The sequence below is a fragment of the Hyperoodon ampullatus genome (genome assembly GCF_949752795.1).
Source record: "Hyperoodon ampullatus genome assembly, chromosome: 5".
In the NCBI taxonomy this organism is placed as follows: domain Eukaryota; kingdom Metazoa; phylum Chordata; class Mammalia; order Artiodactyla; family Ziphiidae; genus Hyperoodon; species Hyperoodon ampullatus.
The window spans coordinates 23,629,690-23,773,868 of record NC_136918.1 but is presented as its reverse complement, the minus strand read 5'-3'; the positions used below and the strand labels follow the sequence as shown (position 1 = coordinate 23,773,868).

Below are 144,179 nucleotides of genomic sequence, written 5' to 3'. Positions count from 1 at the left end.
TCTTCCTGAGCGTCCTCTCCTGAGGGTTCCCAGTCACCATGAAACACGCCTGGTAGACGGGAAGGAAGAGAAGGCAGATTCCTCCATAAAACCTCAAAGGGGGGACTTCCCTGGTGGTCCAGTGGTTAGCACTCTGTGCTTCCACTGCAGGGGGCACGGGTTCGATTCCTGGTTGGGGAAATAAGATACTGCATGCGGGGGCGGGGAGAGACCCGAGGGGGTACCCCGAGGAACCCCGAACGGGAACCCGAACCGGAGCCCAAACCCCCTCAAAGCGTCCCCTCCAGCCCCTTCGGTGGTGTCCAGCCTGTCACTTTGTTGCAGGATCTCCTTACCATTTCTGGGTCTGGCGCTGTCATTTCATCTCCGAATATGTACAGGGATCTCTTAGCTTCATAGGGGTCCCTTCTATGCTCTGCTAGAGCCCTCCCCGCCCCACAGTTAATCCCTGATTGGGGGAAGATAAATAACTTTAATTAATTTCCCTCACATATTTTATAAGCATCAAGTCCTCAGTGATAATACCAGAAGAGAAAAAAAAAAAAAAAAAGATGGTGGGTAAGAACCCGAGATTCTCAGTGCTTATGCTGCAGCGGGCAACACTCCCCAGGGCTGGCTTCCACACGTGCATCCCTGCATCCTCACGTGCATGATGGTGCCAAAGCAGAGCGCCACAAAATCCAGGCCGCTTTTCTAATACAGCGCCCTTGGCATTAAATTAATTCCAACCTGATTTCCAAAGGGAGTGACTAATGTAAGGTGTTAATGAAAACAGCCACGGGAGTTCCCCTGCGGTCCAGTGGTTAGGACTCTGCACTTTCACTGTGGTGGCCTGGGGTCAATCCCTGGTTGGGGAACTAAGATCCCACAAGCCAAGTGGCCTGGCCAAAAAAAAGAAAAGAAAATGGCCATTACAGAGAAGTTGCCGTGGAGAAGGCGACGAACTCATTCTGGGCCAGTACTTGGCAGTCAGGTGACCTTGAACAAGTAATTTAGCTGTGATAAGCCTTTCTGTCCTTGATGGCCCGGTGGGGTGGCGGCAGAGCCAGGGACTCCTTCGCAGCATTGTTACGACACTTGAGTGAGAAATGAAAGTGGTGATGGATCAGTGGGACTGTCACTCTGATTACATCATTACCAGAGCCTCCCTGGTAACGTGACCCCAGGATTTATGCTTACATCTCTCCCAAAGCGTGACTCTTTTGTAAAAAGGAGTTGGGCGCATCAGGAGACGGAGCTCAGTCCCAGGGACAACGTGGAGCCCAAGATTCCACCACAGTCTCCTTCAAGGGCCCGTGCAAGGGCTGTCTACCCAAATATCCCCCTTCTAAGGAGGTTCTCCTCAGCCCCACCAGGGAGGCCTGAAGGAGAGGGCCTGGAGGCCATGTTCTGAGTCACGTGGCTCTGCTGTCCCGGCCCCCTCAGGACCCAAGTGACTGGACCAGGGAAAGACATGTGATCTAAGGTCAGCCTGTCTTGGGCTGGCCAGCACTTTCAACACTTGGGAACTTGAGCTGGGAAACCTGGAAGGCCCTAGGCTGCAGCTCTGGGACCCAAAGCTGAGGGTCGTGAAGGTGGGAGGGGGGTGTACAACGGTGGGAATCAGAGCACCCAGAGGAAGAAAACAGAGCAGACCTGTTCTCCAATTCCCTTTCCTGCCCACTGGTCCCTGACCACAAAGCGCCTTTCTTCTGGGGCCGAAGAAACGAGGGACATGCCACGTCTGGTGTAGCAGGCTGACCTTGGCTCCAGGAATGACATGTCCACATCTTAATGCCTGGAAACTGTGAATGAGACCTTACTTGGGAAAAGGATCTTTGCAGATGTAATTAAGGGTCTTGCAATGACATCATCTTGGATTATCTGGTTGGACCCTAAATCCAGTGACAAATGTCCTTCCAGGAGACAGAAAAGGAGAAGACACAGAGAGAGACGGGGAGGAAGGCATGTGAGGACAGAGGCGGGGCCTGGAATTATGGCGCCACAAGTCGGGGGACGCCTGGAGCTCCCCAAAACTGGGAGAGGCAGGGCATGATTCTCCCCTAGAGCCTCTGGAGGAAGTACAGGGCTGCCCACACTTCCATTACCTACTTCTGGCCTCTAGAACTGAGAGAACATATTTCTGTTTTTTGTTTATTTTATCATTGAGTTTTATTTTTTTAATTTAATTTTCATTTTATATTGGAGTATAGTTGAATTACAATGGTGGGTTAGTTTCGGGTGTATAGCAAAGTGATTCACTTATACATACATATATATCTATTCTTTTTCAGATTCTTTTCCCATTTAGGTTATTACAGAATGTTGAGTAGAGTTCCATGTGCTATACAGTAGGCCCTTGTTGATTATTTATTTTATATACAGTAGTGTATATCTACTATATATAGTAGTGGTTAATCCCAAGCTCCTAATTTATCCCTCCCCCTCCATGTTTCCCCGTTGGTAACGAATTTCTGTTGTTTCAAGCCACCAAGTTTGTGGCAATTTGTACCAGAAGCCACGGGAAACTAATACATCTTGTGAACCGAAAACCCCGACTACGACAGATGTGTAAAAATTCAGGGAAAGTTTCTCTTTGAGGATTTATGACTACCCTAACCACCTCCTCAGTTTTCATCCCTAAATTTTGTTTACTGCTGCAGCTACAAGAAAATTATAATAGAAATGGCTACCGTTAATTGAGCACATACTATGTACCAGGAAATTTAATATGTTTTATACTTAATCCTCACAGAAAATCGTTTTCTTTAACCCTGACCTAATATCATTCCCATTTTATAGTTAAGGAGATGGAGGTTTAGAGAAGTGAGGTACCCAGGGCTAGAAGCCAGAGGAAGCCCTCCAGCCCAGAAGGATGGGCACGTTCTCTGCTTCCACATCCCCAGGGGCAGAGGCAGAGAAGAAGGAAGGTGGAAGGAAGCCAGGTGGGAGAGGCCTCGGCAGGCTCACGGTGACACGTTAGATCAGGTACATGTGTCGGGTCCAGGTTACTTGGTTGGCATCGTGGCAGGTGGAAAGAAGTTGGTTTGAATCCCGGTCCCAATGCTGCTTCCTGGCTGAGGGACCTTGGGCCACTACTTACGCTCTCTGAGCCTTGTTTCCTCTCCTGGGCAAAAGAGATTAGAATACTCCTTGTCTAGCGTTAGGATAAAAATAGAACATTGTGCTCCGTAGGGCTCACAAGTTCAGCAAAGCTTGTCCGAGCAGGGAGAAAGCATCAGATCCCAGGCTGGTCAGACAGATGTTTATAGTCTCTCTCCAGAAAGCCGATTTCCCCCTTTTGCCTTTAAAACTATGCATTTCGGGACTTCCCTGGTGGTCCAGTGGTTAGGAATCCGCCTTCCAGTGCAGGGGACACAGAGATCGATCCCTGGTCGGGGAACTAAGATCCCACATGCCAGGCACAACTAAACCCGCACACTGCAACTACTGAGCCTGTGCACCACAACTACAGAGCCTGCACGCCGCAAAAAAAGATCCCGTATGCCTCAACTAAGACCCAACACAGACAAAAATAAATAAATACATTAAAAAAAAAAACCCTATGCATTTCAAGTATTGCTTACCAAAATTCTCTGAGCAGGAGACTCACCTGGAGGCTTGGTAAAAGTCCCTTTCCAGGGCTTCCCTGGTGGCACAGTGGTTGAGAGTTCGCCTACCGATGCAGAGGACACGGGTTCGTGCCCCGGTCCGGGAAGATCCCACATGCCGCGGAGCGGCTGGGCCCGTGAGCCATGGCCGCTGAGCCTGCGCGTCCGGAGCCTGTGCTCCGCAACGGGAGGGGCCACAACAGTGAGAGGCCCGCGTACCGCGAAAAAAAAAAAAAAAAAAAAAAAAAAAAAAATTCCCTTTCCAGGGCCTCAGCCTGGGTGCATTGAATGAATCTCTACTATGGGGAAGCCTGGGAATCTGAATTCTTTCATAAGCAGTCCCAGACAGTTGTTCAAACCAGAAAAGTTTAGGAATGTCTACACCAAAGCAGCACTTTTATTTTTTAATTTAATTTTTTGTTTTGTATTGCAGTATAGTTGATTCACAATGTTGTGTTAGTTTCAGGCGTACAGCAAAGTAATTCAGTTACACATATACACGTATCCATTCTTTTCAGATTCTTTTCCCATATAGATTATTACAGAGTACTGAGCAGAGTTCCCTGTAGGTCCTTGTCGGTTATCTATTTTACATATAGTCGTGTGCAAAAGCAGCGCTTCTTAAACTTCACTGGGCATGCCAAATACCAGGGGATATTGCTGAAATGCAGGTTCTGGTTCTGCTGGCTGGGTGGGCCTGGGAGTCTGCATTTCTCACAAGCTCCCAGGGGATCCCCATGTGGCTAGTTGGGGAACCACACGCTGAGCTGCAGAAGTAACGAACTAGCAGGAAGTGAATGGAATTTACAAGCTTTAGTTATAATCCTCAAGGTCTATCAGTTCTTTAGTCTTTGCAGGACCCACACTGGTCTCCTTCAACCATCAGAACAATCGTAGGGGTGACCAGTATCCCCTTTCTACATATGAGGGTCCCAGCAGCAGGGCAGTCAGGCAGCTTTCCTTAGGGAAAATCGTAGTTTTCCATGGATGTGCATTTATCAAAGCCTGAGTTCCCGGCACACGCTCCCTCACGCCTGTGTGCACCCCCAGGGCAGAAACGTTGCCCACCCCCGAGGAGAGTGGGGCGCACCGTGCTCTCTCCGCCTGTCGGGCTGACTTTCTGGTCCTGGAAGTGCTTTGGTAGCACTTTCAAGCTGTGTCATCCCTTACAGGAGTTTCCACTCTGGAATCTCCCCTTGAGCCGCCCCGCCTGTCACTCTAACTGTCCCAGTTCCCACGCCTCTCTGCTCAGTGGGGTGAAGCTCTCGTCACTTCCCCACTTTCCTGAATTTAGGCTTCCTTTCCCTTCGGCCTGGGTGCACACACTCATTTTTTTCCCCTAACTTTTTACATTAAAATAATTTCAAACTTTGAGATGAGTTGTAAGAACAGTATACGTAGCAAAGTGATACAGCCACTTTGAAAACACAATTTGGCAGTTCCTTTGACAAGTTAAGCATCCATTTACCATATGATCTAGCAATTTCACTCCTAGGTATATCCCCAAAAGAAGTAACAAAAGGGACTGGAACACGTAGCAGCATTAGTCGCAGTAGACAAAAAGGGGAAACAACCCAAGTATCCATCAGTGGATACATGAATAAACAAAATGTGGCCCTTACATACAGTGGAATATTAGTCAGCCATAAAAAGGAATTAAGTCCTGATAAATGCTACAACAGGGATGAACCTCAAAAACACTATGGTAAGTAAAAGAAACCAGACATATAAGAGCACATAGTGTATGATTCCTTTTATATGCAATAGCCAGAATAGGTAAATCCATAGATACAGAAAGTACATATTCCAGGGACTTGGGGAGGACGGAAATGGGCAGTGACTGCTTAATGGGTATGAGGTTTTCTTTTGAGATGATGAAAATGATTTGCAGCTAGATAGAGATGGTGGTTGCACAGCACTGTGACTACATTAAATGTCATTGAATTGTACACATTTACATGGGTAATTTTATGTTATGTGAATTTCACCTCCATTTTTAAAAACTGTGCTAAGATTTATGGGACTCTATTTTTTTCTTTCTCTGAACCGTTTATGCCAACCAAATAGTTCAGCATGTATCCCCTAAGAACAAAGACCGCTTACATATCTCCAGGAAAATTATCAAATTCAGGAACTTTAACATAATGCAATACTATTACCTAAGCTGCAGTCCACAATCAAATTGTGCCAATTTCCCAACGATGTCATTTATGGCAATTTTTCTCCCAATGCAGGATCCAGGATTATATAATGCATGAGTTGTCAAGTCGCTTCACTCTCCTTTAATCTGGAACAGTCTCTCAGCCTCTAAAATTTTTCTTTTTAAAAAATTTTATTTATTTATTTGTTTATTTTTATTAAAGTATACATTTACTTTTTTTTTTTTCTTTTTTTTTTTGCGGTACACGGGCTTCTCACTGCTGTGGCCTCTCCCGCTGCAGAGCGCAGGCTCCGGACGCGCAGGCTCAGTGGCCATGGCTCACGGGCCCAGCTGCTCCGCGGCATGTGGGATCTTCCCAGACCGGGGCACGAACCTGTGTCCCCTGCATCGGCAGGCAGACTCTCAACCACTGCGCCACCAGGGAAGTCCTGCATTTACTTTTTATTGAAGTACAGATTTACAATTTTGTGTTAGCTTTAGGTGTACAGCAAAGTGATTCAGTTATAACATATATATTGTTTTTCAGATTCTTTTCCATTATAGGTTATTGCAAGATATTGAATCTAGCTCCCTATGCTATACAGTAGGACCTTGTTGTTTATCTGTTTTATATGTAGTCGTGTGTATATGTTCATCCCAAACTCCTAATTTATCCCTCCCCCACTTCCCTCTTTGGTAGCCATAAATTTGTTTTCTAGGTCTGTGGGTCTGTTTCTATTTTGTAAATAAGTTCACTTGTATAATGTTTTTAGATTCCACATATAAGTGATATCATATGATATTTGTCTTACTCTGTCTGATTTACTTCACTTAGTGTGGTATTCTCTAGGTCTTTTTTTTGGGGGGGGAGGCATCTTTCCTGACATTGCCATTTCTGAAGAGTCTAGGCCTGCTGTTTTGTAGGCTGTCTCTTGACATGGGTCTGTCTCATATTTCCTCGTGATTTGATTCAGCTTGTACACCTTTGACAGGAATACCCCAGAAGTGATGCTGTCCTTCTCAATGCATCACGTCAATTTGTCCTCTTACTGATGACGTCCACTTTAATCACTTGGTTCAGGCAGTGTCTGCTGGCTCTCTCCACTGTAAAGCTGCCATATGTCTCTTTGTATTTAATAATAGTGTGTGGTGTTTTTAAAGCCCAGCAAAACTAGTAAGTCACAAAATCATTTCTTGGCGCCAGGTGCTATTTTTGTCACTCATTCATTCAATCTGTACTTAATCGAGGGAGAATATAAAGCTATATATATATATATATATATATATATATATATATATATATATATATATATATATATATATATAATTTAAGATAGTCCCTGCCTTCAAAGAGCTCATTGCTTTGTTGGGGTGACAGGTTCCAAAGTCCCCAAATTCTGGAGTACTGATTCTGCCCATTATATTAGCTACTTCTTTTATCAATTTTGTTAAGCTGACGGCAAGAGAGACGTGTATGAAAATCAAAGACAGATATATTCACACTGGCCATGAAAACCAAGCACTTGTTAAGCCTTTTGCCAACAGTAGGACTAATGAGTCTAGAATATTCCCCTGGATTGAGCAAAGAACTGAAATCATAGTACAGAGGCTAATGCACAGAGTTTTGTTGTAAAACCTGTTTCAATATTGTGTGCTTTAAAAATGATCGTTGCGGGCCTCCCTGGTGGCGCAGTGGTTGAGAGTCCGCCTGCCGATGCAGGGGATACGGGTTCGTGCCCCGGTCTGGGAGGATCCCATATGCCGCGGAGCGGCTGGGCCCGTGAGCCATGGCTGCTGAGCCTGCGCATCCGGAGCCTGTGCTCCGCAACGGGAGAGGCCACAACAGTGAGAGGCCCGCATACCACAAAAAAAAAAAAAAAAAAAAAAAAAAAAAAAAAAAAAAAAAAAAAAAATGATCGTTGCTTTTTCTTTCAGCTTAATAGTTTCAGTGGGCTGATTCTTTGAATTGTTGGAATAAAACTTGAATTAAAAGGAACTGAGAGCCTAGTAAGAAGTAAGTCCCACCTGGGGGTGTGTCTGCAAATGAATGTGTTTTCACCTATTCACTTTCCCTTATGTGATTAATCTTTATTGTCTCCACCATGAATTGTCAAAAGGAGGGGAAAAAAGCATACTGACAAAAATATATTTTTTTGTGCAACTTCCAAGTATTTATCATACTGTGTCACTTTATTAATTCTGAGTGCTAGAAAAGTGATAAAAATACAATGTAGAATGAAATAACATTTTACATATGGCTCAGATATTTTAAAAGATAGTCCCCACTGTATTATTTGCTTGATTTGCATAATTTCAGATTGATTTTACTATTAAAATTACCTATTTTACTGCAAATATATATATATATAATTATTTTAAATCACCTAACAGAATATAGGCTCAGTTTCTAACAATTTCACAGCAGCTTAGAATAAATGTACTGATCCAGTCACATTTTCCATGACTTATTCTAGAAAAGACAGGCACTATGGCCACAGTGTACCTGACAAAACACACAAGTAAGCAGCCTAAGGAGGGGGTCAATGGGCATCTTTAAGTCACTGCCTTTCAAATTTAAAAAAAGCTTATTTGCTCTCAACTTGCCTTCTTGTAGGTCTGGTTACATTTCTAAATCTGTCAGCTGTGATATAGTTTTAAAGGCAGCTCTTATTTTGTACTGTTTAAGTCCTTTATACTCACCACAGAAAAGGTAGAATACTGCACAGGAAAAGAAAACAATCACTCATAATTCCCATCCAGAAATAATCACATAGGAACTTCCCTGGTGGTCCAGTGGTTAGGACTCCGTGCTTCCACTGCAGGGGGCATGGGTTCAATCCCTGGTCAGGGAACTAAGATCCCGCAAGCCACGCTATGCAGCCAAAAAAACAAACAAACAGAAATAATCATGTAGAAATGATTGGATATATGAAACTTTTAAGGCATGCTGTGCTCCCTTTCATATGGTGAAATACATGTGTGTGTGCAATACCCATTAAAAATGAAAGCCCACCATCTCTCCCCCTGCCAAACCCCCAACAAACCTTGTGCAGGTCCTCTGAGGCCCAATCAGAGAGCAAAGACAGCTTTTTCTACTCTTTGATTCCCAGTATATAAATAGGGGCTGTTCCTGCTGACCTCCTCAACTCCACCACTGGCCAGGCAGCAGGGGCGCCAGGCAGAAGCCACCCTGGCTGGTCACTTACTGCATCTCAACTCAACAAGGTAATAGTGATGTCTTCAAAATTGGGGGATGAACAAAAACAAGGCATGAGTCCCTCTCTTTAGACCCATGTGTTTTGGTGCTGAGGCACAAAGGCTCAGGGATCTCAAGGAAATAAAAGAAATGATGGAACAGCAAACAAAATTCTAGGGCAAAAACTGGATGGTCCCAGTAAAACTGGCCAACATTTAACAAGCACTGCTGTAGGCCATTCATTGTGCTAAGGACCTAACTTTTTATTCCACCCTTCCTACAAGATAAAAGCTGTGAGTGCTCTCAGTTTTCCATAGTACAAGAGGCTTAGAGGGTATAGCAGACACTCCAGTCACTCCACCCATATCTCCTTACCATTTGGGAGCAACTCAGCCTGGCTCCCATTGGCCTGCCCCTGTATCTATGTAAGAACTGCCTTTAGGCTACAAAAATCCACTTTGCCCATGAACATGACAGGCCAGAACTGCATGAGAGTTGACTACCCCCTTGGGAGGCCCTTAACGGGTATCCAACATGTATGGGGTATACGTACCCCAGCTCCCTCACTCCTTGGCTGGGATGATTGTGAGCTTTGTGTTCCATACTGCTTCCTGGAGTTTCCCTGCAGGTTGAAGCTTCAGCTGCCCACTGCGGTAGCTGGCTTAATAACGCACCCTATTGACTGCTTCCATAGACTGAATGTTTGTGTCCTCCCCAAAATGTATATGTTGAAACCTAACCCCCAATGTGATGATATTTGGAGATGGGGTCTTGGGGAGGTGATTAGGTCATGAGGGTGGAGCCTCCATGAGTGGGATTAGTGCCCTTATAAAAGAGACCCTTGGGAGTTCCCTGGTGGCCTAATGGTTAGGATTCCAGGCTTTCACTGTCATGGCCCAGGTTCAGTCCCTGGTCAGGGAACTGAGACCCCACAAGCCGTGTGGCATGGCCAAAAAAAAAAAAGAGGGAGAGAGACACTAGTTGCAAACTTCCAGTTATGAGATAAATAAGTCATGGGAGTGTCATGTACAGCATGGTGACTATAGTTAATAATACTGTATTGTATATTTGAGAACTGCTAAGAGATTGGATCTTAAAAGTTCTTATCAGAAGAAAAAGAAATTGCCACTATGTGTGGTGATGGCTGTTAACTGAACTTACTGTGGAAATCATTTCACAATGCATACGTATATCAAATCATTTTGTTGTATACCCCCAATACAATGTTATATGTCAATTATATCTCAATTTTTTTTTAAAGGCCCTAGAGAGGGGCTTCCCTGGTGGCGCAGTGGTTGAGAGTCCGCCTGCCAATCAATGCATGGGACACGGGTTCGTGCCCCGGTCCGGGAAGATCCCACATGCCGCGGAGCAGCTGGGCCTGTGAGCCATGGCTGCTGAGCCTGCGCGTCCAGAGCCTGTGCTCCACAACGGGAGAGGCCACAACAGTGAGAGGCCCGCGTACCGCAAAAAAAAAAAAAAAAAAAAAGGCCCTAGAGAGCTCCGTTGCTCCTTCTGCCATGTGAGGACACAGTCTGTGACACAGGAGCAGGCTCTCATCAGACACTGAAGCTGCAGGCGCCTTGATCTTGGATTTCCCAGCTTCCAGAACTGTGAGAAGCAAGATTCTGTTGTTTATACGTCACCCAGGAAATGGTATCCGTTAGGGCAGCCCAAATGCACTAAGACAGCTGCATTTCCCCCTTTCCCTGGCCTGTTCCTGCACCGACCAAGTCGCTACTGCCTCGACCACTCATCTGAGGTCGGCCTCTGCAGGGACTCGGCTCCAGAAAAGGGGGGATGGCCTGCCAAAGGCACCGGTGGTAACAGCGCCAAGGTTGCAACTGTGAGGTCTCTCCAGAGCCAGCTCCCATAACTTCAAAGATGAGTTGCTTCCCCAACTTGGGGAACCCCACGGGGCTGGCAGGGATCAAAGAGCTAGGCGGGAGGAAGTGTCTTTCTCAGGCTCTGTTCAGAGGCCCTGCTGTTCAGCCCGCAGACGCCACTACTTCAAGGCTCCCCCAGAGAAGGAGACATCCCTGGGCAGTCCTTGCGACACACCTGGCAGGCCACACATGGTCCTTTGGTCTGTCAAACGAAGCTGCCTGTCCCGGCCTTTCTAACCTCACTCTGTGCTCCACAGCTATGCCTGGAGTCAAGCAGCCAGAGGGTGTGTGGGGGCCCGAGGCTCACACCTGGGCCCTGGGCCCACTGTTGGGCAGAAGCAGGGCTGTCTTTGTCCCCAAACAGCGTCCCCATGGCCTGGGGCTGGCAGGATCCAGGGCTTTGCCCTCCGTCTGGCAGATGGGCAGAAAGTCTGGGCAGTCTGCGTGCCTGGCCCACAGCCTAAAAGGACACACAAATGTCTTTGTGGTGGATGCCAGGGCTGAGCCGTGCCACGGAGAGCCGTGCAATGCCTTTAGAAAAAAATGAGGCATCTTTCCTTTCAAAGGAAAGCCCGTGTTTCAGAACCTCTAGGGAGTAAGCAGCCGACAACATGAACTCATTACCCTCTGTCCCTCTGGGACAGGGGGTGAGGTTGCAAGTTTCCCAAGGAAAGCATGTGATTCCTTTCTTGGAGGCATGATTCATTCCAGAAAAGTCCACTTTGTTCTCCGAGGGATGGGGAATTAGAATCAGTATCTTGAACGTAGAAACCGGAGCAACGTCCCCTATCGTCACATAACAGAAAGCATCCGATTCGGTAGGACTCTTGGAGGGAGGACATTAAAATCTGCTTTAGCACGGGTTATTACCTGAAATCTATTGTGGCAGCCCTGACGGGAGCACCCAGTGGCACGTCTGGATTTGCAGGAAGGACCCAGGTCTGCATGGAGCAGTAGGTGGCCCTCCACTCAGAGGCCAGCCTGCCCCCCGCCGCCTGGGCACCACCCCACTTCAGGATAACCTTCAGCTGCAGGCAGCCAGGCCTTGCTCCTGGGAGAGACCACCTCCCCGGCCAGGTCCCAGCAGCCAGATCCTTTCCTCTCTCCCACACCCCCCAGCACTGTCCTTTCTGGCTCTTAGCAGCATCCCTGCCTCTCAAGCCTAGCACTGTCCTCCCAGCTTCCCTTTGCTTCTTGCCCTTTGGAAAAGCCCGCGGGCCCTTTTCACAGGATGCTCTCATCACGCATTGCAGGGAGATGCGCTAGGAGAAAGAAGACCAGCAAACACGGGAAAGATTTTTTTTTTAAACCATCATCAAATTACAGAACGGCTCTTGTGAGGATTAAGCCAGGTTATAGAGAAAAAGTATCCAATGCAAGTAAGTAAAAGAAGTGGTAGAATTGCAAGGTTCTGACATGGGCCATGCCAAGCTGAGCTGTCTCAGTACTAACGGCCACCTCTTTTTTTGTTTAAGGACGCACCGTACGGCATGCGGGATCTTAGTTCCCCAACCAGGGATCGAACCTGTGACCCCGGCAGTGGAAGTACAGAGTCTTAACCGCTGGACCGCCAGGGAAATCCCACTAATGGCCACCTCTTAATGTTCCCAGTCTAGAGGGCCAAATCAGAGCCGTCCACAAGAAATATAATGCAAACCACATATATAATAAAAAGTCTAGCAACCACATTTCAAAAAGTAAAAAGGAACAGGTAAAATCCATCTTAACAACATATTTTTAACCCAATATTATCATTTCAACATGTAATCAATATAAAAACTTCTTGGGATTGTTTACCATCTTTTTTTCATACGAAGCCTCTGAAACCTGGTATGTATGTTACACTGAGGGCATGTCCCAGTTCAGACCAACCACATGTGGATAGTGGCTGTCATACCGGACAGCTTTGGTCTAACGTGTTATTTTATTTCTCCTCTCTTCGAGTTGAGAACAATTACCACTCCCGTTATACAAACGAGGAAACTGAGGCTAAGAGCTGTTTAGTAACCTGTCAAAGTGATCAGCAATGAACAGTGGTTTGATCATTAAACAGGGTCCCGTTTGAATCGTGATTTTGCCACTTCTGATTTCCGTGACCTCTAGCAGGGCTGTTGCAAGTCTCCCAGCCTCCATTTCCCCATAACTGAAGTAAAAGAGAAGAAATAACACCAACTCTTAGTTTGCAGGGATTAGAGGTCATATATGTGACTGGCACATTTAAAAAAAGTTGAAGGAATGTTGTCTCTTCTGATGGTAAGGACCGGGCAGAATATCTCCACTCGGGGTAAGTGACTGACTGCTTCCCTAGGTCTGTGAGCCTAAATGGGCACCTCCCCTTTGTCGATCTGTCCTTTGCGACCTCGGCACCCTTGTGCAGACCCAGGCTGCCCCACCCACAGGTACCTGTCCCCGTGGCAGCTCCCATGCCTCCCCTGGGATGCAGGAATCCCCCCCCATCCCTGTCTTTTTCCCTGTGAGACTCGCTTTCCACTGGGTGACCGTTAAGCCCAGGAACCTCAGTATGTCTGGTCTAGTTGTGTACGACTGCATAAAAATGACCATAAAAATTAGTGGCTTAAAAGGACATTTATTTCGCTCACAAATCTGCAACTTGAGCATAAACTCAGCTACAAAATTTGAGAGGAGTTTTGTGTGCCTATTCAGTGCCAGGCACCCTGCACTTGTGGACATGGAAACGAGTCCTCCCCCAGGGGTGCCTGCCCACTGCCCCTCTGGCAGGCGTTCTACTCCTCAGCGAGGACACGCCTCAGAAATTCCAGGTCCCTTTGTGGGGTGGGGTTTTAATCCAGGTAGCAGCTGTGTCTGCACTTCTAGGGGCCTGCAAGCCCAGGGCAAGGCAGGGAGCACTGAAGTGTGGAGAGGGTTTGGGTGGGACCTCCGTTTCAGAAATGTACCAACAGCAAGTCGCACTAAGTAATTTCATTTGAATCCTGAAGCTGGAATTTCTTTTCCTCAGTGTTTTTTTTTTTTAGTTTTTGTTGAAATATAGTTGATTTACAATGCTGTGTTAGTTTCAGATGTACAGCAAAGTGATTCATTTATACATGTATATAAATATATATATTCTCTTTATAAATTCTCTTCCATTATAGGTTATTATAAGATATTGAGTAGAGGGCTTCCCTGGTGGCGCAGTGGTTAAGACTCCACCTGCCAATGCAGGGGACACGGGTTCGAGCCCTCGTCCGGGAAGAGCCCACATGCCACAGAGCAACAAAGCCCATGCTCCACAACTACTGAGCCTGTGCTCTAGAGCCCGCGAGCCACAACTACTGAGCCCGTGCACCACAACTACTGAAACCCACACGCTCTAGACCCTGTGCTCTGCAACAAGAGAAGCCACCGCCATGAGAAACCTGCGCACCGCAACAGAGAGTAAATCCCGCTCGCCGCAACTAGAGAAAGCCCGCGCGCAGCAACAAAGACCCAACACAGCCAAAAATAAATAAATAAACAAATTTATTTTTTACAAAAAAGATTTTAAGCAGGACTTAAGGTTTAAAAAAAAAAATCGAGTAGAGTTCCCTGTGCTGCACAGTGGGTCCTTGTTGTTTACCTATTTTATATATAGCAGTGTGCATATGTTAATCTCAAATTTCTAATTTTTCCCTCCCCTCCTCCTTCCCCTTTGGTAACCCTAAGTTTGTTTTCTATGTCTGTGAGTCTATTTCTGTTTTGTAAATAAGGTCATTTGTATTGCTGGAATTTTTTTTTAACTTAAGAAAACTTCGCTGCGGTGTTGAGAGAGGAAACCCTAAGAGTTCTTATTCCACATGAAGTCATACATAACAGGACAATTAGAGATCGTGATGAGTTCTGTGAAGGAATAAAGCGGGTGTTGAAAGAGAGTGACTGGGAAAGGGAAGGCTTCCCGGGAGAGGTGACATTTTTAAGAGACACTGAACCAGAGAATAATCCAGCAAAGTGGGGAGCTGTAAGACTCCCTCTTGGGTTGACGGAAAGTAAGCGCAAACTCCTGGAAGAGGAAAGGGAACTTAGCACGTCCAAGCAAGAGAAAGAAGCAGCAGAGTGAAAGGCAGCTGGAGCAGGTGGGAGGCGTTGGTCCGAGAACAGAGTGTTTGAAGTTGACCTTGGGTACCATGACTGGTGTTGCCAAGTCAAAGCTGCGACGGGGGATGAATGCCAGGGAAGGGGAACAAATTACTGACAGTCGGGGGTACTGAGAGACCCTGATGTGGGTATCGAAATGACCAAGAATGGGGACAGGAGTCAAATGGAGAGGAAGAGAGCGCGCTGAGAAAGTAAACCTTCAGTGAATCAAGTACAGCAGGAAGGCAGCTGGTTGATGGCTGCATGGGGTGATGCCAGGAGCAGAGGGAAGCTGTCAAGACCTTCCTAAGTCATTTAGGTCTTTGAGAGAGAAAGGAGGTGGGATGGTTCGGCCATAGCTCTGGGGAGTGAAATGGACATCTATTCCCCTCCCTGGCCTAATGGACATTTTTTTAACACCTCGAAAATGGTCTGGAATGACATGCACCCACCTAGAAGGGTGGGGCTCTCTGTGTGGCCCTAGACCAGGGAAGGGGGTGTGGGGATTGTCTCTTTTGACTCATATAGTTGTGTTTTGTTTGTTTTGAACAAGGAGTGTCTATGCACGGTGTGCATTTTTAAAACAATGAAAAAAAAGATAGGATTCATGGGGGGAAAAGCCAACATAAACACTACACCACCCCCATCACAACAATTAACAGCAGAATGTTCACAGGCAATCAATGGGTCTCAGGGTAGACGGTAGGCAGGACAGGTTCCCCAGATCCTGGAAAATCAGCCACTAGACTTCTCTGACGGAGGAGCGGGGCTCATCTCCGGGTCACTGTTTTCGTACCAGAAATGAGCAGTAAGGAACAAGAATGGGTCCAGAGGGGCCACTATAATCGACTGGGTAGTTCAAGATAGTCTCAAATTTTAAAAGGAGGTGTCCTTATCAATTTATCATCTTAAAGCTTATCTTGACAAGATTAACAAGAATTATCTTTTGATCATCTCCAAAGAGAGTCTGCAAAATGTTGGATGCTTCCGAGAGGGTCTATTAAAGTGCAGTATTTGGGGGTGTTTGCTTCTCTTCAGTTCCCTATCTGCCCTCCTTTCTGGGGAGATTCCTTTGTTGGTTCCCAGGAGAACATTCCAGAAGAACTGTCTCAGCGCCAGAATCTCTAAGGAGCCTCTGGGTGGAGTTTGTGGTTTCAGGCCGCTCAGGAGGAGCTTGCATCTCACACTGCCAGGGTGCTGGCTTTGCAAGGCCACTCTCACCCACAACCTGCCCCCAAATGTAAGGGATCCAGATCTTGGTGGGTGGGACCCAGGAATCTACACACTTTTAAGAAGATTCCCTCGGTGATTTCTTCTGCACCATAAAGTTTGAGAAGTATTGATGTAGGGGCTTGACTAAAGTTTTGAAGGGTAATTTCAGAGGCATGACATCAGTTCAGGAAATAAATACCCTCCCTCCTTCTTGGGCTTGTAGCTTGACAGATGCCATTCCTTAAATTCAACGATACACTTAATAAATATAAAGATGGAAAGGAAACTGTTAGGCCGGTGCATCGTTAATGAACTTAGACAATTTTGGGTAAGTAAGTTAAACTGAAATGCAGCCTATCTGTTACGTTGAGTTTTGAGTGAAGCTATGGATTTTCAAAAAAAAAAATGTTTTAATCAAGTTAAGAAAAGTCATCTCCCAAACCCCTGAGTGTTTTGAACCCTGGCATTTAAACTTTAGCCCTCACACCCTGTCCTACAGTCCCATGGCTAAACCTGCTAAACAATGCCAGATGGTCTCCTGCACAAAAACTCAGGATCTTTGGCCCTCCTTAAAATAAACCAGGAAACCCTTGCACATGGGGCAGAATCACATCCCCAGTTTCCCATCGCCTTGTTTGCGGAACAAATGAAAAGAAGCATTGCATGTTTTATTATACTTCAGAATCTATTTACAACTGCCTGCTATGTCTGAGTCTGGATTTTCCTTTGAAATAAAAAGCACTGTAATAAAGAATAATAGAAAGGAACACTGAACTGGAAGAATGGTGATGGAACTATAAAAAAATAAAATCATACCATTGTGCTTTAAGAGTGATTCAATATTCACGAAAACAAACAAACAAACAATTAAGATCCAGGCAAGGTTCTAGGCACTGGACCACAGCAGTAGAGGAAACTAAACATGCATCCTTGTTCTCATGGAACTTCTATTCTAGTTGAGAAGGAGATACATAAACAAATACATTAAATGTCATGTGATGAGAGATGCTATGAAGAAAAATAAAGCAGGGTTGGGGGTAGAGAGTGGGGCAGGGTTTTTTTTGGGGGGGAGAGGGAGGGAGAGGGAGGGAGGGTGTTATTATTTTTAGGTGGGCCAGGCAGGGCATTTGAGCAGAGCCCTGAGGGAAGTGAGGGAGTGAGGCAGGGCGGAACCTGGCGTGGGAACAGGGCAGATCCGTTCAGGCAGCTCAAGTACAGTGATCAAGGGGGAAAGAAGCAGGAGATGGAATCCGAAAGGTGGCTGGGGGCTTCCCTGGTGGCGCAGTGGTTGAGAGTCCACCTGCCGATGCAGGGGAAGCAGGTTCGTGCCCTGGTCCGGGAAAATCCCACATGCCGCGGAGCGGCTGGGCCCGTGAGCCATGGCTGCTGAGCCTGCGCGTCCGGAGCCTGTGCTCCGCAACGGGAGAGGCCACAACAGTGAGAGGCCCACGTACCGCAAAAAAAAAAAAAAAAAAAAAAGGTGGCTGGGAATGCCAGATCACACGGGACCATGTCGATTTAGATTCAGATTTTGCTCAGAGCCGGACAGCCACTGGAGGGTTTTGGGCAGAGCAGCGACCTGATCTGACTTGGGATTTGCAGATGCAGATGCAGAATGTTTGGGGGCTACAGTGGTGGCAGGAAGGCTAATGAAGGGGCCACTGCAGGAATCGGGGCACACGGTGATGACGGCTGTAGTGGGGTGGCTGTGAAGGCAGTGTATGTTGCACTCCTCACTTGCTTCCTCTTGGTTGTCAGCTGAAGTGCTGACTCAGAGCATTAAGATTTCCCTATAAAGGGGACATCCCTGGCGGTCCAGTGGTTAAGACTCCGAGCTTCCCGGGTCCCGGGTTTGATCCCTGGTTGGGGAACTAAGATCCCACATGCCGTGAGCACAGCCAAAAAATTTAAAAAACAAAACAAACAAAAGATTTCCCTATAAAGACACGGCACAGAGCAAGTCCAAGTTCACCGAACCCCTTCTCTATTCAGGTGTGCCGTCTACCCAGTTCTGCTTTTGCCACTAGCCCTTCCCGGAGCAAAGCCTCCAGGTTGTAAGGGTCACACTGCCCCATCCAGATTATTCCAGCCTTGCCAGGCATAACAGTGTCACTCCCAAAGACCATTCACTGAGAAGATTCTACAGATCTCTCTGCTCCCGACATTCCTGGAGCTTTTTAAGGTAAAGTCTCCTTGCTCCTGGGGATGACACCCTCAATGGGCAGATAATTTATGAATATTCAAATGGACAGAAAACTTAGCTTAGGAAGCTGGCTTACCTAGAATATTACCGACCATGGTAAACCATAGGAAAACGCTTTCTTAAAATCCCAACATCAACATATTTGCAATGGCTAATAAATGACACAGGTAGCCCTCCAGGGATGCTCTTTTGTGAGAACAGGCCTTCAAAGACTGCTGCAAGGAAGTAATCTCATGGTGGAACTTGAGGTGTAGGTGGGACCAAGGGAGAGTGGGAGGAGATGCCTCAGCTGTAGCCTTAGGTGGCTGCCCACCTTCTCCGCTTCCTTCCTTCGTTCATTCACCAACTCATTTACTGACCCATTCATTCATCCATCAAATTCACTGCATCCCTACTCTGTGCCAGCACAGTGCTGAGCGCTGGGGCACAGAGACTTGAAAACAAAAACGAAAAGCAGACAACTCCTACTTGGAAGGAATGTGCACAGCTGGAAGCCCAGCTTTCATTCCTCGTCCCACAGGCGGAGTCGCTGAGATGCCCAGAACAAACGTGGGTCCCCTGCAGGGCTCTGCAGTCTCCTGGGCCTGCCTGCAGAAGAGCTCACCACCCCTCGTGAGCTACTCGCTCGAAACACATGGGTTTATCTCTGAAACCCTCAAGCGCAGGGCAGTCCCGATCTTAATTCTTAAATCGAAGTAGAAGGAAATAAAACTCGATGGACAGATATGATACAGCAATCCCACTCTGGGGCTTATAGACAGACAAAACTCTAATTTGGAGAGATACAGGCACCCCAATGTTCAGAGCAGCACTAGTCACAGTAGCCAAGACATGGAAGCAACCTAAATGTCCATCGACAGAGGAATGGATAAAGATGTGGTACCTATATACAATGGAATATTACTCAGCCATAAAAAGAATGAAATGATGCCATTTGCAGCAACATGGATGGGCCTAAAGATGATCATACTAAGTGAAGTATGTCATAAAGAGAAAGACAAATATCATATGATAGCACTTATATGTGGAATCTAAAATATGATACAAATCAGCATATCTAGGAAACAAACAGACTCACAGACATAGAGAACAGACTCGTAGTTGAGGGTTGGGGGGAGGTAGGGGAGGGCTGGAGTGGGAGTTTGGGATTAGCAGATGTAAACTATTGTATACAGAATGGATAAACAACAAGGTCCTACTGTATGGCACAGGGAACTATATTCAATATCCTGTGATAAACCATAATGGAAAGGAATATGAAAAATAATATATATATGTATAACTGAGTCACTTTGTTATACAGAAGAAATTAACACAACATTGTAAATCAACTATACTTCAATAAAATTTACAAAAAAAAAAAAAGCAAAATACAAAAATAACTAGATGGGAAGAACTTTCTGACTCAGAGTCTGAGCCCAGGAAGGCAGCTTGTGTATTCACGAGCTTAAAGAATTTTTTCAATGCGAAGAGAAAAAAATTCAAGGTGCAAATGTATACATATGGAATGGTCCCTATTTGTAGAAATAATATATTTAATCACAAACACATATACAGAGAGAAAACACTGGGGGAAAAATGAAACTAAATGTTTCCACAGTTATCTCAGGATAGTGGATTTTTGGGAGAATTTTATGTTTTCTGTATCTTTTCTTTATTTTCCAAATCTCCTATACTGAGTGTGTATTACTTCTATTATCATTCCAAAGTAACTTTTTGAAAGTCACGTTTTAATTATTGCTGCCATTTACGTAGTGCCGTTTACAGAAACTTCAAAAAAGCTCCACAGAGACCTTTAGAAAGCGGCTGCTAAGTGCCCCTGAATTCTCCAATCTTGTGACCATCTTCATTGTACAGATGAGCAACTGAGCCTCCGAAAGGTAAGAAGCAGGACCTGTGAGGGTCAGAATAAGACCCTGGACCCAGGGCAGCAGGGGAAGTTGTAGGCAGATCGCCCAGGGGGAGAGGGTGGGTGAAAATGCAGATTGCAAACGCTGCAGGTCCAGGACCCCACAGGAGAAGCAGGGCCTGGGGTCAGAGGCCTGTGTTAGGATTCCGGCTCTAAGACTGATTAGTGGGAGACTCAGTCTAGATCCCTTGCTTCTCTGGGTCTCGGTTTCCTCATCTGTAGATCAGGAAGATTCATTTCTACCTCGTGGGGTGGTTATTAAGATAAAACAGGAAGATGATGTCCGCAGGGCATTTCGCACAGTGCATGGTCCCCGGGTTACACCATACTCACTCCTCAATACCCGCCAGCCTTACTGGAATCTATCAATGCCTCTCTTATTCCAAGTGCCCCAAGCACAGTCTCAACTCACCCACATGAAGATGTAAATATTGTCTAAGGGGCCTCTGTTTGCAAGAAGGCCTGGGAAAATACTAGGTCTTTCTTTGCTGGAGAAACTTACTTTGCACTTTTTAAAAAAAGGTAAGGGATCTTTGGTTGAAATGTTTGCTTCGGGGCTGAGAATTAAAAGGTATGTTCCTGAACCCACCAAAATCATTTACTGTGAAAATTCCAGTTTTAAAAATGAGTGCCAAGAACCTTGGAGGAAGAAAAGAAGACAGCGTTGTGGTTTGTTGGTTGGTTGGTTGGTTGGTTTCACAGATGCTTCAAGGGGTTTCCTCTTACACAGATGGAAGCAGGGGGTGGTGACAGGGAGCACAGCGGGGGACAGAAGAGGGCTACAGAAGACCCAAGGGAGAAGCATGGTTTATTCACAAGCTCCCCGGCTCACCGTGCTGTCCTTTCTCTAAGGTCTGCCTGTCGGCACAACAGGGCCTCCTGAGCAAAGGCTAATGGTCACGCGTGCTCAGGTAAATCCCAGCAAGGAGGAAAACAAGTTAGGATGGGCCGAGGACAAGTCTCCTGAGTTTTGTTTTCCCCCGTTTTGCCCTATAAGGATGGATGAGGAGGGGAATGTGGGGCGCTGCCTCTTTTAGTTCCTGGACCACCCACCTGGGCAGGTGCTGTGCCCAAGCCCAGCATTTCTCGTAGCAATTGCTGTCTCCAGGGTGATTGCATGGCTTGATTACACAATCAGGTTGCTGGCCATCCGTCTAGACAACCACGGTAGTGACGGCTGAGATGGAGACCAGGAAGAGCAAGGGGACTCCTAAGGTTTCTGGGGCTTCCAGGGGCCGTTTTCTGGGTTCCCTCCAGGTGTGAACTGGCTGCTGGCCTTCCTTGCTTCTCAGGCCCATGCACAGAGCCTGGCTTCATAGAAGCCCTTCTCTGGCTAGAGTTAGTTTTGTTCCAGTAAGTGGCATCAGGAAGCCCTGAATTCTCTCCCCAGCACCTTCCTTCTTGCAGATAGGTGCCCCCACTAGAAGCACAAAGGCTACAGAGAGCAGGGGGCCAGTAAATGCAAGATGATGACAGCATCAGAGCACTGCCCCACGTGACCTTATTTGATCCTTAGGACAACCTGGGAAGGATAACTTTTTTTCTATCATAAATGGTTTATTTGCTTTTTTATATTATTATGGAAATGTCGGAGACATAAAAAATAAATAAATCATTGTTAGTCAAAGGCAATAGCTGTCATTATTTTGGTATTTATGATTCCAGATTTTTTTTTTTTTTTTGGCCCCTTGTCTTGTGGGAGCTTAGTTCCCCGACCAGGGATCAAACCAGGGCCCTTGGTAGTGAAAGTACCGAGTCCCAACCACTGGACCTCCAGAGAATTCCCAATTCCAGATATTTTTAACGTTATAATGTAGGTTGGTTTTTTTTTGGGGGGGGTGTTTGCGGGAGGGAGGGATAACTTAATAGCATCGTCTTATAACAGAGAACAAGGATGAGATGTTGTGTCTGGACCCAATCACACAGAAAGTAAAGTGTGGAATAATATTGAGGCCTCCAAGTATGAAATGTCAATAAATCATATGATATCTAATACAGAAAAAAAATAAACATTCCCCAATTTCATATGAAGTTTGGTGAAGTTTATACTCCGGTCAGGCTGAGGCTGTTTTAGACCGACAGCTTACTATTTATGGACCTCTGTGTACTTTTCCATTTGTGACTGGTTTGATAGTTGTTTGTCCATTTGCTCATTCATTCATTCATTCATTTATTCATTGAACAAATAGTTACTGATTGGCAGCTGGGTGAAACGCGAGAGGATGGGAAAGGAAGATGCACTGCCTGCCAGAGCTTGGAGCGGGGGAGAGGAAAAGAGAGGGACGCCCAGCAGCTGCGGACACACGGGTAGTGCTGAGTCCTCAGGGAGGATGCCCACAGGGGCTCCGGAGGGCGGGGCGCAGGAGAGCCCTCGACAGTGCTGAGAATCCTCTTCCCAGGAAATGTGAATCTAAGTCCAGCTTCTAGAAGCTCCGTTTTGCAACTCAATTCCCTGCGTGGAGTTGTTCTAGGTTCAGCACAAGGCACTCTGCTGCATTAGGACTTTGCATGTTCCTAGGGGTTAAATTCGGTTGATGGAAGTGGTAGTCACTATTCTCATCCATGGGCGGCCGGGGAAGCTGGGCCCTGGAGTCAGCCCTGAGTTTGAATTCCGGCTCTGCCTCCCAGTAGCTGGGTGACTCTGTTTGAGTTACTGAATCTCCATAAGCCTCAGTGGTCTCATCTGTAAACTGGGGGTAATAAATGCAGCTGCCTTAAAGGGCTGTTGTAAAGGCTAAGTGAAATAATGTAGATAAAGTGCCTAGGACATAGTAAGCAATCAATACAGCCCAGCTGGTATTAATAACACTGTACAGCCCCCCAAAAGATCATTTTTAGTAGCTTTAGAGTGGAAATAGGCTATGTGAAATTTTCAAGAAACCATGTGTTTCTTTTTATAACCATCCGGGCATGATAAATGATATTTTTTCAACTTTGTGATACAGTTACCTTACCACAGCTTGCTGAGATCTTTGCTGGTGATCTTTGTGTCTCTCTCCCATATTAGATTGATGTATATATATTTTAAATCTATTTCATAGATCTTATTGGCTTTTATACATTATTGTAAATATTTCCAGGATTGGGATTATTACAGTTACCAAATTAAACATATTGTAATTCTGATATTTGAAGTAGAATGAAAAGGCCGGGGGAGAAAACCTCCTAGTGACTTCAGTGGCAAAAATCTTTTGAAGAATGCAAACAGTTTTCACAGCTATCTTTACTGTGTGTGGACATAAAATGTGATGGCTCTGGCTGAGGGTTCTGGGGGTTTAGATGCCATTTGCCAAGTATGATTTCACACCTTAGAGAGGACAGATGGTCATCTGAGAGATTTAACCCAGAGGACCCACTGATGCCCATGCCTTTTTAGATTGCCTTACGCACAGCCTTTAAAAAAGAAATCACGTGGTCATCATGTTTGGGTATGATTGACCAACTAATTCTCTTGATTCAAAAATCCTGGGGAAAAAAACCCCCAAAATATCTTTTACAGAAACAGCAGAACAGATCCTTCCAGAAACCACAGGGTCTGTTAATATTGTTTTAGGACCAAGTGAAGCCATTTGGAAATCAATATTTAAACATTTTTATGAAGTGAGCCATATGTCAAATGAAACAGGACAAAAGGAATAGAGCCACGAAGAAGAAAATACAGATTACCTGTTTATGGCATCACTTAATATGTCTTTTCTTCTAGGCAAAGTTTTTATTATTGTTGATGTGATTCCTTTTATTCTGTTGTCAGAACCACGAGCAGGCACAGGTAAGTAATAAATGATTCTGATTGTTATTTTATATCCATACTGTATGTCTTCCTCTGTAAATACCTGTTCATGTTGTGGCTATTCAAGTAGTAGGATAACATCAGTGAGGGTCTGAAAGAAAACAGAAAAACATCCTCTCCATTCGCTAATGCAACACCTGGTATTACTGTGTCAATACTTCGCTTTTATATGGTACTTACGTGATTTCCCATTTCCCACGTGGGCTCTGCAGTCAGGCTGGTTGAGTTTACATCTCACCTCCTCTTCTCACCAGCTCTTTGACCTCAGACAAATTGCTTCAACTTGTTGTGCCTCAGTTTCTCACCTGTACAACGGAGATGATAGGAATAGTACCTCCCAGGTTTCGAATCCAGGGATCCAACCAATCGCAGAACAGAAATATTTGGGGGAAAAAATTCCAGAAAATTACAAAAAGCAAAACTTGAATTTGCTGTGTCCTGGCAATTATCTACATAGCATTTACATTGCATTTACAACTACTTCCATAGTATTTACATGGTATTAGGTATTATAAGTAACCTAGAGATGATTTCAAGTATACGGGAGGATGAGTAGGTTGTATGCATATACTACACCATTTTACATATGGGACTTGAGCATCCTTGATTTTGGTATCTATAGGGATCCTGGAACCAATTCCTACCGACTGCATGGTTTTTGTCTCTAGCAAGAAAATTGAAGCTCAGAGAGGCTAAATGACCTTCACAGGTTCTGAATTCAGGGCCAGTGGTATTTTTTAAGTCACATGAGAGGACTTCCCTGGTGGCGCAGTGGTTAAGAATCCGCCTGCCAGTGCAGGGGACACGGGTTCGAGCCCTGGTCCGGGAAGATCCCACATGCCGTGGAGCAGCTAAGCCCGTGCGCCACAACTACTGAGCCTGCGTTTCTAGAGCCCACGACCCACAACTACTGAAGCCCATGTGCCTAGAGCCGAGCCCATGCTCCGCAACAAGAGAAGCCACCTCAATGAGAAGCCCGTGCACTGCAACGAAGAGTAGCCCCCGCTCACCACAACTAGAGAAAAGCCCACACACAGCAACAGACCCAACGCAGCCAAAAATAAATAAATACATTTATTAAAAAAAAAAAGACATGAGAAATGGTACATGTTTCTGCTGCTCAAGAGATGCCTTTTAAGGGAGAAGTCATTGCCTCTTGATGTGATGCAACAGGAAGTATACAGGGTCACCTACGACTGGACTGTCTTGCCCCAAATGTTTAACTGGAATGAATCACACCTTTCTACAAAACCTCAAATTTACAGGATACAGAAGGGATCAAGCGGTCCCGTAAACGGTACCACAAGAAAAAACAAGCAAATCCAGGACGTGGGAACATTGTGCAATACAAACTGGTTGTGTCTTTTCAACAAGCCAATGCTGCAATTAAAGAAAGGCAGGAGAGGTGGAACAGCTGAGGATGGTTCTGGGTTAAAAGAGACAAAACAAACCCAATGTGCATGGTGTTGAATAGGATTCTGATTTGAACCTAAAGGGTAACCAGAAACTTGCATGTGTACAGAATATTTAGACAATACTACAGAGTTATTGCTAGTTTTGTCAGGTGTGATAATGGTTATGTGGTTATTTTTTGAAGAAGCAGGTTGAAGAATTTAGGGGTAAATTGTCCTGATATCAGTTTACTTTAAAATGTTTTAGCAAATAAAAATACATAATAGGGGAATTCCCTGGAGGTCCAGTGTTTAGGACTCCACTCTTTCACTGCCAAGAGTCTGGGTTCAATCCATGGCCGGGGAACTAAGATCCCACGAGCAGTGCAGCACAGCCAAACAAACAAACAAAAAACAAATATGAAAAATATGATCAATTCTTGAATGTAGGTAGTGAGGTGAGTATACGGGGATACTTGTACTATTCTTTCTACTTTTATGAATGTTTGAAATATTCATGACAAAAAGGAAACAAACGAAATAGACAAAAGTGGAGCTTTTTAGAATGCAGAAGCTGTGTGTTAAAAGTTGTTGCAGAGATGGCCTAGCACAGCACACGTCCAGATGTCCACGCAGTGATGGTGACACACTGGACAGCTCTGCCTGCCACATCTTACACATCATGTATATTTCATATGGCAAGGACACAAAAGTCCCATTTAAAAAACAAAACTAAACGAAAACACCCTATGCTCCTAAGGAAAGCCTCTCTAGCCATTCCTATAAAGGGCCAAACCTAAACTGTCTGTGTAGTATTTAGATGTGCAATAAATAAACAGTGGGATGGTATCAATAATAATACGTGTGTTTTATGTAAACGTATTGGAGCACCAAGCAATTTTTTTTTTTTTTAATTAAGAGGGTGGTTGATGATTTTGGTAAAGATGGATCCATAAGTGGGGACAGAACTAAGAAAAATCTATAGAATTTGAACTCCCGATTCTGGGCTATGCTCTAAGCCACTCATTTACAAGTGAGAAAGTTTGAGCAAAGTAAATGTATTCACCTCCAAGTGCATAAGATCTTGATTTTACTCTCAAGCCAAGTTCAAGGAAAATCACAAGTTTTCATTTCATTCTCTAGCAGTTTCCAAAAATAACATCTTAGATATATACCTCTTAGACCAACCCACCATCCCAAGGATTTATTTTAAGCGAAGGCAAAACTGGAACTAAATAAATTCGTTGTTTTTTTTAAAATTTTATTTATTTATTTATTTATTATTTGTTCTTGGCTGTGTTGGGTCTTTGTTGCTGCGTGCGGGCTCTCCCCAGTTGCGGCAAGAGGGGGCTACTCTTCGCTGTGGTGCGAGGGCTTCTCATTGCAGTGGTTTCTCTTGTTGCGGAGCACGGGCCCCAGGCGCGCAGGCTTCAGCAGTTGTGGCGCGCGGGCCAGCAGTTGTGGCTCGCGGGCTCTAGAGTGCAGGCTCAGCAGCCGTGGCGCACAGGCTCAGGAGCTCCGCGGCATGTGGGATCCTCCCAGACCAGGGCTCGAACCCATGTCCCCCGCACCGGCAGGCGGACTCTCAACTACTGCGCCACCAGGGAAGCCCCTAAATAAATTCTAATTATCGGAGCATAAATCTCAGTCTTAGAAAGGATCCTTCTAATTTTCCCGCCTCTATCACTCAAGGACACAGCAGTGCCAAGGAGTGACCCAGAGTTGTGAGTAACTAGCTTTTCCACCGTTGGAGGGTTTCTGAATATAAATCTCTACTTTATGTAATTATATGAAAAAGATCTGTTTTCAAAGAAAAGGTATGGCTTTCAACCCCTGCATATAGTACAAATTTAGAACTCTAAGAAGAGGACAAATATTACCCCAATTACCGAGTTCTAAATCTCTCTCCTAGGTTGGACAGAACCTGAATAGCTCATAAATGTTGCAAAAAAATGACCTTTTCAAACCAAAAATGCCGATTATGATGGTGTTATTACTTCTGGGAATCCAGTGTGTGACTCTCACAGGAGAGAAGAAGCACGTAGGAGCCTAAACATTTTCACCAACATTGTCCATACTTGTCCACACTGTGATTGACAAGCTTCCTAGAGAAGTTCCTTGCGTTTTAAACTTCTTTGAAAATCCCAGCTTGCACACCATCGGACTCCTTTCAGGACTCTTGATTTAACACTTTGAAGAGGCCGGACTAACCTGCCATCTAAAGAGAAAGAGAATGAATTCAGTGTAACAGACACAAATCCTCTGGAATGATCCTTCACCCGACAGTTCTCCAAACAATTTAAGTGGGAGCATCAGATACTTGGGCCATTCTGACTCACTCATGGAAAGAAGAACATTTCTGGTCAAACCCAGATGTTTTCTGACTTACCTGTTTGTTCAGGCTTTCAGAGGCTCGTGCCACCGTGACCACCAATCAGCAGGTGGCCACTCAGCTCCCAGGGCGTGGCCTTGGGCTGGAGCTGGAATAGGGCAGGGGTCCCCCCCTTGCCATTTCCCAAGCGACAGTAAACAACCCAAAATAGTATACAGGTTGGCTGCATGTACTTCCAATTTATTAACTCTGGAACAGCCAAAGAAAGTCTGAGCTCGCTGGATTAAGTCCTGAAAAATACTATTTAGACGAGGACAACGTGTTAGATTCAACCAATGATAGCTTAGGCCATGCCAGGCCCTGGACTAAGCAGTTTACAGACATTTCTCATTTAACCTTCTGAAAAATCTTTTTTTTTTTTTCTTTTGGCTGTGCCACGCGGCATGTGGAACCTTAGTTCCCCAGTCGGGGATCTAACCCGTGCCCCCTGCATTGGAAGGGTGGAGTCTTAACCACTGGACCATCAGGGAAGTCCCCCGAAAAATCTTATGTGGATAAAAAACAAGGTCCTACTGTATAGCACAGAGAACTATATTCAATAGCTTATGATAAGCCATAATGGAAAAGAATATGAAAAAAGAGAATGTATATATGTGTATAACTGAGTCACTTTGCTGTATAGCAGAAATTAACACAACACTGTAAATCAAATATACTTCAACTTAAAAAATGAAAGAAAAACCCTTATGAAATGGGTTTTATTATCCCAGTTTGTTCGGCAGGTTGGAGAACTTTCCAGAGGGAGTGTGGGTCTGGAAAGAGGTCTGCTCCTTCGCTAACTGCACTGCCCTGTGCCCCTCCCTGAGGTGGTGGCGTGGGGAAGGGTGAGGCAGGGGGGAAACTGGGCGAAGCTGAGTTACAGTGCTGTGTTCATCTCTGCTGTACAGCAAAGTGACTCAGTTATTCATATACATGCATTCTTTTCCATTATGGTTTATCAGAGGATATTGACTATAGTTCCCTGTGCTATACAGTAGGAGCCTGTTGTTTCTCCATTCTATGTATACATCTGCTAATCCCAACCACCCACTCCATCCCTCCCCCAACGCCCTCCCCCTCGACAACCACCAGTCTGTTTGTAAAGAGACTTCTTAAAGTCAGAGATGAGGAAGGGCACGTAGGAATCTTTGCTTCCAGCCTCACAGTCACGTGGGGCAAATATCTGTCCCCACTTCACTGTAAGATTAAGGATGGCCTTCAGTTCAGTGAGTGTAATTCAGGAAGCAAGGTGTGTGTATGTGTGTGTGTGTCCACACACATGTGCTGGATTAGTGATTCTGTGCCCGGCCTGATGTCCACGGCTGAGGGGATGTGGCAGACAATGATGCAGACCAGGTCCACGGAGAGCGGTGCCGGGTAGACAGAACGAGAGTGCGCTCGCCTCCTTGGAGTTTACCTCTGGCTGCTGGGGTCCCCGCGGGCGCCCCATGTTTGAGGTGTGGAGATGTGGCTTCTGCAAGACCCCAGAGTCCACTTGCATTCTTCCAAGGGAGAGGTCTTGGTTCTGCTGCTCACTAGTTGCCTGATCTTAGAAAACTCACCTAGCATTTCTGGACCTCAGCTTCCTCCCCTGTTAATACAACAGGGCACACGGGGTGATGCTCTCCAGAGCTCTTCCAGGTTGGCGTTCTGTAACCCTGATGTCAAGGCTGGGATTCCTTTCCATGCTGGGGGGCTAGGAGTCGCTTCAGGCCTCATCTTGGGGCCACTCGTGCTTCCCCGGGATCAGCAACACAGACCCCACACGTCCCTTCTCGAGGGCTTGATGGTGTAATCACACACCTGTGAATGATGGAACATTGGAGGAGGTGGGATGGGGAGAACAACACCATTAAAGCCAAGCATGGTGTTCATTTCCTGCCTTCTTTGGTTGCGTATTGCATGCCTACTAAGTGCCAGGCACTGTTCTAGAATAGTTCTAAGCAGACATGTTCTCGGCTATCACGGGATTTAAATTCCCAGAGCTTCAGCATTAAACAGTGATTAATGAGCACAGAGAATTAAGAATTAGGAGCTGCTTCCCTGAGGCCAGACTCCTCCAAGGGCTTCTTCCTGGTTTCCTGACTTCTTCCTCTCCTTCCCGGCTTTTCTATCTAATTGATCTTTTTAAAACAGCCCTTAGGCTAAAATACCTCTAATGTCTTTCTCTTGTACTTTTACCCTGTAATGAAATCCAGGCTTCTCAGCTCACCCTGGAGCCCTCTGCAAATTCGAGGTGACTACGTTTCACCCTTCCAGCCACCGCTCACTTTTCTAAGTCCTTCAAACAAATTTGTCTACTCATGGCCTCCCCAATCACTTCCTGAGTTTTTCTGCTTCCGTATATTCTTCTTCTTTAAAGATTTATGTTGTAGATTTTTTTTTGATGTGGACCATTTTTAAAGTCTTTATTGAATTTGTTACAATACTGCTTCTGTTTTATGTTTTAGTTTTTTGGCCTCCTGGCATGTGGGATCTCAACTCCCTGACCAGGGATCGAACCTGCACCCCCTGCACTGGAAGGTGAAGTCTTAACCACTGGACCACCAGGGAAGTCCCTAGTTGTTCGATTTTAAAAATGTACTAAAAGAAGGCACACTTCTGTGAAACAGAAGCTTCAGATGAAAGGAGACTAAACAGTACAGGGATATGTAATGAGTTGGCAGTCTCACCTCCATTTTCCCCCATTTCATCCCTCTGAGGTAACTACAGTTTCTCCCTCCAAATTTACAGGAAAGTCACAAGAATAATTGATAAAGAGAACATTCTTCCGCATATCCTTTACCCAGATTCACCGATTTGTAACATTTTGGCACATTTGTTTTCTTCCTCTCTCTCTCTTTCTCTCTTTTTAACACACATATTGTCATCTATTCTTCTGAGCTATTACAATAGTTTTCAGACATCCTGCCTCTTTACCCCTTGATGTTTCACTGGGTATCTCCTAAAAACAAGAATATCCTCAGTATAGGTGTCAACCTCAGGAAATTTCACAGTGATACAATACCTTTATCAAATCTAACTTCCATACTCCAATGTTTCCAGTGGACCCAATTATGTCCTTTGTAATTATCTTTTCCATTTTCCATCCAGTACAGGATCTGTTCCAGGATCATATATTACATTTAGTTCTCATGTTTCTTTAGTCTCCTTTCATCTGAAGCTTCAATTTGTGTTTGTCTTTCATGCCAGTGACACTTTTGAAGAATAAAGGCAATTTCTTTCTTTTAATTTCCAATAATAAAATATTTTGTATTTGATCATTTGTATATATTTATATTTTAAAAATAAAATGTTTTGAATCTTCCTGATGTTTTCCATATTTTTTAAATGTCATTTCAGTCCCTGGTGATGCCTCTCCATCTTTTCAAATCCTACTTGTTCTAGGTTCAGTTATAATCCCTTCTTCCCTGGCCTTTGCCGGAGGCCAGAGAATACCCCGTAGACTTTACGTCTGCCATGCACCGGCACCGTGCTTAGCATACACAGAGCTGTTAATACATATTTGTTGATTAATTGATTTGGGGCTGAGACATGAGTACCGTCTGCTGCAAAGACAGAACACATCAAGCAGGCTTAGCAAGTCAAGATGGGTATCTTTGCTGCCAGTTGCTTCTGGGCCTTGCAATTATTGAGGTAACTTTTGGATTCAAGACTGGATCCTTGGTTGTAGATTTGCCACACCATGGAACTGTAGGGAAGTTGTTGATCTTTTTTTAAAAAAGTTTCACAATAGATAATTAAGAGCGTGAAATGAAAGTAACTTTCCATGCTATTTTATTCCTCCAAATTTCAGGAAACTGAAATAGTGTTCAGTTCAAGAAAAGGTTTCAGAGACTAATGAACCAAACAGCTCAAGCTGCCATCCAGTATATTCAAATACAGTCTGTCCTTACGTTATCAAAAACATATAGGCGGTTGAAGGCTAGTGTGTTCAGAGAATAGGCCCTTCAGAGGAGATGCTAAATTATAAACTGAGAAGAATGCTTTCATACTAAGCACTATCCATTTGTTGACCTCAAACCAACATTTTTGTCCTTGCCCAAGAAAGCTTTAGACTCTTACCAAGTCTTGGTAAATTTTGAAAATCACATGGCTGTTCAATGCCTCCATGTGGTAGAAAAAATAATTTAGCTCTGTCCTAGCTTCCTGTGATAGCAAGGTTAGGACCAATACAGTCTCACAATGCTTAGGGTCCTTCAAAGGGATCAGTGCTTTTTGATAAAAAGGCCCGTGGAAAAACGACCCAAATTGAAGATAAAAGCCCCAGGTCTCATTAGGCTTCATGAATTGACCCTTCTTTGCAAACCTTCCTTATCCTTCTGTATAAGGAATGGCTTTTTCAGCAAAGGAGCATCATAAAATAAAACAAGTGGACTGAAATCCACAGTGACTCCACCTTTTCAGAAAAGCTTTATAGAAATTCTTTTTACATGCCAAACATAAGTTTTTTTCTTTTGACAAAAAAAAAAAAAAGGAAATCCTTTCTATCCAGCCATAGGGTAACTTAAAATATATATATTAATAAATGTTTATATATTATTAACAAATTTGCTTGGCAATTCTTTGGATGTGAAATTGGCCAAAGAGAATGGTCACCTTTATGAAATATTTGAAGTTCCGTGTAAGCAACAAGCCAGAAATAGGTGTGCTAGAAAGTTAGACGGGGTCTCTTTCTTTTGAATCAACCGTGTCATTTCACTTCCTAGGCATCAGTCAATACCTTGATCTTCAAGGGCTTCTACTTAAACGTACTTGATACTCTAAAGATGCCTTGAAGAAGAGGATTGGATCATTCTGAGAATCAGGAATAGGCATTAATAAAAACTGGAGCCCACTTTTTCAAAGCCCAGGGACGTCACAGTGTTGCACCACATGGCCTCTGTGGCTGAATGAGTCTTTTAAATGTAGATTGAGCCTTCCTATCAAAGCAGCCACTGTATATGGGCACATTAGCCCGCACTTGACTTCCCCAGCGTTGGGGGCAGGGGCCGAGGGATATTGTCGTGGTATACCCTTTGGTTTCTTTAGGATAATATAGCATGAGAATGTATTACCTACTTAAAATATACCCGTCAATATGAAATAAAGAAATAATAAGGATTATTCTCAGAATGGGGAGTAGGGAACTTCAGTAGGGGTCATTAACTGATTCAAGTCAATGTTATAAATTCAGTGATTCCCTTCACTCGCTTCCATTTTTTTCCATTTTCCCACCTGTCTTAATTGTTAATATGTTCTTTAAAATATTCTCAGAATTCTTTTATATTTAATATATTGTTCTTCAGTGTAATTGAGACTCTTTCCACCACCACCCCCGCCCCCCAACATTGCCAGGACTGGCAAAGTCGTCATGGGCCACAGTCACAATTCCACCACTGACTTAACTGCTTGACCTTGGACAAGACATGGTGGCTTCCTTTGCTTTAATTTCTTCATCTGCAACATGAGGAGTTTGAATTCAAAGCTATCTTAGGCCCCTTCCTGGAAATAAAATCCTGTGATTCTTCGACCTGATCTTTCTCTTAGAAGGTTTCCTATATTGTCATCAATTCTAAGTCATAAAGACCCCGTGTCCTAACAAAATTCCTGAGAAGTAAAATAAGGGTGGGATTATTAATACTCCGAGTAACCGTTAATAAACCACTTTTACTATAGATACACATTTGATCCTTCTTACAACCGACCAGCGAGTACAGCGCAGGTATTGCCCTTCTTAGCTGAGGAAAGGGAGGCTTAGAGAGGTCAATTTATCTCCTTAGGCCTTGCAGCTAATAAGTAGAGAGCCAGAAGATTGCAAATGAATTGTTATTTTTTTATGACGGAGACAACTGTATATGTAAAATAATCTGAATATAAAGAATAGTCTTTCGAGAGCAGCGGATTCTTTTCTAAACATTTTGAGGTTGTCATTCCCCCTCGGCAGGTCATTCCCGAACCATAAAGCACTAACCAGGGTTAGAGATAAGAAAGACTAGTACACAAAAGAGAGCTAGTGTCCCTCCATACTAGCTTGGGAAAGCGCTTCGCTATAGAGGAGGGGCCCTTCCATTACATGATTTATTTCCCCAGGGACCAGTCTCATCCAAGCATCAACAGTGGAACACAAAATACCACGTTCAGTTTTTTTTAATATTATTATAGTTAGTATCCAAATATATGATTTATGCCAATCAAAATTAAAGAAAAAATTCACCCACCGTCCCAGTCACATCATCAAATCAAACCTCTTCTCCTGTACTCTCTGCCAGCTCTCGTCTTGATACATATACGAGTTTTTACTGGTTGTACTCACAGTGTGGACATGTATTTTAAAGTATCAGGAACCCAAAATTTTCGTAAGAGGAAGTCTCAATTTTAATAACTATCTTCAGATTATTTTTTTCATCCCAACTGAGTTTGTTTCATGTTTGCTCATTGTTTTCTCTCGAATTTATATGTGTTTTTTTCATCAGAAGTACAAAAACTATACAACCTGGTTTTGAGGAGATTTGGGGGCGTTGTTTTCAAATAACATACAGCAGAGAATGTTATTATTTTTATATCCTCTACCAAGACTCCTGAAACCAAACACACGCCTGGCATCTTTTCAAAATTTCTAGGCATTTGAGTGACTGAGGGACTGCTCCGAGGTAGGAGGCTGAAACGATTACCTATACGGGTTTTTCTCAGCTTTTGGACCCCTTGATTCTACGACAGTTCTTGGTAGATACAGCTTTCCTGGTAAGGATTGAGCAAGAAGTCTGCACCATTACTTTGAGTCTTAATAAAGTTGGAGTTTCCTGTTGAGTGCTAGAAGGGGTTGAGGTGGGTGGTAGTAAGAACGCTCGTTTTCCTGCTTAGTGGATATGCCACGGGCTTTATAGCTTGTGTTGTCCTGTGGTAACTGAAGCCACACTGTTGCCATGGAAAAGGATGGTAATTTGAATGAGACAATTTAGAGTGGCCCATGGAAATCTGACTGGACAGCTGCTGAAAGCACCAGACCTAGTATGTGTGACACCGCACCTATCTCTTCAATTTCCTTCAACTGAAATGACCGATAAGTGAGAAACTAAATTGTAACTTGATGGCTTAATCTTAAAAAAATCAATCTTCGTAAAAATACTAAATAAGGAACAATTCAGAAGAATTAGGACTATTATAGAAATGATTATTTGAAAAGCATTTATATCGCCGCTGCAGAAGGTACAGCAGGCCCCCAAACTTTAATCCAATTTCCGACACCAAAAATTCTAAATCCAGTCTCCTTCAGTAGTATAGGGTTTATTCCCATTGATTTCTCGCATTTGTGAGGCTGTCACAGTCGGCTGGTTTTATCTGTCACGAAATCCTTTGTATCCGTTTTATAAAACACCACCTCTTTCTATAAAAAGTGACTGGAAGAATCCACAATCGTAAAATTGCACGTGCCTGAGCAGAAAACTCCTATCTTGGGATTTTCTCACAGGCGTGCCTAAACCGACCTCTGCTCCTGGAAGGTAAATTGCCAGAGGGAGAAGCCAGGGAGAGCCCACAGGAAACCCTGTTGCAGGATTTCTAATTTCCCCCTTAAACTGATCACTTTTTTAGGAGTTCCCGGGCATTCTCTAGTCCAAAGTCCTGGCCACCAGATTACCATCATTTTTTTTTACCAATTTGCCATCCCCGCCCCTTCCAGAAGCCCTTTTGGGAAGAACTGCCTCTCGTGACTGCCCTATTCCATACAGTTCTCGGCGCCCCCCCCCGCGTCTAGGAACGACTTCCCCGCTCCAGCCCAGGAGCCGGGGGTCCCCAGACCACTTGAGAGGAAATTCACAGCCCTCGCCCCCTGGCTTGGCGTCCCGGGTGGTGAGGGCACCGGGCTTCCCGGGGTCCCCCGAGCGCCGCTCGCGACCCCCCGAAGGTGTCCAGTGGGCGGGGAGCGCGGGTGGGTGGGACCGGGCCGGTGGGGGAGGGGCGGGGAGGACGAGGAGGAGGAGTGTGTGCGAGCGTGTGTGGCTGGGGGAAGCCATTGCCTGTTTAATAGTTGCTGTTGCTGCACTTCCGCTTCTCTCCCAGCGAGAGAGAGACACGAGTGGCCAGGCCCAGCCGCAGCCGCAGCAGCAGCCGCGGCGGCGGCACGGAGCAGCCAGACACAAAGAGAGGTACGGGGATCCCCCCCGCCGCCAGCCGCCCCCCGGCCGCGCCGCCGGGCCTCGGGGACACTCTTCGCCGCCGGGCACGGGGCCGGGGGGCCGGAGAGGGGCCGGGCTCGCCCGCGGGGGATGGGCAGGGACCCCCGGGCCGCGTGGGGTGCGGGGGCAGCCCGTGTCGGGGGCGGGGGGGCGCCGAGGCTCGAACTGTCAGCGCTGCCCCGGGAGCCCCCCACTGGCCGCCGAGGGGGCCGGGAGCGGGGGAGGGGAGGCGGGGGAGCCCCGTTTTTCCCCGGGGCGGGGGCCCGCGGGGATTAACCCCTCCGGGGCGGACGGGCTCATTGTTATTCCTCCGCCGAGGAGGCCGACTCCCCCCGCCCCCCCACCGGGGGTGTCGATTGGGCGTGTGCTCGGGACCCCCGCCTCGGCCGCGCAACCTCGAGCCGGACGGCCGAGGGGCGGGCGGCGCAGAGGGGCGTCGGGGCGCGGCGGGCGCCTCGGGCCTCGCCGCCTCGCCCCCCCCCCGCTGGCCTCTCCCTTCCCCCACCCGGGCACCCGCTCCCCGTCTCCGTCCCCACCCCCCCTTTCGGCTTCCTCTCCGCCCTCCTCTCTTCCCAACCTCGCCAAACTCCGCTCCCGGCCCCCCGGTCTCCCGCGACCCCCGGAAAGCCGCCGAAAAAACTGCCCGGGGCCGGCCGGCCGGCCGCCGGGACCTTCCCTGCCCGCTCCGGCCGGGCGCCCCGCGCCCCCGCCCGGCCGGTTGCTCCCCTCCCTGCCCCGAGGGGAGCCCCGGGGGGCGAGGGAGGGGCTGCTCGTGCGCCCCTGACCGTTTTCCCACCGCGTCCGCCACTTGGGGCCAGAGATAAACAAGCAGCGTCCGATTTGCAAAAGCCGTGGTGGGCCTGAAGACTTTGGAAAGCGAGTGGAGGGCGGTGGGCGGCCGGGTGCACCCCGGGCCAAAGCCCTCCTGACAGCGCCCGAGTTCCTTCTGTACACTGGCTGCATGGTTTGTGTGTTTCTGTTTTGTTTCCCTCCCCCTGCAGGGGCTGTTTGCGGGGTGGGGTGGGGGGTTCGCTATGTCGGATGACGATTCGAGGGCCAGCACCAGCTCCTCCTCATCTTCGTCCTCCAACCAGCAAACCGAGAAAGAAACAAACACCCCCAAGAAGAAGGAGAGTAAAGTCAGCATGAGCAAAAACTCCAAACTCCTCTCCACCAGCGCCAAGAGGTACCGTACCCCACCCCCCAACCCCAGCAGGCTTCCTATTTCCCGAACGGACTGCCTCTTGCTGCATTTGGTCTGCCTCCAAGGAGGGTAGCTTAAACGCTCCTCATGGGTTATGTGTTTTTAAAAAGGAGAAAGAGGGCCTTGGAAGCCCTAATGGTTTTTCTCTGTTGCTTCTTCTGTTTTCTCTTTTAATCGTGGTCCACATGCAGCTGTTGTGGCTTGCCTTTCCCATATCTTGCTGCAGTTTGTAAGAATCCGTGTTAGTATTATTAGTGACCCCCAAATCTGATTTTAGATGACTTGTCCTATTATAATCACTAATCTGTGACCCTCCCCAAGGCTGGCATCCCACTTAATTACTAATACCTGCCCGGACAGCTCTATCACAGCGAATTCTATTACCATCTTACTTCCTTCTCACCTGTTGCACATATGATCTGTTTCACAAATTGCATAAGGAATAACTAACTCACATTAGCAGAGTAAAACATGTAATAGGTGGAGATAGATGTTTTCGGATGGAATTTAAAGAGATGTTTCTGATTTAGAGAGTTGAGGCAAGTGGATGAATCAATAAACGATGTAAAATGGTTATTTAGGCTATTTTGGGGATTCTTTGTTGTTCTCTTTCAGAGCTTCAGTTTACCAAATTTCAGGGGAACTCACATTTTTTTCATACTATTTTCTCTTAGGCTGTACAGTTGTTTTTTGGTTTTTGTTTTCAAGATGAATTCAAGCAGTGGCTCTTTTTCTTTCCTCTCTTCCTCTTACGTCTCTGGAAGAAGCTACTTTTTACCTTAATCTTTTTTCAGTAGCAGTATCCTCTGATCCCATGACCCTTAAAGTAATCTCTAGCAGATTCCTGGGAACCCTCATACCTTTCATAAATCCTTCTGCTGTCAGGTGTACAGTCATTAAACTTTAAAGTGGCAAACCAGAAAGATAGTAAGGAATCCAAATGGTAGGTTAGAGAGAGATATCTGTCTTAAAGAATGTAAAATAAAATGGAACATGAGGCTTTAGATCTCTCCACTGAGTAGTGAGCCAGAACTCTCAGAGTTTGAAAGTTTGTCCTGTCATTCTCCCTGACTTGAAATTTGGAAGGTTGGTAAAGTGCTTTGGTGACCTGACCATAGGAGGATGAAGGAATGACTTCAGCTTATTGTAAACAGTGTAGAGGTGTAGAGTTAAGTGGCAAGATGTCTTGGCAAGATTGTTCTCATTTTCAGAGGGCTAGTTTGATTGCGTCTCAGCTTCCCAGGAGTCCTGACTGGCTCTCCTTGATTAGCCCTGTGCTGGTTCTCCCCCAGAATTTTGGCTTCTACCCTGCCCACTTTGGATGGGCCTTTCCTTAGTCACCCCCCGCCCCCTTGCTCCAGCTTCTGGGCTCCTTGTCCAAGCTGAGGCAGCTTTTGGCCTGACCTAAAGGTAGAATATGTGCTTTAGGTCATTAGTATTTTCATATTTTGCTGCATATCCCTGGTGTACATGAATATATTTGGGGATAAAGGCACAGGCATCAAATATAAAACAGTCTGCTTTGTGTCAGCAAATTACAGAGGGGATTTTTTTCATTAGACACAATTTGTCCATATATGCTAAGGAGGTTAAAAACTCACTTGGAAATGCTTGAGAAAGATGGTAGATGTAAAACAAACGAAAGGTGGGAAGCTACCAACGGTACTTTTATTTATAAAGTTAACATCAGCTTTAGCTCCCTGGGAATCTTGCTGAGAGAGTGGCTGTTAGTGCAAAGCAGAGCTATGGTTAATGGTAAGGGTAAAAAAGTGGAGAGGGACAGTGTATCCAGGAAAGAATAAGCGGAAAAGTGATGGTAGTGGGACCCTATAGATGCTGCTCTGGGAAATGGGTTGGCTTGGAAGGTAGGTGTTGCCCATAGAATTGGAAGAGGCACACACACCAGGAGATAGAATGAAAGAGAAATCTGAACTGGCAGACGGAAGGTTACTTAACTGCATGTTCGAAACGGCATGTTGGTTTTGAGTCCACGCGTAAAGGAAAAGCCCCCATCAAGGGTGGTCTGGACAAGAATGACTCTGGAACGTATGTGTGGGTTACTCTTACGAATCTTTTACCAGTACTCTAGAAATGGTGCGGGTGTTGGTTGTAGAGATGAAGTGGACAAAGCTGTCTGGCATTATACTTTTTAGGTGTTAAAGAAGCAGCTACCTTTTTAGTGAATATTTTATAGGGAGAGGTTGGGTTGACAAGGAGAAGTGAAGTCAATGTGTGTTTTTATAAGTTGTTCTCAGGGGGAGGTTATTTTGGCCCCTGTACATAGGTCTTAACATATACAGTCATTCTAGTAGATGCAGGTAAAGAATCAGGAAGCCAGGGTTCCAAACTTTTAGTCTGACATGCAATAATGAGTCAAACAGCAGGGATGCCAAGGTCTCTGAACTGAAATGATAATTGATAGCAATAGAATTGAGCAGGACACAGCTAAGTAGGTATCAGAGATAGTAGTGAGCAAAGCCCTTTCTCAAGTTCACCAGAATTTGTAGGGGACAGGAAATGTCCTTCAATAGGAAAGTTGAAAGAACTTCCCTAATCAGCACCCCAATCAGAAGTAAATTTCTCTTTACTTATAAATGGAAAGAACAGTGTCTTCTAAAGACACTTCTAAAACAGTGTCTTCTAAAATATTCCCCATTGAATCTAGCCAGCCTGTCTTTCTACCTTCAGAAAACCTCTGGGAAGAGAAAAGCATCCATTGCGATTGTGTATGTGTGTGTGTGTTAGTTTTTTCCTACTGTGCTGCCTCGGTGAGATTTTTAAGTTGTAACGTAGCCCTTTAGGGCTTTATATGATAGGAGCAGGAAAGGTTATAAAAATAGAAGGCACCGTTTATAAGGTGGAGGAGGCTTAAAGGCCTCAAACTTTGTCGTAGGAATTGATGCTCGAAGCGCCTAGGTAAGCTGAAGACAAAGGCCATGGCTCGGTGTGAACTGCCGGGTGGCGTCGGCCTAGGGGTGGGGGATGGGCTCTTTGTGGAGTCGCGGGCCGCTGCGGAGATGGGAAACTGGGTGGGGGTCCCGGGCTCTGAGCCGGTGTGGGGTGCAGGCCCAAGAGAAGTGAGAGGGTGTCCGGGCTAGAGCAGGGCCGGGCAGGTGAGCCGAGAGGGCGGGCGGTGCACCTGTGCGGGCCGCGGGCCGGGGTGTCCGGGAGGCAGGCGGCGGTTGAGCTCTGGGATCCCCAACCTGGCCCGAGGCTCTGTCCGCTGCCGGCGTGCTTGCGGGCAGGGGGGCGGGGCCGCCGGCGGGGGCGGGGCGGCCCACCGGGGTCCGCCGTGCGGCTCGCGCCGCCCCCAGCCCGACGGCTGCGGCTGGTCAGCCAGCGCCCGCGGGGCCTCGCCGGCAGCGGCCATGTTGGCTTCGTCCCCGGGGACGCGGGCGGCCTGGGGGGGGCGCTCTGGGGGGAGGGGGAAGCACCCGAGGTGCCGGACGGCCTGGGGGGGCGCTCTGCGGGTGGGGGGAGCACCCGAGGTGCCCGGCGGCCTGGGAGGGCGCTCTGCGGGGGGGGGGAGCACCCGAGGTGCCCGTGCCCGGTTGCCTGGGGGGGGCGCTCTGCGGGGGGGGCAGCGGAACCACCCGAGGTGCGGGACGGCCTGGGCGGGGCACTCTGCGGGGTGGGAGCACCCGAAGTGCCCGGCGGCCCGGGGTGGGGGGTATTCTGAGGGGGGAGGGAACCCGAGGTCCTGGGTGGGGGGGCGACCGCGGGCTCCAGGGTGGTGGTGGGGACGTGCTCTCTCGCCCCCCCCCCCATACACATTGTGATACAATTCCGGAAACTAGGTGCGAGTGAGGAGCTTCAAAACGATTTCCTAAGTGGAAATTGGTGGGAAATAGCCCTGTCGTAGTGCGTGAGGCGGGATTCGAACCCAGGGCGGTGGAGGGCCGGGGCTCCCGCCCGGGTGGGGCCGATTCTTTCCTCGCGGGGTGCAGGTCCTGCTCCCCGGCAGCTCGGTCCGCGGCGGCGGGGGGAGGGGGTTGTCTGCCCTGCGGGGCGGCCGCACACCCCTGATTCTTTCTCCCTCCCTCGCTTCCTGTCTCCAGGATTCAGAAGGAGCTGGCGGACATCACTTTAGACCCTCCACCCAACTGCAGGTGAGCTCCCTTTACATTTTTTTCTTTTTTTCTGTTTAAACTTTTAGGTTTTTTCTTCTTGTCCTTATAAACTTTTGCTTCTGTTCTTTGGTTAATGCTTGTTTGGGTGCTGACATCAAGTTAACAGCTGAAATTGAATAACCTGAGTATAACGGAAGTGGTGGATTTATTTGGAGTGGACCCTTGTACGTATGTGTAAAGTGAATTCAAAGATGTATGATCGCCTGGTCAGGGATCTTTGATAGGTCATTAAGGATGATGTAAAACCTTTTAGATGCTTAGGTACATTTTAGTTTAGAAAATTGCTTTGCTGTCTTAATCTGTTATTCATGCTCTCTACTAAGCTGATAGAGCATAGAGTTAAATCAAGCACTGGATCCTCAAACTTCTATAAATTTTGTTGGACTTTGGGCAGACCTATTCAGGATATAATTTGTGGCTTTGATAAAAAGGTTTTGCCTTAAATTATTGCATAGATTTAAACTCTTCCATGGGGATATTTTTCCTCGAAATTGCTTTACTCAGACTGTATACATAATGTGTGTTTCAGTTTCAAAACAATATGATACCAGCTTTTGAAGGATTTGGTGATGACTTGATTTTATTTAAAATAGCCATTTGGTTACTATTGAGTCAAGGTGGAAGACTTGATGATTTTACTAAATCAACAGTGAAGTGAGGAAGGACTTACATTACAACAGAGCCATTTGAGAGAGATTAATTGTTCCATTCTATTACTCTCGTAGTTTAAAAATTAAGTATAACAGTTAATCTAATTCTCAGATCTCAGGATTGTTATTGGAATGGGATGTGAGGTTTCAGAAGTGTCCTAAACTTGTAGAGGTACAGGAAGAATTTGTTACCCACAAGAAAATATTAAGTGGCTTTACACAGAATTTAAAGGGAGCCTGTGGAAATATTCAGGAATATTGAAAAGCGAGATGAAATATTTTGCTTATGAACACTGAACTTTCTAAACTATGGTTAATGGAGTAAATGGAAGCTTTAATACTGCCATTTTGGTAACATGTTCTTAATGTTGGTCAGGTGTGGGATGTTCTTTAGTAAAATTTTGTCCCTGTTTTGTAAGGAAAGTAAGTCATTTTGAGTTTGAAATGCTCTTAAACTATAGTTTGTAACCAGTTAATCGTTCTGGAGGATTTCTCTCATGGCTGTTAAGAATCTTTTCAGACTGTTGTCCTGAACAGTGGAGAAATGGGTCAGGCTTAGGGCTGGGATGGTTTCGTTTTTCATTTTAGTGGCATCGTTGTTCCAATGGAGGCCTGGAGCTTCCCTTGGTTGGTTGTGTTGAATCCGTGGGCTTTCCCCGTGGTAGATGTGCGCTGTGTACTTATTGCCCCTGTCTGGTATGCCGTCTCTTCCATGTGTCTCTTGTGAGTTCAGACAGCTTTAGCTGGTCAAGTTATCAAGTTTTTAAAGCATGGTTTCAAAACTTATAACATGTATCAAGGAATAAATGGCTTTCTTGTAAGTGCAATGAAATTTAAAATTGTAAACAATTTGAAGGTTTTCATGGAATTAGTCACTTTTAAAAAAATCGGATAAGTACACTTTTATTTCATACCATTTCAGCTGAGTTCACATGTGAGAGATTTGTGCTGCTGAACATGTAGGACTTCTCATCCTTGGAAAGGCCTCCTAATTACCCCTTCAGGGTGACACCTCTGACCATCACCTGTGGGTCAGGGGAAGCACCAGACTGGATGGATATTGGGTGGGGGGGTGGGGAGGAGACAAACTTCTACATACTAAAAACATTTTGAAAAAATATCTCTGATTTCAGAGAGAACGCCAGGCATTTTTGTTTTGCGAGAGAAACGTGTGTTATGTAGACTTTTAAGAGTAAAAACGGCTTTATTTTCTGAAGACATTCTTCAGTAGGGCTGCTTAAGTAATATGAACTGCAATTTCTACTTTTGGTTGGCTTACTAGTGTTACTGACAGAATGTTTTGCAGTAACCCCGATATTCAGCTAACTTAGATGAGTTTGGTTTTATGTTTTGTGTTGGTACCTTATAGGATAGAATTATTTACTGTTTTAATGTACATTGTTTCAGATGGAAATGGATAATTTGCGGATACTTTTTGAAGTTAGCTTCCAATTAAAATGTGTGAATTAAGTGATCTATTGAATGTATGCATTTTTTTAATACTTAATGTTATTCCACATGAAAGCTTGGTTCTTATGAAGTTGTAATTTCACCAATTGTAAATTATTTTGAATGAGTTAAATAATTAGCTTTCAATTAACGTGTTTTATACACTAAGCTTTTGTAGAACTGCCTTTCTTCAGTCAGTATTCACTGTGTGGTTTTAAATTTAAACACATTACTTTATTAAAATACAGCAGTGGACACATAGGAACCTCTCAATAAACCATTGATTGTTGCGAATCAATGGGAGAGTGCCTTCTTCTGAAGGTGTACTGGATGTGGTCAGTAATTTTAGCACTTGGCAAAAATATTTGAATTCGAAGTTACTGAACTTCAAAACTTGTGTGAAATGCAATTTCTAAAAAAGTTATAATGTGTGAGCACATCAAGTTTAATCCTCAGTGTTTTATATTATGTCGAGTAGATTTTTTTAGAACAAAATGTGGAATATATTCAATGACGAGGTCAGAAGTATTCTAAGTGAATTTTAAAAGTTGCTGTATATTGCCATTTAAGTCACATTTCTTGGTATCTCTGGACTGTTTGGTTATATTTATATGTACAGATGTAATAGTCTCTCAACTCATGTACCATGCTTTTGGTTGTTAGGCTTTTTTCCCTGCATTTTGACTCTTAATCATCTAGGAAAAAATGCTGTCTTAATTACTGTAATGATTTCCTACAGCATTGGATTGTAAAATTATGCCTTTTAGATAGCTGGTGAACTCTGGGCCACTACAGCCAGTTTTGTAGCTATTATTTATAGCCTGGGGCTCAAGCTTTGCTTAATTGACTAGTTATAGCTATGTAACTAACCTGTAGCCATAAATGTCTGTAGGCAGTATGTCTGCACATAATAAATGACACATTTTGCCCAAGTCCTTTAAACTTCAGATTTCACTTAATATTGGAATTATGAGTAAATGCTCACTTAGTGCCTCGAAACCTAAATATTAAGGTTGGGAGGGGGTTCTATTTAGGACAAAGTGTCTTCAAGAAGTCATTAAACACTTCAAGCATGGTGGAGAATAATAAAAGTAAGATTTCCTTTTATATGACTTTATTACACTTTGACCATTATTTTTCTGTTTCCTAAATATATAAACCTAACTAAGTCAATGCTTTTTATTTTGGGGGGGAGAACTAGAATGTAATCAGATATAGTTGGTTTTAAAGTTTTACAGCTAAATTGCCCATTTTTGAAGATGATGTAAAGGCTCACATGAAGAGCATTAAAAAAAAAAAATGTCAAGCAGTTGTCTAAGAAGCTTTTTCTCAACCTTCTTTTCCTCGTTTACTAAAAGGGCTGAATACCTGGCTGGCCTACCTCATAGCATTGTAAAGTTCAAATGAGATTAGAGTTTTCTGACTGTGTTAGATGGTGACATTGTTGGAACTGCCCATTTAGCTCCTTTTAATAGCTCATCTTTTTTCCTAACATTGCCTTTTATTGCTTGTATTTTAAATACAATTTTAGGCCATTACACAATTATGATATAAGAATGTGTGTTTTTGAAAAGCTGAAATACAGAAGTTGTGGAGTAAAAAGTGGAAGGGTCCCCCTCATGACCTTCTGATCCTGCCCCTTGCACAGAGATGCTCCAAGTTAGCACAGATCGTTTCTGTGAATTTACATTGTCGTATTTTGTGGTTTTATAAAATCTCCTGGCATTTGGTGGTAATAATCATGAGATGTCAGTTTAGAAATCCCAGGCTGCTAACCTGGGAGAGAAAAGAGATGATCCTTTTCTCACAACAGTAAAGGCTTATGCATCTCGTCCAAGTTTAGCATGTTTTGTATGCTTGTTTGGGTTTAAGAAGTGGGTTCAGCAGAAGTCATCCTGTACAAAACCCTGTATCATCTTACCTGCTAAAAAATATCCTTCCTTTTATGTATCTTTCATTCATCTGCTAATGCCTTAAGGATATCAGTGTGACTTCCAACACCTGAATAATGTTTAGTATCATCATAATTGTCATTTGGAGAGTTACTACAACAGTGTGCTTCCCTTTGTGTGCAAAAGGTACTGTGGAAAAATAGTGAGAACTGGGAGACTGGAGTGTCAACAGATCAAAGTGGCACCCAAAGCAGGGTCAGGTTCCTGAAATTAGATCATCACCTGGGGCCCGAGTGGGTAGGAAGGAAGGAAATCTGTCTAAATTAAGTGAATTGTTTCCTAAATGAGTAGGAACTCTTGTGGCTGTTGTGCTTTACCAAATGACCACGTGTGTGGATTGTAAAACTGTACTGCTGCTGCTTCTCATAAAGTGAAAAAGAATTACCGTAGGGGGAGTTCCTTGGCGGTCCAGTGGTTCGGACTCCGCGCTTCCACCGCAGGGGACTGGGTTCCATCCCTGGTCGGGGAGCTAAGGTCCCGCATGCTGAGAGGCGCGGCCAAAAAAAAAAGAATTACTGTATGACCCAGCATTCTACTCCTAGGTGTAGTCCCAAAAGGATTGAAAACAGGGACTCAAACAAATATTGAGTCAGTGTTCCTAGCTTCTCATAGTAGCCAAAAAGTGGAAACAACCAAGTCAACCAAGTGTCCGTCGACAGATGAGTGGATAAGCAAAATGTGGTCTATACACACGATGCAACATTATTCAGCCATTTAAAAGAATGATTTTTTTTTTTTGGCTGCGCAGCATGGCAGACAGGATCTTGGTTCCCTGACCAGGTATTGGACCCACACCTCCTGCAGTGGAAGCGCGGAGTCTTAACCACGGGACCATCAGGGGAAGTCCCGTGGAATGAAGTTCTGATACATGCTATATATACCATGAATGAACTTGAAAATACTACACTGAGGAAAATAAGCTAGACAAAAGGACAAATATTGTAGGACTCCACTTACATGAAATACTTAGAATAGGCAAATTCATAGTGACAGAAAGATGAGCGGTTTCCAGAGGCGGGGGGGAGGGGAGAATGGGTAGTTATTTCTTAATGGGGACAGAGTTTCTGTTTGGGGTGATGAAAATTTTGCAAACAGATAGTGGTGATCATTGCACAACGTTGTCAGTGTAATTAATGGCACTGAATTTTACACTCTCAAATGGTTAAAAATGGCAAATTTTATATATTTTTACCATTCCAAAAAAGTAAAAAAAAATAAATAAATAAGACTATACGTTAAAATGTTATCGATATTTTGAGGGAAAATTGCTTATAGCTTACGAGGCAACACTTCAGTTTTTTGGGATTCGTGTACAGGATACTAACGTTAGGTTCCTGTCACAGACCATGAGTGCCTGTCGCATGTGAAAAGTCACTGCCTTCAAGGAGTTCATTGTCTAGTAAGCATGGTGAGAAGTGCCTGTACAGATTTTGGATCGTACTTGGAAACGCGAAAGTTACTTGGAAAGTGTTAGTAAATGCATATAACGTATTTTAAAGGTTCAGAGGAGTGACATATTACTCTGACCCAGGTGCAGGGTGTGTGTCTGGAGCAGAGGAAAGGCACGAGGGTGCTGCTGGGCGGCAGGGAGTCAACCTGCGGCCAAGGACGGGAAAGAGCGGGAGAACCAGCGGATAAGACATGCGTCCTCGGTGTCACCGGGGGGGCCTTGAATGTGCTTTGCTGATACTGGAGAATAGCTGCCACCCTTTTGAGCTGGAAGTGTAATCCAGTTAGAGCTGAGCATCTGGACAGAGACAGCAAGGGCTGCGTGGAGCTCCTGCTGCAGTAGTCCAGGTGGGCCTGGGTTGGGGACAGGTGGTGGCCAGCAAGGTGGAGCGAGGTGGACAGCAGTAGAATCAGAGAACTTGGCCACTGATTTAAATGTGGAGGACGTGAAAGGAGTCAGGGGTCTTTGGGTGTCGGGGAAGATGGCGGTGCCGTTAGCAGACGTAGACGAGGTGTAATAATGTGCTTTGCTGATCACGTACAACGCTTAGCATGTTGCTGCTCCTCAGTAGGCCCTCGGTACATATTTGCGTTTCGATTATACATTTGAGCTTATTATGAATCCGTCATTGAACTCGCAGATCTACCTAGCCTACTTTTAGATTAGACAAATTAAATAGATTATAAATTCCCTAAAAGGCACGAACCATGATTTCTGTCTTTGATTCTGATCCTACCTGTTTTTTCCCCCAACTTTTTAAATTTGAAAAATTCCAAACCACAGAAGAGTTGAAAGAATACTTCAGGGAACAGCAGCCTTCACCCTGATACATCAGCCGTTCACGTTTCACCTTGTTTGCTTTGCCTCGGTCCCATCTCCATATATTTATTTTTGCGGAACCATTTGAAAGTGAGGTGCAGGCATCGTGACGCTCGTGTGTTTAGGTTTCCATGCGTTGAATCTGAGGTGGGCTGGCTGGGGGCTGAGGCTGGAACCGGCCTTGAGTGTCTACATTAGATTTGAAAGTGGGTGATAAAGTACACCCTGTCGCCCAGGGAAGAGGAGAATTGAGACTTGTGCTCTGAAGGATGCTGCAGATGAGGGATGGGAAAGCAGAGAGGACCTGGAGAAAAAGACGCAAAGTAGGAGGAGAGCTGTGAGCCCTAGGGAAGATCAAGGTTACAGTTATGCTTTGTAGACTGAGAGGAAAAAAGTGAAAAGGCGAGAGAGGGAGATGCAGTGTTTTTTGAACACGATTGTAGAGAAGGTAGTAGAATATAGAATTGAGGCTGTAAGAGGAGAGCGTGTATTTTGGAAGGCTGGTGGCCTGAACTTGATGATGGAGGGACAGTTTCTAGAGGACTGGAAGCCTTCGTGGTCCTTGACTGACACTCCAGCTACTTGAAAAGCAACATCTGTCCTCAGTGTTCTTTGGTTTATTCTTTCCCGGGAGACTTCAAGTTCCTTGAGAGCAGGGGTTATGTCTTTGCATCCCGACATTGTCCGAGAGAGTGGATAAACAGCGATACATATTTGTTAAATTAAAATACAAACACAAAAACCTAATTTGGGTCTGATGATTTAATGGAACGTCCTCATTACCCTCTTCAGAAAATAATGGCAGGAGCCGGGGAAATTGCTGTTGCATTTTACTGCTGTCCGTCGCTGGCAGTCTTTCCAAGTTGGCACCCAAGCGCTTTTGGCAATTTTCACCTTCCCGGAATCACAGAGGAGCTCTGGACTGCAGTGTGGTACAAAAGATGGTGCTGTGGGCTAGATTGGGAAGATGTATACAGAAAATGACAGTACCTGTGATTTGCATGCTTTGACTTTTTAGGATTATTGTTTGCCAACAAATGAGCATGGGTTTAGGGGTGCTAAGTAAATTGGGCTTCCCGGAGACGTTCCCCACATCCCAGAGCTGTTCCAGAGTGGGTTATGTTGGAGATGCTGGCACCGCCTGAGACATCTGACACATTCCCCATCATCAGTGGAGTGAGACAGGGCTTCATAATGGGCCCATTCTTATCCAGCCTCTCTTATGCAGTCACGCTCTAACGTGAAGCAAAGGGCCTAGTAGCTGGTGTCAGAATACGCTTCTAATCCTCTGGGAAGCTTCCTACTCTACAGGCTGAGAAGCTCTTCAGAGCTCCTTGCTGGAGAACTGTAAGCCAGGAACTGCTGTGTGCTGATGGCTCCTTTCTTGAAACATATATGCGAGTGACAGTGAATTGCTTGTAGAGTCCATGCCACACTACATAGATGACAGACTTGTGGAAGGCCAGAGTGATGTCTCACTCAGTCAGGAAAGCCCTACGAAGCCAACAGTTTTCATATGCCAGACATAACTGAAAGCTGTCACCGGGTTTTGCTACTTGAAGCAGCATACTGTTCCCTAATACTTGAATTAACAAAGTAGTCAAAAACTGACCTCTGTCTGCTTTCTGAAGAACCTGAACATGACAAAGGGAACCAAAACATGACCAGGCCAGAATAAAGAGACTGTGTTATCCAGCTCTTACATAGCATCAACATTGCATTTGTTGCAGGTGTCACCTCTGATTGTCTATAGTGACCTGTGTCAGTACTAAATTTTAAATAGCAATAGTCAATGAGAGGTCCCAGTAGGGTCGACCACCGTTGAAATGATGACCGTTACGTGTAAGACCAGGAAATTGGGTGTTTGTATCTATTTAACTTGATAGATGGAAAATTGATGTGGGATGGACCCAAAATAAGTTCTATAGAAAAAGACATTGAAGCACATTTTCAAATAGCAATAGATGGAGCAGCTTGGAATGACTTAAAGAAAAGTTTTAGAGAGGGTACAGCTCAAGGAGTCAGAATTATAATCAGGAAGCAGTGCTGTGGAAGAGTGACAGCAGTGTGAGTGAATGAGATCGGATTCATTTCAAATGCAGGCAGCAGACCTCGTATTGCGCTTCACGGATACCACAGCTTTTACAGATTGAAGATTGTGACAACCCCGCGTTGTCAAGTGATGATTAACATTTTTTAGCAATGAAGTATTGTTTAGGGTGTTTACGTGGCTTTTTTAGACATGATGCTGTTACACACTTAGACTACAGTGTAGTGTAAACACAACTTAATATATGCTCTGGGAAAGCCAGACAGTGTGTGTGATTTGCTGTGTTGCGATATTTGCTTTATGGCAGTGGTCTGGATCTGAACCTGCAGTATCTCCAAGGTGTGTCTTTGTGCTAGGCTCTGTGGGTGACTACACAGACCTGGCCTCTGGCTTGTGCAGCTTGAGTTTTAGTAGGCAGTACAGACATTAACCAAGTTAGAGGGTTAGTAAGTACAGGTTGTATTGATTAGTAGGGGAGAAATTAACAGTGCGGTGGTAGAGAAAAATTGCGGAAGGGGTTACTTAGAGAAGGCTTAGACAGACATTTAGGCAAAGACCTGAAAGATGAGAAGAAAGGAGATGTCCTTGTGAAAATCAGAACACGTCCTTGGGAAGAACATCCCAGAGGGAAGCACACACACAGGCTGCGGGCTGTGGGAATCACGTGATGCGGGATCTTGTAAACCATTTCATTCTAAGAACAGTGGGAAGCCATTCAAGGTTTGGAAGCAAGGAAGTGACATTATTTAAGGAACGATTTAAAAGTCTTTCCCCACCCTCCTTGCTCTGTGGGAAATAGCTGGGAGGAAGGCACGAGTTGGAGACAAGGTGACCAGAAAGGAAGGTGTGGCTTTATTCCAGGCAGCTGGTGGTGGTAGTTGGGACTAGGGTAGTGGCAGTGGAGGTGGGCTTAGAACCCCTGGACCTGTTGATGGGTTGCATTTGGCAGGTGAGAGAGGACTGAGAATGGCTCCAGGTTTCTGTGGTTTTAGAAGCTAGGTAGATGATGGTGATGTTTTACTGGAATAAAGCGTGTGTGTGTGTGTGTGTGTGTGTGTGTGTGTGTGTATGTGTATGAAGCAGGAAAGGAAAATGAGGTTTTTTTGGATGTGTTAGGTTTGAGATAGATGCCAGTGACACATCCAAATGAAGGTGTCAAGTAGATGTTAGCTGTAAGTAATTGGAGTTCAGAGAAATATCGTGAACTCTAGACACATTAAAACTTGAGATAGGTATACACTTGGGGGACGTCAGTATATAGAGGCTCTTGAATGTTTGGGGGACACCTCTAGCTCACCTGGAGAAGAAAGGTGTAGTGAGAAGAGAGCTCAGAATAAAGACTTGGACATCTTTAGTTAGAGGTTGTAGAATCTGAAGGAGAAGCCAGCAAAGAAGGCTGAGAGAAAGGAGGAAAATCAGGAGAACATGGGGTCAGAAAGCAGCGAGTGGAAAGGGTTTTGAGGTAGAGTGATGATCAACTCTGAAGTAATCCTGCTTGAGGTGGAAGAACATGAAGACCAGCAAGTACCCATTGGATTTTATGACTTCACATTGGTTGGTGACCTTCACAAGACAGATCCAACAGAGGGGCTGATTTTTGAGAAGGAAAAGATGTTTGTGTTACTGTTCCCAACTAGAAGATTTCATTGTGTTCATCAGGGAAGTGATTCAGTATTGCCAGACTTTTTACACTAGTATAGAATTTCTTAACATTGTGTATATTATTTCTCTTGGAGGCGCGGGTCTGTCATTTTCAGTGAATTCTCAAAGGATTGGAGGGGGGTTCCTTTTCTCTCCCCCCACCAGAAAAAGTTCTGCTTTACTGGATTCAAGGCTTTTGTGATCTTTACGGCTAACATTGTGGTATGGATACCATATGTAAATAGTGCAGGATTCCTATATTATATCTTGATGAATCCATTTTGCTGGACCTAATTTGAAAATACTAGGCAGTGGATAAATTGGAAAATCAGTGAATTGCTGCCATCCTTAAGCGTTTTTACATACTCTGATTTGCATCAATATTTTGTGCTCTTCACACTTGTGAATGCACTAGAATGAGGGGGTATACGTGTTTACTTTTTAAAAAAATTAATTATTTAGTTTTGGCTGCATTGGGTCTTTGTTGCTGTGCGTGGACTTTCTCTAGCTGCGGCGAGCGGGGGCTACTCTTCCTTGTGGTGCGTGGGCTTCTCATTCCGGTGGCTTCTCTTGCTGTGGAGCAGGGCTCTAGGTGCATGGGCTTCAGTAGTTGTGGCACGTGGGCTCAGCAGTTGTGGCTCACGGGCTCTAGAGCGCAGGCTCAGTAGTTGTGGTACACGGGCTTAGTTGCTCTGCGGCATGTGGGATCTTCCCGGGCCAGGGCTCAAACCCGTGTCCCCTGCAAGTGGCACATGGATTCTTAACCACTGCGCCACCAGGGAAGCCCTACGTGTTTACTTTTAACACAGCATAAGTTATTCATCATAGTCAGTATTTTTTCATCCTTTTCAGATTGACTGTTATGTTAATGTTTTGGTACATTAACCAAAATTGGATAATTCCAGGTACATCCAATGTACCTGGAACTCTTAAAGCATCATGTAAGCATCATCTTTCCAGTCATCTACCTGTCACGTTTTATTGGTTTGTTTCAGATTATCCCAGGCGCTCTGGCTCCTGTGTAACTTGATAATTGATATCCCCTTTTCGGAGATTGGTTCTCAAGGCACGTAATTGTAAATGACACACAGTCAGCCAGGGGACGTCAGGACACCTAGAGTAATTGCTGAATGTGCTTAATAGTTTCATATGAGAGAATGTCCCACAGTGCAAATGTTTATCTTAGCCCTTCCCATCAGCGCAGTGTGTTTAAATAGCAGCTGTGTAGAGCAGTCCCGATGCCAGATTCCCGTTCAGGTTTGGGGGTGAGGTTGGGGGAAGCGCTGCACAAGCACCCTGAGTGACCTGCTTGCTGTCTTTGTAGTCACATCACAGAAGTTGTCAGTCGAAGCACTACATTTTAGCATCACAAATACGTTACACTTCATTGACATTAGCTGTGTTCAAAGGTGGGTCCTTTGGGTTATGAATGATACCTTTCACATCTTAAGACAATTAGAGGTTGTTTTCTAGTATGCCCTTATAGCAGATAAGTATTTGGAGGAGGAATTATTCATGATCTCTCCTATTCAAATAACTTGGACAAATTTATGAGTTAAAATTGACGACACAGAGGAATCCGTTTTTATTTTTATGACATGAAGCTTCAGACTTCAGTCCTGTTGCTGGGTCCACCTGGTGAGATGCGGGCAGCCAGTAAATGGTGTCATTTGGGTGAGTCGGTGACTCAGGCTGTCTGGAAGTGAGAGCGGAGGTCTGGGCATGTTGACCGTAGAATTTAGAAATTTTCAGGATTGGGAGACATTCTGCTAGTTCAGAGTATTCGTTGGAATCACAAAAGCATTAGGTACTGCCAGAGAAAAGCAAATGGTACCTTGTGGAGCTGCAAGTGTTTTGGCTGCATGGTGCTTTGCTCCCCACATAACTTAACTAACTTAAATCACAATAACTTAAATTTCTCGTACCACCACTCATAACCCTTCCTCCTTTATGGGAATACATCTCAGTTTTTTAAGGAAATTTATTGGAATTGGCTTTGTAAAATTTTATTTCTTGGCAGACTTTGCTAGAACACATTTATCCTAAAGAAAAGGAGATCGTTGAAATTGGTGTACATCAAAGACTCTGAAAGAAAACACTTGTTTTACAACAAGCACCCAGGAGGATTTTTATATATAAACATGAAAGATAACTTTCCCCTAACCTAAGTAAATAGTTAAGTAAATGTATGTTAAGTATTTATAGTAATGTGTGAGCAGAGACTTGGAGTAAAGATAGCAATGCCTTCTGTTACTTAATAGTATATGGTACTGCTTTGGCCTTGGTCCTTTTTCTGAATAACTTTAGGAAAGTCCTCAATGCATAGCTTTATTCTTCAGATTGGCAGCCCCCCCCCCAGAAAGCGCTGCTTCTTTGTAGCTCAGAATACTGAGATGTTTCCACATCGAAAATGTATTTATTACATAGTAGACATTGCCAAGTGATATGGACCAGTCCTAGAATAAGCCACATGTTAAGGACGCAATTCTCGTTAGAACCAACATTTGAAATTGGTTTTCATTCTGTCCGGCCACACTGCTGGATTCTGTGTAGATGTAAGGATTTCTTCTACTGTATTTGACTGTAACGATTTGCATTTAGATATATTGGGAGGAAATTCTGTACTGTAGTACCTGCAAGTTAAAACACATGACTATGAAAAAAAAACTGAAAAGCTATTAAGGTCTTGGAGCCCAAATTAATTGTTATGATGGAAATTTTGTAGCTTGGAGGATTGGATGCTCCCTCTCTCTGTTTCTGTGTCCTGTTTACTGTGAGATGAGTGCATTTTCATCCACAGATGACTGGTGCTGTGTTTGTCTTTTTCTTTTTCCAGGGTTATTCTTGAAACCTTTCTACATTTAGAGGTTTGTGACAGTCCAACTCTCATTGCTTTCCAAAGGTTTATTAAACTTCCCAGCCTGGTAGTAAGGCCCTCCAGTTCTGAAGCTTCTCTGAGATCCGACAAGCCCCTAGAGAAGTGTGAGGTTTGCTGATGGTAACATTTACTCCTTGTCATTTGACCTGGAAGTGCAGGAGAAGAAGTGCTGTCTTGTTGAAAGGGCTAAGTCAAATCTCCGATACTAATGACATTGCTGCATGCTTAATATGCGGTTCCCTTTCTGGTTGCAGTCTTTGTCGGTTCACTCCGGCACCTCTGGCCCCTCGTAGCCAGCTGTGCTGCCTCCCCTCCTGGTCCCTTCAGAACAGAACAGTTAGCCAGTTGGGTGAAGTTTTCTCGGTCTATTCTGAACATACTCACTCGAGCCAGAAAACACATAGTTTGTGACACTTGACTTTTTGAGGAAGAGATACGATCGTGTGTATCCAGACTATATATGTGAATTGCTGTTGGCCTAAACTTTGAAAGTATGATTCATTCCCCAACAGGTATTTACCAGGCCCAGTAGATGTGTAATTATGTTCCTTGAATGAGTTTTAAAAATAATGTAACATACTGAAAGCACATGATTTGCATCATGAGAATTGTCTGTAGTAATAACAGATTTTCGTTTGTTCCAGTTCAGTCTTATTCCTAGTTTTGCAAGTACATGAGGCCTGGCTTGGTTATCAGTGACTCAGCTGGGGTGGGCAGGGCGTCTCCTGCCTGCCCCACCTGTGTTCCCCGCCTGCCTGGCTCCCTGTGACCCAGGCTGAGCAGTACAGATCATTGACAGCACTGCCAGCACCTTGGTCTGTGTCTGCCCCGGCGTGTTCCGTGCGTGGCTCTCTGACTTAAGACACGGCTGTGATCAGCCCTCCCTCACCGTATTCAGTCGCTCCTCCTAACATTTAGTGGGCATTTCCTGCCGGGCCAGGTACACAAGATAGAGCAGTGGAAAAGCTCTCGTGGAGGTTACATTCATACGGAGGGAGGGACAGTTTTAAAAATGTACAAAACAGTTCTCATCACAAGAAAAAACTTTTTTGTGTTTCCTTGATTTTATGTCTGTGTGAGATGGTGGATGTTCACTCAACTTGTGTGATAGTTATTTCATGACGTGTGGAAGTCAAATCATTATACTGTACACCTTAAACTCATACAGTGCTGTATGCCAATTACATATCCAAGAAACTGGAAGGAAAAAGGTACAAAAAAGTAATTTCAGGTAACAATACTAAGAAATTAAAACAGAGTAATGCCATAGTGAGTGACAGGGCAGGTGGAAGCCTTGGTGTTGCCACTTGAGATGGCCCTGAGCGATGACCAGGACCCAGCCATGAGAATGGCATTTTTAGGCCCAAAGACAACAAATAGAAGACTGGACGTTATGAGTGAGGGTGCAGAGTAGTAGGAGATGAGGTAGGCAGGGGTCCGATCTTACTGATTTCGGTGCAAGGCCATTGAAAGTTTTAAGTAGAGGAGTGATCTACCACCGTGCTTGGCCTGTACTCAGACAAAATTTCCAACTCATAAAAAGAGAGCTTACGGAGATGCTCTTTGTAAATATCCTTGGTTTTTGTTTTTTCTGTTTGTTAGGGGTTTTTTTCCCCTTATGAACAGATTGACTGACATTTCTTTATATAGCAGTTCTGTTTCATCTGGATGTAATAGATCTATCATACCCATTACATCTAGATGTCTTATATCTATTATATCTAGAAATTTTATAAAAATGAAAGACATGCTACCACAATTTGTGTCTGAACCTGTGAGGGGAAGTATAACTGTGCTCAGCTTGCTTGTCCTGACATATTGGTCGGGTGAAAGTGTGAATACTTTGTAATGCCTCGGTAGCCGGTAGCGACAAAAACAGCTCCTTAGTTGTCTCTGTCGCCTGCTTGCCTGGCTTCCAGCTGAAGTGCAGATGGCCTGGGTCTGCTGATGCGGAAGCCATCAGGAGTTCGGCTTCTACCTCTGCAGAACAGGAACAGCACGCGAGAGCTCGGGGAAGCAGTGTGGGACCCTCGGTGGTTGGGGGGCAGCTTGCTGGATCTCCCCCCAGTCCCTGCTTGGTTACCTGTGGTATTTAAAAGATTGATCTCTGCAGCATGAAGCTCCACATCTGTGTGATAGGACTACGTAGCATGCGTTCCAGTTTCCTTGATTCGGTAGATCCTTTTGTGGAGTAATAGTTTTGCCATACTTTTTAGTTATGATAGCTGAAAATTTGGACTAAAAGGGGACCTGTAGGCCAAACACAGGTAATAAGGCTAATAAACAGATAAGTGATATAATCATTCTTAGGTGTGTATTTGAAACTTCAGTTCCTAAAACTCTTGTTTTGATTTGTTTTTTATGCTATAGAAATGACCTGTAAAATGAAATGTAATTCCAGCATATCCTAATAAATGAGGTTTGGAGTTGCATTGATAAGAGATTACATCAGTTCTTACAGAAGGGTACGTTTTCTTACTGAAGGAGTAGTCCTCATGATTTTTTTTCAACTGAGCTAATAAGAAACAGCTAAGAAGAAAGAGGCCTCTAGGAAATTTTTGTTTCACTTATTTACCATTATAGAAAAAATTACACGTATCATTCAAAATGTATACATGTCATTCAAAATTCTTATGGGGACAAAATTTCAGGGCAGATACAACATGGGTATTCGCTCAGAAGGAAACTAAACCAATAATACGAAATAATCAAAATACACAAAAACTGAAGTAATTTATGTTTGACTTTGAAACGAATTTTGGTAATTATGCTGTAAGATGATATGAATGCGTCCAATATTCTGGTTATTCACTTTATGCAAAATAATGAAGGAGTAGTGGGAAGCCTGACAACTGGACAACTCTTTAGACTTACCGTACAAATCTTAGTTTAGCTTCTTTCTGCTTCATATTCTGTGCTGTGCAGACTTTAAAAATAGAATAAAACTTAAATAGCGATTATAGCAGCTGACACTTATGTCATTATGATTGTTACTCCCCTTTTACAGATGAGCAAGGAGAGGCTTAAAGTGGTTATGCAGCTTGCCCAAGGTCACTTAACTGGGGGAGCTGTGTTTACGCCCCAGCCCTTCAAAGCCTGCATGCCTAACCGTCCTGCTCATACAGTAGCCCTGAATGGAACCTTACGTCACGATATCGCCTGTTCAGTTTTTACTCCACAGAACTGTGTTTAGATTAAAACACAGCTTATTTCACAACTTAGCCACTGACATTGTTGCATCAGGCTGGCTATTTACCCCTCTGTATGTTCTCCAATGTAGGTTTCATCATCATGGCATCCCTCTTTTAAAAATCGAAGGACTCCAACTGCCCTTAGAATTAAGTACCCCAATTCTTTATGTGATGTAGAAATCCTTTACAGCCTGATTCCAGTCCACTTGATCCTCATCTTGTTATTTCTCCACCCTCACCCTGCCCGTAACTTAACTATATTCAGCCTACTCCCTGGAGCGTTCTCTCTCCCAATTTCTATCCTTATTATTTTTCAAAGCACAGACGAAGGGGCTTCACCCCACACAGCTCTCTCATCTGTCCCCCACTGGCACTTTGTACTTACCTCTTTACAGCAGTTATCATGCTCAGTTACCATTATTTGTGTTTTCTTTAAAATGCAACTGTTTTATTTCTTGAGCCTAACACCAGGAGATGCCTAAAAAGTTTGAATGATTACTGAAACAAATTATTTGACTAGCAGTAGTTGTATAAATGTTTCTTTAGATGTTAACATCAGTCACTAAGAAATTATAGTCAAGTTGAAGTGATGAAACCAGTCAGTTTTAATCTTTCATTGGTAGAAACAAAACAAAGTTATTTCTGCTACTTCGTGTAAATGTAATGTTTTTCCTTAAGATTTTAAATATAGGTGTAATTTTTAAGAAAATTAAAGCAAATATGCACTATACCTAGTGATTTAAAATTTAGATCAAAATGAGAAAATGGGATCATGCTTTGGATATTTACCAGTGTTAGGTGAAGCACCTGCTGGTAAAGGCATTGAAGTTGCTGCATTACAGATAGATGTAAAGTTACTTTTGCAGTAAAATATTAGAGTAACGGCCACCATCAGAAAAAAAATTTGAAAAGTTTTTTAAAGAAGATGTTGGGGGTAGAAGTTTATTAATTAATTAATTAATTTTTGCTGTGTTGGGTCTTCGTTTCTGTGCGAGGGCTTTCTCTAGTTGTGGCAAGCGGGGGCCACTCTTCATCGCGGTGCGCGGGCCTCTGAAAAGTTTTATTTGACTATAAAATGATAAGCTGAGCATTTATTTATGTGTCTCTCTCTGTGTGTATAGCACTGAATTAGATTGTGTGCCGATAGATGCTCAACATAAAACGACATGAAACAGGTAGTGAACAAGACACTGTATATTAAGGTTAGTTAGTGACCTAAGATATAACTGTTTGATTTTTTTCTAACCATAGCTCCCTTTCATCTAAACCTTCTGTCCCGTGATCGCAGTGATTGCCAGTTGAGCCCCTGTCGCAGCACACCTTCGGGAGAGGGACTAGCCCGCCCATAACGGCCTTGCTTTCAGTGCTGAGTGCGGGGGGAAGGGAGAGGAGCAGTTTGCTGGGGGCTGGGAGGTAAAAGCCCTGCAGCGGTGCTGAGGGGCCGTGGAGAGGGAGGCGGGTGGCCTGAGAGGCAGCTGCTCCCTCTTCTCTTCTCTCGGGGTGAACCAGGGGAAGGCAGGATGAACTGGAGGGTTTACAGGCCGAGGGAGTTGAATGGAAAGGTGGTCCTTGGGAGGCTCTGAACCGAGAAGGGAAAGGGGTCTAAAGAGAGGTGACCTGTTTCTCTCGAGGTCAGAAATGGGGTCTCGCTTGTTTTTCCCCACAGGCTACATTTACAACCCCACATTTGCTATTTTGTACAAATAAGATACATCTGAAAGAGAAGCAGAGAAAAGCAAAGGAGAAACCGTGGATTGATTGGCTCTGCTGGACCTGGGTTCCTGGGAAGAGGAGCCCCAGAGTTTGCCATTATTTCAGAATTTCTAGAGAAGCCCCAGCGCTGTAAGATTGTGGACATGCTGCACGCTTCCCGTCTCCCCTCTCCTTTTTACTACCTCGATGGCTACACACCTGGAATTTTGGCTCTAGAATAATTTAAAAAACATTTTTGCCAAGAAAATATCTTTGGAAAAAATCATGTATGTATGATTTTTTTTTTTCTAAAACTACTTCCTGGCCCTTCAGAACCCTTTGTTTTTTCCCCTTTGCCTTTCTTCCTGCCTCCCTCCCTCCCTCCTTCCTTCCTTTCTTTCTTTCTCTCTCTCCTCCCCCTCCCGTATGTCTTTCTGAGGTATAACTGACATACAACATTATATTAGCTTCATGGGACTTCCCTGGTGGTCCAGTGGTTGAGACTCCAAGCTGCCAATGCAGGGGGCACAGGTTCGATCCCTGGTCGGGGAACTGAGATCCTGCATGCCACACGGCCAAAATATTAAAAAAACCAAAACGTTATATTAGCTTCAGGCATACAGCGTGATGCTTGGATATTTGTATATGTTTTGAAATGATCACCACGATAAGTCCAGTTAACATTTGTCACTGAACATAGTTATGGAATTTTTGTCTTGTAATGAGAACTTTTGAGATATACTCTATTAGCAGCTTTCAGTATGCAGTAGTGTTAACTGTCGTCACCATGCTGTGTATTGCATCCCTATGACTTATTTATTTTATTATTGAAAGTTTGTGCTTTCTGACCACCTTCACCCATCTGCTGCATTCCCCAGTCACCGATCTGTTCTTTGCAGCTATGAGCTTGGTTTTGGGGTTTTTGATTCCACATATAAGTGAGATCATATGGTATTTGTCTTTCTCTGTCTGACTTATTTCACTCAGCATACTGCCCTCAGGGTCCATTCACATTATTGCAAATGGAAGATTTCATTCTTTTTTATGGCAGAGTAATATTCCACTTTGTGTGTGTGTGTGTGTGTGTGTGTGTATACACACACATCCCACATCTTTATTCATTCATCTGTCAGTGGGCACTTGGGTTGTCTCTGTGTCTAGGCTGTTGTGAATCATGCTGCAGTGGATGTGGAGGTGTAGATATCCTTTCAAATTGGTGTTTTCATTTTCTTTGGATAGTACCCAGAAGTGGAATTCCCAGATAATATGATAGTTCTCTTTTTAGTTTTTGGAGGAACCACCATCCTCACCAGATGTTTTCATTCCCACCAGCAGTGCACAAGGTGGAACCCTCGATTTCTTTGTTTTTTTAAAAATTGAACTATAGTTGATTCACGATATTGTATTAGTTTCAGGTATACAACATAATAATTCAATATTTTTATACATTATACTTCATTTAAAGTTATTACAAAATAATGCTATGTTCCCTGTGCTGTCAACTATATCCTGTTGCTTATCTGCTTTATACATAGTAGTTTGTATCTCTTAATCCCACACCCTAACTTGCTCTCCCCATCCCCCCTCCCCTCTGGTAACCACTAGTTTGTTCTCTGTGTCTGCGAGTCTGTTCCTGTTTTGTTAATTCGTTTGTTGTATTTTTTAGATTCCACATGTAAGTGGTAATGTAGAATATTTGTCTTTCCCTGTCTGACTTACTTCACTTAGCGTAATACCCTCTGGTCCATTCACGTTGTGGCAATTGGCAGAATTTCATTCTTTTTTATGGCTGAGTCATAGTCCATGTATGTGTGTGTGTATATATATATATATATACCATATCTTCTTTATTTTTTCATCTGTTGATGGACACTTCGGTTGCTTCCGTATCTTGGCTATTGTAAATACTGCTGCAGTGAACACTGGGGTGCATGTATATTTTTGAATTGGTGTTTTTGTTTTCTTTGGATGAATACCCAGGAGTGGAAATGCTGGATCACGGGGTAGTTCTATTTTTAGTTTTTTAAGGAACCTCCATACTGTTCTCCATAGTGGCTGCACCCATTTACATTCCCACCAACAGTGTAGGAGGGTTCCCTTTCCTCCACACCCTCTCCAGCATTTGTTATTTGTAGACTTTCTGGTGATGGCCATTTTGACTGGTGTGAGGTGATATCTCATTGTGGTTTTGATTTGCATTTCTCTGATGATTAGTGATGTTGAGCATCTTTTCATGTACCTGTTGGCCATCAGTATGTCTTTGGAAAGATATCTGTTCAGGTCTTCTGCCCGTTTTTTTTTTTTTTTTTTTGCAGTACGCGGGCCTCTCACTGTTGTGGCCTCTCCCGTCGCGGAGCACAGGCTCCAGACGCGCAGGCCCAACGGCCATGGCTCACGGGCCCAGCCGCTCCATGGCATGTGGGATCTTCCTGGACTGGGGCACGAACCCGTTTCCCCTGCATCGGCAGGCAGACTCTCAGCCACTGCGCCACCAGGGAAGCCCGGAGCCCTCTATTTCTTAAAGGCAGGTGCTTGGTCTCTGGGCTGCACTTGGGCCATGCTTAGTCCTATTTCAGTGAGCCCTTCGGGGTGGTGTTCAAATTTATTCCAAACTCTTTACATCGAGTCTTCTAATATCCCCTTGACAGAACCACGGATGGGTTTAGTGTCTCGGTTGTTACCTATTATAAATAGATTTAAGTTTCACAGGTGTTGGTAGCCTAATTGCCCAATCCCCATTACATGCGAAAATAAAAATCACAAATAATGAAGAATCGTAAAGTTTATAGCGGTCGGGGTGATTTTTTGGGCAAGCTGAAATCATCTGCTGAATCTGAAAGCACGCAGTAGCCTTTAGGTTTAGAAGATGAGTGGAACAGCAGGGAGGGCCGCGGGGGGTCTGGCTGGGTGGTGCCTGGGGCTGTGGGTCACCCAGTTCTGCTTTTCTCTCTCCTGTACTGATCTTCCCCACTCAGCAGTCGTGGAACCTGCCCCAGCCCCTGCGTGAGGGTGGCCCTGCCATCCCCCCCCGCCCCCGCCATGCTGTAGGGAACGTGTGGAGCCAGGTGAGGGGAGGGGTCTCAGTTGGAGCGTTAGCTCCTCCGTGGAGTTGTGCTAAGGGAACAACAAAAGCAGTAACTCCTGTCAGCAGTTACTATGGGGCAAGCTTTGTTTGCTTTGAGTGTAGAAACTCATTTAAAATTTAAACCATTCCTAGTGGTGGGTACTGTTGGGCCCATTTTACAGATGTTGAAGTCAAGGCCCAGGCTCTGTGTAGCTAGTGCATGGAGGGGCCAGGAGAGGCGCCCGCGCAGTCTGGCCCAGGGGCCGTGTTCTCAGCCCCTCTACTTTGGGGGGGGGTAGTCAGGGAGTCCAGTCTGATACCAATTTTGTTATTGGTTAAGACTCCTTATGTTGCAGGTAACAAAGTCCAGTTTCAACTGGTTTAAATAAAAAGAGGAGATTATTATAAGGACATGCAAGTGTGTGACTTTATCAGTCTGATAGCTCAAGGCCTGAGCTGTTCTGGGTAACAAACAGCGGAATCAGGGATTCTTTCGGCTTCTCGTCTTTGCTGCTCTCTGCACATGCGCCTCGTTCTTTCTCACCTGCCTGGAGGAACAGGACCACGGGAACTCAGAGAGAAGCTGACTTTTTTTTTTTTTTTTTTTTTTTTTTTGGCCAATCCTGAAACTTCTGGATGAGGGGCCGGTTAGTGCAGTTTGATTGACTTCTGGACCAGCCAGCTAGTTTGGTAACTGGTCCAGATGACACCAGTGTTGATGGTTAATTTAACAAAATGGAAGAAACCTGTTCCCTTGGCTCTTCACAACTGGCCGTTGAGGTTCCTCAGTACTGAACGCTCCGTGCCAGCCCCCTAGCCGTGGAGCGCTTGGGAAATGGTAGCTGCCCAAGTGTTTACTGAATGAAGGAAGGAAGAAGTGAATGGTTGTCCTGAAAAAGGAACACTTCTAAAGACAGCATTTGGCTTTCTGATGGTTGCCCACGGTGTGGCATAGATGCAGATAGTCTGTTGGAAGACTTTCAGCAAAGGGGAAGGGGCTGTTTTTCCCGGCTGTGAAGTGTTAAGGTGTCTTTTTTTTTTTTTTTTTTACATCTTTATTGGAGTATAATTGCTTTACAAGATGTGTTAGTTTCTGCTTTATAACAAAGTGACTCAGTTATACATATACCTATGTTCCCATATCTCCTCCCTCTTGCGTCTCCCTCCCACCCTCCCTATCCCACCCCTCTAGGTGGTCACAGAGCCCTGAGCTGATCTCCCTGTGTTATGCGGCTGCTTCCCACTAGCTATCTATTTTACATTTGGTAGTGTATATATGTCCATGCCACTCTCTCACTTCGTCCCAGCTTACCCTTCCCACTCCCCATATCCTCAAGTCCATTCTCTACGTCTGTGTCTTTATTCCTGTCTTACCCCTAGGTTCTTCGTGACTTTTTTTTTTTTTAAGATTCCATATATATGTGTTAGCATATGGTATTTGTTTTTCTCTTTCTGACTTATTTCACTCTGTATGACAGACTGTAGTTCCATCCACCTCACTACAAATAACTCAATTTCATTTCTTTTTATGGCGGAGTAATATTCCATTGTATATATGTGCCACATCTTCTTTATCCATTCATCTGTCGATGGACACTTAGGTGGCTTCCATGTCCTGGCTATTGTAAATAGAGCTGCATTGAACATTGTGGTACATGACTCTTTTTGAATTATGGTTTTCTCAGGGTATACGCCCAGTCTTTTAACTCCGTAGCACCACAGCTCCTGTTTTTTTCCTCTTCCTCTGCTTTTTGCTCAGTCTCCACATGTTCACCTCTCAGCACTGCCTTAGTATACAGTGGAGATATTTGTTTTTCATTTTGTATTTCTTAAATAGAAGTTTTGTGCTGCCTGTTTCTAACCTAAAAAAAGAGTAGTGGGTGTGCCTCCCTTGAAAATGAACCATTTGATAGTCAGATACTAAAAAGTAAGAATGTAATAGACTATCCCAGCAAGGAGGATTTGTTTCCTAGACACCTTTGGAAGCAGCTACATTAGTTAATTAATTTACATGTAATACGTAAATTAATTTAATGATGGTTTATTCTTTTTGACAATCATTTGTTTTCCCCATTTTGAGATTATTGGTAGTGATTCAGAAAGTCGCATGCCATGTGGTCTGAAAGCCGTCCTGGAGCAGTTGTTAAAGTATTAAAGGTCATGGGGTAGAAAGGATGCTGGAAAGCAGTGGCAGTGTTAGCAAAACTGGAGGGAGGGTGAGCTTCTGCAGTTAACAGCAAATTTTGTTGCCGATGTAAAGAAAATTACAGGCATGACTGTGAAGAAAGAGGCTGACTCAAGATACCAAAAGTTTTATATCAGGAAATGTCAACTTCTGGTATTTATGACTTAACAGCTTAACTCCTGGTCCATGTGTGGACATTTTTTGAAAGATCTTTGGGCAAGGCCTACACCGCTTCATTGTTACATAGCCGTGCAGTTACCTTTACTGTAATAAGAGCTTGGTTTTGAGTCTCACAAAATGTTCATTCAGGTCTTAACTCTGCTTCTTGGTAGCACTGTAACCTGGGGCAGCTCACTTAACCCCTCACAACTTTATTTTCTCATCCATAAATTGGAGATAATAACCCCTATCAAATTCTCCTTCAGAGGGCCAATCTTTGTCACCATTTAGGGTGGTTTTTCTAAAACATGTCACGTTGTTTTACTTTCGCACTTTTAAGGTCCTTCCTCTCCCCTTCAGGAACCTGGAGCAGGTCTCCACCCCGCAGTTCTTCTGAGGTCACTGCTGACGTCCCTTCCTCTACTCTTCTCTTCCCTTTGAGATGAGGAATTGGATAATTTTTTTTTCTTACACTTTTATGTTTTACATGTTTTAACTTAAACTGTTTTTATGATGGGAGAGTGCACTTCGGGGACAGTTCTTCAAGTAGGACACTCTCTGGGTGCTGACTGCATGCGACGTGCACAGCTTCTCGGTTGAGTCACTGTGCCTTTACCTAATATGTAAGCAGAAAGACAGGCCGGGGCTCGAACCTCTTGCTTTTCTGACTTTGTAATGGATGAGGAGGACATGTTTCAGGAACTCAGTTTTAGTGGGTATTCCCTTTCCCTTCTTTTAAGTTAAGGAATTTCTTTTTAAAATTAAATTTGTACTGAATTTTGTTTTAAGGCTTGTGGTATTCCCTGGAATGCATACAAATCAGTGTGAGGAGTCACTACTCCAGTTGATAATACTTAAATTTAGAAAAAGACACTGAGTTAGTTACTTGCCCGAAGTAATTGCTTAAAGCAATCTAGCATTAAGTGTTGTTGTAGTTTAGTGCAGTGGTTCTCAACTTCGTTGCTGTCTCAGTTACATGTAGCATTTTAAAAAATATTCAGAGGCCAGAGCCCACCCCAGTGAAGCATCATCCATCTCCAGGGGGAGGCTCAGACGTCTGCATTAAGACAAAATGCACAAGCCAGGGGTAAGAAGGCATATAGTGTATGTATTTTGCATATAGTATACTTCTGGTCCTAATTTCTGTTTTTATAATGTAATCATAAGTTATTAAAACAAAGTAAAAAGGTAGTCATTCAATTTTAGAAACTTATTTCATTTTTCAGGCTTTTAGAAGGAAAACCTCAGGGCGTAAAGATGTATAGCTTTATCAATTCATAAATGTTTCAAGAACCCTGGTTAATTGAGACTGCGTTAAATTTCAGTGTGTGGATCTATGCATAATCATAATGCATTGGAATAGCTTTATACTTAAAGGCATTAGGAAAAAGGTTGGCGGGCTGGGGGCGGGGTTCAGTACGAGTTCCTCTGAGTCTTGAGCTGTGTCTGATGACTTTTCAGCTGCCGCTTTTATGATCTAGTTGTAGTGTAGACAAGGTATATGTATCTCCGAAAAAAGTTTTGAGTGTTTACTGTTGATGCTACGATGACTTTTTATGCTCCATGGGCCTTCTGGAACAAAAGCTGCTTAGATGTAGATGAAAAATATTGAAACAGCAAGAACTAAAGCATTTTAAAGTCCTGTAAACGAGTCCTTAAAGCACAGTTTTTGTAACTAAAGTAAATAGATATATCTAAAATGAACATCCAGCTAATAAAATTAGCCGTCCATTCATAGGATTTAGGAAACAGCTGATCTAGAGTGCTACATAAAAATATTTCCTCATTTCACTTATTGCTCACAAGTTTTCACCTGTAGTGCATTCACTCATTAAACATCAGATATCTTCCACAAGTCAGGTACATTGTTGGAAGACAGGCTGGGCCCAGGCCCAGTATGAGCTCTTATTCTGGGGGAGCAAGGGATTTTAAACAAGAAATAAAAGGGCTCTAAATGTTGCTCTGAAAACTACAAGGTGCTTCGATTCTCCTGGTCAGAGGCAACTCTTGTTTTTTTTTTCCGAAGAACAATATTGGCATTTCTTGGAAATTTTAGAGCTGAAAGGGAACTTAGACCTAGTCCAGTTCTTCATTTTACAGATGGGAACACTCAGGTCTAGGGAGGTGATGTGACCTTCCTACAGCAGCAGAGCTGAGGACTGGTGTGGTTGGGAGAGAACACCAGCCTTCTGATTCCTGCCCGAGCACAAGTAAGTGATGTGTGAAGCAGGACCACGCACACCCGGAGTGCATCCAGCACCTTCCGTGGACCTGCTTTATACTCTCTTTGTGCTGGCTGCTGGGATTACTCAAAATGAAGGAGATAGAGCTCTTGTCGCTAAATAGTTCACAGTCTAGAGTGAAAGACAGGCAGCTTTGAAAAACAAGTTTATAAAGGAGTTACTCGTTTAGCACATGGATTAAGATGACAGGTTCTGAAATTAGACTGAGTTAAAATCGTAGCTCCCCCCTCAATAGATATGTAAATTTGGGAGAAACATAGATCTCTGCACCTCAGTTTCCTTATCTGTAAATTGGAGCTAAAAATGCTTATTACTCGGTTCGCCAAAAGGTTCGTTCAGTTTTTTCCATAAGATGGCTCTAGTAGCACTTAGTTGTCTTTAACTTTATTCGAAACAATTTTGTTAGATTGCATGTGACAGCTGTCATATCAGCGTGCATTTAAAAGAAGACTTACCACAATTCGTGAATTTTTGTGTAGCCATTTTAATATAGAAGATGGAAGAAAAGCAACATTTTCGGCATATTACGCTTTATTATTTCAAGAAAGGTAAAAACGCAACTGAAACACAAAAAAAGATTTGTGCAGTATGTTGAGAAGGTGCTGTGACTGATCAAACGTGTCAAAAGTGGTTTGCGAAGTTTCGTGCTGGAGATTTCTTGCTGGACGATGCTCCATGGTCAGGCAGACCAGTTGAAGTTCCTAGAGATCAAATCGAGACATTAATTGAGAATAATCAATGTCATACCACGCGGGAGATAGCTGACATACTCAAAATATCCAAATCAAGTATTGAAAATTATTTTCACCAGCTTGGTTATGCTAAATCGCCTTGATGTTTGGGTTCCACATAAGTTAAGGGAAAAAAACCTTCTTGACTGTATTTTTGCATGCGATTCTCTACTTAAACGTAATGAAAACGTTCCATTTTTAGAGCAAATTGTGACGGGTGATGATAAATGGATAGTGTACAATAATGTGGAATGGAAGGGATTGTGGGGCAAGCGAAATGAACCACCACCAACCACACCAAAGGCCGGTCTTCATACAAAGAAGGTGATGTTGAGTATATGGTGGGATTGGAAAGGAGTCCTCTATGATGAGCTCCTTCCGGAAAACCAAATGATTAATTCCAACAAGTACTGCTCCCAGTTAGACCAACTGAAAGCAGCACTCAACGAAAAGCGTCCAGAATTAGTCAACAGAAAACGCATAATCTTCCATCAGGATAACACAGGACCGCATGTTTCTTTGCTGACCAGGCAAAAACCGTTACAGCTTGGCTGGGAAGTTCTGATTCATCTGCCGTATTCACCAGACATGGCACCTTCGGATTTCCCTTTATTTCGGTCTTTAGAAAATTCTCTTAATGGAAAAAATTTCAATTCCCTGGAAGACTATAAAAGGCACCTGGAACAGTTCTTTGCTCAAAAAGATAAAAAGTTTTGGGAAGATGGAATTATGAAGTTGCCTGAAAAATGGCAGACAGTAATGGGACAAAAGGGTGAATACGTTGTTCCATAAAGTTCTTGGTGAAAATGAAAAATGTGTCTTTTATTTTTTCCTTAAAAACTGAAGGCACTTTTTGGCCAACCCAATACCTCATAGGTTTTTAGTATTTAAATACATAATTGTAAGCAAAACACTTGGAACAGTGCTGTGCTCATGGTGAGCACTCAATACGCAATAGCTATTATCTATTTTAAAAAAATTTTTGTTGGAGTATAGTTGATTTTTTTTTTTTTTTTTTTTTTTTTTTTTTTTTTTTTTTTTTTTTTTTTTTTGTGGTACGCGGGCCTCTCACTGCTGTGGCCTCTCCCGTTGCGGAGCACAGGCTCCGGACGCGCAGGCTCAGCAGCCATGGCTCACGGGCCCAGCCGCTCCGCGGCATATGGGATCCTCCCAGACCGGGGCACGAACCCGTATCCCCTGCATCGGCAGGCGGACTCTCAACCACTGCGCCACCAGGGAGGCCCTCGAGTATAGTTGATTTATAATGTTGTGTTAGTTTCAGGTGTACAGCAAAGTACATCAGTTATACATATACAACTGTCCACTCTTTTTTAGATTCTTTCCCCATATAGGTCATTACAGAGTATTGAGTAGAGTGCCCTGTGCTATACAGTAGGTCCTTAAATAGGTAACTAATAAAAGCATTCTCTTTAAAAAGTTACACTCTTCCGGTTGTCCTCCGTTTTACAGAAGAGGAGGTTGAAAGCATAAAGTTAGGTAACTTGCTCGTGATCACACAGCTAGAAATTTTGGGAGCCAGGATTTAAAAACAGGAAGTCTAACCAAGTGCTCTGTGTAGATTTAGGGGGCTGAGCCACAGTGTGTTCCAGACTTACTACCGATACTAGAAAAGCTCTCAAAATTCTAAGCATCCAGGATATTGGTGTCACAAAAAGATAGTAATGTGTTAACTGTGAAGTGTTTAGTGATACATTTGCTTTCTTCTGAAGAGAGGAAGGACTATATTTGGGGAATATTGCCTGCTTCACCCAAGTCCAACTTGCCGTGTATTTTATTTTTAGCTGTTGGTTTATCCCAACTTGAAATTCAGAGGATTTCTGGTGTGTTAAAAATCGTGTCTTGTTGGATTTTCTAAAGCATTGGACGTAGTATTTGGTTGGTTGGTTTTGGTTTTGGCTTTTTTTTGTTTTTGTTTTTGTTTTGTTTTGTTTTTTGCGGTACGCAGGCCTCTCAGTGCTGCGGCCTCTCTCGTTGCGGAGCACAGGCTCCGGACGCGCAGGCTCAGCGGCCATGGCTCACGGGCCCAGCCGCTCCACGGCATGTGGGATCTTCCCGGACCGGGGCACGAACCCGCGTCCCCTGCATCGGCAGGCGGACTCTCAACCACTGCGCCACCAGGGAAGCCCCTTGTTTTGTTTTTTAATAGTAGTAGCCTACATCTGATTTGAGTGAGAATGGTTTAAAATAGCTTTTTTTTGGAGGAACTTTTGACATAAAGAGGATGAGATAGTATGTAGTAGTATGTACTTTCAGTAGAAGACAGACTCTGGTAATATGGAGAATTGAATTTTATAAATCTTTATCATTCTCTTATAAATATCCCTTTCTTTCCACCTGCCCATTAATCTGTGTTGCTTTATACTACACATTGATACTTTTAGGTACCTGCAGGAGAAGTTTTTCATATTGATTAGTACGTGTCTAATAAGTGATAGCTGGTACATGAGATTTTAATATTTAAATATTTATTTATTTATTTATTTTTAAAGAAGATGTTGCGGGGAGGAGTTTATTAATTAATTATTTTTTTTGCTGTGTTGCGTCTTCGTTTCTGTGCGAGGGCTTTCTCTAGTTGTGGCAGGCGGGGGCCACTCTTCATCGCGGTGCACAGGCCTCTCACTATCGCGGCCTCTCTTGTTGCGGAGCACAGGCTCCAGACGCGCAGGCTCAGTAGTTGTGGCTCACGGGCCTAGTTGCTCCGTGGCATGTGGGATCCTCCCAGACCAGGGCTCGAACCCGTGTCCCCTGCATTAGCAGGCAGATTCTCAACCACTGCGCCACCAGGGAAGCCCTAAATATTTATTTTAAGCAGCATGTAGTTGGGACTTCTTTTCCAATTTGACACTCTTTGTATTTAAATCGGAATGTTCAGACCATTTACACTTAATGTTATTGTTGATGTGATTGGGTTGAAATCTACTGTCTTACTATTGGTTTTCAAGGTATCCCATCTGTTCTTTATTCCCTGTTTCTTTTCTTCATGCTTTCTTTTGGGTTGAGTTTATCTTTTAATGATCACATATGCTTTGTTGGGTTACTGGCTGTAACTCTTTGTTTTGCTTTTTTTTAGTTGTTGCTTTTGAGTTTATAAAATATGTCTTTAGCATACTATAGTCTGCCTTCAAGTGATGTTATGCCCCTTCCTTATAGTACAGGATCCTTCAACATTTATTCCTCCTAGCAGATGTGCTATTGGTATCATAAATTTTATTTCTACAGATTATAAACCCCATAATACTTTGTTACTAATTTTGCTTTAAGTACTTAATTATCTTTTAAAGCAATTTAAGAAATAAAAATTTATATTTTCCAAATATGTTACTATTTCTGGTGTTCTTTATTCCCTTGTGTAATGCCAGATACACACCTATTATCATTTCCTTCCACCTGAGAGATTGCTGATGAATTCTTTCAGTTTTTGAATATCTGGAAAAAAAATCTTTATTTTGCCTTTGTTTTTGAAACATTTTTGCTGAGTATAGGATTCAGTGTTTTTCTTCATGTATTAAGGATCTTGCTCATCTGTCTTCTGGCTTGCGTTGTTTCCTACGAGAAGTCTTATAGGAAAGTCTTATCTTTGTTCCTCCATGTATTGTCTTCCCCCCCCACCCCCGCCATGTATTGTCTTTTTTACCTGTGACTGCTTTTAGGTTTACTCTTTATTACTGGTTTTATGCAGTTTAATTATGATCTGCCTTGTGTAGTTGTCTTCATGTTTCTTATGCTTATGGGTTGTTGAGCTTTTTGGATCTATGCGTTCATAGTTTTCATCAGATTTGGAATTTTTTTTGGCCATTAATTTCTTTCAAATATTTTTTCTGCCCTTTTCCCCTTGGTATATTAGGCTATTTGAAGTTGTTCTGCAGCTCACTGATGCTCTCTTCAAAGTCTTTTATTTTTTTATTTTTGTCTGTTTCATTTTGAATAATTTCTATTGCTGTGTTTTCAAGTGTATTCATCTTTTCTTTTGCAGTGTTTAACATGCTGTTAATCCCATCCAGTGTATTTTTCGTCTCAGATACTGTATTTTTGTATCTAGAAGTTTGACTTTTTATAATTTCCTAAATTATAATTATATATTTATAATAATATTATAATTTATAACTATATATTACCTAACACTCAGGTATTTGGCAGTCATTTAGAACTTAGAGAATAGTCATAACAATGTTTATTGTCTTTGTCAATTAATTTTATTATCTATGTCATTTCTGGGTTTGTTCCTGTTGATTAGTTTTTCTCCTTGCATTTTCAAACTTTTCCATATCTGGTAATTTTTTATTGAATACCAGACGTTGTGAATTTTACCTTTTTGGGTGCTGGGTATTTTTGTGTTCTTAAATAATATATTGAGCTTCATGGTTGAGATGCTAAGTTAAGTTAACTTGGAATTAGTCTGATCCCTTTGAGACTTGCTTTTATGTTTTGTTTAGCGTGATCAGAACAGCTGTGAAGCTTTTCCTCTTTGCTGAGGCAATACCATTCTGAGTATTTTACCCAGTGCCCCGTCTTCTCTAGCAAGTGGGAATGCAAACTATTAACCCTGAGGGAGCCCCGGGGCTGTCCCCTCTTTCCCTTGTGGGTGTTCTTTCTCTGCAGTTGCATGTGCCGATAAGTACTCATTCGGACCTCTGGAGCTCTCTTCCCGGGCACCTCTTCTTTTCCAGCAGTTGTGTGCTCTGGCCACCTGGGTTCTGTCTCTGTATCACAGGGACAACTGTAGCCCTGTGTGTGTGTGTGTGTGTGTGTGTGTGTGTGTGTGTGTGTGTGTGTGTGTGTGTATTTCTTTCTCAGGAATCAACTGCCCTGAGATGCCTGACGTCCAGTGTTTAGAAACTATTGTTGTTTCATGTATTGTTCTTTTTTTTTTTTTTCTTTCCGAGTTGTTTAAAGTGGTAGGGTAAATTTAGTCCCTGTTATCCATCTTGGCCAGAAGGTGAAGTGACTTAAAAAGGCCAGGACATTTTTTTGTAAATAAAAGTTAGTCATTAGAAAGCAGTACATTTATGTTATTCCAGTTTTCATACATTTATTATAGTAATACTTTTAGAAATGTGGGTGAACTGTTTGAAGATTGGAAAGATATAAAGTTACTGGATTCTTTTTTTTTTTTTTTTTTTTTTTTTTTGCGTTACATGGGCTTCTCACTGTTGTGGCCTCTCCCGTTGCGGAGCACAGGCTCCGGACGCGCAGGCTCAACGGCCATGGCTCACGGGCCCAGCCGCTCCGCGGCATGTGGGATCTTCCCAGACCGGGGCACGAACCCGTGTCCCCTGCATCGGCAGGCGGACTCTTAACCACTGCGCCACCAGGGAAGCCCAAGTTACTGGATTCTTGTCATAATGATTGGGGGGGTGGAAATTAAGTTCATCTTAAATGGCTTGTGTTTCAAATTTTATCTGCTATAAATGAATAAGAGATTTTATTTAAAATTTGTCTTGACATTTGGAGACTGGTACTATTTCTAGCCATATCAACTGCACTTTGCAATTAGAGTTTTTAGTTGTTTCAGACTGTTGGTTTATTTATATTCCTCTACTCTTACAGACTTAGGGTTAAGTGTGCTTTGAGTACATACTAATTCTAACATGATTATAGGTCAGGCCACATCAGAAAAATATTATGTGTTGATTATAATAGGACTTAAATGGCTACATTGTTACAGATTACACTTCTGTTTTCCACAAATTTCTGTTGGATTTTCAGATGAAATATTCTGAATCTGATAGGGAGAAAATGTAAATGCCATATATTCATCTCTTGCACTTCTTTCATTTTTAAAAACTGCCTTTTCTAAACCAGTGCCATCCAGTTGTGGGATTCTGGAGCTACGTTTGTAGTCACCATTAGCCAACTACTTTGAGCACAGTGTTGTACTGTATTGTTCTGACACAAATTTGAAATCCTGTTGGTTGGTGAGTGAAAGAGCCACATGCAGCTTAGAGTCCCAGTTTTATATCATTGTCCTAGATCTTCTTGTTTTGTGGAAGTGTGTTTAGGTGGTGGTGGTGGTTTGCGGTTCCGGTGGGAGAGGGCTGAGGGCATTCTGGGGGGAACTGCTGTTGGGGGGCAAAGAAGACTTGAGGCACACGGTTTAGTACCGTGATTATTCTAGCAACTGTTACACTGGACCAGACAGTTAATTTACCCTAAAATGTTTATTGTAACCAGATAAAAACAAATATGGTTATATAACTTTTAGTTTGACTGTAATGGGTGGTAAATCTCAGATGTAATAGGCTTTATGTTGGGATCAGGTAAGAAGGTAGATTTGAACTATTTTGAACTATTTCATAGCTCATTGGGGATTTTTTTGGTTTTGGGTGAATAGCAATTTTTATGGCATGATGTTGCACAAGTTTAAGTATATTTTTAGATTATTAAAATTTGATTGTTAAAGTCATACATAAGATTTTATACTTTTTGAGGAAGGGAAAATTCCTTATTGCAGAGGACTAAATGGAATAGATGCTTACAACTTAGACTTTCCTGGAATAGCTGCTCAAAAGCTTTATTTTTCTTTACTTGATTTACGACCTCTGAGGAAAGCAGTGGCTTATTTTACTTAGGTAAAGAACCTTTTCGTACTATAGTTATGGTAAAACTACCATAAAGTATACCGTGTGCTATTATAACATAGTATATATTCTATATGTATACATATGTGTAAATATATAAATATAACACTGTACACTATTGTATACAATACTAATTATTACTGTAATACACCATAGTATATACACTATATATTATATGTAAATATATATTTAAAAGTATGTATTATAGCAATATAAAGTATGGTATAAAGCTGTTTTTCTGGCAAGAGCACAGTTTGAGGACAGCTTCCTTCAGATTTCTAAGATTACAATTGACTTTCTGTCTCCCCAGAGTAGGTTTCGTTGCGGGTGGATAGAGGGGCAGAGGGGTGTCCATAACACCTTGACTTAGTCTGTGTAATTGTGAGGTTCATGCCAGTCTTGTTAACCACAGGCTGTGCAATTCCTAACATATTGTCTAGCACATAGTAGATGTTAAATATTTATTGACTGACATTCTGAACTGTGCACAGTATTTGCTGTCAATAAGAGTGAGTCAGGGGCTTCCCTGGTGGCGCAGTGGCTGAGAGTCCGCCTGCTGATGCAGCGGACATGGGTTCGTGCCCCGGTCTGGGAGGATCCCACGTGCCGTGGAGTGGCTGGGCCCGTGAGCCATGGCCGCTGAGCCTGCGCGTCCGGAGCCTGTGCTCCGCGACGGGAAGGGCCATAGCAGTGAGAGGCCCGCATACCGCAAAAAAAAAAAAAAAGAGTGAGTCAGGGCCACTGCATCACACAACTCTGGAGCACCATTCACATAATAACACTCTAGATTTTCTCAGTTCTTTGTTTGCTTTCAGAAATCTGTCTTAAATCTTTGGCGCCTACTGCTGTTAAAGTAGAATATAATGGCATGTGAACACAGAGATATGTATTTAGTCTTTATTACACATGGTCAACTTTGAGTAAGTGAGAGCTGCAATAATTTACTCCCTGCCTTCACTCTCACGTTCCACAGTCATTTCCCGCTCTGCCTCCTAGTGGTTTGTTTTGTTTGAAACCAGCACCTTTCCACGCCTCCCCGAGCATCCGTACCATTAGCAGCCTGTATGTCTTCCACAGCACTGTCATCTTTAATAACTCTGTGGCAGGGAGAACAACGGGCGATCCAGATGACTCTCACGTGCGTGTCCAGCCATCCTTGGCTGTCCTCTGGAGTCGGTGCCTTCAAGCAAACATTGGAACTTAAAAGCAAAACATGTCTAAAATTATCTAAATTCTTCTTTCACCCAAATACCATTCTGTTGTTCCTTTGTCTCTTAACCGGTATCATATTGTTTACCCAAGTTAACAGATATTGCCGTCTTTATCCTGCATTCTGGTTATACCAGTACCAGTTCAAGATGTCTTTTTGATACTTCTTTTTTACCATTTATAATGTCTTACGCTTAGGGCTCCTTTAATAGAGGTCTGTTAGACGTGAAACTGGAGTATGTAGAAATACCCAGCGGTAGAGCTGTGGTGTGTGCCTGCGGTGCTGTGGTTGGGTGGCGTCTGCAAGGTGCAGGCTACAGTAGCTAGCTTGGTGGGTGTTAGCACTCTCCTACCCCAGAGTCGAGGGTTCGTATAAGCTAGGTTCCTTTTTCTCCTCGTCCCTTCTTGCTTGTCTTATTCCATTTTATCCTCATTTTCCACCCGTGTTAACCCCCAGAGCACCCATTCTGATGTGTTTCAATACATCATGGGTAAGTGCTCTTGCCAGTGTATATTCAGTGAGTGTGTGTTTTTAACTTACGTAAATGACGATGTCATTTTCTTTCCTAAGCACAATGCTTTAGGCTCTCTCGCTGTTGCTGTGCACAGGTCTGAGTCATTGCTTTGGTCCGCTGCGTGGCACTCCGTAGGGTGTATCCATTCTGTCCCCACAAGCCCAGCTTGCCTGGGCACCTCCGTCCCCACCGGCAGGGCCACAGCAAGCGTTCAGTATGCATCCTTTCATGGGCCTCCGTAAGAGTTCAGCCAGGCTGCAGGGGATCGTAGGGTTGGCTTAAATTTAACTTAAGTTGTGCCAGGTAGCTCTGCAGAATGGCTGTCCCCATCCCATGCCCAGCAGTAGCAGGGCGTGGCAGTTCTTGTAGCCCCGTGTGTCTCCTTGGAGGGCTCTGATTTTCTAATTTTTGCCAGTCTGCAAGTGTAAGGTGGTGTCTCGTAGTTTGATATGTATTTCTTGGATTATGCCCCTTGTTAGCCTCTTGTCCTATACCTGTCACACTCTTATGTATCCTAGTCTGTATATTGCCTAATCACCATTTGTCCACTTTTCTACTGAAGTGCTGTCTGATGCCTCAGATATTAAACCTTTGTTCCACATTTTGTAAATGTCTTCTCTCTGACCACTGTTAACTTTATAATATAGAGATGTTAATTCTCCCCCTTATAAATTTAATTCAATCCCAATTTAAATTCCAGTTGGAATTTTTTTTGAGGCAGCTCTATAAACGTACTCTAAACATATATGGAGAACATATCCAGACAACTAGGTCAGTCTTAGAAAAAAAAAAAAAGAAGCAGTTGGATGGAGGGCAGGAATTGTTGCTTTACCAGATGTGAAGACGTGCCCCAATACTACACTGTTTTACTGCCCTGGCCTTGTGGTTATAGGTGGAGCACTGTGGTAGGTTTAGAGTGCTTAGAGATAGATACATGTACATGTAGGATTTTCATATGTGATTACAGTGACAGTGGAAAACCAGTGGGGGAAAGGATGGATTGCTTAATAGATGGTGCAGGGGAAACTAACTCACTCTATGGAGGCAAATAAAACTGGATTCCTACCTAATACCATATATGGGGAGAGAGCAAGATGGATTAAAGGCCTACCTTGGAGATGTAAACTATAAAGTTAAAGAAGAAAATGGGACCCATGGGCTAGGAAGGACCTTTTAAGCACAGACCTTAAGGTGAAATGAAATTAATTTATCACATGAAATTAAAACGTCCTGCGTAGTGGACTTCTCTCTCCCTCAGACTCTGTAAGTGCCTGGCAGCGTGCATGGCATGTTCTTTCGGGGAGGGGGCCGGGTTGGCTGTGCGTGCATGTACTGTTGGCAGAGGGCAGGAAGCCTCTGCACTAAGTTCTCCCATCTTGCTCAGCTATGAGATTAGAAGTCTCCACGTGACACGTCCCCCTTCACCCGGGCATCTGTAGAGGAAGCGTGTGCAGAGCGGTGTTTTCTGAATAATACAAGGTCTGCAACAGAATCACCCACGGTGGCTGTTAAGATGAAAAGGCCTCTTTTCTCCATCTCTCCCTCCCCTGTTGTTTCAGTAAGTGGAGTGGAGAGGATCTGCCTTTTCCTGAAAGCCTCTAGAGCAGGGGATGGCAAACTTGCAAAGTAAAGGTCCAAATGGTAAATATTTTAGGCTTTGCAGGCCGTGTGGTCTCTATTAAAACTATTCAACTCTAACCGTAGTATAAAAGCAGCCATAGAAAATAATACATAAATGAAAGAGCATGGTGGTGGTCCAATAAAAATTTATTTATAGACACTGATAAAATATTAGTGTCACAAAATGTTCTTTAAAATTTGTTTTCAATTATTTAAAAATTGTAAAATTCTCCATTCTTAGCTTGCAGATGGAACAAAAACAGGCAGTAGGCCCGATTTGCCCCCTGTGTGTGTCATAGTTTGTCAACCCTGCTCCAGAGTGGTCCGTAGGCACCTGAAGTTTGAAAACTGGTGCTGTAAATTACTTGATATAATTGTTATTGTCTATATTGTTGGGGGAAATGTCTTATTTCATTATAGCAAGAACTTCCAGGACCTCTGAGGGGGAAGTATTATATATTAAGTATTTAACTAAGCAGGGTTTTTTTTTTTTTGTTTTGTTTTTTGCTTTTTTGAGTATAATTGCTTTACGATGCTGTTAGTTTCTGCCGCACAGTGAAGTGAATCAGCCATACGCATACACACACTCCCTCCCTCTTGGACCTCCCTCCCCGCCCATCCCACCCACCTAGGCCATCGCAGAGCACGGAGCTGAGCTCCCTGTGCTCTACAGCAGGTTCCCGCGAGCTGTCTGTTTTCCACACGGTCGTGTGTTTATGTCAATCCTAACCTCCCAGTTCATCCCACCCTCCCCTTCCCCCACTGTGTCCACACCTCTGTTCTCTACGTCTGCCTTTCTATTCCTGCCCTGCAGATAGGTTCATCTGTACCATTTTTCTAGATTTCACATATATGCGTTAATATACGATATTTGTTTTTCTCTTTCTGACTTACTTCACTCTGTATGACAGACTCTAGGTCCATCCACCTCACTACAAATAACTCAACTTCGTTTCTTTTCATGGTGAGTAATATTCCATTGTATATATGTGCCACATCTTCTTTATCCATTCGTCTGTTGATGGACACGTAGGTTGCTTCCATGTTCTGGCTATTGTAAATAGTGCTACAATGAACATTGGGATACATGTGTACATTTGAATTATGGTTTTCTCAGGGTATATGCCCAGTAGTGGGATTCCTGGGTCCTATGTAGTTCTATTTTTAGTTTTTTGACGAACCTCCATACTGTTCTCTACAGCGGCTGTATCAATTTACATTCCTAAATTGTGCAGGAGGGTTCCCTTTTCTCTGCACCCTCTCCAGCATTTATTGTTTCTAGATTTTTTGATGATGGCCATTCTGACTGTTGTGAGGTGATACCTCATTGTAGTTTTGATTTGCATTTCTCTAATGATTAGTGATGTTGAGCATCTTTTCATGTGCCTCTTAGCCATCTATATGTCTTCTTTGGTGAAATGTCTGTTTAGGTCTTCCACCCATTTTTTGATTGTGTTTGTTTTTTTGATATTGAGCTGCATGAGCTGCTTGTATATTTTGGAGATTAATCCTTTGACTGCTTCGTTTGCAGATATTTTCTCCCATTCTGTGGGTTGTTTTTTCGTCTTGTTTATGGTTTCCTCTGCTGTGCAAGAGCTTTTAAGTTTAATTAGGTTCCATTTGCTTATTTTTATTTTTATTTTCATTACTGTGGGTGATGGGTCATAAGAGATCTTGCTGTGATTTTTGTCAAAGAATGTTTTTCCTATGTTTTCCTCTAAGAGTTCTATAGTGTGTGGTCTTAACATTTAGGTCTTTAATCCATTTTGAGTTTATTTTTCTCTATTGTGTTAGGGAGTGTTCTAATTTCATTCTTATACATGTAGGTGTCCAGTTTTCCCAGCACCATTTATTGAAGAGGCTGTCTTGTCTCCATTATATGTTCTTGCCTTGTTTGTCATAGATTAGTTGACCATAGGTGCGTGGGTTTATCTCTGGGCTTTCTGTCCTGTACCACTGATCTAAATTTCTGTTTTTGTGCCAGTACCATATTGTCTTGATTACTGTAGCTTTGTAATATAGTCAGAAGTCAGGGAGCCTGATTCCTCCAGCTCCATTTTTCTTTCTCAAAGTTGCTTTGGCTATTCGAGGTCTTTTGTATTTCTATACAAATTTATAATTTTTTGTTCTAATTCTGTCAAAAAAGCCACTGGTAATTTGATAGGGATTGCATTAAACCTGTAGATTGCTTTGGGTAGTATAGTCATTTTGACACTGTTGATTCTTCCAATCCAAGAACATGGTATATCTCTCCATCTGTTTGTGTCATCTTTGATTCCTTTCATCAGTATCTTATAGTTTTCTGAGTACAGGTCTTTTGCCTCCTTAGGTAGGTTTATTCCTAGGCACTTTATTCTTTTTGTTGCGATGGTAAATGGGATTGTTTCCTTAATTTCTTTTTCTGATCTTTTGTTGTTAGTGTATAGGAATGCAAGAGATTTCTGTGCATTAATTTTGTATCCTACAACTTTACCAAATTCATTGATTAGCTCTAGTAGTTTTCTGGTGGCATCTTTAGGATTTTCTGTGTATAGTATTATGTCATCTGCAAACAGTGACAGTTTTACTTTCTCTTTTCCAATTTGTATTCCTTTTATTTCTTTTTCTTCTCTGATTGCCGTGGCTAGGACTTCCAAAACTATGTTGAATAAGAGTGGCGAGAGTGAACATCCTTGTCTTGTTCCTGACCTTAGAGGAAATGCTTTCAGTTTTTCACCATTGGGAATAATGTTTTCTGTGTGGGTTTGTCGTGTATGGCCTTTATTATGTTGAGGTAGGTTCCCTCTGTGCCCACTTTCTGGAGAGTTATTTTTGTTTGTTTGTTTTGCGGTACGCGGGCCTGTCACTGTTGTGGCCTCTCCCGTTGTGGAGCACAGGCTCAGCGGCCATGGCTCACGGGCCCAGCCGCTCCACGGCATGTGGGATCTTCCCGGACCGGGGCATGAACCCGCGTCCCCTGCATCGGCAGGCAGACTCTCAACCACTGCGCCACCAGGGAAGCCCATCTGGAGAGTTTTTATCACAAATGGGTGTTGAATTTTGTCAAAAGCTTTTTCTGCATCTGTTGAGATGTTCATACAGGTTTTATTCTTTAATTTGTTAATATGGTGTATCACATTGACTGCTTTGTGTATACTGAAGAATCCTTGCATCCCTGGGATAAATCCCACTTGATCATGGTGTATGATCTTTTTAATGTGTTGTTGGATTCTGTATGCTGGTATTTTGTTGAGGATTTTTGCATCTGTTTTTATCAGTGATCTTGGTCTGCAATTTTCTTTTTTTGTGATATCTTTGTCTGGTTTTGGTATCAGGGTGATGGTGGCCACATAAATTGAGTTTGGGAGTGTTCCTCCCTCTGCAGTTTTTTGGAATAGTTTGAGAAGGGTAGGTGTCAACTCTTCTCTAAATGTTTGATAGAATTTGCCTGTGAAGCCATCTGGTCCTGAACTTTTTTTTTTTTTTTTTTTTTGCGGTAGGCGGGCCTCTCACTGTTGTGGCCTCTCCCCCTGCAGAGCGCAGGCTCCGGACGCGCAGGCCCAGTGGCCATGGCTCACGGGCCCAGCCGCTCCGCGGCATGTGGGATCTTCCCAGACCGGGGCAGGAACCCGTGTCCCCTGCCTCGGCAGGCGGACTCTGAACCACTGTGCCACCAGGGAAGCCCTGGTCCTGGACTTTTGTTTGAAGATTTTAAATTACAGTTTCAAGTTAATTGCCTGTGATTGGTCTGTTTTTATATTTTCCAATTCTTCCTGGTTCAGTCTTGGAAAGTTTTACCTTTCCAAGAATTTGTGCATTTCTTCCAGGTTGTCCATTTTATTGGTATATAGTTGTTTGTCGTAGTCTCTTATGATCCTTTATGTATCTGTGATATCAGTTATAGTCTCTCCTTTTTCATTTCTAATTTTATTGATTTGAGTCCTCTCCCTTTTTTTATCTTGATGAGTCTGGCTAAAGGTTTATCAATTTTGTTTATCTTCTCAAAGAACCAGCTTTTAGTTTTATTCATCTTTGCTATTGTTTTCTTCTTTTCTGTTTCATTTATTTCTGCTCTGATCTTTATGATTTCTTTCCTTCTACTAGCTTTGGGTTTTCTTTGTTCTTCTTTTTCTAGTTGCTTTAAGTGTAAGGTTAGATTTTTTATTTGAGATTTTTCTTGTTTCTTGAGGTGAGCTTGAATCGCTGTAAACTTCCCTCTTAGCATGGCTTTTGCTGCGTCCCATAGGTTTTGGATCATCGTGTTTTCATTGTCTTTTTTGTTTCTAGGTATTTTTAAAATTTCTTCTTTGATTTCTTCAGTGATCTCTTGGTTATTTAGCAGTGCACTGTTTAGCCTCAGTGTGTTCGTGTTTTTTACAGTTTTCTTCCTGTAATTGATTTCTGATCTCATAGTGTTGTGGTCAGAAAAGATGCTTGATACGATTTCAGTTTTCTTAAATTTTCCAAGGCTTGATTTGTGACCCAAGATGTGATCTATCCTGGAGAATGTTCCGTATGCACTTGAGAAGAAAGTGTATTCTTTTGCTTTTGGGTGGAATGTCCTAAAAATATTAATTAAGTCTACCTGGTCTGTTGTGTCATTTAAAGCTTGTGTTTCTTATTTATTTTCTGTCTGGGTGACCTAGTGGTGTAAATGGGGTGTTAATGTCCCCCACTATTATTGTGTTACTGTCCATTTCCCCTTTTATGGCTCTTAGCATTTGCTTTATATATTGAGGTGCTTCCTGTGTTGGGTGCATAAATGTTCATAATTGTTATGTTTTCTTCTTGGGTTGATCCCTTGATCATTACGTAGCGGCCTTTCTTATCTCTTGTAACAGTCTTTTTTAAAGTCTATTTTATCTGATACGAGTATTGCTACTCCAGCTTTCTTGTGATTTCCGTTTGCATGGAATATCTTTTTCCATCCTCTCACTTTCAGTCTGTATGTGTCCCTAGGTCTGAAGTGGGTTTCTTGGAGACAGCATATATAAGGGTCTTGTTTTCATATCCATTCAACCAGTCTGTGTCTTTCGTTTGGAGCATTTAATCCATTTACATTCAAGGTGATTATCACTATGTATATTCCTATTACCTCCTATTACCATTTGCTTAATTGATTTGGGTTTGTTTTTGTGGGTCTTCTTTTTTTATATAAATTTATTTATTTATGGCTGGGTTGGGTCATCTTCTTTTTTATATATAAATTTATTTATTTATGGCTGTGTTGGGTCTTCTTTGCTGCGCGCGGGCTTTCTCTAGTTGCGGTGAGCAGGGGCTTCTCTTTGTGGTGGCTTCTCTTGTTGCATAGCACGGGCTCTAGGCACGTGGGCTTCGGTAGTTGTGGGTTGCGGGCTCTAGAGCACAGGCTTAGTAGTTGTGGTGCGTGGGCTTAGTTGCTCCGTGGCATGTGGGATCTTCCCGGACCAGGGCTTGAACCCAGGTCCCCTGCATTGGCAGGTGGATTCTTAACCACTGTGCCACCAGGGAAGCCCTGTGGGTCTTTTTCTTCTCTTATGTTTCCCGCTTAGACAAGTTCCTTTAACGTTTGTTGTAAAGCTGGTTTGGTGGTGCTGAATTCTTGTAGCTTTTGCTTGTCTGTAAAGCTTTTGATTTCTCCGTCGAATCTGAATGAGATCCTTGATGGGTAGAGTAATCTTGGTTGTTGGCTTTTCCCTTTCATCACTTTGAATATATCCTGCCACTCCCTTCTGGCCTGTAGAGTTTCTGCTGAAAAGTCAGCTGATAACCTTATGGGGATTCCTTTGTATGTTATTTTTGCTTTTCCTTTGCTGCTTTTAATATTTTTTCTTTGAATTTAATTTTTGTTAGTTTGATTAATAGGTGTCTTGATGTACTTCTCCTAGGGTTTATTCTGTATGGGACTCTCTGTGCTTCCTGGACTTGATTGACTACTTCCTTCCCCATGTTAGGGAAGTTTTCAACTATAATCTCTTCAGATATTTACTCAGATCATTTCTCTTTCTCTTCTTCTTCTGGGACCCTTATAACTCAAATGTTGGTGTGTTTAATGTTGTCCCAGAGGTCTCTGAGATTGTCTTGAATTCTTTTTTCTTTATTCTGCTCTGCTGCAGTTATTTCCATCATTTTATCTTCCAGGTCACTTATCCGTTCTTCTGCCTCAGTTATTCTGCTGTTGATTCCTTCTAGAGAATTTTTAATTTCATTTATTGTGTTGTTCATCATTGTTTGTTTGCTCTTTAGTTCTTCTAGGTCCTTGTTAAACATTTCTCATGTTTTCTTCATTCTGTTTCCAAGATTTTGGATCATCTTTACTATCATTACTCTGAATTATTTTTCAGGTAGTTTGCCGATTTCATCTTCATTTATTTAGTCTTGTAGGTTTTTACCTTGCTCCTTCATCTGTAACCTTTTTTTGTCATTTCATTTTTTATTTTTTGATGGGTGGGGCTGTATTCTTGTCTTACTGGTTGTTTGGCGTGAGGCGTCCTGCACTGGAGTTGGCAGGCAGTTGGGTAGAGCAGGGTCTTGGTGCCGAGATGAGGACCTCCAGTAGGCCTCACTCTGATAAATATTCCCTGGAGTCTGTGGTTTGGACTCAGCGCTCCCACCACCAGAGCTCAGGCCCAACCCCCAGCCTGGGAACCAAGATCCCACAAGCTGCATGACGTGGCAGAAGAAAAAGAAAAAAAGGAGCTGTACAATAACAAAGAATAAAAAATAAAATAAAATTAGAGGGCTTCCCTGGTGGCACAGTGGTTGAGAGTCCGCCTGCCGATACAGGGGACATGGGTTCGTGCCCCAGTCCGGGAAGATTCCACATGCTGCGGAGCGGCTGGGCCCGTGAGCCATGGCCGCTGGGCCTGCGCATCCGGAGCCTGCGCATCCGGAGCCTGTGCTCCGCAACGGGAGAGGCCACAACAGTGAGAGGCCCGCGTAGCGCAATAAATAAATAAATAAAGTAAAATAAAATAAAATAAAATTAGAAAGGTAAAAAATATATTAGGAAAAATAAAAAATAATTGAAACATCTGCAACAAGGTAAAACAAAACCACAGCAGGAAAAAGAAAGGAAAGAAAAAAAGCGAACAAGCCAAAAGGAGCAGAACAATAACAAAGTATAAAGAATAAAATTGAAAAGTAAAAGATTTATTAGAAAAAATATATAAATGAATCAACAACAAGGTAAAACAGAACTACAGCCTAGAAGAGGGAAAAAAAAATAGAAAAATAAAATAAGGAAAAAGAAAAAAAGGCCGGAAAAGGCTTTGGCTGTGGGAGGCAGAGTTTAGGCGGGGGGTGGAACTTAGGCAGAGGTGGGGTGGGGCCTAGGTGGGGCGATGTTCACGTGTGGGGTGGGGCCTAAGCTTAGGACCTACGAGGGAGGGGAGAGGCAGCATGTCCAGAGGGGTCCTGAGTGTGGAGTTCCGGACCTCGGAGGTAAGGCCTGGGTGAGGGTGTGTGTGTGGGCTTAGGCCCAGCGCAGTTGGAGGGAGGGGGTCTCTGAGTGCAGAGGTGGGGCCCTGGTGTGGGGGGGTGTAGGGGCAGGGCTTGGGCTCTGCATGGCAGGAGGGAGGCTCCAAGGGCAGAGGATTAGGCCTGGGAGCCTGACATGCTCCCTGGTGCCCAGATGGGCAGGGAAAGCGCTGGCCACCCTCCCCTCCTTTCCTCCGCTCTCCTGAGGGTTTCTCCCATTGCCGCTGGACCCCTAACCGTGGGTGGGTCCCCCTGGGTGTGGGAACTCCTCCCCTCCCCCAGCCGCCCCTCAGGGGTGCCAGTCCCGTCCCCCCTCCACCTCTCCTCCCCCCTCACTCCCCCCCCATGTCCTTCACGGTCGCTGGGAGCTCCTCCCATCCCCTTATGTGTCAACGGTCACCCATCGGTGCCTGGTAGGTGCCCTAGTTGTGCGGAGACACGAATTCTGTGTCCTCCTAGTCTGCCATCTTGACTCCGACCCCTTTAATATTAAATATTAAGCAGGTATTTAATGAATATTAGGTCCCATCATGTTCCTTTGCCCAAGTATGTCCTTATACTTAAGGAGCTGGGAGGAAGATAAATCACAGTACAACTTGAGGAAAAACAATAAGACTACTAGTTAAATGCCCAAATATGTGATATAATCAGACACTGACCTGGCACATCAGACATGGGAGACATCAGAGTATAGTCAGGGAAAATCTTTAGATGAATGTAGTGAGATGGGGGAAGGATTTACACAGAAGGCCAAAGCGAGAGGACACATAAGAAGGGAAGAGAGAGTAGCGTTAGCAAGAAGGCCCTAACTGGAGCCAGAGTGGGAGGTGCTGGTAAGCAGTGGGGTGCCATCAGTGCCGTGTGGTCATTTGTGACTGGTCCTTCCCTTAGCACAAGGCTGTCAAAGTTCATCCATGTTTTAGCAGGTATCAGTTTTTTTTTCTTTGCGGTACGTGGGCCTCTCACTGTTGTGGCCTCTCCCGTTGTGGAGCACAGGCTCCGGATGCGCAGGCTCAGTAGCCATGGCTCACGGGCCCAGCTGCTCCGCGGCATGTGGGATCTTCCAGGACCTGGGCATGAACCCGTGTCCCCTGCATCAGCAGGCGGACTCTCAACCACTGCGCCACCAGGGGAGCCCAGGTATCAGTTCTTTATTCCTTTTTATGGGTGAATAATATTCCCCCTGTAAGGTTATACCGCATTTTATCCATTCATCATTTGATGGATGTTTGGGTTATTTCTACCCGTGGTTATTATGAATAATGTTGCTATGAATGTTCATGTGCAAGTTTTTGTGTGTTCATGCTTGATTTGTCTTGGGTGTATATCTAGGAGGGGAGTTGGTGGGTCTCATGGTAACTCTGCTTAACATTTTGAGGAATTGCAAAGCTATTTTCCAAAGTGGCTGCACTATTTTACATTCTCATCTAGCCAATACTTGTTATCTGTGTTTCATTATAGCCAGCCTAGTGGGTGTGAAGTGGTATACATTCAGTGTGGCTTTGATTTGAGTTTTTTTATTGAAGTATAGCTGATTTACAATATTATATTAATTTGAGGTGTACAGCATAGTGAGTCAGTAATTCTACAGGTAATTGATCTGCATTTTTCTAATAGCTAATGATGTTAAGCATCTTCCCATGTGCTTTTTGGCCATTTGTATGTCTTTGGAGAAATGTCGATTTAGGTCTTTTGCCCATTTTTTGATTGGGTTGTTTGAATTTTTGATATTGAACTGTATGAGCTGTTTGTATATTTTAGAAATTAACCCCTTGGTGGTTGCGTCATTTGCAAATGTTTTCTCTTATTCCCTAGGTTGCCTTTGCATTTTGTTTTTGGTTTTCTTTGCTGTGCAAAAGCTTTTAAGTTTAACGAGGTCCCATTTGTTTATTTTTGCTTTTATTTCCATTATTTTAGGAGATGGATCCAAAAAAATATTGCATAATGTTCTGCCTATGTTTTCCTCTAGGAGTTTCATAGTATCCAGTCTTACATTTAGATCTTTAGTCCATTTTGAGTTTTTTTGTATATAGTGTAAGAGAATGTTCTGATTTCGTTCTTTTACATATAGCTGTCCATTTTTCCGAGCACCACTTATTGAAGAGACTTTTTCTCCATTGTATATTCATGCCTCCTTTGTTAAAGATTAATTGACCGTAGGTGTGTGGGTTTATTTTTGGGCTCTCTATTCTGTTCCATTGATCCATATGTCTGTTTTTTTGTGCTAATACCATACTGTTTTGATTACTGTGGCTTTGTAGTATTGTCTGAAGTCTGGGAGGGTTATGCCTACAGCTTTGTTCTTTTTCCTCAGAACTGCTTTGGTAATTTGGGGTCTTTCATGGTTACATATAAATTTTAGGATTATTTGTTCTAGTTCTGTGAAAAGTGTCATGGGTAATTTGGTAGGGATCACATTAATAATATCTGGCCATTAAACTATATTAATTCTTCCCATCCAGGAGCATGGAGTATCTTTCCGTTTCTTTGAATCATCTTCAGTTTCCTTTACAAGTGTTTTATAGTTCTTCACATATAAGTCAATAGTGTCTTTTTTTTTTTTTGCGGTATGTGGGCCTCTCACTGTTGTGGCCTCTCCCGTTGCGGAGAACAGGCTCCGGACGCGGAGGCTCAGCGGCCATGGCTCACAGGCCCAGCCGCTCCGCGGCATGTGGGATCCTCCTGGACCAGGACATGAACCCATGTCCCCTACATCGGCAGGCGGACTCTCAACCACTGCACCACCAGGGAAGCCCCAATAGTGTCTTTTGAAGAGCCAAATTTTTAAATTTTGATGAAGTCCAGTTTGTTAATTTTTTCTTATGCGGCTCATGTTTTTTGTATTCTAGGATTCTTTACCTACCCCAGGATTATAAAGATTTCTCATATGCTGTCCTCTAGAAGTTTTGTAGTTTTAACTCTTAAATTTTGGTCTGTTCATTTCTGTTCATGAATCAGTCTTTAAGATAAAATGCATATAGGAGAGTTGGCAGGGGAAGGGAAGTACCTATCACTGATTACTTGTTTTTTTTAGTAATGAGTAAATTGGTGAGAACAACTAACTACACGTAAACCTGTAGGCCTGCTTTGTATAATTTTTGCATTTGATAGTCTGCCAGTGCTCCTCAAAAAACCCTGGTGGTGTTTGTTGAGGAATACTATCCATGACCGTCTCTGATGGCCATATGTCATTTGTACACCTAACATCCCCTTGGGGTACCAGTGCCTCTCATTTTATAATAATCTTTTCTGTTCCGTCAAGAGTCTCCCCTTCCCCTAGTAGTGGTTGGTGTGTGACTCAAGCTCAGCCCTCCAGAGTTGCAGTGATGGCCTCAGAGCCGGCTGTTTGACCCAGTCTGAACTGCTTGGAGCTGTGGCAGAAGTATTGGGGAGGGCTGTTTTCAAAGGTCGTCCCTTTTCCTGAGGTAGCTGTCTGTTGGATGTGAGTCTTAAGCTTCTGTTATCTGTCTTTTCCAAGGCATCATGTGTGGAGAGCCTGTCTCAAAAGGAAGTCACCCAAAGTCACGGTGAGACACTCCTAGTGACCCTGGTTGTCCTCGTGGGTCCGCCCTTGCCTGACCTTCCCTTGGCCTTTTCAGTTATGTGGGCCAACGAATTCCTCTTTAGGCTCAGGCTCATTTAAGTCAGGTACCTGCGCTTGTAACTGAAAAAGTCCTGACGGATAAGATATATTAAATCTTCTCAAATAAATGTCTCATGTGTAGGGATTTCAAGTAAGTTAAGATCCATTTTATTGATAGAGAGATGGTAGAGGAACAGAAACCTCTATGTGTGTGCTGTGGGCCGAAGCAGCTCCTGCTGGTTTTTACGAAAGCTAGGAGAGCCTATTAAATATAAATACCTAGGATCGTGATACTGCTTTTGCAGAAGACTGAATTTAAGTCCTAAGGTTAAATGAGAATTAACTGAGAAGTACATCTTTAAGTGTCTGCTTTTAATGAATATATGGATTAATTATTCATTTGACCAACTTCTTGATGGTATTTTATGGGAGAACTGGATGCATAATAGAGGCTTGACATTTATGAAGGCAGATTGTTCCCTGAACAGGTTAGGACTTTTGAGTGTAATTTTTATTACTTTAGAGTAATTATTTTGTAAGACTATAGCTTGAAATTAAAATGAGGAGTATTTTTCAACTTATAGAATCACAGAGCAGTAATTTTGGGATATGTAGCTAATGTAAGAATAGAGTTCACTGTGTGGTGGTGAAATCAAAGCATGCTTAAAGCAGTCTTAGGGCTTAGAAAGGTAGATCTCTAAAACATCACTTTTCCCGTATTTGGGCAACTAAGGGGTGTGAATATGCAACCTTCTATAGCAATCACTTCCACATTCTTACTAGTTTATGTTTTTTATTTAAAATTTTATTGAATTAGTACATATCTTAATAATCCATGTAACATAAGTTAATTTTTGTATTATTTGATTTCAGTATAATGACTTCATTAATTACATGGAATTTTACTATAATTTTGATATTTGAAGTGAGAAGATCAACTTGATTATTGGAAAGCCAAATGTAGCTTTAGATTTTTCTGACAGCTGTTACTGATACTCAAGTAAGCAGTCACTATTTCTATGGAAATTTTATCACTTATTGTTTTTAAAATAATTGTGTGGGTTTAATAGTGCTTTAGGGCTCAGAGCCCCTTTGTGTAGTCCTTCCTTTACTTCTCAGGGTCCAGCAGTGCCGTGGTGTGTACGCTCCCATGAGCCACACTCTCCAGATGAGGCTTGAACTGGGATTTGCACACGGTTCTGATTTTCACGTTTCCTGTGTGTTTAGTTATATCATGCTATTAAGTGTATTTTTCAAGCTTTTTGAAAGCAGTGTAACCCTTTCTTAAAACAGATTCAGGGAAGTGAAGCATTTAAAACATTAAAGCCTTCTCTCCATTTGGAGTACAGTTTTGAACATCGTTGCTTTGTAGTAGGTATTTCTAGTGTGTTACCAAGGCCCACGAACTTGCCAATAAGACAGCACGCTAAGATTTCTCACTAAATTTGTATCAGGTTCTGACTTGCCTTCTCGCTTTCTCCTTCCATTGATGCCCATTAAAGCCGCTCTAGACCCTGTGTTTTTCTTTTTGCATTGGAAGGTTTGAACTTTTTGTAACCAAGTGTTAGATTCATTGATATAGTATGAAGGAGAAATTTGATAGACCACACATTTGTCTTTGAAAGAAGCACATACTCTGAAATGAAAGGGGAAAAGAAGAAAGGAGTGACGATAGAAATTCTCATGTTCGAGGACTTCCCTGGTGGTCCAGTGGTTAGAACTCCACGCTCTCACTGCCCAGGGCCTGGATTCAATCCCTGGTCAGGGAACTAAAATCCCACAAGCCGTGGGATGCGGCCAAAAAAAAAGAAAAGAAATTTTCACGTGGAAGAATTGAAGTCTGAGGGAGCAAGAGACACCAAGATAAGTGAGAAGTCCTTATAAGTAACACATTCAACACTGTAAGATTTTTTTTCCCCAGGCTTCCCTGGTGGCACAGTGGTTGAGAGTCCGCCTGCTGATGCAGGGGACACGGGTTCGTGCCCTGGTCCGGGAAGATCCCACATGCCGCAGAGCGGCTGGGCCCGTGAGCCATGGCCGCTGAGCCTGTGCGTCCAGAGCCTGTGCTCCACAACGGGAGAGGCCACAGCAGTGAGAGGCCCGTGTACTGCAAAAAAAAAAAAAAAAAAGGATGTTTTTCCCCAAACCTATACCTTTCGGTTGCCCATCAGATTGAAGATGTGCACCAGCCAAGACCAAGTCACTCTATTTAGGACGGAGTCTGGCCACAGAGGCTCCGCTTCCCTGTCAGCCAGCTGGTGGTTTGGAAGCCCCTCGTGCACGGAACCTGCTTCTGGTGTGGGTCCCTTTGAGGACCGGGTCTGGGTGATGGAGGTGCCAGTGACCATGCGGGGAGACGGGTCTTGCCTGGGTCTCCAGTGAGAGGCTCTGGCCAGTGGAGCCACAGGCCTGGGGCCAGGACTCTCCCCCGCGGAAACTGCTGCGGAAGCTGTCACTGCAGTAGTGAACTTGGAGCTTCAGCACGTAGAGGGCTGATGCAGGGCTGCGTATTTTAGCTCGCCTTGCAAGGACGTAGAACACAAAATCACAAAAGAGGGAGAACTTGACATCAGAACGAAGGACAACCCTTTTAGTGAATAAATTAAAATTTATGAAAAACATGATACTTGATCCCTTTCCCTTTATTCGTTACCTTTTGGTGAAAACTTTGTCTGGGACTTGCGTATAAGGAGCCCTGACCTGTATCAGGGAGGCTGCTCATTTTGGGAAGCTTGTTCTCAGGACTTGTCCCCTTTCTCCTCTCTCCACGTCGTGGTCTCGAGTCTGGCGTGGGGGGTGGGGAGGGAGGGTCGCCGCGTGAACTGTGTGTGGGGCCCATTTTGCTTTCGCCCATCTCCTCTGACGGCTCACGTGGCACTGTAATCACTGTCGTCAGCCTCCTCTTAGCTGGCACTTCCACGGGAGCAGGCACCAGCTCTCACACTCCCGTGACTCTTGTTAAGAGTTTGTATCCCGCGTAATATTGAACAGCTGTTCGTGTCTAAACAGGTGTTTAAACGGGCTGTACGTAAGACGCATTGGGATTGTTTACGTCCTGCCCTCACCGCCCCACGCCCGGCAGCCCTGACTGCCAGAGCCGCTGAAATCTTCCTCCGCTTCCTGCTGAGGAGCCGCCTCTCCCCCAGAGCTGCGTCCTCTGTGTCACATCTGTGTGCTCCTGAAGAGGGGGGTGGCTCCGCTGCTGTCCCCGCGGCTCCCGGGTGCCGTCACCCTGCCTGAGTGCATGCACGTTCCTCCCCCAGGTCGGGTTTCCGGGGAGTCGGGACTGCGCCCCAGGGCCGCTGACCAGCCGACGGCCCTGGTCTTGTTTCGTCTTTGCAGCCGTGCCTGTGCGGGTGCACCGTCCCCTCAGCGCCCACTGACAAAGCTGGCTAAACGTCCCGAGTTGATGCGGGTGTTCTTTTATCTCATGCTGATGCCGTGTGGACCGTGCCTGTTTGTGAGTCTTTAAACTTGTGAGCCCTGGTTCTTAATCGAAGCACAACCCTATCGAGCTGTCAGATAAACTGATTAAAAGTATTCATTTTGCTTAAATGTGTTTCCTTCCAGTATTTGCTTTATTTGCTGTAAGGCATAAACCCATTTAAATAAAACCACAAACGCATTTCAATAGTGTTTTTAAAGGAATGCTAAACCTGATATTTTTTAACTTCTTGAAATAAACATAGACAGTGCCCCAAATAGCATGTTCACTATATTTTTTAAGCATATAGCTAATGATATTTTTCTGAGCTAAAATCAGGGTGTGTAGTTTTCTGAAATGTTAAGGTATTAAATGTACAAAGTTACATACATAAACACAACAGTTTGTTTTTTAGCAAATAAAATGACTTAACCAAGTGGCAGTTACTACCTAACTACCAGCACTACCATGTAGTTAGTTAACTAACTAAGTACATGGTAGTGCTGGGAAAGGTGCTTGGGATTTGTAGTCAGCAATACTGCGGAGAAAGAAGCTGGGCAGGCCGGGGAGAGACAGTTTGGATTCTGTATTTGTGTGTGTGCGTTGATCAGAGGATCTGTGCTGTATTGATAACCCTTCAGGATTGTTACCGTGAAGTACTTCCGATTTCCCCAGAGACAATTCTGTTCTCACTGTCACTGCTCTAATCTAGGTTCTTAGGTTCCCATAGCCTCTTAATTAGGCGCTCTGCTTTGTTCATTGAAGGTTGAATGTGTAGCTTCCAATTTCTGAATAGGTTGATGTTTTCAGTGTTTGGGGTTTTCTACTTCTTAAAACAGTGACTTTTTTCACTACACTCCTGTAGGCAATGCAAAGCTATTAAAATCTAAATTGCTTGGTAGGTATTTAAGGTCCTCTGTGATTGGTTCTTCTCATTTAGTCTCTCCAGCTCCATTTTCAACTACATTCCTGGAGGAGACGCACATCACACACGTCTGTACCAGAAGTTCTCCACTTCGGTCACCCCTCCCCTGGAAAAAAAAGCCTATTGGGCTCTCTAAGCATAACTTTAATACCACTACACTATGGAGCCTTCCCAGGTCTCCCTAGAAGGAACTTATGTACCATCTCTGTTCCTGTTTCATATTTTTGTTACCATTTTAGTTTGTGTTTTACTCTGTGTGGTACAGGGTGCATTAAACTGTATGTAGTGAATCCATGATGTTAAGCCAGTATTTTATGCTTAATTTCTTGTAGTTAAGTGGATGATCCTTTGGCAAAATAGCTCACACACACACTGTTGTACTTGGAGGGCCTTGAACTGGTAAAAAGGAGCTGTGTCACATGGTTTTAAAGTTTTTGGTTTTCCTTTCCATCTTTTCTTGGTTTTTAACAACATAGTTTAATATTTCTTTAAGGTGTGTTTCAAAGGAACGACTGTTCCCAGCAGCTTTCCCCATGTTTAGCTTTCCAGAGGCAACTACTTGCACCTCTTTGAGCTGGTGATTTTGCTGTTTACCTCCCCATTTTTAGGTGGTATGTCCAGATTGACTCGCTGTTTCCATTTTTGGCAGTAAGTCTTCATTCACAACAATGAATGGTGAAGATTTAGTTATTTCCTCCCCAGCTACCCCCCATACTCTTTCTGTTTATATCTTTTGTTTATATTTTGATATACTCTGTTGTTATATCCCTGTGTGTATTACGTGAACATTATTCACAGCTGTACGTGGTACTGTGGACCACGGTAGCAAACTGCGATTACTTTTTTCCCCTGCATGACCTTTTCCCTCCTCTGGAGTTAGTTTTTCTCTCTCTCTCGTCTTCTCTTTCCCTCTCCACCCCAGAGCTTTCCACACTTATCACTTCACATGCTTTCCTGATCTTCTACATCTCCTGAAAAGACAGGCAGATGCCTTGGGTAGTTTATGAATTTCATAATTTTGGAAAAAGTCTCCCCTGGAGCCTCCTGACCTGCTCCAATCTAGACAGACGACACTAAGTCTACGCACAGCCTGTTGCGCCGGGCTCTTCACATGGTGTTTTGGGGGATTCTCTCTTCTCTCCACTCTCCATTGAATCTTGTTTCCTTTCTCTTTCTTCTTCACTCACTCCCAGTGTTGCTGTTGAAATCCAAAGTCAGGCGGATTGATTCATTGTACATTATCTTTTTTTCCTCACTGAGTACTTGATATGTCTGTTTTCCCCCAGTGTACTGTGCCCTTTCAATCTGAAAACTTATATCCTGGGAAGTTTTCTGAAATTACCTTTCACCCTCCTCTCTGTTTACTCCTTTTGGATCACTGTTAAATCTATTCAAATCTTGGACCCTCTTATGATCCTTTAATTTTTATGTCTTCTCTCCTCATTTTTACCTTTTTTCTACTTTCTTGGAAGATTTCAACTTCACCCTTCATTACAGTTTTGAAATCTTTTGTTTGCTTATTTTTAATTTCCAAAAGCTCCTTTTCTTCTCCCCCCGCCCTGTTTTATTGAGCTATAATTGACAGAAAACATGGTGTTAGTTTAAGGTGTACAGCGTGATGATGTGATATATGTGTATATTGCATAATGTTCAGTTACCATCCATCACCACACACAGTGACAGACTTTTTTCTTGTGACGAGAACTTTTAGGATCTACCCTCTTAGCAGCTCTCGCACGTACAGTATTGTTGACTGTGGTCCCCGTGACTTATTTATTCTGTTCCTGGAAGTTTGTGCTGTTTGACCACCTCACCCATTAATCCCAGCCCTTTGTCTTTTCCGAACGTTGTTTCGTTTTAGCCATGTTCTTCTTTCATTGATGCAGTATCTTCTGTCTCTCTGGATATGAACAATAAGTTTAGTTTGAAATCTTTTGTCATTTCTCTCGGCTCTGACTGGCCACCTTGTAGTCTGTCTTGATCTTTGTTTGCCGTGTGAGAGGAGCCGCGCCCCTCGGTTCTCTCCCTTTCCGAGGTCCCCCCCCAGCCGTCCCTGCTGCCCTGGTGCCCGGGAGGAGGGCTGGGGTCTCGCTCTCTGGCCCACGGCGGGTGCGGAAGCTCCCTTCAGCTCAGCATCTACCTCTGCCCTTGGCCAGGGTAGGTCCCCTGCTTCGGAGACCCTCAGTTTTAGCCTCTCCAGAAAGTAAACTGCAGTCCGGCGGGATTTCTGTCTCTGTGTAGCAATGACTGCGACTTGAGCAGCTCACAACAGCGCACACATTCAGTACTGCGGTGAGTGTGGGTGTGGAGTCGGGGCGCCGCGCTCCTGGGTCCTGGGTTCAGGGTCTCTGGAGGCCGCGGTCGAGGGTGCCCGGGGTCCTCTTCTGGCTCACGTGGTCGGGAGAGAGGTCAGCTCCTGCCTCCGTGGCACCGAGGCCGCCGCTCCTTCCAGGCCAGCGGGGGAGCCTCAGTCTTAGGGGAGCCGGATGGAGACATGGCCTGACCCGGGCGGCGGTGCCCACCAGCGTGGCCTTACTCTGAGGGGAGGGACGGTGCTGCCCGGCCTGGGAGTGGCCTCACAGCCGGTCTTGGGACGCAGCTGCTGCTTGTGTGCACTTTTACCCGTCCTCACTGTACAGCCTGTCCCTGCCCCGCCCTGCACTTGCACAGGCGCCATAACACCTAGTCTTCCAGGGACTTTCCGTGGGTCATTGGGCTTGATCTTAGCCTCCCGACAGCCGCTGTAGGATTCAGTCTTGGATGCCAAATCCTTGACCACTTGTCTATTTATTTGCCTTCTTGCTTCCAGACTTCTGTTGGCCCCATCTTTGTAGGTTTTTGCCTTTTTAGGAAATCCCTTTACGGTTCTGTGGGTGGTGCTTGAAGAAGGAATAAACGTTGGTACATGTGTTCAGTCTGCCATCTTGATGCACACGTTCTGAGACAGCCTTTTCCCTCCTCTGGTCTGGCACTTAAATTACTGAGACAGCCTTTTCCCTCCTCTGGTCCGGCACTTAAATTAGGTTTGGGTTTTTTTTTTTTTTTCTTCCATAAAAGAAATGAAAAACGAGAAATTTAAAATTTCCCACTTCATATTTCATATTTGTCTATTCTTTAATCCTATTTTCCAGTCATGTGTGTGGGCTCTTAGCCGCATTATGTGCCCCTGAGCGAAACTCCTCACCTTGGGCTTGGAGCAATTGCCGCCTCTTCTCTTAATCAGAACTTTTCTTGCCTTTGGCCTTTTCTATAAAACTTATCCTGAATAGATAGGCATATCCTTCAGCAGTTAGCTCTCTGAGAGTATATCTCATATAAAATTGGAAGTCACTAGCTGACATTTTTGTTAGGACCCTTTTCTGTTGGGGGAGAATGCCCTTTGGTGTTAAATGGTTAGAATCATTTTAGGAGTGACCGATGCTAACAGGAGGCAGCGCATACGTGCACTACGTGTGTTCATTTACGGACCAGAGTGCTGGCTGGCCAGTGGCCCCTGGTGAAAGTCCTGGGCCTCTGCTTCCCAGTCCCAGTACTGGATGTGTGAGACTTGGGCAGCCGTGAAATGTCACATGTGGACGCTACACCTGGGTGTCTTTAGCAGCTGCTGCAGTACCTGACTCGATGAAAGCTTTTATCTCTACTGCTCAACCGGAAGGTGTGTGTAGCTAGCAGGACAGAGATTTGGCTGTGACATTTCGCAGCGGGAAAGGAACCAGACCCTCCCGTCCAAGTCCAGCCTTGTATTTTTGAGATACAGGGCATAGCCTCGCGCATTCAGTCTTTCAGCCCTTTGCAAATATAAACAGCCTTCTTCCCCATTTGTCCTGGCCAGCTGGGGCCGAGCAAGAAGCCAGTGACTCTCCAAATGCACTACATAGCTGTGCTCACATCCTGACCCTGTGATGTCCTGGTGGTTCTGAGTTGCGATGGAGACGGAGGGAACAAAGAGGCTGCAGAGGCCCCGGCTTCACAGAGCACTGAGCAGGGGTGGTACTGTATCCTCAGGCGGGGGTTGACCTGCCTCTCAGTGCAAGTCAGTTCGGTGATGGCCAGCCCTCCTGGTGCCGTGTGAGCTGGAGTGGAGTGGATCGGAGCTCCGGCGCTGTGTCTGGGACCAGACGAACTTCTCAGCTGCGGAAGTAGGTGTCATGTTCTATACCTGCTTCTTAGCTTTTGTCTTCGCCTGAAGAATTGCGTTTATTTCTTTTTTCTCTTTGCAATTTAGGAGCATAACATTTGGATTGTTATTCAATTGAACTGATGCTTGTTTCCCCAAACCACCTTTGGTTTTCATTAAGCGGGGGATCCTCATCAGTTTTGGAGTTGTCCCGTCATCAGCAAAATCCCCTCTCTCCACACTAAGTAGGTACTGTGTGGTGTGTATGTATTTCCGGTTAATTCATTTCTACAAATAAAGTGAATCAATTTTTGCTTTAAGAAATTTTAATAACACCTCTTAGATCACAAGATTTTCTTGTTCCTGTTTAATTCCAGCCTCCATCCAAATGCGAAAGAGAAATAAAATAATAAGGTAGGAGAGGCAGACTAGTAAATGTGATTACATGAAATTGGTGGTGAGTCTGAAGACAGATAATTTTATCAGAAGCTCCATGGGTGTAGTGGAAAGAATATCAATGTAGGAAAGCCTGGATTGCATTGGCCAGAACTGTGGCTTTCTAGCTTTAGAACTTTGTACAGGCACATCACTTAACCTCCTGAATCTGTTTCCCCATCTTTAAAATGGGGATAATGCTACCTTTCCTGATACAAAAGGTTTGGGTAAAGATCGAAAAAGTCAGAGTTTATGAAAGAATTGTGGAAAGGATATGTTTCTCTGCAAATGTTGGGTATTTTTCTGCTTTTGATTTATGTTGGTTCTTGGAGTGGAATTTTAAATGTGCATATATTAGGTTAGACCAAACTGATACCTAATAAATTCTGGGGAATTGAATTCAAACATTATTTTGCTTATTATCCTTGGATAAATTTCTGTCTACTTTCTTGAGGAGTACTTTGCATACAGTTAAATCCACCCACTTCAGAGTCTTTCATGTTTTGACTCTTTAGGTAAACTGAGCACTTAGATAGATATTTAGGTAAATTGAACAGATCATCTTAGCTAACAGTTGGTATGTGGTAATGTGTATGCCGAGTGGTCTGTCAGATCCCCCTGCCTTAATCTGAAAAGTGTTTGCTTCCTGCTGTTGGTGTGTATGTGAGCTGCTTTGGTTTACACTGCTGGAGGGTGTGTAATCTCTCGCTGAACTCGTCTCTCAGCTCCTGGTTAGGAGCACGGTGCAGAGGAGAGGCTAGGAAGGAGCCCCTGAGAGGAGGGAGGAGGACAGGCTGGCGGTGCCCATCGGTCTCCAAGCTGAAGGTCAGGGGAGGCCTCTGTCATAGGGCTGTAAGTTGGAGGCAGGAGCGCTCCCAGGCATTTCCTGTTAAAGACTATTTTACATCTTCACCCGAAGGTGCGGTAAGTCAGTGGGTCCCTGTGGAAAATGCCCTTGGGCTCTGAAGAGCAGGAGTGAATTCGTCTGAAGTCTCCTCTCCACGACTCTGTTCTAAACCACAGGCTTTGGAAACTGGGCCTCAGTAGCCCAGATGGAGGACCTCCATCCCCTAAACCCTTAAAGGGCTTGCTTTCTCCTCAGAAACCCTGTTTACCCCAGGGTAACCACAGTTACTTGCCTTCTCTCTTACTTTCTCTGTTACTAGGTGGGTTAGATTCCATTTCTTCTACCCTTTGTAGAATGGTGATACACTGTAATCATGAAAGTTAAAGATGATCGTTTTTAAAAATCCCAGTAATTTAGATCTGTTTAAAGGAGAAAATAAATCCCCTGTCTCTCATCCTGCAGGTTTTAACAGTATTTAACACTATTAACAGTTTGGTTATATGGTATGTCTTATAAAAATGAGATTGCTTTACATACTGTTATGGAACCTGCTTTTTCAGTTATGTACATTATGGATTTCCTTAAACCCTGTTCAGGATGCATACTTCATCTCATTTAAGAGCTGTAGACTGTACCATTATATGCTTGTACCACGATTTATTTAACCTATCTCCTAGTGATAATTCAGCTCGTTGCAGATTTTTTCTTATCATACATAAGGTTCTTATAAATATCCTAATACTATAGCCATGTGCACATGTCCAGTTATTTCCTCAGGTTAAGTTCTGAGAAGCAGAATCTCTGTGTCAAAGGGTATACTGGATTTATATTTGAGTATCTTACACCTAATCACAGCCTAAAAGAACTACTAATGTACTGTCCCACAGACAGTGGAAGAGAGTGCCTGTTTCCTCATACAATTAACACAGAAGATTTTCAGTGTTTTCAATTTTTGCCAGTCCTTACAGGTAAAATGCGTCTCATGTTTAATTTGCATTTCTTTGAGTCTAAGCAAGATTGACAGTTTGTTTATTGGCCATACGGGTTTCTTTTGAGAAATGCCTGTGTACTTTCATCCATTGCTGTTAGTATGTTCAACGTTTTCCCTAAGTCAGGATATTAACCCTCAATCACGTCCTGCAGACATCTACCCCCAGCCTTTGATAAACTGTTGATGACATCTTTCTCTTAAGGGTCTTCGGTTTTTGTGTAGTCACGTATGTTCATCTTTCCCTGTGTGTGTGTGTAACTTCATTGGTGTCTCAGCCTTGGTTCCTGCAGAAGGAGACTCTTGAGATGAGAGTTCGAACACGAGTAGTTTTTGTAGTGTAAGGAACAGAGGTAGAGGTGGGGAGTGAGATGGAAGGAAAGACTGCCGTGAAGGACGGACGCCTCCTTGCCAGCTCCCATCGTGCGGGTGCCGAAGGGGACGCTGGAGAACTGTCCCAGCCAGCACTCCGCCGATGGCTGAGGCTGCTCTTGAGAAGTGTTCAGTGGTTTATTCCTGCCTTACGAGAACATCGCAAACTAAGCCCTGTGAAACAGCTACCAGCACGTGTCATAACCTTGGAGGCGTCTGCAGGCTTCCTGACGGCCGTCGGGCCGGGCTGTGGAGGCTCGGGGCCTGAGGGCTGGGACACCGAGCCTTCCCAGGCTTCCCGTGCTTGCTGCGGTTTGTCCACGGCGTCCCCAGTGTTCAGGTGCCCAGTAGTTCAGGGTTTCCTAGGTGCACAGAGGGAGTGCCCGACAGCTGCGGCGGAGGGGGTCTCACCACCAAAAGAAAGGACCAGCTTGGGGAGTCTTGCTGTGCCACTTAGCTGTCACTCTGACCGGCCCTCTTCAGAGGGAGGGGAATTGGACTCCGCTGCCGGGAGCGGTGTCAGAGGATGGGTGGATTGTGTTGTACAAGCGCCACAGGTTGTTACTTAGCTGCGCTTCCTGCCTGCTGGCCCCGACCGAGCAGCTTTTAGACACCGAGACACAGACGGGCAGCTGGGAGTGGACCGGAGCCGGAACCGCGAGGCAGGAGGCTGTGCGTGAGACGCTGGCGGCCTCTGTGCAGGGCGGCAGGTTGAGAGGGGCCGGCCCCATGTAGCAGACTCCTCTCTCACATTGCTTTCTAGTTCCTGTTGAAAGCTCTTAGGGTGTTTTCTGTTTTGTTTTGTTTTGTTTTTTAAATATCTGATGGGCGTAAGAGTCAAACACTTATTTTAGTGGTTAGCCAATTGTGCTAATATTATTTTAAAATAATCTACCCAGCAGTTCCCAAACTTTTTAAAAAGTTTCAGGACCCTGTTACATTCTTAAAAATTATTACGAACAGCAACAAAGCTCTTGTTTATGTGGTTAATAATTACGGATTTTTACTGCATTCAAAATTATAGCTGAAACATTAAAAATAGTAATAGTTCATTTAAAAATCATAAAAGACAGGTTCACATATAACTCTATTTTCCATATCTAAAAAAACCTAGAAGAGTGACACTTTTACATATTTGCAAATTGCTTTAATGTCTGACTTGAGAAAACAGCTGGATTACCCTATCTGCTTCTGCATTCACACTGTCCCCGTATCACCCCTCATGTAGTCTCAGGAAAACTTCTCGGTGCAAATGGGAGAGATAGAGAGGAAAAAAAGGCCAATCATGTGTTAGAATTAGGAAAGTAGTCGTGCCCTGTGGGCCTGTTGAAGGGGTCTCGGGGAAACTGCCGATCTAGTCTTTTGCCTGATGATGTCAACGCCAGCTTGAGCTGAAGGCGTTTTTACTCTCCAAATCCACCTGGGTTCTGTGCTGAGGGAAGAGGTAGGGGCTGGACCTAGGATGGGGAACACCTGCTTGGGGTGTTTTACTCAAAGTCCCGGAAAGAGGGTGCAGGTTGAGGATGAAGACCCAGCGGCAAGATTGCTAGAAGTAGGGGACCGCGGGGGAGTCCGCTCCAGACTGATGGGCTGGTGCAGGAATGTGGTCTGAGATCCCCGCATACGTTGATTAACCGTGTACCGTCCAAAGTGGAACACTTTAAAGGACAGTAAAAATTTTAAATTATTATTAAATAAAAGCTTTATCAGACAATAAAATAACTATAGAATTCACACCACGTGATAAGCGACCCAAAAAAAACCCCTGCAGCAGGATAGTTGAGGCAGGTCTGTCTCTGGTGGGTGGCGAGCCTCGTGTCGTGAGCGCTTCCACTTGACGTCACTGCCCACGTTGCCCGCTGTGAGGCCGTCCCCTGCTTGCCCACCTGCAGTCGGAGGTGGCCAGCAGCTGCAGAGTGGAGCCTGCACAGAAGGTGACGAGTGTGAGTGGATGGGAAACCTTTATGAGAGAGAGCTCTGTAGCCAAAGATGTGTTCTAGAATCTGTTCTTGGAATTGAGTAGAACCTGGTAAGTTCTTTGTTGAGAACTTTGTTGTCCTTTAAATAGCTCTTCCTTGTGTCACTGTTGCTTTTGAGGATCAGCACTAAAGTGTGGGGGGTACAGGTGTTAACAAGTGCGCCTTTTCCCCCCAAAAGTCTAAACGAGAGGCTCTCCTTCCCCCCAGCTGCCTCTCATTTACCCACAATACACTTACCGTCCCGACAGGCGAGCTGATTGTGCTTAGGAGACCCTGTGGACTGATGAGCGTAAGAGCCAGACTAATAACTGGTTTCTGTTTACAGTTGCCCCTTGAATAGCGCAGTGGTTGGGGGTCCCAAGTATAACGTTCGACTCCCCCCAAAACCCAACTACTAATAGCCTGCTGGTGACCAGAAGCCTTACCAATAGCATCAACATCAATCAACACATATTTTGTATGTTGTATGTGTATAGACATTTTATGCCTTCATGACATACCTAATTTTTCCTTAATTTTTTCGATATTTCTAGGCTATGCAGTTCGGCTGTGAGTTTTTTCAAATTGTCGCAAAACCCCCCAGATTTTTTGAATATATTGATTGAAAAAAATACACACATAAGTGGACCCTCACAGTTAAAGCTCGTGTTGTTCAAGGGTCAGCGGTACTCACTTAGCAGTTTTACATCAGTATATGCTGATGTAAGCACTGCACCTGAAAACTCAGGACTCGGCCATGTGACTCTAAGGCTTCTTTTAGTGGCAATAGAGGAGTAATAGCCTTAGAACTGGACCTGCTCTGACCATTTCTCTTACTTCTCTGGGGAAAAAAAACAAATTAGAATTGTTCTAAGTCAGGCTTGTGTGGCTCCTGCAGAAAAGAGCTATTGGCTGATGCACTTTAATCCTGAATTAGCTACCTGTTTAACGTTGTATAGGAACATGGCTTTTGAGACCGGGTGTGCTGATCTTGTAATGCTCTGCACTCTTTCCTGTGTGTCGTTCTCCCGCCCACCCCCCCGCCCCAGTCTGATGTTTTAGTCCCTTGACTTGGGACTAGTTTATCATTTCACTTGCTCACTACCTACCCCGCACTCTATACCCAGTAGTTCAGAAGTTAAAGCGCGATTCTTGGCTCAGTTAACTAAAAACTCTCGTGACTCAGCCGTCCCTTGCTGGGAGTAAGGAACCCCTGAGGGCCATGGTGTTTTAGGTCTACAGTTCTTTCACTATCCCTAAGGGAGTCCCTTTCAAATTATCTTGAAACTAGTTTTAACTAATTTTCTTTTAAAAATTGTGTCTTTATGTGCATCTGATTTTTTTTCAATATTGGAATGTGAATTTCCAGAAGGACCTGTTGCTTTTTTCTAAAGCAGTTGTGTAAGATAAAACTATAATTGAATGGCTAGCTGGGCAGGATTGAGCTTTTGTGGTGTTTTGTTATTTCACCTAATTTGGAAATGTCGTCCTTTAACCTTAAACAGTGGTACATATTTTGACCAGCTAATTAAACACTGTTAATCACTATCAGGCCTACAAACCTGTAGTATGTGTGGGAAATTACTGATCTCTAGAGATTTACAATCTGTTGTAAGAGAGGTGGTGCACCCACATAGCTGTAGCAGTCTGTGTAAATAATCCACAGACAAATCTGTTCTCTTCTGAGAACAGGACTTTGGGGGGCTTTGTGGGAAGGCTTCCTGGTGGACATGGATCGTGTTGTTTTCGATCCTGAGTTTGAGTTCGTTTCCCTCCCATATGTAGGAAAATGTACCCGCTATACGGACCCACTCTGTTCCAGAGTAACTGCCTAGACACACAGGATACCACTGATGTGAGTTCTTACCCACGTGAGCACCAGCTTTTCTGGGGAGTACTTTAGGTTGGCCCTTGGCCTAAAAGTTCTTTATGAGGGACAGTAGCCAGAACGGTGTGTGCGAAGCAGCCGTGCCTTGTGCTTGTGTGAGGAGGCCTCTCAGAGCTACCAGGAAGGATGCACAGGGGAGTGCCCCAGTTTTTCATAGCACTGACCAGGCCACGTCACTAGCCTGCTGGTCACTGCAGTGAGATTTGCTGACTTTCCACGTTCCTCCTGCCACTCACTTCTAGGTTACGTGGTTACTGTTTTATGAAGGGATGCTCAGGACAGCACAGTTTTTGGTTTTGTTTTTATAAAATTCCTCTGGGTGTGTTAAGCAGATCTCACGGAGAAGGCGGCTTTCATTCCCTAGAGCATCTGTCTGTTGAGAGGTAGTTGTGGGAGATAAGGATTCCCTCTGGTAAATTGATAAAATAGATTCATGCTATTTTATCATATTCTTCTTGAATTTCTTAGGAAAAGGAGAGTAAATTAAGAATGGGGTTTGAGTAGTGTGCTTTGTTGTGGGGAGTGTAGATTCGATTGTGGATCTCTTCCTGTAAGCATTTTCTAAGTTCTGTGTGTATGGTATTGATTTTACAGTCTTAACAGAGCAAGGCATCACCAGGGTTAATACTTGTTTCTTACTGCACAGAATTACAGACAGAGAAGGTAATACAAATAAATGGTCATCTAAGTCTAGAAGATTGGAAAGTAGAGTTGCTGTTCATTGCCACTTCGTTTCTCCGTAGCTGGCTTCTCAAGCTTTAATGCGGTCAGGCATCATTTGGAGACTTTGTTAAAATGCAAATTCTGCTGCCTTAGGTCTGGGGTGGAGTCTGAGAGTCTGCATTTCTAACAAACACCCAGGGGACGCTGGTGTTGCTTTGTTCAGGGACCACATTTTGAGTAGCAAGGGTCTATAGAACACTAGAACACGTGCAAATCTAACTTTTTTTGGTTTTATTTTGTTTTGTGTTGGCCGAGCTGCGCCTGCCTTTGCCTTTCGGGATCTCAGTTCCCCCGACCAGGGATGGAACCCGGGCCACGGCAGTGAAAGCGCCGAATCCTAACCACCAGGGAAGTCCCGCAAATCTAACTTTTATAATAATGACAGCCATATAAATTGAATGTTTTTTTCTGTACCAGGCACTGAGCAGTGGGGCAGAGATCAGAGGGTGGGCACTGGAGTCTGACAGTAGGGGTTCAAGCTGAAGCTCTTCTCTTTCCTATCTGATTTCGGGCACATTTTCTCTAAGGCAGGATTCTCAGCCTTGGCGCTGCTGACATTTTGGCCAAGAGAATTCTATATTGCGGGGGCTCTCCGGGGCATCGTAGGATGTTGAGCAGCATCTAGCATCTACCCACAAGGTGCCAGTAGCACCCCCCGCGCCCCGTCCTATTGTGACACCCAAAACTGCCTCGGAGGCAGCATCACCCCCAATGGGGAACCACTGCTCTAAGGCTGCTGTTGAAATGGGGGAATTTGGGGGATTTTGTGACGTGAGTGACGCACTTTACATAAGCAACTAGTTTTGCTTTATCATGTCGCTCCTACAAAGAAGAGGAGGAAAGACACATGGACTAGCTAGTCCACAGTCTCTGCTGCATCCCGTTTCCTGGGGACGATCATTGGATACTCCAAGTGCCAGTTCTTTGTTTTTATGAAACGTTACTCATTGTACTGCGGGATGATAGCAGGGAGTACTTGGGGTTTTTAGGTGGGAAGAGCTGAGCTGCCAACCGGCTGATCCTGAGCCTCGCCCCTTTCTCGGGGCACGCCGGCACACGTTCCCGGCCTGCTGCTGCCGTCCACGCGCTCGCCTGCGGCATGTTTCTTATCTTTCTGTCTCCGGACCTCTCATCCCTCACTTTTTGCTGGGGTGTGAGACTAGATAACTAAGTCGTCTTTCAGGATTATGCCTAAAAGAACATCTGAGTTAGGGTTTTCTATGTTTGTAAGCAAGGGTCATCTCTCCCAATAACAATTAAAAAATTGATCAGGTAGAAATACCATTTCTTAAAATCGATTATAATTTTTGCCTGCTTTCAGGATATTCTTTATAAGAAATCGGTGATACCTTTTGAAAACTGAAGTGCAACTTTGGTTTCTAACTGTTGAAATGGAAGCTAAGTTTTTAATAAACTAAATATTGAGGATGGGAATGGGGGAGGACCGAGAAAAGCATGATTTTAAGACAAAACAAAATGAAGCTTAAACGTTGGCTTATGCAGTTTTCTTGGAGAAGTCGGTCCAGAGGGCACATTAGATGCCAGTAGTTAGACTACTCTAATGACAGTTTTTAAGAGTTGGTTTTATTAATTTCTTTGGATGATACCTTAAATGACTTGTGTTAATTACTTTTTATACTGTTCAGATTCTATTTAGGACCATATGTGCTAAGCGTTAGTTACACCCGTCAGCAGCTCTGTGCCTCGTGTAGCTCCCCAGAGAGTATCTGGGAGACAGGAGAGCTGCAGCGTGTAATGGCCCTTCCCAGCGCTCACTGCGGGGAGGCCCTCGAAGGCGGGAGGCCTGGACCATGGTGAGTGCCTGCCAGCCGGCGGGCTTCATACACCCCTGCTCCCACTGTTGATGGGTCCGTAGGGCGTCAGAAACCACTACAGAAATAAGAAAATACTGTGTCAAAAGTATAAGTTACTATCATTTTTCTTAAAATGTTTACTGCGGCTGTATTTATTTTGACCAGAAGGGAAAAAACAGAATTCAGGGCACAGTTCTTTCTTTTTGCCTTGTATAAGAGTTCTGTGTGTTACACTTTTTTTTTTTCCTTGGCTGTTCGGCGACCAGGGATTGAACCCCGACCCTCGGCAGTGAAAGCGCGGAGTCCTAACCACTGGACCACCAGGGAGTTCTTTGGAAAAGTGTTTGTGTTGCAGATAAACGTTATGTCCCTGTTTAACAGAATCTGGAAGGCAAAGGCATGGGCTCGTTTTCCCTTCTCAGTCTCAGCTGCCTGCAGAGATTCCAATCACAGTTGGGTTTCACTGTCTCCAAACAGGGAGGTGTATTTTTTGTTGTTGTTCCCATCTTTCCTTAATGCCTTAAATTCAGTCCCCCCACCTCCCAATTCAGAAGTTTCCACCCCTTCTGATCACCTAGACTGATGAGAATACTTCAACCGGTATTTAAAATTGGAGTTACGTTCCTTATTGTGAAACCAGAAGTATCTTCTGTTACAGGGAGGGAGACGGAAGGCAGGGGGAGGCATATGCTGACCACCTGAGGGGTCCAGTCAGTCACCCTATGGAGGAAGGGGTGGGGTGCTTGGACACACTTCCCCCGGAACAGCCTCACGTAGCTTCTCCCTGACAGTGGCCTTCTGAGAGCCGGGGACTTCTGCCCTCTCACCCCCTCCCGTGCGCCCCGCCCCCTGCCATGGGTCTGTGTCTACCCACCTTCTGGACAAGTAGAGCCTAACTTTTCCAGTGAGAATTGGAAGGAAGAAAAAAAAGCAAAAGTTTTGCAGGCCCCATATCATCATTTTTGTTTTATTCTGTGATTAAGAAAATGCATAAGACAGAAAGCTACGTGAATTCATCCAATAACAGCCTTAGAATGAATAGCTGAAGTTTTTATTCAGGCAGCGTTGCTTGGTCTTTCCAGTGGGTTCTCAGACCCCTCACAGTAACTTCTAAGCCTCCTGGTTGAGGACCCACAGGTTAGGGATCTATGCTGTTGAATCTTTTCCAAAGCTTTAGCATTTCAACTACATTTGATATTATTTCACTCATTATTTTTCTTACTGTAACCCACCTTCATTCTCCACTTTTTTGAAGCTTATGCTGTGTACTTGATTCTTGAACTCTCTTTCTCCATACTTTTTTCTGAACTTTCAGGAAGGTTCACACCCGAACTGAAAGCTGGATTACAAACAAGTAGCGATCTTGATTTGGATTTCTAGCTGTATCACAGGTGACAAGCGTGAAAAGTTAAAGCTCGCATTCTCAACTGGTTGTCCTACTCCCAGTGACCTGTACAAGGGGGTCCCAAATGCAGACCACCTGCTCAAAGGTCCCCAGAGGAGCTTTTTAAATATGTAGATTCTCGGGTTTAAGCTCAGGAGGCCTGGGCTTAAAGGTCAGGAATCTGTAATTTTTGAAGTTCCATAGATTATTTTGATGATGAAATTTCTGTACAGTCGTAAAATCTGCTTGTAGTGGCATGTTGTTAGACCTTTGTTCTTCTTTTATCTTTTTTCTGTACTAAGGGGCCAGCAGAATTGGGCCTATGCGAACATGTCCCCGCCAGGGTTGGACTGACTTTACTGTTATTTTTTTCTGGGTCTCTTAGCATCACCAGGCTGACTGAGGAAAACAGTATGGCTGCTGATGCGCTAGTGTTTTGGATGGCCTAGCTTCTGCTCTTGGCCTTGGTTCCTCATCTGTAAGAAGAGGGGTTTACAGTAAATGATAGCCTCTTGCCTTTAAGTCTCAGATACCGTGAGTTCTTATCTAGTTGGATAAGAGAGAATAGTTTGTCTTTTTATCTGCAGCCTCTGTGTCAGTGTCATCTTCATCTGCTTAGTCCACTTTTCAGTTAACTCCAGTCTGGTAATCAGGTATCATAGCTGCATCAGCCATGGTTTGTAGACTTTCTGTTCAAGTACATATGCTGGATGCAAACATATAAGCAGGTCAGCAAACTTCAGATGCCCAAGGACCAGTTCTAATCTCAGGCTATGTATGAAGCAGCAGCAATCAGAGTTGTATCCTTTCACCTGGAGGGGTTACTGCATGTTTTTAGAGGGAGAGGGTGGGTTAGGAGCACTCCCTACCTTGCACCTTGTGAGAACTGTGGTCAGATGTCATGCAGAATCGGAAGTCGGGAAGTCGTCTTTTTTTTTTAAACTCGAAGATTGGTGTCTGCATATACGTGTGACTTAATATTAGAGACAGTGTTAATTAAACGAGCTCTCTTCCCATATCTGTCCCGTGTAAAACAGGTTTTTAATAGTTGTTGGGAATACCCATCACAAGGAGATATTCAGGGACCGTAGTATTTGAGCCAGTGGGAATCATCAGATAATTGGAAACGGAGGTGACGGCTGCCATTTAATGGGAGATTACTGTGGGCCTGTTGTTCTGCAGAGATAGTCACGCCCGCCCCCCCATATTATCAGTATTTTAGTTCTCAGAACATTCCTGTGAGGTGGGTGCTCTAACTTGCTCGAGGTCACACAGCCAGTAAGTGCTCAGTGAGTGTCCGAATGCTTTCTGCCTCTTGACCAGTTTGGGCCCTAACCCTCCCCATTGCCCATTGGCCCCTGTCCTTCGTCCGTATCTTCTCCCTCCTTTTTGCCACACCATGTTTTCCCCCCAAACTTGTTTTCTTCTGGTTCTCTTTTACAGGCTCATTCCCCTAACCTATGTTGCTGTGGTTTCTCCCACTCCAAATTTCAGGTTGAAAGGAAAAAATCTCTGGTGGGTTTGAGGAAAGTATAGGGCCACAGGTAGGTTTTCTCTTTTCCTTTTTTTTTTCCCCCTCCCTTCCTCTTCATCTCCTCTTTCTCCTAGAAGGACTTGAACCCCATCTCTAACCAGTTAGCAGCGGGCATGTTGAAGACAAGCAGTTCTTGTTTTGTGCGTTAGGGAACCTTGGCATCTAGCGTCTGCGTCAGGCGTGGGCCTTCCGTGAGTGTGTGGGGAGTGAATCCAGTTCACACCATACGTGTGTTGAAAAGAGCCTTGCCTGCTCTGTAGAAATTATGCTATGTATCCACTGGGATCTACAGACCTCTCCAGGCAAAGACCTTTTGTTGTTTGGCCAACACACACTGCTGTCCTCGAAGCGGCTGTTAACAGTTAGGCTTGAGCGTCTCAAGTGAAGCTGTCCACGCCGTTACCCGTTACCCCGCGGTGCGGGCAGGTGTGTCTGCATCGGCACCGAGACCGTCGCCCAGACTTGCGTCTTCTCTCTCGGTAGCGGAGCTTTACACTTACTTGTGTGGACAGATGTGCTAGCCAGCCCTCGGAGGTCTTGCTTGTATTTTTATTAACGTGCTTGACTACAGGGCACTCTGTGAGCCGACACAGTGCTGTGGGGGAGGGCGCTGCGGTGTCACTAGGCGTGTAGAGCGCTGAGCTCGCAGGTGAGGGTAGCTTAACGTGTAGAGAGAGAACCTGACTGCGGAATCTAACATGTGCAGAAGTGAGAACTGAACGGCTGGTAACCGGATACTCTGTCCTCCTCCTGCTCCAGCCAGCATGGTTTCTGCTGTAAAGAGAACCTGCAACCTGTCGGACTCCTTTTAGGGTAAGATCATGGAGAAACAAGAACAAGGAGGAAGAAAGAGCCCCAGTCAGAGGGTCAGAAACGAAGCTTTGGTGCTTAAAATGGTCCTCAAAGATGATGTAGCCGTGAGCAAAACTCTGTCACTAATTTAATGAATTCTGGTGTGCTGAGAGGTGTTTCTCTTTTTGTAAAGTATCGTTTACGCTTACATTTTCTTATGATGTATCAAGGAGAGAGGGTTTGCAAAGTGAGGTGTTTCTTGCTTCTTCACAGTTAAGCGGGCATAGACTGGTTTCAGCGTCCTTTTTTACCATATACTTGACCTAAGGCTTGTTGGAGGCCTGCATCAGAGGCCTGTATGAAAGATACCTGTGTTTTGTGGAGAGAATCCACACACTAAACAAAAAGGAAGGAGAGGCGACCTTTCCCCGTTTTGGGGACACACTGTAAAAATGGGGATGCCCCGCCATCTACTCACCTTCTGGTGTATTATTTCACAGTGCTGGTCCCAAAGGCGATAACATCTATGAATGGAGATCAACCATCCTAGGGCCTCCAGGGTCCGTGTATGAGGGTGGTGTATTCTTCCTTGATATCACTTTCACACCAGAATATCCCTTCAAGCCTCCAAAGGTAAGAAATTCCCCGATTCATGCTGAAATTTACATACTCCCATGAAAGATTATTCAGGCTTTTAAAATTGAGTTGTTAATCACAAATAAATAGATTTCTGTTACATTTTGACAAATCTCTAAGTACACTTCAACATACACAAAACACTTCTTTGGGTTGACTTTGCCTCTTTTGGCAAAGACCATTTCTAAGAGTAAGTGCTTTGTTTTGATGGGGCTTAAAATCCTGCTAATATTTGTAGTAACACAGTCAGCAACCTATAAATAATCCCCTATTTCCCACTCAACAGAAAAAGTTTCTGAACAGATAAAAATGGTGTCAAAATATCCACGCACTAAAACAGTTAGACAATCTCCTACCAAACAAAGCCTTGGATTCCATTCCTTGTCATCTTTTGGTCTTGTTCAGATCCTGACCCCAAGCTTGGGCTTTCTCATCTAGGATGGGCAGGGGTTGCTCAGTCACTGTCTCCTGTAACACTCGACACCGTGATTCTCATTGGCCCAGTCGGAAGGAAAACCTCTTCTTGGGGATGGGGTGGACTGCTAGGGAAAAAGGTACAATTGCAGCCCAAGAGGTGACCGACCACAAGTCTGTCGCTTAAAAAAAAAAAAACTGGTAAAGTGATAGGGTTTTTTCACTTTGGAATGAGTCAGTGTATTTCACAAATAAAAAGTAGGAGACCAGACAAAGTAACCCAGGTTCGTGGGGCTGATGTTGATTCGTCTGCTGCTGTGGTCCTTACCCACTTCTAGCTCCTCACCTGTGGAGATTCTGTTTAAGTGAATTCTGTGATTTAGGTAGGCACGATTATCTGCAAGATCTGATATATAAAGGTCAGAAAAAGCAGAAACAAACCTCATCTTCAAATATATTTTTCAGCCTTTTCGGTGTGTGATCATTGTTTGCTAAGCACTTTGTCTTTATGTACCCACTGTGTTTGTTTGAATTAGATTCTAAAGCTTGCTTTGAGGCCATGTAGTACTACCAGCTAACACAAGAGGTCAGCAAACAATTAGCTGTTCAAACTTGGAAACGTTTGGAAAATACTTAATACATTAAAACTGCTAAAGATGAATTCAAGAACTATACAGGGAACTATATCCGATCTCCTGGGATAAACCATAATGGAAAAGACGATTAAAAAAAGAACGTGGGGCTTCCCTGGTGGCGCAGTGGTTGAGAGTCCGCCTGCCGATGCAGGGGACATGGGTTCGTGCCCCAGTCCGCGAAGATCCCACATGCCGCGGAGCGGCTGGGCCCGTGAGCCATGGCGCTGAGCCTGTGCGTCCGGAGCCTGTGCTCCGCAACGGGAGAGGCCACAACAGTGAGAGGCCTGCGTACCGCAAAAAAAAACCCAACATATATATGTGTAACTGAGTCACTTTGCTGTGCAGAGATTAGCACAGCATTGTAAATCAACTATACTTCAATTTAAAAAAAAATTGAGGTTACCTTGCTTTTTGTTGATGGATATTACTTTTTAAATGAAATTGAAAATCCCTGAGATTGTATCAGTGAACACTTTCTAATCTCAATTTCATGAAATAGTCTCTTACCCTAACTCTTATCAGCCTTAAACTGTTTTAAAAACAGTTCGGGCTTCCCTGGTGGCGCAGTGGTTGAGAGTCCGCCTGCCGATGCAGGGGACACGGGTTTGTGCCCTGGTCCGGGAAGATCCCACATGCCATGGAGCAGCTAGGCCCGTGAGCCATGGCCGCTGAGCCTGTGCGTCCGGAGCCTGTGCTCCACAACGGGAGAGGCCACAACAGTGAGAGGCCTGCGTACCGCAAAAAAACAAAACAAAACAAAACAAAACAAATAAATAAATAATTCACTTTTTTAAAAGACCAAATGTCTCTTTCAGGACCATTTAATTGAAGAGGCAATTTAGTAAAAAGTTTCATTGTTTGCTGTTCAGATTTCATTTAACACTGTCTTGTTTTTTAGGTTACATTTCGGACAAGAATCTATCACTGTAATATTAACAGTCAAGGAGTTATTTGCTTGGACATATTGAAAGATAACTGGAGTCCAGCACTAACCATTTCTAAAGTCCTTCTTTCTATCTGCTCACTTCTTACAGACTGTAATCCTGGTAAGGTTAATAATTCTTTACCTTGTTTTTTTCCTCCTCACCTGGAAAATGGTTATTTTCCACTTAAACTAAGATCTTCTAAAGATAAAGTTCAGATTTTATTTTTGTACGGGCTTTCAAGGGACAAAAACTCATTGCTTTTCAAAGAAAGTTCTAATCAAGAGTTCAGTCTACTAGGTGAAAAATGCAGTGACTTCACCATTACTTGATGTGTTCTAGCAACAAGGTGTTATAAACTGAAGACTTACAAAAGATTGACAAAAGATTGCCTTAGGTTTTTACATCTTCATTCTCTCCCCCTTTTTTCCCGTTTCCCATACAGAAACGGCACACACACTTGTGAATGTTGAGTCACCCGCCCTCTGCCTGCGGGTCTGCTCATCACCTGCCCACAACCGCTTACTGACGTGGCGTTGTTTCTCTGCTGATTACCAGACTGTGGTTTCGTCTGGGCCTTAATTTCCTCTTATTAAAAACGTTTTTTCTAGATAAAGAAATATAAATTTAATTACTAAAGATTTTATTTAGGTTTCAGAGGAACACTGTACTTAATCGGAAGTACAGGTTTTGACCTGGCAACTTTGGGTCTTTGCGGGTCAACAGAGTAGAGAGGTAAATAGCGTTCGCTTGCAGTAGCCCTGAGGACTTGACAGCGCTCAGTGTCACAACTGGTGCCATCGAGCAGAAGGTCCTGTGAACACAGCTGGGTGTTCACTGCAGCCTAGGGCCTTGCGCGTTCCGTGCCCTGACACGCAGGAGCAAAACCCTTCCCGTGGCGGGGGGGGTTGGGGGAGAGATAGAATGAACTAAGGAGACAGGGCCAGACCTCTCTGTCTGGATCAGGATCCCCCTGCATCCATGCTGTTTTTTAAAGTCCAGGAGGAAAAGTATCCCAAATGGTGGAGTGGTTTGATCACAGCTACTCTGTCCATTTCCTCACAAGCTGTCACTAGCTTATTTGCTGAAACTTAACAATGTTCCTTTCCCTTCTTCGAAGTAACGTACGTTCTTTTCTTCCAGCCGACCCCTTGGTGGGAAGTATTGCCACTCAGTATATGACCAACAGAGCAGAACATGACAGAATGGCCAGACAGTGGACCAAGAGATACGCTACATAAATTGGGTCGTCACCATTCTCTACATTCTTTGTCTGTCACAGAGAGAGCTGCTTATGATTTTGAAGGGGTGGGGGAGGGTGGGCGTTGGTGAAGAGTAGGGTATTTCTATAACAGATATTATTCAGTCTTATTTCCTAAGATTTTGTTGTAACTTAAGGTATCTTGCTACAGTAGACAGAATTGGTAATAGCAACTTTTAAAAATGCAGTACAGAGAAGAATAGACGTTTGGGTTCAGTTGCTTGTAGTCTGTAAATCTGAAACAGCTTAGTTTGTACAGGTTACACACATGGCCATTTATGTAAAGTCCTTTCAAGACTACACAGTCTTTTGTTTTAAAAAATTGGAATTTCTTTTCCCTTCTTGGAGGGGAACAGTGATATTTAACAGCTTTTAGAGACTGTCATCTCATATATATACAATGGACACATGGCTATAAGACACCATATAGGAAATATCAGTAGTTATGTATTTTATTTTATATGCCAGTCTCCTTTCTTGTGAAAAGATAAGAGGTTTGAATCAGGACTTGTGAAAACCTGTAGTAAAATACCTTAAGCTGTTAACTGTAAGGAGTGGAATAGGAGTTGCTCAGTGGATTGGTTCTATGTTGTGGACTGCCTAAGTCTGCATTTGTTACTGTGCTAATAAACAATATTAAAACCACCGCCTAATGCTGCTGTATTCATTTACTTCCTTTTGCCTTTTTTGTAGTTTCTTTCTTCTTGATAGATCTTTGGTACTCAAACAGCGTAGAGGTAATGCAGACTGAACGCGCTGGTGTTGTCTACCCAGCACGTGTGTTAGGATTGGTACGTTACTCTGGATTTATCCAACAGCCTTGCAGGATAGATGCCTTAGAGAAGGTTAGATAATCTAACTCATGATCTTCCAAAGGCAGAGTTCCGCTGTATCTTCGTCAAAGCATTTTCCAACTTGGAAGCGCTGTGGTGGTAAGTGTGTGCGTGAGAAGTGGGCTCTCATGGAGAAACACCCCCGCCACAGTGGAGGGAGCCTGGCAGGACCTAGGCGCACACACCTGCTCCAGAGAAGCTCATCCAGGGCCCAGGCCAGAGGTACCTGCACTCTCATGACGCATTTAAAAAGAACACGGTCACTTTGTGTACTAACGGATCTAAGTTGCATTCAGCAGATGAGCAAACTGCAGGATCTATTATATTATTTTAAAATAACTGTAAAAGTATTTATCCATCTATGTAAAACAAAACAAAACAAAAAAAAAGCTAGAAGCCCAACACCGGGAGAGAAGGCAGGAAATGACCTGACCATATCTGAGTGACAATTGTTTTACCCAAAAAAACATGATGAGAAATTTTAAATCTAAATGGGCTAGTGCGGCCGCCATATAAGTAAGTTTTCTATCTTTATATATATATACAGTAGTTCTTGGCTTGCACTCGCTGAACTCAGCCAATTGAGTTTACATTTTTTTTTGTGGGAGGGGGGCCGCACTGGGTCTTCGTTGCTGCGCGCGGGCTTTCTCTAGCTGTGCTGAACGGGGGCTACGCTTCGTTGCGGTGCGCGGGCTTCTCATTGTGGTGGCTTCTCTTGTTGCAGAGCACGGGCTCTAGGTGCGCGGGCTTCAGTAGTTGTGGAACGTGGGCTCAGTAGTTGTGGCCCACGGGCCCTAGAGTGCAGGCTCAGTAGCTGTGGCGCACGGGCCTAGTTACTCCGCGGCATGTGGGATCTTCCCGGGCCAGGGCTTGAACCCGTGTCCCCTGCATTGGCAGGTGGATTCTTAACCACTGTGCCCCCAGGGAGGTCCCACCAAGTGAGTCTGAATTCACTGAACCGCGCCTTAAGAGTATTTAAGATACTACTATTTACTAGACGTTTTAAAATTTCTTTGCTGGACAGTTTATCTCACACTTTATATTGAAAACTAATAGTTCACTGTTTTCACAGTCAAAACCACTAAGTAGCTTGCTTCCGACTTAACAGTTACAATACTGTCAACTTGCTCAGCACAGTCAGCCCCATTACTCAGATCTTGCCCAAATCTTCAGAGAACCATAGCGCAAACTCAGATACCTAACTAACTTGAAGACCACTCCAGAAGTTATGGTATGCCTTGTGGGAAATGGAAGCTTCACTTTAAGTGTTCAGCAGTTTCCTACAGAAGGAAGAACCAGCTGGAACATATTTACACCACCTACTCAATTCATGCTGAACATAATTGGAACAAAGCTAAATCATAGGTTTAGCAAGATCTCTACCAGATAAAATTTAGCTTAACTTAGTACCCAAATTGTTTACTGTTTGTGATCCAGTTTGGACACACAAAAAATGTCATTTCGTAATCCTAGACCTTAGATGATGAGGGAACTTTCCAAAAACAAAGTTAACGTTTGAGCGAATAAGTCTGCATAAAGTTACACAGAACGACAGCTTGTGAAACGGGTTAACGGTGAGGGGAGCTACGCGCAGGTCCACGTGCACACCACCCAAATGTATTCTTTTGACAAATGCAACATAATGTAGATAACAGAGGTGCTCATTTTAGGGACAAGTCTGAAACAAGGAGAGTGCAAATATATTATTACTTCATGTCAGGCAACAGTAACTGAATTAAAACTGGAAGTGCATTAAATTACTTCCCTAGGGGCTTCCTAAGGACCAAATGTAGACAGAAATGGCCTGTTCTACATGAGTTCACAGACACCTGGAGGCAGTCACCATTCAAGGGACAGTTGTGCACCCCAGGGTTTAGTTCTCAGAGCTGGAGTTGCCTTTGCTTCTCCTCCCAGGCAGAGGGAAGCTCGCTTTGCTCGGGGGCTGGGAGAGTTTGCGGGCTAGCAGGGTGAAGGGCTCGATCAGGGTCTTACGGTCTGTGACCGTCACCTCCCACAGATGCACCTTCTCGCTCCTGGCCCACCGCTGTGCCACTTCGGCGTCCACTTGTCTCTGCTCAGAAAGGTCAGTTTTGTTTCCTAACACGACAATGGCCACCTGAAAGAAACGGGTACAAGATCACACTTTGCCAGCATCCGTTCCTAGGCAAAATGGAGGAATAAAACTGTCCCATTTAACAAAGTGCTTCGTCCAAACTGACCCTCAGGTGTGAGCTGAAGGGTAAAGGGCATTATCTCACCCCTCCTCGCTCAGTGTGTCTCCTTAAAAACGCAGATGCTCTACAGGCTGCTGACTACGCAACACCTGAAGTTACTCAACTCCGGTAAGACTGGAAGACAAGACTTGGGGAAATCACTATCGAGGGTACAGATAACGGTTTGACTGAAGTGTGTCTACATTTCAGTTTAGCTCTACCTGCTGTCTGGGAAACCTGCGATACGTACTTGAAGATAAAACCATGGAACTTCTGGAGCCGTGAGAGGTCTGCAGCCCTGGGGCCTGAGTTCCTTGAGAACGGGAATCGTTCTGTTCACGTCACTCCTAATCATAGCAAAGCGCCTGACACAAGCACTAAATATGTGTTGAACGTACCACCCAATAGGAAAGTTTTACCCTAAATGCAAGGCAATCGATCCTTCTCTCGAAGTGGAGCGCTCGCTACCCCCAGGCACTGTTTCAGGTGACCAGAAGGGCGGTCACAGTCCGCCGGAGGGGAGACGAGTGGTGACCTCCAGACGCTGAGAGTGCCTGGAAAAGCACCTAAAGCAGGAGGCCGGGGAGGGGGAGGAGGGCTCCTCTGCGCCACGGTCGCGGTCCTGCCTTTGAGACGCGCGCGCGCGCTCCGATGGGAGGACGGGGCGGGACGGAGCGGCAGGCAGGGCTCTCCTCCGTTTCAGCAGGAGCCAGCCCTCCCGTTGCTCCCCACCACCCACCCGGTCTCTGCGGTGAAGGTTCCCTTTCTCTCCGGCCGCCCGCAGGGCACAGCGGGGAGGTGTCCTAGGCTCAGGGCCACCTCCAACGCGGTCCCTCCCTAGAAACCCTCAGGCCGAGGGCTGCTGCTTCTGCCCTGCGCCCCCTGCCCCCCCACCCGCCCGGCCCGGCTGTCGCTGCTCATCCCAGCGCTGGCCCGTGGTCCCCCCACACGCTACTCCCGTCATACTGGCGATGATTTCAGCAGCCCTGGGGGCGACCCGGTAGCCTCACCCCTCAGCTCCTTGACTTCAGAGATCCTAACTGTCCTCCCGACCTCAGCCACTCACTCCCACGAACCAGGATAACCGCTCTCCTCTCCGACCTCGGGTGCGGAATCCTGCTCCGACCGCTGCCTTCCTGGTTCATCCCCCGCACCCCTCTGCAGCAACCCCACAAGCACCGCAGGGACCCACGAGCCCCAGCGCTACCACCTCTGTCTCAGTCCTTCAACCCCGCTGCCGCCCTCGGCGCTCCCCCAGCCGAGCTTCTCCTCGTTCGCTCCCTCGCCATCCTTATCACGCCGTACGCCCCCCGCCGCCACCTCGGTTAAGTTGAACTCTTAGCTGTACCTTTTGCCGACACCATTTACCGAACGTGGCCGGAGAAAAACGCAACCCTGCTGGCCGGTCCCGGTTCGTAACCACCGCCCTCCAGCGCGCTGCTGTTCCCCAGCAAACACTTCACGTTCCCGCCACCTCCCCTGGAAGGACGGCGTCTCCTACCTTGGTCCTCCTCCTCCAACCTCCACCGTTCCCTCTGCCTTCCCCGTCTCACCCTCAGCTGATGTCCACACTACGTCAGCAAGAAGACAGGAGCAACCAGAAGGGAAGTGTCAGGTGCTCCCACCGCCACGTCTAACAGCCCCACGGTCCTCTAAGCCCATGTCCCCACCCTCTTCAACCTGGACAAGGATGTCACTATCCCCTCACCTGCGTCTCTCGGCTGAATCATCCCACTGAACACAAACAACCATCTCTCTCATCTGAAAAACAAAACCTTCTTACACATCCTTCTCCAGCTCCTCTCTGTTCCCCTTTTAGGGGACAATATTTTACCCTTTGACTCAAAGCTCTTTCAAAGAGCTGTGTTTGCTGTGCTCAACTCTCTCACATCCAGCCCATCAGACTGTCTCACTGTTTCACTAAAACTGTCGTTGTTGAGATGTCCCAAGTTACTAAAGCTGGCCACTTCTCGGCTTTTTTGATCTGCCTTTAGTATCTGACATAGCTTGGTCACTTCCTACTTTTTAAAGCGCTGACTTTACTTGCTCTCTGGGACACCCTTATCTCTTGGTGTTCCTCGTACTTCAAAGGCCACTTTGTAGACTCCTTTGCTGCCTTCTCACTTCTCCAGCCGGTAAATGTCAAAGTGCTCTAGAGCGAGAGCACCTGAACTAAACCCTGCTTCTCACCTTGTCCCTCAAGGTGAAAGTCAACACAGAGTGATATATATACATATATATATATATATATTTGGCCGCACAGCATGCGGGATCTTAGTTCCCCAACCAGGGATCAAACATACGCCCCCTACAGTGGAAGTGTGGAGTCTTAACCACTGGACCACCAGGGAAGTCCCAGAGTGATCATTTTAAAACAAGTCAAAAGATGGGACTTCCTAAGAGAGAGGCATGGACATATATACACTACCAAACGTAAAATAGATAGCTAGTGGGAAGCAGCCGCATAGCACAGGGAGATCAGTTCGGTGCTTTGCGACCACCTAGAGGGGTGGGATAGGGAGGGTGGGAGGGAGGGAGATGCAAGAAGGAGGGGATATGGGGATATATGTATACGTATAGCTGATTCACTTTGTTATAAAGCAGAAACTAACACCATTGTAAAGCAATTATACTCCAATAAAGATTTTTTTTTTTTTTTTTTTTTTTAAAAAGGGATTTCCCTGGTGGTGCAGTGGATAAGACTCTGTGCTCCCAATGCAGGGGGCCTGGGTTCAATCCCTGGTCAGGGAACTAGATCCCACATGCATGCCTCAACTAAGGAGCCTGCCTGCAGCAACTAAGACTTGGTGCAACCAAATAAATATTAAAAAAATAATAAAAGTAAGTCAAAAGAGGTTCACCTTCGTTCACATTAAGGACAAATGAAACTACAAAAATACCATTTCACCCAGAAGAGTCAAAAAATTCAAAAATTGAACCACACATTGTTGTCAAGAGTGAAGAAACAGGCATTTTCATACCACTCCTATGGACAGTAACTTGTCACTATATTTACCTTTAACTCGAGAACCTAACTTCTGCTGGTTGATCTTACAACTCTACATTAAAATGTACAAAATAATAAATGTCTTAAGATTATTCACTGTAGCATAGTTCATGATAGCAAATGACCAGAGAGAACCTAAGTATCCATCAATCTGAGACTGGTTAAAAAAGTATGATATATCTACAGCCACACAGTGAATACTATGCATCAGTTAAAAAAAAAAAAAAAAAAGGAATCTGAGTACTGCTTTGGAAAGGACTCCAAGATATATTACATGGAAAATACAAGGCATACAACAATATGCTACCTTTGGTACAATAGAAAAGTAAGAAAAAAATTATGTACATTTCTATTTGCTTGTATTTACACAGAGAAACTCTGGAAGGACACCCCCAGACTAGAAAAGGGGTAAAACATTAAAACAGCATGCTTGAGGTACAGGAAATAGACGGTTGAACCCAGGGGTGGGAACAAGTTCACTAGAGTCCTCTCTATACATCATATTTATTTTTGAACCATGTGCAACCATTACCTTCCAATTTTTTAAAACAGACATGAAAACAAGTAAGTGCCACCCAAGCTAGACCCTGCCATCCCTTTGCCTCCCGTCCCGAGTCGCCCTCAGCTCTGCCTCCCCCCAGCCCTGCCCGCTCGGGCCTCAGTGCCGCTCCCGGGCACAACACGCTCCCGCCCCGGCCCCCGCTCAGCTGGGGCCTCCGCCTGGAGCAGCCTCCTCTAGACATCGGCTTACGCCCTACAGCCTTCCCTCACACCCTTCAAATCTCTGCTGGAAGTCACCTCACCAGGCCTTCCCACATCACCTCCAGAAAGCAGTGCCCTCACTCCCCACTCTGCTTGACTTTTCTTCCTACACTGCATCACTCCTCACGATACATACTTGTTCGTTGTCCCTCTCTCCCCCACCCCCCCGACAGAAGCTTCATGGCAACGGGGACTCTGTTCTATTGTCTACTGTATTCCCTCCGCCTCACCTAGAACAGTGCCAGGCACATAGCCCAGTAAGGATCTGCTATCAAAGCTACAATGAGGTAGCACCTCACACTGGTCAGAATGGCCATCAGCAAAAAAAAATCTACAAACAATAAATGCTGGAGAACAGGGAACCCTCCTAGACTGTTGGTGGGAATGGAAATTGATACAGCCACTATGGAGAACAGTATGGAGGTTCCTTAAAAAAGTAAAAATAGAACTACAGTATGATCCCGCAATCCCACTCCTGGGTATATATCCGGAGAAAACTCTAATTCGAAAAAATACATGCACCCCAATGTTCACTGCAGCACTATTCACAGTAGCCAAAACCTGGAAACGACCTAAATGCCCATCAACAGATGAATGGATAAAGAAGACATGGTGCATATACACAATGGAATATTACTCAGCCGTAAGAAGAAAGAAAATAATGCCATTTGCAGCAACATGCATGCAACTAGAGATTATCATACTAAGTGAAGTAAGTCAGACAGAGTAAGACGAATATCATATGATATCACTTATATGTGGAATCTAAAATATGACACAAATGAATTTATCTATGAAACAGAAACAGACTCACATAGAGAACAGACTCGTGGTTGCCAAGGGGGAGGGGGTGGGGGAAGGATGGAGTGGGAGTTTGGGATTAGCAGATGCAAACTATTATATACAGGATGGATACACAACAAGGTCCTACTGTATAGCACAGGGAACTGTACTCAATATCCTGTGATAAACCAAAATGGAAAAGAATTTTTAAAAGTATATGCATGGGGCTTCCCTGGTGGCACAGTGGTTGAGAGTCCGCCTGCCGATGCAGGGGACACGGGTTCGTGCCCCGGTCCGGGAGGATCCCACATGCCGCGGAGCGGCTGGGCCCGTGAGCCATGGCCGCTGAGCCTGCGCGTCCGGAGCCTGTGCTCCACAGCGGGAGAGGCCACAACAGTGAGAGGCCCACATACCACAAAAAAAAGAAAAAAAAAGTATATGCATGTATAACTGAATCATTTTGCTGTATAGCAGTAATTAACACAACATTGTAAATCAACTATACTTCCATAAAAAAATTTAAAAATAAGCATTTGCTGAATGAATGTGCTTCTTAAATCCCCATAATAACCATATGAGAAAGGTACTATTATTATCCTTATTTTATAGATAAGGAAACTAAGGCAGGAAAGTTGAGAAGCAGAGCCAAGATTCCAGTATCAAGGACATGAGCTCACTGAACTATACTTTTAACTTTAGGGGGGTAGGGAGGGCAATCTGGGGGATACTCCCCCAAATAATCACAGCACTTATCTGTCTCGGTGGGAAAGATGGGAAACAGGTGGAGCGGAGCCTTCATTACTTACCGTTTTACATCTTTTGAAGATTGAACCTTGTGAATGTCGTTATCTATTCACAAAGTAAGTTAGTATCCAAAATAATAAAAATAATGAAAATATCAACAACCCAGAGGTCCTTGAACAGGTGAGTGGTTAAATGAACTTTGGTGCATACACACCATGGAAAACCACCCAGCAAGAGAAAGGAATGAACGACTCGTACACGCAATTACCTGGATGACTCTCCAGAGAATTACACTGAGTGAAAAAGGCCGATACCTCAAGGTTACAAACTGCGATTCCATTTACGTTAACACTCTTGAAATGACAAGGTTACAGACATGGAGAACAGATAATGGTTAAGGAGGGAGAGGGGATGGGAGGGGAATGCGTGTGGCCATGAAAGGTCCCATGAGGGGTCCCTGCAGTGCTGGAAAGGTCCCCTCACCGTATAAATGTCAGTACCTCGGTTGTGTTATTTTACTATAGTTTTTGCACAGTGTTATTAGCATTGGGGGAAACTGAGTTAGGGATCTCTATGATTTTTTAAAATTGCATGTGAATCTACAATTACCTCAAAATTAAAAGTATGACATAAAAAATACATAAAAATTAGGTTAAGTAAAAATTAGGTTAAGAACATCTAGCCAGTGCTGTGAATGGGTTCATGACACGGTTCCCTAAACCCTGAGGAGTCAGCCATGCCAAGACCCAGAGAAAGACCTGCGACGAGAGAGTTCCAGGCAGGGGAATGAGCCACTGAGAAGGACTGCACAGGGGGACAAAATTATCATGCTGGAAAAGCAGAAAGTTGACTACTGGAGTACAGTGACAGAGGAACAGAATGCTAAAGGTGAAAGGACAGACATGGGCCAGATCATCTAAAACTTTACAGACCATAGTAAGAATCTTATTTTCAAATGTAAGTGGATAGAAGCCACTAATTATTTATTAGTTTTTTCCACTTCTTTTCTTTTTTTTTTTTTTTAAGGCTAAGGACAATCCTACTTCTCCAAGAAGACAATACAAAGCCCCAGGAAACAGTGATCCCAAATAACGTGAAATGAACTATGCAGTATTTGCAATATGGAGTCATTAAAATTCAAGTTGTACATGGGAAGAAGCAAAGGCAGAAAGTCAAATGCTGGTCGTGGTTGAACTCAGTCCTGTATTTCCTGAGCTCGGGAAAAAATCATGATGATTACAGATACTGTGAATACAATTCAATGCTTTTAAAATATTTTAATTGCCCAAAAGCCCATGCTACAATTTCAACAGTGTTATAATTCATAGCTGGCATTTTTTAACATACCCACTTACCTCTTTTTTGTCTTTGAACTTATCAATTTCTTTCTTCAGAAGCTCCACTCTTTGAAAGGATTCAAGGTTATTCACACTGTACACAAGAACAAAGCCATCAGCAAATGAAAAATAATGCTTTGGCAGCTCCACTCCTTCCTGTAGGCCTCTGGTGTCGTAAAGATGTAACTGTTCCTTGACTCCCCGATCTGTTTCCACTGAAGCCATATACACATCTTCCATTGTTTCACAGTCCTCCATTCCTGGGGTTAAAAAGGAATTACTTTTACATATACAAATATCAAATTATTATGTTATTCACCTGAAACTAATACACTGTTATGTCAATTATGCCTCAATTGAAAAAAAAAAAGCTTTTACTCTTTCTGGATAACTCAATACCAATTGTTGTGTATTTTCTCGTCCTTTAGAAGGTGGCTTTCTAGGTCCCTTACTTACTACACATAAGAATCATATTTCCATTTACTAGCTTCTTTAAAATGAAAGGTAATTGTTACAGTAAATGAACAAAGTGCTTTTTAAGATTATTTCTTCCATATAGACATAAAAGAAAAATTGGGCAGTGAGATTTACTATTACTTATTTTTCAGAAGTAACTTACAAGAGTCAAAGAACTTACTATCTCAATTGGAGAATTAAGGGCTGATTTTTAAAGTACCTTCAACAACTAAGTGGCCCCATTTTCTTTTTCATCAGCGCCAAGGACAGGGCCTGGGTAAGTTTGATTTTTCTCTGTACAATTTCCACTGTTTCCAGGGTCTGTTTCAAGGACTCAGAAATGTACACGTCCAGTCTGGGTCTAGGCACCAGGCCTTAATTCCCAAGTACCTACTGGGCGCTTCTGTGTGAATGTCCTCCAAGTCCTCCAAACTAACAAGACTTGTTATCTTTCCTGCCCCACCTGTCCCTCCTCCTTGCTTTTGTCCCTTGATCACCATCCACCTGCTCAGTCTTCAGCGTTCTCTTTGAACAAGCAAAGTATGGGTGAACGTGGTCCTAAATCAGCCACTGTACACCTGAGACATCTGCTCGATCCACTGCCTGCTTCCACTCCCCCTGGCTTGCTCCCTTCACCTGAATGACTGCCAACAGCTCAGGAAGCACCTGGTCAACACCTCATCCTTTCCAGGCTCTGCTGAAATGTCAGCTCTGTAGATTTTCTTCTGATTATCCACTTCCCTCCATCCTGCTCTTACTGTGCCTTGTACAGGTAATACCACTTCACCCTAAACTCTTTTCATATCTGTCCCCTCTGGAGCTGCAGTGTAAACTCCTCGAGAGCCAGGACTGTGGCTAATCTCTCTTTGGAGCTCTGAGGACTAACGAATTGACTTACATACGTAGAAAGTCCTTAGTAAACGCCTGAATGAATGAATGAATGAATGCGTGAGCTCATAACTGGTGCCCCAATTTCATTCCCCTGCTCGCCTGAATGATGAGCCTTGTAAAATCCATTTTACTTTGCTCCATTTGTGTGGGTTTTGTCTCTTCAACTCACCTAGAACTTCCTCAAGAGAAACAACACTTCTGTGTACACGGCAAGTATGCAACAACCATTTGTGGATGAGGGGATTAAGGTGAGAAGATGAACACTTTGAATGTTAATGACTAATGCAAGAGGTAGTCTATAAAGACATAAACTTATTGGGCTTCGATTACAAAAAATTTAAAAGCAAAAACTACCAAGACTTTTGTCATGGTGGATGTTCTGTCCACCAAAAGCCAGTCTGGTTCCCTTCCTCCTCCCATTAAGCTTAGACCTTTTGAGATTTTCTCACCCTATACATCAAGTGAAGTTACGACTCTGCATCTCCTCTGCCACTCCACGCCACCTCTGTCCCAGCAGGAGACTAAGGCTGCACTTCTAGAAAGGGTAAAACAGAGCTGCTTAGATGTGGGACAGAGGGTATGAGTTCCGCAGTGAAAACAAGGGGCAACTCAGTGACGTGCCCCCTCGGCTCACAAAACTTTGGCGGCCAACTCTTTATCCTCTAGGCAGAAGGATCTGGGGAATCTGGCCAGTGAAAAAGGAGAAATCCTAAATATGCTAACCTCTGAGGTAAACCAACAAATGCCCCACCCAGGTCACCTTATAATGAAGCAAAGCCATGAACCCTATCCACATGCTTAGAGCTTTAAATTAGCTTTTCAGTTCCCCATTCTTAACTACAAGCAGACAACCAAGGATTACGAGATACCTGAGAAAGAGAAAAAAAAATTAGGAAAGAGCACCTGAAAAGAAAAAGACTGTGCAAAGAAAACAGACAAAAAAACTACCAAATATTATACTCAAAGAGATAAGATAGTGCATCCATGAAATAACAGGATACTAAGAAATGAAAGCTCAACAGAGGGCTGAAAAATAAGGATGAGGAAAATTCCCATAGAGTGGAACAAAATGCTGAGAAATTTCCAACAGAAGAAGAGAAAATTTAAAAATCAGAGGACGAGTCCAGAAGATCCAGCATCCAAAAAAGAGTTCCAGAAAGAGAGAACAGAGAACACAGAAGAGAAATAATTCAGAGATGAAGAACACACATTTCCATATTGAAAGGGCCCACCAGGTGCCCAGCACTGTGGATGAACACAGACTGATCCTATGATACACCACTGTGAATTTCAGAGCACTGGGGAGAGAGCCTACAAAAGCGTCCACATCCGAAGCAACAAGGATCAGGATGGCTTCCGGCTTCTCAGAAGCACTGGAAGAAGATATTAGAATCTGGTAAACTGAAGATACACATGGTCTATGAGCCTGCGATTTCATTCCTAGGTATATCCCCCCAGACCTTGTCCAAATCATAGCTGGGATACGTGTATAAGACTGTTCACAGCAGCACTATTTCTAATAGCCCCAAACTGGAAACAACCCAAATGTTCATCAAGATATAAGAGGTAAATAGGGACTTCCATGGCGGTCCAGTGGATAAGGTGCCACGCTCCCAATGCAGGTGACACGGGTTTGATCCCTTTGATCCCTGGTCAGGGAACCAAGATCCCACACGCCACATGGGGTGGGCAAAAAAAAAAAAAAAAAACGATACAAGAGGTAAATAAATGGAGGTATATTGAGACAATATACCTATCGTGAAAATTACATCACACCTACTTAAAACAATATGGATGAGTCTTACAAATATAATGTTGAGTGAAAAAAAACAAACACTGAAAAATTTATACGGTATGATTCCGTTGATATCAAGTCAGTAAGAGGCAAAAATAAACTATGTCATCCAGTGATACATACATAGGTGGCAAAACAATAAAGAAAAGAAGGGATTAACCAAAAGTCAAGGGAAGGGCTGAGTTTTGATTGAAGACAGGAACACGGGGAGCTGACAAGAGTACCTGCGGTCTTCTACCTTTTGACCTGTGTGGAGGTTATGTTAGGTTTTGTAATTATTCATTAAACCACATGTGTGTTTTATGCACTTTTCTATATGTATGATGCATTTTATAATAAAAGAAGGAGAAAAGATGATAATGGACCAATGCTTTCAAAACTTTGGAAGGAAATTATTCTCCATCTAGAATTCTATACCCATCAAAATTATAACTCAATTGTGAATGAAAGTAAAGACATTTTCAAACACGTGAAGCCTCAGAATATGTATCATGCACATTTTCTTAGGAAACTCTTTGAGGGAGGCCCGCCATCAAAATTAGCATGTAATCATAGAAAGAGGAAGACCCCAGATTCGGAAAACAAAACCTCACATGAGAGTAAAGGGAATCATAGGGACAACAGTAAATACCTTTATTCAGAAGCCCCAGGATTACTACTGTGCACCAGGCATAGAGGGCATGCTGAGGGCTGTCATCAACCGATGCCTCATGCCATTGTGCAACCTTTTCAACCTCCAAAAAAGTCCTCCAAGATGTGCTCCACCAAAAGAAGGGCGTAAACAGAAGGTGACAGGAGATCTAGAAAACAGGAAATCAAACCCAGGAAGAAAGAAAAATAAAGGAAAGTTCTATGGTGACAGCTGTACAATAGGCCCAGATAAGAGAATGCTAGCTCCTGGAAAAATATCTCAAAAAAAAAGGGTGGGGTGGATTATCTGATATGATTGACCTCATGGAGAACTGAGAACCATCTGCACAGGTGGAAGGATCAGCAAAAGGTATGAACAAAACTAAAGAAGTGATAGAGCAAATATTAGCCTCCATAAGAAGAAAAAGAAAGAAAAGAAACAATCATAGTACATAATACTGCTCAGCTGAGAATATTTACATGTGCCAGCAGTTGTCAAAGTGTGGTCTACAGAGATCCCTTGAGGTATCCTTCCAGGGAACCCATATGGGTAAAACTATTTTCATAATAATATAAGACATTGGTCTTTTTCACTGTGTTGACATTTGCACTGATGATATAAAAGTAATGATGGGTAAAACTGCTGGTGCCAGGACTTCCCTGGTGGCACAGTGGTTAAGAATCCGCCTGCCAATGCAGGGGACATGGGTTCGAGCCCTCGTCTGGGAAGATCCCACATGCCGTGGAGTGACTAAGCCCGTGCACCACAACTACTAAGCCTGTGCTCTAGAGCTCATGTGCCACAACTACTGAAGCCCGTGCTCCGCAACAAGAGAAGCCACCACAATAAGAATCCCGTGCAAAGAAGAGTAGCCCCTGCTCGCCGCAACTAGAGAAAGCCTGCACAAAGCAACAAAGACCCAACGCAGCCAAAAATAAAATTAATTAATTAATTGAAAAAAAATTCTCTAAAAAAAATACTGCTGATGCCTTAGTACAAATGAAGGCAGTGGCACCAACTGTATTAGAGGCTGAATTCCTCAACACCTCATACTTGCGGTTTCAAAAGAAAAAAGCCAGTTTCACTTAAGAATGTCCTGGATGAAGCAGGAAAAATTACCAAATTAATTAAATCCTAATCTTTGAGTATGTATCTTTACACTTTTTTAATATTCTATGTGATTAATGAGAAGTATACATGAAGTATTTCTGCTTAATGAATAATGGTAACTGACTGGAGGAAAAGGTCTTGCGTTTGAGTTTCAAGCTGAAATAGCTACTTTTTTTTTTTTTTTTTTTTTTGGCTGTGTTGGGTCTTCCCTGCTGCGCACAGGCTTTCTCTAGTTGCGGTGTGCGGGCTTCTCATTGCAGTGGCTTCTCTTGTTGCGGAGCACGGGCTCTAGGCATGGGCTTCAGTAGTTGCAGCGTGTGGGCTCAGTAGTTGTGGCTCGCAGGCTCTAGAGCGCAGGCTCAGTTGTCATGGCACGTGAGCTTAGTTGCTCCGCGGCATGTGGGATCCTCCCAGACCAGGGATCGAACCAGTGTCCCCTGTATTGGCATGAGGATTCTTAATCAACGCACCACCAGGGAAGTCCCACTTCTTTTTTTTTTTAAAGAAGGAATAACAGAAAAAAAAACCCATGGTTATTCAGGGCATTTGACAGACATTTTCTCAAAGATGAATAACGAGAGCCTATCATTTCAAGGAAAATAACTGATAGTATCTGTTGTTAATGATAATATTTGAGCTTTCAAGCAAAAATGAGAATTGTATCCATCAGCAGAAACTTGATAGCTTCCCAATACTGATGAGACTGGTGATAATATTGATATATGGTATTTGGAAGATCTGCTTACCTCAGTTAACCAGTATTTTCCAAATGACCAGTTCACAAATGTTAAGAAACCATGCATGCAAACCATTTGAAGTGCAAGATAAATCAATGAGATTTTAATGTAATAGAACAGGAGAAGTTCACTGATGTGGCTTCAGACTCCACACTGCAATAACCTTTAAGTAACCATCACTGATTGAGTTTTAGTGAAATACCAAAGAAGAAAGTCCACAATTATCTGCAAAGCTATTAAAATATTCCTACCTTTTTCAACCACATATTTGTGTGAGGCCATATTTTCTTCACATATTTCAACTAAAAAAACATATAACAACAGATTGAATGCAAAGGCAAGCAGATATGATAATCCAGCTGCCTTCTATCAAGGCTGGACATTCAATTTTCAAAAACGTAAATGAACACTGATCTTCTCACTAAATTTTTTTGAAAATATAACTACTTTTCATTAAAATGTGTTACCTTAGCATATAATAAGTTTATTGTTATTATTATTTTTTTTTGCGGTACGTGGGCCTCTCACTGTCGTGGCCTCTCCTGTTGCGGAGCACAGGCTCTGGACACGCAGGCTCAGCGGCCATGGCTCACGGGCCCAGCCACTCCGCGGCATGTGGGATCCTCCCGGACCAGGGCATGAACCCATGTCCCCTGCATCGGCAGGCGGACTCTCAACCACTGCGCCACCAGGGAAGCCCCTATTGTTATTATTTTACATGATAAGTTTTTTTTTTAATTTCCTCAGGTTTAATCTCTAATAGAATAAAAATATCGTTAAGACATAGCCTACAGAAACAAAATCTGTTGGGGTTTTAAGAGGGGAAAGGGCTTCTTTTTTCCCCCTTTGGGCATAATTTACTTTTTCACTGGCATAAATTAGAATCTGAGGGTGAGAAATTCAGAACCAATAGTGCAGCACTGTGATAGGTTTCCAGACCTTCTGACACAGGCATTGTTATTAATAAAAACCAAATATGGATTTAACCAAAGTTGTTAAATATTATTCTGGGAAGGTGGAAGAGAATCAGAGTTCATCAAAATGGTTAATAAAAGTAAGACAGAAATGTGCTTGAAGCCACTTGCCAGTGATAAATACTTCAAAGATCTATGATTCTACGTATATCTCTAAGATAAGCCTTGTTTCATTCTAACGTGTTATGTCTGTCCTTCCTTACCGAACTGTGACCTCCTTAAAGCCAGAGATGCTTCTCCACCTCTAAATCCTCACAGGCCTCATCACAGCCTGTATCAAAGAGCAAGTACTGAACAATTATTTAACTCAATGAATGAATAAATGAATGAGATAATCCGATTCACAAAATTAGGTCATATTGCAGCAAACAGCTGTCTCTTCCATTCTTAAAACCTATACAGCAGTACTGGAAAGTCATGTTTGAAATGAGAATGAGAGATCATTCAATGTATTCTGACGTCAGTGAGTCTGTGATTCCAAGACCACTCTTCATCATGTAAACACACTGGAAACCACATAGAGACAACATTTTTCTCACCTGTTATAACTCTTGTTCTAACAGAGTAAGTGCAAGCACTCTGGAATTTCAACAACATAAAGATGATTTTTCCTTGATCCTACCTTCCCCGCCTCACCTCTGTCGATTTCTATGACCCTTTTGGTCCCTCTCGATGATACCTCACTTTTATGCACCACTGCCCATCTTTAAGTTAGCATGACCAACAAAAGACCCTGACCAGTTTCCAGAACCTGCAGGGAAACTAGGGAAAAATAATCTTACCAATAGTATGATTCCCATAAAGGAGCTGCTCCAAAATTGCCGTTTTTCCCACAGATAACAAGCCACAAACCACAACCTTACAGCCCTTTCCCATCTTCTCTTAGGATATCACTGTGAAGAAAAGAGAAGAACTTTAAGACTGTGTACTGTTAAAAAAAAGAAAAAAGAAAAAAATCAACCTTTCCTTTTTCTTTCTTTCTGTGTTTAAATTTAATTAGTAATACATACACAGGGGGCAACTGCAAGTATAAAAAGAAATGTAGAATACGGTACATCCTTCCAAACCCCGTTCCTGGTTCCCATCCTCCCTTAATCAGTGTTACTAGTTTCCTATATATCTCTGCAGAGGTGACCTAGAGAAACGTAAGAATACATGTATAGATACATGTTTGTTTTCAAACAGCATAAATGCATCTTATTCAAAGACTATTCCAATACTAATTAAGTCTATAGGAATCCGAACCGAATCCTAGATGAAGCAGTCCTTGAAAGACTGCCTGCTCATCAATGTTTACCTGGAAAAATAAGCATTTAAGTAAAAATTTAAGGAGGCATGAAGATAAAAATTTGGACAGAGAGTAGACATCATTTTTTAAAGAAGTATTAACACCATCAATGCGAACGTCAGTCTTTTCTCAGGAGAGTGAGAAACTGGATTTGGGGCTGTCTTAGTCATACTTCCTTTTGCGTCACAGTTCTTCATGCTAGAAAAATTGCTCAGGCACTTTAAACTGAAAGAAAGGAAAACTCATTTCTCCTCGCTTCCTCACATATGCATGGAAGAGCAAGACTGGGTAACACTTTCTTGAATTTTCCTCAAAGTTTTTATTTTCCAGAAGGCAAGGTACCAGCAGACAAGACAGAAAGGGAAAGGGAGCTCATTAAATACAACAGAAAAACTTGGGAAGAGAAGTTCAAGTTCCACACTGTCTTTTGCCTCCTTTCCTCCAGTTCTCTTACCTAGAAGTGTGAGCATGCAATAGCTCTGACGAAAAAGCATGCCACAACACCTTCAAGTCAGAAAACAACAAGAAAGTCCAAATGAGCATTCAAATAAAAGGGATGGTGGGCATCTTTCTGTGTGTGCACGTGTGTCACACATCACTTTTTTTTTATCAACACCTAAAACATTAACAAATGAACTTCCTGTAAGTCTTCTCTACTCTGTTTTCCCGAAGTCTGTAAATTTTTTTTTTATCGAGGTATAGCTGATTTCCAGTGTTATGTTAGTTTCAGGTGTACAACAGAGTCAAAACTTTTATAGATGATCCTCCATGTATAGTTATTATAAAATACTGCCTATCTTCTCTGTGCTGTACAATATATCCTTGTAGCTTCTTTATTTTATACATAGGAGTACAATCCCCTGTCCCTACTTGCCCCTCCCCTCCTCTCCCCCCACTGGTAACCACTAGTTTGTTCTATCTCTGAGTCTGTTTCCTTTTTGTTAGATCCACTAGTTTGTTGTAATTTTTTAATTCCACATATAAATGATAACATACAATATTTGTCTTTTCTCTGACTTATTTCAATATGCATAATACCCTCCAGGTCCATCCATGTTGTTGCAAATAGCAAAATTTCATTCTTTTTCATGGCTGAGTAGTGTTCTGTTGTATATATTGATATCTTCTTTATCCATTCCTCTGTTGATGGACACTTAGGTTGCTTCCATATCTTGGCTGCTGTAAATAGTGCTGCAACAAACACTGGGATGTAGGTAGCTTTTCAAATTTGCATGTTTGTTTCCTTCGGATATATACCCAGGAGTGGAAATGCTGGATCATATGGTAGCTCTATGTTTAGGATTTTGAAGAACCTCCATATTGTTTTCCACAGTGGCTGCACCAGTTTACATTGCCACCAACAGTGCAAGAGGGTCCCCTTTCTTCCACATCCTTGCCTACGTTTATTTGTAGACTTTTGGATGATGGGCACTCTAACAGGTGTGAGGTGATATCTCATTGTGGTTTTGATTTGCATTTCTCTGATGATGAATGATGTTGAGCATCTTTTCATGTGCCTGTTGGCCATCAGTGTCTTCTTTGAAAAAGTGTCTATTTAGGTCTGCCACCCATTTTTAAATCGGGGTCTTTTTTATATTGAATTGTATGAGTTGTATTTTGGATATTAATCCCTTAGCAGTCATATCATGTGCAAATATTTTCTCCCATTCAGTAGGTTGTCTTCATTTTGTTGATGGTTTTCTTTGCTGTGCAAAACCTTTTAAGTTTAATTAGGTGCCATTTGTTTATTTTGCTTTTGTTTCCTTTGCCTTAGGAAACAGATTCAAAAAAGTATTTCTAAGATTTATGTCAAAGAGTGTTCTGCCTATGTTTTCTTCAGGGAGTTTTATGGTTTTTGATCTTACCTTTAGGTCTTTAATCCATTTTGAGTTTATTTTTGTGTATGGTGTTAGGGAGTGTTCTAATTTCATTCTTTTACACGTAGCTGTCCAGTTTTCCCAGCACCACTCATTGAAGAGGCTGTCTTTTCTCCATTGTATATCCTTACCTCCTTTGTCATAGATTAGTTGTCAAAGTCCATAATTTCTTATGACCCAGATCAGCCATGACACTTATCTCCTGACATGAAAAAAAAATTTTTTTCTTTTGGCTGTGTTGGGTCTTTGTTGCTGTGCACGGGCTTTCTCTAGTTGCAGCCAGCAGGGCTGCTCTTCATTGTGGTGCGTGGGCTTCTCATTGTGGTGGGTGGGCTTCTCATTGTGGTGGCTTCTCTTGTTGCAGCCAGCAGGGCTGCTCTTCATTGTGGTGCGTGGGCTTCTCATTGTGGTGGGTGGGCTTCTCATTGTGGTGGCTTCTCTTGTTGCGGAGCAGGGGCTCTAGGCACGTGGGCTTCAGTAGTTGTGGCTCACGGGCTCTAGAGCACGGGCTCAGTAGTTGTGGTGTACGGGCTTAGTTGCTCTGTGGCATGTGGGATCTTCCTGGACCAGGGCTCGAACCTGTGTCCCCTGCACTGGCAGGTGGATTCTTAACCACTGCGCCACCAGGGAAGCCCCTGACATGAAAAATTGTAACACTACCATTATTGTACTGCAGTAATAACACAGCACTCGTTTCCAGAGCATTACGCTACATTTTACCAGTAGATAAATAATCATCCCCTAGGTGATATAACCATTATTTCCTGGGTGGCACTCTTGGAATCTTTCTGATAAATCTTCCCAAGAATATTTATCACCTGCTTCCAGGAGAACCACTTCTCTTAGGGGACTTTCTCTTCTTTATAATTTCTAAATAATTGCAATAGAAAAACACTCAGTCTTTATTTATAAGGGCAGAGTTTTGTTTAACACTGATTATCTATGGTATGGTAACAACTATGTCAGCAACTATGACCTATTTTAAAAGGTTTTCTACACATATTTCTGAATTTATGATTAATTTAATGTCATCTCCTTTATCATAGGATTCTACTCTCTCTGAATAACGTGGTCTCCTGTAAGTTATACTATTGAATCTTTCTTTCAAAGGGGTTTTTTTTTTTTAAGGTAAGAAATGGATTTATTTACATTTATTTATTTATTTATTTTGGGGCTGCGCTGGGTCTTTGTTGCTGCATGCGGGCTTTCTCTAGCTGTGGTGAGTGGGGGCTACTCTGCTGCAGTGCACGCGCTTCTCATTGCAGTGGCTTCTCTTGATGTGGAGCAAGGGCTCTAGGTACGTGGGCTTCAATAGTTATGGCACGTGGGCTCAGCAGTTGTGGCTCGCAGGCTCTAGAGCTCAGGCTCAGTAATTGTGGCTCATGGGCTTAGTTGCTCCACAGCATGTGGCATCTTCCTGGACCAGAGATTGAACCCATGTCCCCTGCATAGGCAGGTGGATTCTTAACCACTGCACCACCAGGGAAGTCCCAAAGTGGATTTATTTAGAGAGAAACATGCTCCACAGACAGTGTGGGCCATCTCAGAAGGCGAGAGCAGCCTTGGGATAAACACACTCCACAGACAGGATGTGGGTCATCTCAGAAGGTGAGAAAGGCCCAAGGGGCTTTTAATAATAGTTAAAATTTAAAGGAAGTTGCCACCTAACTACATGAGAGGAGGATAAGAAAGTGATGGTGGCACGCAGAACAATTCTGTTGTCAGAAAAGGTTGCCGTTGGAATCTAAATTCTGATTTTTCTATTGTTATTTTCTATTGTTATTTCCCTTCCTCTGAAATAATATTAGGATCAGCAGATAAAGTTTGTTAAAAATATGCACTATTTTGTATTTGTGTTTGTATAAGATAAATTGGGGGATTTGTTTCAGTATTTCAGAGAAGATTTCAAGGGCGAAAAGTAAAAGCAACTGAAAAGAGGTAACTCAAACACTAGGTAAGGATTTTAAGGTTTTTTAGGATGGTGAGAGAAGGAAAGAAATAAAACAGATCTTGGCAAATATTTTATACCATCAAAAAGAAAACAAAGATGAGAGGGTAAGTGTGATTAATCAAAGCACACCTGAAGCATTCTAGCTTCCTAGTTGTCTTCAAGTAGGAAACAATAATACTACATAAACCTGAAGATTAGGACTTCCCTGGTGGTGCAGTGGTTAAGAATCTGCCTGCCAATGCAGGGGACACAGGTTCGAGCCCTGGTCCGGGAAGATGCCACATGCCACAGGGTAACTAAGCCCATGCACCACAACTACTGAGCCCACACACCACAACTACCGAAGCCCGTGTGCCTAGAGCTCATGTTCCGCAATGAGAAGCCACAGTAATGAGAAGCCCACGCACTGCAATGAGTAGCCCCTGCTCGCTGCAACTAGAGTAAAAACTGAAGATTAGTGACCTGCTTTACCATCAATTAAAAAATATGAATTCTTGGGACTTCCCTGGAAGTCCAGTGGGTAAGACTTCACCTTCTAATGCAGGGGATGAGGGTTCAATCCCTGGTCAGGGAGTTAAGATCCCAAATGCCTCTCAGCCAAAACACCAAAACATAAAAACAGAAGCAATATTGTAACAAATTCAATAAAGACTTTAAAAATGGTCCACATCAAAAAATCTTAAAAAAAAAGAAAAGAAGAATTCTTGAGGTATAAACTACTGTGTATAAAATAAATAAGCTACAAGGCTACATTGTACAGCACAGGGAATATAGCCAATATTTTATAATAACTATAAATGGAATATAATTTAAAACTGTGAATCACTAAGTTGTACACGTGAAACGCATGTAATACTGTACATCAACTATACCTCTGTAAAATTAATTTCTTAAAAGTATGTGTTCTGTAAAAAATTAATATCTAATGTAAGATTTTGAATGAATAACATTAAATACACATACAAAAACACTTTATTTTTCATATATGATCATGATGGCAGGGACTCACATTACATACAAGGAAGTTGTTCTCACTCATATATATTCAATATGTACAAATAAAACCTACTAAAAGCTTAGTTCTATAAGCATTATAATATTTCATAATTCCCAAACACAATAAATAGGCACCATTCCCTTCCAAATATAAAGGGAGGTCATCTGCGGCACCCTGAAAGGGCAGGGAATCACATGAATAGATCCTGGGGGTGGCCACGCCTCTTATTAAACCCAGGTTTCGAGAGTTTGAAAGGCCCCAGAGTAGATGGATGACCTTTAAGGTCACTTCTAACACTGTAACACTATGAGAGCGGAAACTACTTACCAGGAAACCGCATCAACACGAGGTTAATACAAAAAGTGGTAGCTACAGCTACCTGTATAGTCCCTACCCTAAGAAACTGCTGGACAATACAATTCAATCTGTGACCTATTAATCCCTGACAGTCTGATGTAAATGACTAAGAGTATGTGCTTAACAGGCAAAATCCAATGCAGTCTAAATACATATTGCTTTGCTTTCCAGGCTAATCAATAATGTGGCTAGAGAATAAAAATACGTTCTGATCCATTCTGCTGAAAACACTGAGCTTGGTCAGTATCCTCTTTGAAATGCCATCACAAAGAGCTACCCAGAATTGTCAGTACTTCTGTTCTTCTGTTCTTCTAAGGAAATCATTCTAGTTTTAAAGTAAAACACAATTTTTTAATGCAATCTGAAAAATATTATCACCGAAACACTGTTAACCTCATAAAGAGATGTTATAGATCTTATTATGCAAGCATCACAGGAAGAAAACCTCTACACTGTGTATTTGTTTATGTAAACATCATGGATTGTGTGCAATACTTTCACTTAGCCATAGATGAATACACTTTACATACATAAACACATATTAAAAGAGTTTTGCAAACAATACTGCACATAATGAAATACAATAAACAGATTCCAGTAACCATTCTTTTACTCATAATCCTTCAGGGGATTATCCTAACGCCAGGCATTAGGGACAAACTAGGAGGCAAAATCAGAAATGATCCCTGCCCTCAGGAATCTCAAAATCAATTGAAAATACCAATCCAAATCTTGCAAAATTGCTAATTGAGAAACTGCAAACTGCAAATCAACAAACAAAACTGCAAAACCTAATTAAGAAATAGCAGTGATTAATCACATTGCCAGTATCTTCTTTCCAAATGATTATTCCACCTTTGTAGTCAATCGTTCTTAACTAATTTTCCTCACAACCCACATCTGATCCATCAATAAACCCTCTACCTTTCAAACACATCCAAGGCTGGACCACTTAGCACCTCCATCACTAATGAAGTAGTCTAAGGCACTATAGTCTCTCATCTGATCTCTCAAAGATGTCCACATCATAATCCCCCAAATCCATGAGTATTCTACTTTACATGGTAAAAAAAAGACTTTGTGGTTGTGACTAAATGAAGAACCCTGAGATGGGGAGATTATCCTAGATTATCTGAGTGGACTCAATGTAATCACAAGTGTCTTTATAAGGTGGAGACAAGAGTGGCAGAAGCGAGAGAGACAGAGATTTGAAGATGCTATAATGCTGGCTTTGAAGATGAAGAGGCCAGAAACCAAGGGATGCAGGTGGCCTCCAGAAGCTGGAAAAGTCAAGGAAATGGAGTCTCCCCTAGCACCCCTAAAAGGAACACAGCTCGACTGACAACTCGGTATTAGCCTAGTGAGATTTCTGACCTACAGACCTATAAGACGATGAACGTGTACTCTTTATTTTTTTATTGTTTAATTTTTTGGCCGTGCCACATGGCATGTGGGATCCTAGTTCCCCAGAGATCGAACCCATGCCCCCTGCATTTGAGGTGCAGAGTCCTAACCACTGGACCGCCAGGGAAGTCCCACTGTACTCTTTTAAGTCAGTAAATTTGCTGTAATTTGTTATAACAGCAACAGGAAAATGAATACAACCTCCTAACCGTCCACACTTTTTCCCGTCTTCCTTTTAGCCTCAAATAATCCTTTTTCTTTTTTTCCTTTGGCCACGCTGCGCAGGCTTGCGGGATCTTAGTTCCCCGACCAGGGATCGAACCCAGGCCAAGGCAGAGAAAGCTCTGAGTCCTAACCCCTGGACCACCAGGGAATTCCCCAAGTGATCCTTTTAAAATGTAGATCACATGAAGTCACCCTTCTGCTCAACATCGTCCCATGGTTTCCAATCTCAGAAAGTTTGAAAACCCAAAGTCCATAAGAACGTTCGTCTCTTTGATGTCACAGGCCAGTTTCCCCTATGCCTCCTTCCTGGTCCTGTATTAACGCAGGCACACTCCAGCCCTGGCGCTGTTCTCTCTGACTGAAATCAGTCCCCACACCTCCAAGGTCTTTTCTCAAATGCCACTTCTCAACACTTACCTGAATATTCCATCCAAAATTTCCACCCCTGCCCCAACACGCCCTACCCGTCCCCTCCCCTTAATATTTGTCCTTAACACTTATCACAGAGCACAATATACATTTTATGTCTATTGTCCTTTTCCAAGAAGCTAGAATTGCTGCGACGACCACTGCTACCATGCCAGCAGCTGGGCACATGTGAGGCCCTTCAGAAATATCTGTTGAATGAATCAATGCACCTGTGAGGGCTTTTACAACGGTAAAGCTGCAATTTAAAAAAAAAAAAAGGATATTAGGAAATGGGGTAAAAAAAATATAACCAAACACGCTAATTTAGAAGATAAGAGTCTCTTAAGCCTTCGCCACATTTAAACTTAGAATTCGTAAGAGAATTAAACCACATGATTTATCTAAAATGAAAATATTCTGGAGATGCAAAAAAGTTAGTAAATAAACTGTCAATAAAGAACGCAACACAAAACGCCTGCATTTTCTCGGCTTTTTTCCCCAAAACACTTGCACCTGACGACCAGATTTTGGCATATAAATATTTCGCCTTCCTAAAAAGACCGTGGTTCTGACGTAGCAAATCTGGGACTAGATCTGCACGCAGGAAAGGCACGGACCCGGGAAGGCGAGGAACCGCCTGCAACACGCCCCCCCCCCCCCAATCGTTTTGGTGCAAAATTCCTCGGAGCGGGGCCTGCAGTCCCAATTGCTCCGGGGGGGACAGACGCGGCTCCCACCGCCAAGCCCCCGCACCTCGAGCGCCCCACCTGCCGGCTGGGGCAGCGCCGCCGGGGCCCCCAGTTTCTGCGCGCGTCCGGGGAAAGCGGGGAGCCCACCGCGGCCCCCCCCCCCGCCAGGTGAGGCGCCCGCAGTGCAAAGCGGCCCTGCCGGACGCCCCCGACAGACCCGCACGCCCCGCAGGCCCAGAGGGGAGCGGCGCGCGGGCTGCACGGCGGCACCGCGGGCTGCGGCCCCGGGAGCCCCGGCCCGAGCTTGCCTCCTCGCGGCGCCGGGATGTCGGGACGCTCTCCAGCCCAGGCCTTGCCGCGGACGGTCGCCGCCGACTCGCCTCTGCCTCTCAGGCTCGAATGCCGGGGAGAGGGGGACGGGACCTGGTAGGAGGATGCGCCCAATCCCGGCCTAACTCCGCCCAGCGGGCTCTCTGCTGGAACTACATGGCCCATGAGGCTCTGCGCGGCCGCCGCTTTCCACCGGAAGGAGGCTCGCAGAGGAGGGGGAGGAGCGCGAAAGGGATTGTGGGAGAAAGGGTCGTTCCTTTCCGTTTGGCGGCAGCCATCAGGTAGGTTGTGGTGGGATATTGGCTTTTCTATCCGCCGCGGATCTCTCTTCATCTCCGCCATCCAGGCTCGGGGACCCTGCGACCTCGGAGCTCCTCCTGTCTCCTGTGCGGCGCGGGTTCGGTCGGGATGCGGGGCAGCGCGGACGTGGAGAGGCGGCCCCCGGAGCGGGCTGGGGGGAATGCTGTGATGGCGGCGCGAATCCGAGCTGGGGCCAGAGCGTGGAGGAGAGGGAGGCGTGGGGGCTGAGGGACGGGCGGCCGGGCCTGGGGCGTCCGAAAGCGAAGCCGGGGGGCTGGGGGGAGGGAGAGCTTTTCTTCGAGGAGTAACCCTTGGCGGTGGCGGCGGCACCTTCCCCTTGGGGATCCCGGCAAGGCCTCTGCAGGCCGGGCCTGGGGCGCCGCCCGCCTCGGTCCCCCGCCCCCGGGCGCCCAGGGCCTGCTCGGTTCCTTCGTCCGGCAGCAGCGTGCGGGGCGCCGGGATGGGCCGGCTGCGTCCCGCGTTCGTGCAGAGCCGTTTCTTCATCATCGGGGCTTTCCTTGTGGTCGGTGGGGACTCGGGCGGGCGGACGGGGGCTTGTCGTTACACGTGAAAAGGATGATGTGTTTCTGATACTTGGCGGCTTACGTCCAAGGTGAGCCGAGATGGGCGCTTACAAGTACATCCAGGAGCTGTGGAGGAAGAAGCAGTCGGACGTGATGCGCTTTCTGCTCAGGGTGCGCTGCTGGCAGTACCGCCAGCTCTCGGCGCTGCACCGGGCCCCGCGCCCCACCCGGCCCGACAAGGCGCGCAGGCTGGGCTACAAGGCCAAGCAAGGTGAGCGGGCCCTGCGCGCAAGCGGGGAGGAGATGGTGCCCCCCCGGGAAAAGCCGGGGAGCGCGCTTCGGGGAGCCGTCCCTGTCGCCCAGGGCCTCGGCAGAAACCGATTGCTGGCCTGATACAACAGTCGGTGTCGGCGCGTTAGAAAGGCACTGAGTCCTTCGCGCCCTTCTGTGGCCCTTTTCTCTAAACAGGTTATGTGATATATCGGGTTCGCGTGCGCCGCGGCGGCCGCAAACGCCCGGTCCCGAAGGGCGCCACCTACGGCAAGCCCGTCCACCACGGCGTCAACCAGCTCAAGTTTGCCCGGAGCCTTCAGTCTGTTGCCGAGGTAAGTGGGTTTCGAGTCGCGCTTGCGTTGGCCGCCTCCCGGAGGAGGAGGAGGAGGAGGATTTGGGCACCTTTCCTCGTGGTTCGTTTGTACCCAGGTGAGCCCTGTTGCGTTTAAAATGGGGTTGGGTGATTTTTTTTTTGTTTTTGACTAATCCCAGCGAGGAGTTGGTATCGGACTTTGTCAGTTTTTTGTTGGGAACCTGTCTTTGCTTACGTGGAGGAAAGTGCTTTATGATAAGCGTGCATCCGTGGAGACTACGCTTCTCTAAAGGGCAGTGAACGTTGTCTTGAAGAGCGTGTCTCCCCAGGCGTTAGAGAAGCTGTGTTTGTTCGTACCACTGATTGCCTGTGCTCGGTAGGAAGCTGTCTTTCTCGGCTACTCAGTTAAGCTGTGCTCTGTTGTAGAGGTTGGCAACAAGGGCCTATTGCCCTCCACGAACTAAAAAGGTTTTGTGTTTCAAAGAAAAGGCAAAGGAGACCATTCGAAAGAGACTCGTGGCCTTCACAGTTCTCTGTAAGAGTTTGCCAGCCCTTCTATTGTGCTAGAAAAATGCATGGTTCCAGAGTATTCGATTTGGTTAACCAGATACTAGCATTCATGTTTTACTTGGTAAGGAGGCAGTAAGAGAGAACGGTTTCAGATCTAAGCATGTCTGTGTGCTTTGTTTTATAGTAAGTCTCTACCTTATCGTACTTCAGGTCCCAGCCTCTGGGGAGCAAATCAGTCTAAGGATATTTATGTGTGTTACATAGTATGTACGTCTACCTTATCATAATGGTCCCTGCCTCTGGGGAGAATTCTTGCCGCCTTATTGGCTACTAGGATGTGTGGGATGCTGACCTTGGGCCTTTGTTTCCTGTTCTAGGAGCGAGCAGGACGCCACTGTGGGGCCCTGAGGGTCCTGAATTCTTACTGGGTGGGTGAAGATTCTACGTACAAGTTTTTTGAGGTTATCCTCATCGATCCCTTCCATAAAGCTATCAGAAGAAACCCTGACACCCAGTGGATCACCAAACCAGTCCACAAGCACAGGGAGATGCGGGGGCTGACGTCTGCAGGCAGGAAGAGCCGCGGCCTCGGCAAGGGCCACAAGTTCCACCACACGATCGGTGGTTCTCGCCGCGCAGCCTGGAGAAGGCGCAATACTCTCCAGCTCCACCGCTACCGCTAATATAAGTAATGTTTGTAAAATTCTTACCTAATAAACAGTTTAGGACATTCACGTCTGCTTAAAAGTGTTTTTTAATCTGTCTGTTAAAACTAGTTGTCTGCAGGTTGCTTCATTGAATGCATTGTCAAATTCTGAAAGTTAAAGTGCAATAATGTTTGAAGATTTTAAGTGATGGTGTGTCTTGTTTCTAATAAGGGAAATGCCTTTGTTTTTTGCTTTATTAGGCAGTTGATATGTCCGTGTTTAAAATGCTGTCTGGTAACAATAGGTGTAAAATTCTGTAAAAGAGGAGCACAGAAACTAGCCATGTAGATTTGTTGGTGCATGTGATGAAACCTACAGCTTTATTGGGGTGATGCAATGCTCTGCTGGTTTACTCTAAAGTGGCTGTTTTATGGAGTTTGGCAAGGACAAACTTTAAATTGGTTTTCCTTGGAAATGTAAAGGATGTCGTGATCCTTTATCATGATCATAATGCCGAAAAATAAAGTTGACTAGGGCCCACGTTTTTAGACTTAATTTGCTATTCCATATATGTAACTGCTGCTGCCAAAAGGCAGAAAGTAAAGGAATGCCACCATTTTTTAAGAGAATTGAATAAACCTGTTGCAAGATGTTTCTCTTACAAATTGAAACAAATCCTGGTTAACGTAAATTAACTTGGCCTTGGCCTCGATGGTATCACTGAAGTTCCCATAAAAGGTGGGAGCTCCTGGTTCAATCCCGTGACTCTGATCTGTAGAACACTTAACTTCATGCAGAATAGTCATGGTATTTACACTAGTGTATATTGAAACTGATGGAAATTGAACATTGGGTAAATGAGGAGGGAGTTTTTAACCCTAAGGTTTGTAAGCTAGTGATGCTAGGATTGGGAAATTGGTGTTCATAAGGTCCCTTTCGAGTGTGGGAGGATAGAAGGGGCTTGGATCAAATTTTTAAATGTTTTATTTGTAGTATTAGTTTGTGACCCATTATGAAATCTAAGCCACCTTGGGGAAAATAGGGTTGGTTTTATTTAAAAGTAACATTGCTAAGTCTCATCAGTGTTATCTTGGCTCATCACTTTATCCATTCCCATAAGGCTACTAAGAAGAGTCGTGTAGTTGGTGTCAGTACAAGTTCAGTTGGTTTCCGATTTTATGTGTGGTCTACAGTTATTTTTCTCATCCCTGCTCAAAGTACCCCCAAGAGCCTCACCATTCCACAAACGTGCCAGGCCACCCACCGGTTGTGGTCGGGCGTACCACCACATTCTGCTTGCATCATGACTTCCCCTAGACTAAGCTGCTTTTTCCCAGGGTGGAGTTGAGTGTGTAGGAAATATGGAAGGGGAGTTGCCCCAGTTCTTTCCAGTTCTTGGTTTGCTATCTTAATAGGTAGTTTAATTTGGAAATCTAATTGCTGGTTTTCTTGCAAACCAATTTTGCTTGTATTTTCTTCAAGGGTCTTTTAAAAGGCCCACTTAAATGATTTCCAGAAAACATGTAGCAGGCTCGCAAAACCTTCTGAGACCCAAATTCCTTCCCACTCAAAAAATCTTAAACCATATTACTTTGTGTGTAGAGGTGGTTCAACTATATATGATAGAATAAACGTCTTATTAAACTAAAACAAATGGACTTCCTGTTATCTTTTGTGGTCTAATACTAATGTGCTTTAAAGCAAACCGAATACCCTGCAAAAAGATACAAAACATGGCAGAAACGTCAAGAATTTCAGGGAAAATAAAATGTATAGTGTTTAGTCTCGAGTTTTTCTCTCTTGGTTCTTTGGTCCTTGCATGAATTAGAAAAACTCATCTAAAGGTTTTTTCCCAACTATTCAGGAAGCCGACTTGGGGAGGGGAGGGAGGATTCAGGCTGAGGGTCAGCATTACGTATCTCCCAGAAGGGCTTGCTGCCCTACGGGTAGTCTACACACAGCAGCTAGGGGATCACAGGAAACTGAAGCCGCAAATGGCTTCTTCCATGGTCTTCCCACTCCCACCCTGAGATCTCATGTACCTAGTGCTGTCCTCATTCCAACTCACCCACCCTCCTTGCAGTTTCTCAGACACACCAAGCACTCTCTAATGCCTTTATCATGGGAAAACTCACCAGGCTTTCCCTGACTGCCTCACAAGCTGTACCTTTTTAATATTTCTAGATCAGCAGGTGGTTCAAACACCCCAATTGATTCTATTAGAATTTTCTTCAGAAGTAGAGTAATTGGTTTCTTACAACCCCACAAGATGGAGGCACTGATTCTAACCCCCCTGTTGTCGATTAACAGACATAAAGATGAAGCAATTTGCTCAAGGTCACACAGCGGCAGTCTGAATTCATATCCTCCATATAAA

At 44.1% G+C, this 144,179-nt stretch overlaps 3 protein-coding genes across 4 annotated transcripts; 2 read left to right on the top strand and 1 right to left on the bottom strand.

Annotated features, from left to right (window-relative positions):
- Positions 1–36,949: 36,949 nt before the first annotated feature.
- On the top strand, positions 36,950–114,082 carry LOC307052979 (ubiquitin-conjugating enzyme E2 E1; the record flags this gene model as incomplete). The annotated part of the gene is made up of 5 exons (XM_079704161.1): positions 36,950–37,101; positions 41,178–41,228; positions 110,068–110,200; positions 112,151–112,298; positions 113,319–114,082. 5 exons carry the CDS (start codon positions 36,950–36,952, stop codon positions 113,414–113,416), a joined length of 582 nt encoding a protein of 193 aa, XP_079560287.1. The 3' UTR covers positions 113,417–114,082.
- A 2,060-nt stretch (positions 114,083–116,142) lies between these two features.
- NKIRAS1 (NFKB inhibitor interacting Ras like 1) lies at positions 116,143–130,585 on the bottom strand (the record flags this gene model as incomplete). Of its 2 annotated transcripts, none has more annotated exons than XM_079705583.1 (3): positions 116,143–116,385; positions 123,134–123,395; positions 130,473–130,585. In XM_079705583.1, 3 exons carry the CDS (start codon positions 130,583–130,585, stop codon positions 116,143–116,145), a joined length of 618 nt encoding a protein of 205 aa, XP_079561709.1. The 2 variants fall into 2 exon arrangements, with proteins under 2 accessions (XP_079561709.1, XP_079561710.1); XM_079705584.1 differs by having other exon boundaries at positions 123,134–123,375; positions 130,492–130,585.
- Positions 130,586–139,472: 8,887 nt separating this feature from the next.
- Positions 139,473–141,889, top strand: RPL15 (ribosomal protein L15). Its single transcript, XM_079704939.1, has 4 exons — positions 139,473–139,516; positions 140,149–140,330; positions 140,528–140,664; positions 141,533–141,889. Exons 2-4 carry the CDS (start codon positions 140,159–140,161, stop codon positions 141,836–141,838), a joined length of 615 nt encoding a protein of 204 aa, XP_079561065.1. The 5' UTR covers positions 139,473–139,516; positions 140,149–140,158; the 3' UTR covers positions 141,839–141,889.
- Positions 141,890–144,179: the final 2,290 nt, after the last annotated feature.

What these genes read in the sequence shown, in the direction of transcription:
- RPL15 (XM_079704939.1), top strand. Translation starts at nt 140,159, where the DNA reads ATGGGCGCTTACAAGTACATCCAGGAGCTGTGGAGGAAGAAGCAGTCG. An exon ending in GGGCTACAAGGCCAAGCAAG is followed by an intron (nt 140,331 to 140,527) that starts GTGAGCGGGCCC and finishes TTCTCTAAACAG; the next exon opens with GTTATGTGATATATCGGGTT. An exon ending in GCCTTCAGTCTGTTGCCGAG is followed by an intron (nt 140,665 to 141,532) that starts GTAAGTGGGTTT and finishes TTCCTGTTCTAG; the next exon opens with GAGCGAGCAGGACGCCACTG.